Raw genomic sequence first — 144,179 nt, 5'->3', positions numbered from 1 at the left:
GCAGCAGCTCGGTAGAGTGTATGTTCTGCTAAGAATGATGGACGTCATTAACTGCAGCTTGTAACTTTTTTTCTTTTATGTTCTTTACTGGAATGCCATCTTCTTGACATTCCCTGTTTTGTGTTTCTAAAGTTATTTTTGAATTTGCTTTTGTCTTTGCTTGTCTTTTTCGTTCCTATGCCTCTTTGTTTTACATAGGTCCTTCTTAGTCATTTTATCATCCAATTAATTTCATTTTTTTAAAAATGCATTACTTCTGATTATTGTTTGTGCGGACATGTAGTGTTTTATGAAAACTCTTGTGATATGTTGTGTTTTGCCAATACAAACCATGACATTTTTTGAAAGTGAAATGTTCTGATTTAGATTTAACAAACTTGTAAAAAAATAGTATTGTCAATTATTTTCTGCGGAATTTGGTCACATCAAAAAGGTCGTTTTTTTAAAGGACCTGACATGGCTAAAATTGGTATTTACTATAACATTTTGCAATAAAATGTAAATTTGTGTGCATGTGAAGTCCATATGGATTTTCTTCTCATCACAAACATGTATGTCACAATTAACAGTAAATCGTTCAAATGTTAGTGAGTTTGTGAACATTAGAACAATAGAGATGAGAAGAGACCATTCAGCCCAACAAAGCTTGCCAGTCCACTTAATTCTTCTAAAATGACATCAAGTCGAGTTTTGAAAGTCCCTAACGTCTTACTGTCTACCACACTACTTGGTAGCTTATTCCAAGTGTCTATCATTCTTTGTGTATAGAAAAACTTCTTATGTTTGCGAAAATTTACCCTTAACAAGTTTCCAACTGTGTCCCCGTGTTCTTGATGAACTCATTTTAAAATAACAGTCTCAAGCAACTGGACTAATACTCTTCATAATTTTAAACACTTCAATCATATCATCTCTTCTCTGGACCTTTTCTAGTGCTGATATGTCCTTTTTGTAGCCTGGAGACCAAAACTGCACACAGTACTCAAGATGAGGCCTCACCAGTGTGTTATAAAGCTTGAGCAGAACCTCCTTGGACTTGTACTCCATATATCAAGGTGCTATATATCCTAACATTCTGTTAGCCTTCTTATTGGCTTCTCAACACTGTCTTGCAGTTGATAGTGATGATTCCACTACAACTCCTTCTCATAAGGTGAACATTTGATTTCCAGCTCTATAGTTGCTTGGATCAGGATTAATAGGATTAGTTTTGCTATTTTCCAGTCCTCAGGAATTTCCCCAGTGTGCAGTGATTTCCTACAAATATGCGTCAAGTGCTTATAGATGTATTTACTAACCTCCATAAGAACTCGAGGGTAAATATTATCTGGTCCTGGGGATTTGTTTGATTTCAGCCTATTAACAAACCCTTCAATGTGTGTGTCTGTGTGAGCACTGTTGATGGACTGGTATCTCATTCCATGTTTTTTCCTGTCCTGCCTCTAATACTATTAGAATAGGCTACAGCTACATTAATTGACTAATAACATTAGAATATGCAGTTCGGAAATTCATTACAGTATCCTCTCCACTACCATATCTCCAGATCTTTTTTATCTTTCATTACGTTGGTAGCCCTACAAGCCACTAAGCTGCAGTATCCTTATCTAGTGGAGCCCCTCCTTACAACTTTGAGCAGCTCAATCTTTCTACAGGTCCGTAAATGTGCCTCTCTACTGAAAAATAAGCACATTAAGTGTGTCCATTTTCAATATCCACATTTTCCCACCAGGGGCCACAGAAAAACTGGGCTTATTCTTGCCACAGCAGAGAGCACACTCTCTATTGTATAGTGAAAATAATGAATATGTCTGTAACTTAACAAGGCTGAGTTCTGTCCAATTACGAATTAGCTACACACTGCCTCTGAAGATTGGAGGGTATTTGGATTGTGGATGATGCTTTAAGAAATGTCCTCAAAGGCAAAGCAGATTGCAGCTGAAAGGTGACGCCAATTGATTGTATTTTCTTAAGAAACCACAGGACTTCTGCAAAGGTAATGACTGGGGTTGGAGGGGTTAGAATGGAAAAATGAACACACCATCCATTCAAAGCCAAGCCATTCATCAGTATATATTTTACATTTATTTCATTTATTATGATTTATTTTATTTATTATATTATGATACTAAATTAAGTCACCAATTTAGGAATTGTGAGTAATGACTTCCAGTCCGGGGGCTTTTGCTGTTTTAATGTGGTATCACAATACCAGTACAAATGTGATAAATGTTTACTCTGAAATTGCCGTACTTGGGAAGGCCTGTCTACAAATGTGCCTTGTCATTGTGATTATGTCAGTTAAGACATACTAGGGAGGGCAAAGAAAAATCCTCCTACCTGCTCCAATCGGCTTTAATGCTTCTGTAATCAAGAACTAATCCTCAATGCACAGTTTGAACATTTCGTCAGAAGATAAAGAAGCACACTTTCAACTCCTTTATCATAAAGTTCCACAATTAACAAACCCTTCAGCACTAAATTGGATTATATAGTTTAGTGGATTAAAATTACTTACTTACTTCTTATTTGTCCAACATTTTTTTCCACACTTTGTCGCTTACTTCTGTTTTGTTCCACATTACAAAGACCGACAGTGAAACTGACTTACATCTGTAAACTGGACCGGTTTGAGAGTGTACTCTGCAGTGCAATGGCATCCAACCCCAAGTTCCTGCCTTGTGGCCAAAGCTGCCAGAATATATTGGAATAAGCAGATTCAGAAAATTAATGAAAGGAATAATAATGACAACTCTTTTCTCTCTTGCACACATTAACAATAATTCCACAACCTATTACATTTAATCAAACTATTCTTCTTTCTGAACCCAATGTTTCCACTACAAGGTTGTATGGAAGCAAAGTCTATCTTGGAATTACCAGTCCTAGAATGTGCAGAATAACCCATACTGGGGCAATTTTAAGTCATGTATTATTCAAGCAAAATGTCTGTAGACTGTGGAAAGAAACTGTAGAGAGAAACTTTTTCATAGAGTGCTTAAGGAGGGTTAGTGAGTGCATGTGCTGTATAAACCACTATAGCACACGGGTGAGATTCTTATGAATTGGGATCTAGAAAATATTATATCATTACATGAAAAAGGGTGATTTTGCTGAGTTAAGTAACTGTGGGCTAGTAAGTGTAACACATATTACAAGTAAATCAATGGGAGCAATTATTAAGGAAAAGGGTGAGCATCACATAGTAAGAACGCTTGTATTGGTAAACAGTCAACATGGACTCAGAGGGGGAGATCATCCTAGAATTCTATGTGGAAAAAATTAATGTATATGGCCAGAGAGGTGAATGTGATGTTATTTACATTGGATTTTAAGAACATTGTTGATAAGGTATCATATGAGAGGATTAGTCACAAAACTCGGGCTACATCTACACTAATAGGTTTTCATGTAAATTTAAAAATGCAGACGTTAGTCTCCATTTTCATCTTTTGTCCACATTACTGTAGTATTATTAACAATTTTGTGCTTATTATGTGACAATTTCCTAATTGGGTCTGCTCAATACAACCCTGATTAGTCACAGAGGAAAACCAGATTTCAACATAGCAAACACAGAGGAGTTGCTATCCATGATGCCTGTTCTGTTTTTTATCATTAATTTTGCACAATTTGAATGGTGCATGAATGCACAAAAGGCAAAAAATGTAAAGGTCATGATAGTTTTGTGAAAAATTTCATGGCTGATGGTATAACCATCACTTCAAAGACCACACTTCCTTACCTTTTTACGCCAATGTGAGTGCATGAAAGGCCAAATCATATGCGTTTTCTGTCACTTTAGTGTGAGTCGAGATGCTTCTGTAGGTGATGTGAAAAAGTGAGTATGGACAGAGATCGGTTTTTTTTTTAAGGACTATTCAAAATGAAAGAATAGATTTCATAATCAATCAATCAATCAACATTTATTGATATAGCACATTTTCATACAAAAAAATGTAGCTCAAAGTGCTTTACAAAATGAAGAATAGAAAAATAGAAGACACAATAAAAAATAAACATAAGTCAACATTAATTAACATAGAATAAGTAAGGTCCGATGGCCAGGGTGGACAGAAAAAACAAAAAAAAACTCCAAAAGCTGGAGAAAAAAAAATAAAATCTAAAAAAAAAAATAAATCTGTGTTTGATCGGAGCCCTAGGAAATCCACATCATGGGCAAGCATTGAACTTGGAATTCCTCAAACAACGGTATGGCGTGTTCTTAGAGTCTGCATATGAAGCCTTACAAGTTGCAGTTAGTGCATGCATTGCATCCTGATGACCTTGAGAAAAGGTTTGAATTTTCCACTGCAATTCTGGAGGATATGGAAGAGGACAATTTTCCCAAACAACTAATTTTTTTGGATGAATCAACTTTCCATCTCTCTGGTAAGGTTAATCGCCACAATGTTAGAATTTGGGGGTATGAAAATCCTTGCATAGTCGTCGAACATGAAAGAGACTCACTGAAGGTAAATGCAATAAAAGTTTATGAACCTTTCTTTTTTGCGGAGCAAACTGTGACTGGATTTTCATACCTGGACATGCTACGAAACTGGTTGTTTCTCCAACTTCAAGAAGAATTCGAATGAGTTCATTTTCTTGCAAGATGGTGCCCCATCACATTTGCACTTGGAGGTCCAGCCTTATCTGAACGACACCATTCCAGGACGATGGATTGGATGAGGTGGACAACAAGATCTTACTCATTATCTAAGGCCTCCCAGGTTTCCAGACCTTACCCCCTGCAATTTTTATCTATGGGGGTACATTAAAGAAAGAGTGTTTGTTCCACCTATGCCTGCTAATCCTCTAAGATTTGCGACATCGAATTGAGGAAGCTGTGAATTCAGTAACTAGGGACCAGTTGACTCGTGTGTGGCAAGAAATGGTCTAACATTTTGATGTTTGTCGCGCTACACATGGTACCCTAACCCTAACCTTAAGGACCATAGGACCAAACTTTGACCTTTCCTCTATCCAATGATGTGCGGAATGTGTTTCTGTCTTATGCAGTTTGTTTGAATTAAATTTTTGAAATCTGCTCTTTCATTTTGAATAGCCCTGTTGCGCCTGACCCGACATAGATTGACACAGAGGCACGTATAAAATAAAAAGACTTTTATTTTCTTTAGCTGAAGGGCACATCTTCCCCATAATCCCTGCAGCCACAACACAGTCCCAAGCACAGTACAAAAGTCACACCAAGCACTCTTCTTCTCTCTTCCACCACCACCACTCCTCCTCAGCAAGCTTTGTCCTCCTTCCACCCGACTCTGGCCGCTGAGTGGTGGTCGCTGGCTCATTTTTATTGGGTACCCAGTGCTTGATTGGCGACATCTGGCTGCACTTCTGGGTGTGGCGAAACCAGTTCCCAAAATGGCCAGCAGCTCCTGCTGCAGCACCCCCTTGCAGCACCTGTGGAACCCCACAGAGTTGCACAGAACTTCAACACCCATGATGCCCTGGGGGAGTCCGAGGCACCGCTGCAACCCAGGGAGGCCGCCATCTAGCGTCCAGGGGGATCTACTGGGCTTCCCACCCTTGTCCCCCTGGCAGGTGTGGTGAAGGGGCGTCCCGGCCAGGCATGGGCCCCGGCCATCCGTCACACCTGTATATAAATAATATAAATGATCCTGATAAGAGGAAGGCACAAAACTAAATGGAATGGTAGATTATCTGATATCAGCTAAATCATTATATTAAATGTGGGATATTCCATGTAGGAAATAAAAATTTAAGATTTGAATACACAATGTGTGGTTTAAAACGTGAGAGTCCAATTTATGAGAAGGACCTCATCACTATTCACATCCAGTGTGCAGAAGCCATTATGAAGGTTTACAGGATGTCAAAGATATAAACTATAAAGAAAGATTAAAGGAGTGGAACTTTCCAGTTTAAGAAGTGACATTTTTAAGAATGGTGGATCCTAGTTATTACTTTAAAATAAGCTACCTAACAGGAACCTGGAGACATACAGTAGAAAGAGTACATTATACACAAATGCTAGACTTCGGCTGAAATTAAAATTGTTCAATTGTTAATGCACTAAAATGTCCCAGGAAATCATTGTCCATGAGAAAGAAGAGAAAATGCAAACACCACTCGATGGACAGCTTAGATGGGATATGACCTGGAGTCCAAGAGCTCTGGGGCAGGTACACAGTGAAAACCAGTCCAGAATTAAGAAAGAACGTTATCATTTCTTGCTTGTCTTCGAGCTTTGAGTTCACGGGTTATTTCTGCTTTATATTTATGCTGTTTTTTATTAATTGTAAATGTCTTCCAACATTCCAAAAAAAGCATGTTACATTCATTAACATGGCCAGAATGGGCTCAGGGTTTTTGAGTGTATCCTGGCACATCCAGGGTTCATTCTCACTTTGCACTCAATGCTTCAAGAATGGGCACTGACCTCCTGCAACCCAACATTATTCAGGTAAGTAAGAAAATAGATGGAGGGATGGCTGCAGGGTCAGTAATCTTAGTGTGATTTTTGTTTCTATGCCTGTAACATACGGTAGTTCCTGTTGTCAGCCGCCCTAAAGGGACGATTGGTGGGATTGGTAAAGTAAGTGGCTGCATACGGCCCATGTACTGTATTGAATATCACCCTGTAACATACTTTTTTATTTAAGTAAATTGCCATGTAAACGGGAGTGTCTCATGAATTGACTCTTACTGATCAATTATAGCTAATTATCCTCTATGAAATCGTATGGTGACATTGGTATTTTTCATCATGCTTGTTTTATTTTGGTACTTAAAGAATTGAGCACTGCAGATTCAACTTGCAATTTGCTGCTCAGATAATTAATTCAGCTGATTTTTAAAATGTTTTGTAGAGACCAAAGTATTTCCATGATCTGTGAGACTTCTCTGGAAACATGTAAAGTATACAGTATTTGAGGAGACCAGAAATCTCTTATGCAATAAATCAACTGCAAACTTGAAGTGACTCACAAATAATTATTAATATTTCTAAAACGTACAAGTATGATTGTTCAGTGCTGAGCTATACAAAGTGTGGTAAGCATTACAAACAGAATTCAATTTATTAATTACAAGACAAACAGGGCAACCAATTCTTAAATCATATTGTTCACATTATGAACGTGGAGAAAGGGTAGGATTTTAGTTCAGAAGATACGAAAAACGAAAGTTGGAACTCAATTGCAGACATTTATTATGGAGATGAAACTAAAGAAATTAACATACAATACAGTAGACAACATACGTAACAAATACTACAGGATCTCATATTGTGTATTCATCAGAGTGCAAAGAAAGCGAGGCTCGTGGCAAAGGCCTTTTTATTAATTTCGAATTGCCACAGGTCGATGCATTCTGCACATTTTTTCCTACATAGCTGCTAGAAGGCAAAATAATCCCTGTAGTCATTAAAGAAAAGAGATAGGAATGTCAAAAGAAGAGAAGAAAAAAGTCATTAACAAGAAACACTATACCTGATACCAAAACTTAAAACACTAAACAAGACTTAAAGTAGAACAAATGTTGCTTGAAGTTCAAAATTGTGACTGACTGATTTCTTTTTATCCCAATACTTTGATGGTAGGAATGCCGCCATGACCTTATGAATGGCATTAGCTAGTAATGACAGCACACAAAGTGTGATTTGGATAACAAGATGGCAACTTGCATTAACTATCAAAATATTGATGATCATTCAATTTAATATGTACCCCCGCAGCATCTTCTCTTCTGGACGTTTTGCTTTTTCTACTCTACTCACTATATCTCACTGTACTATGGAAAATCAGGAGCCATCCACATGGATCAAATCATTACATTCCTGACTAGAAGATTCTTCAGAAATACATACAGTAATATAAGCATTGAGTCTTTATGCTGTCTCTGCCTCACTAACACTGAGGACTTTCAGCCAAGAAATCCTTCAACAGAAGCGTGTAAAGAAACGCTATGGGGTAGAGACAGCCAAGTCAGAAGTTTCCTTTATTTTTAATTTTCTTCATTTTCAGTTACTCTAGTGTGAATGCATATACATTTATTTATCCATCTATATATATGTATTTATTTATTTAAAGAGCTTCAGTAAAATGCCAGAATTGCCCCTGGGACAAATAAAGTTCTATCTATCTATCTATCTATCTATCTATCTATCTATCTATCTATCTATCTATCTATTATATAGTGCTTTTCATATCTATCTATCTATCTATCTATCTATCTATCTATCTATCTATCTATCTATCTATCTATCTATCTATCTATTATATAGTGCTTTTCATATCTATCTATCTATCTATCTATCTATCTATCTATCTATCTATCTATCTATCTATCTATCTATCTATCTATCTATCTATCTATCTATCTATCTATCTTTAGAACATGGGACCAGACAGGTTACCCATTGTCACCATCGCTGTTAGGTACTGCTATTGAACTCGTAGCTATCTGCCTCCATAAACAAGGACTTGTAATGACAGGAGTTTCTATATTACTAATCCATATTCATTGCTGTCTGTTTTAAAGAATATATTTGAGAAACTGCATAGAATCCCTGAGATCAAGATTAACTTCAATAACAGCCAAATTTTCCCTGTTAATAGTCTTGCAGATCAACTTGAAATGCATCAGTTTATTAGTACAAAAATGTTAATATTTATTCATATTTAGTTTTTACAGCTTGGTGAAAATCATCCAAAAATGTTTTAATTAGAGGCCTTCTCTTCGTCTCACATCAGACTGTTATGTTTGTGCTAGAAAAAAGCAAACTTTAAGAAGTGGAAGTGACTGAGAGGAAAAACGTCAAAAGCCAAAGAAGTTGTTCATCAGTCTTAAATGCTAAAGCAAAAATCAAAATCAATTACCAGAGATACTAAACTGAGATGCTAAACAGTAAAAACACAGCCTATGCAGAAATTTCTTTGATTTTATTCACAAATGTGGATGACCAGGAAGTGCACTTGCATAGCAACATTGCAACCACTGCTTGAAATGGTAGCCCCCAAGAAAACCAAGATGGCATCAGAGATAGATGCAGTAAATAATTAAAAGTCAGAAGACTCACTTTCAATCCAAAAGATAAATGGATTCTGCAACCTAAAAAACCTAAAATAGGATGCAATTTGTTGGAAACAGAACTTAGGAAAATGTAAAACGTTTACAAGGAACACAGATCATAATGACATGGGGAGATGTCCTTCAAAAGTTTTATATTAACATATTTTTATGTCAGGTTTTGCCTACTTTGTGCTTTTTAAACAGACATTCCATTCATGAGGTTTATTTTTCATTTTGACTTCGTTTTAGATTTCTTTTCATTCACATCTTGTTTTCTTTGTTTATATATATACAATATACTTTCATATATATATTGTAACAGACAGCTGTGATTCTTAACTGGCTGGGATGCCTCCATAACTGAAGGACCAGGAAAAAGAGCTTGCAGATGGCAGCCCCCCTGGCTTGCCACAGGACCACAGGTGTACAGCATGGAAGCTCAGCCTTGCTGGGGCCCGTGCCCATCACCATGGGGCACCTGGATGTTTCCGGAAGTGCTGCCGGAAGAAGCTCATTGGACATCTGAAGTGCTTCTGGATGTCTTATAAAAGGAGCCAGAGTCAGGAGGTGGAGAACGAAGCTTAATGGAGAACTGGAGGCAGAAGAGACAAGGAGAGAAAGAGACTGTGTGTTTGGGGTTTACCAGTGCTTATTTGTACTGTGCTGCTGTGGGGAGTGAAGTTAAAAGGGCTTCCCCACTGAAATAAATCCTGTATTGTGCTGGGACTTGTGCCTCTGTCTGCTGTGTCGGTGTTTGGGGAGTTGTGCACCCCCTGGTAACCACAATATATAACGCCTTTGGCATTGAGCAATAATAATAATAATGTTTTATTTCTATAGCCCCTTTATCATGTTCAAAGTGGAAAATTAGTGCTCATACAAATAATCTTCTTTATAAATAACAATTATTTTATCATTACACTGCACAACAGAGTTGTTGGGTGTTTCTTGGACATTTTTGGGTGCTGATCATGAATATCACATCAAAATTTACCCATCAGTTTTGTCATGATTTTTTCTTATATTTGTATCCAAACATTTTCCCTCCCATAAGTGACTTATTAACAACAGTTTGTGCAGTCTGGGCATGTCCAGGTATGGAATCAGGCCAGGCTGAAAGCTGCTCAGTGGAAGTTGACATCCTGGACATGCCTGGGCATCTGAACGAGCTTGACACTGTCTCAGCATGCTATAAAGGTGGCTTACATACAACTATCCTGCTCATTTGGTTAATATAGATAGTCAGTGTGTATGTATAGTATCAGTATAGTATCTGAAGCAATATAACAGTAAGTAAGCTTGATGCTATAGACGTTTTGGTGTCAGGCGATATGTCTTGTCAATGTCGTAACAGCTGCGATACATTCTGCTATATCTTTGGCGAATATACACTTGAGCCTCAGAGACGTTGGATGACTGCTCTTGTGAATAAAGCTTATCATCTGTATTTCGGCTGCAAAACTGGTGATCAAGAAAAGCAGTGAGCACCTCACATTTGCTGTGTGACATGTGCTGTCAGTTTGAGAGCCTGGATCAGAGGCACTCGAAGGACGATGCTGTTTGCTGTTCCAATGATATGGCGAGAACAGAAAGATCATGTGACAGACTGTTACTTTTGTTTGACTAATGTGTCAAGTCAAATTGTCAATTGAATATCCTAATCTGCCCTTCAGCATTGAGACCCGTGCCACATGATGACAGTCTTCCAATTCTGAAACTACCAGAGGATTGGACCTTAGACGAACCAGATGAAGAAACTGCAATGCAGGGTACTGACAGTGACACTGACCCGAATTTTGAACCGTGCTCATCAGGTGATCCATATCTGATAACACAGTCTGAATTGAACGATTTGGAAAGAGATTTGGGTCTACCAAAAGCAAAAGCCGAGCTACTGGGTTTGAGATGGCAGGAATGGTGTTTGATGTCACCAGGTGCAAAAATTTCTATGTGTTTCTCTGAGGCCGACATCATGATATAACCAAATTTTTTTCCACAAGTCAACAGTCTCTGTTTCTGTTGTGACATTGAAGGATTGTTCTCAGCCTTAGGTTGTGATCAAAACCCAGAAGAGTGGCGTCTCTTCATTGATTCATCAATGTTAAGCCTAAAAGCTGTTCTGCTACACAATGACAACATTTATCCTTCTGTACCTGTTGGCTATGCAGCACACATGAAAGAAACGTATGAGAATATGGAACTGTTGCTGAAGCACGTCCAGTATAGCAGGTACAACTGGAATATCTGTGGAGATCTTAAAGTCGTTGCTCTGTTACTAGGACTGTAGCTCGGCAATACAAAGTACTGTTGTTTCATCTGTGAATGGGACAGCCATGCCAAAGAGACGCACTATTCTCGACAGAACTGGCCACTCCATAAAAAGTTAGTTCCAGGACAGAAAAATGTGGCACATGAAGAAAAAAAGATATTTTTGCCTCCTCTTCACATAAAACTGGGACTCATGAAGAATTTCGTGAAAGCACTGAACAAGGAAGGCGAAGGTTAGATAGATAGATAGATAGATAGATAGATAGATAGATAGATAGATACTTTATTAATCCCAAGGAAATTCACATACTCCAGCAGCAGCAAACTGATAAAAAACAATATTAGAGTGATGAAAATGCAGGTTTAACCGACGATATCATTGTATAATGTTAACGTTTACCCTGTCGGGTGGAATTGAAGAGTCACATAGTCTGTCAGTCTGTCGCTGAAGCTGCTCCTCTGTCTGGAGATGATCCTGTTCAGTGGAAGCAGTGGATTCTCCATGATTGACAGGAGCCTGCTCAGCGCCCGTCGCTCTGCCACGGATGTCAACCTGTCCAGCTCCATGCCTACAACAGAGTTTGCCTTCCTCACCAGTTTGTCCAGGCGTGAGGCGTCCCTCTTCTTTATGCTGCCTCCCAGCACACCACTGCATAGAAGAGGGCACTCGCCACAACCGTTTGACAGAACATCTGCAGCATCTTATTGCAGATGTTGAAGGATGCCAGCCTTCCAAGGACGTATAGTCGTCTCTGTCCTCTCTTGCACAGAGCATCAGTATTGGCAGTCCACTCCAATTTATCATCCAAGTGTGAGTGGAGGTTTTCGCTATTTAAAACAGATTTTCCCAAAAATAACTGACACCAAGTTCAAAGAGGGCATTTTTGTTGGCCCTCAGATCAGACATGTTATGAGTGGTTTGAAGATCTGTTAGTTGGGCCAGAAAAAATTGCCTGGAAAGATTTCAGAGATGTTGTTGACAATTTTCTGGGCAGTTACAGAGCCCCAAATTACACTCAGCTGGTAGACAAACTTCTCAAAGCATACAAGACAATGAAGTGCAACATGTCACTCAAGATTCATTTCCTCCACTCACACTTGGACTTCTTCCCCGCAAATATCGGTGCTGTCAGTGATGAACACGTTGAAAGGTTTCACCAGGAGATTGCTACGATGGAGAAATGATACCAGGGCAACTGGATTCCATCAATGCTTGCTAACTACTATTGGACACTGCAACGTGATGTACCAGACATTGAATACAAAAGAAAATCAGGAGCAAAACACTTAATTCTGTTAAATTTAATAGCTTACAGTATGTGAAACAAACAAGACTAAATAAGTTATTGTCAGTAAACATATAAATGTCTATGTCTCATAGTTCCTACATGATGCAGTAAAACCAAAACTATATTTGTGCATACCCAGTAGGTACCTGTTACAATCAGCAAAAACATTTTTGGAAGCAAGAATTTTCAAACAAATTGTTGTGCAGTGTTATTATTATGATCATTAATAATAATAATAATAATAATAATAATGCACTTTAATTGTACAGTAAAATTAGTACTAATTGTTGTGATTCTACAAAAGTCAGATGGATTTCTTCCAAGCAGGTCTAGGCTGGGCACTTGCCAAAACATGTGCCCCAGTGAAGCAGGTGCCCAGCAATGTCGGTCACAAATTGGATCTTGACTTGGCCACATTTTAGATAGTCTTATTTGAGTGACATGTGTTTAGTTTACAATTTTACATTGGATTAGCACAAAACAAAATAAACCAACAATTTCGAATGTTTGTCCCTGTGATTTGTTAATTGTCATAGCAAAAGTTATTCTAACGGGAAACTGTAAACGTTTTAATACGAATGGCATATCAAAATCTCCTTTGGTGTCTAATGTTATCCGTGAAAGATGTACTACATTACTTTTCTTGTCGCCTATTAAAACTTTACATATCAGAATTATTCGACCAATTTTGAATACAGTACAACTAATCTTGTCCTATTGCATAGCTCATCATTCCTACATAACTTACGCAATAACATTACAATACATCTTTCTTTCAACAGAAATTCAGCTGGTGAACGGCCAGACGGTGTTAATGGTTGTAAATATTCTACGGGATATTGTAAGTTGATGTTTTCATCTTCCACACCATCACCACCAACTGTTTCAGCATAGTCTATTGATAAGCATTTAACTAATTTGCCGTGTGACCAATCAACAATTTTCATGTTAATTCGTTTGACTTCATTGTTTCTCGGTGCTAAGATTGCCCATGAACTCATTTCTTCTGTTGATAATCCTTCAGGATGAAATTCTTCAATAAGATTTGGACACAATAAGTCTTCTTTTATTGGGAACTTAAAGTGAGAAAAATGTAAAAATGTATTGGAGCTGAGAACGCAGGAACTGTGTCTGACAAAAGCATTCACATGAATGAGAAGTGAGAGGCCGTGGGCTTGGGAGGAGGGAGGGACTTGAAAAAATCTCTTGGCAATAGTCTCATCTCTTGATTTTCTTTTATAATAGAGAGATTTTTTTATACTGTAACTAGTGCCATATAAAAACAAATAGAATGTAGTATTATATCATACAACCTGATCATGCTATATCTGTAGTTTCAGGTGGCACTTAAACTTGTAGTTCTTTCTAGTGAGATCATTTCTGGTCAACTGTCTTCGGTTCATCATCTGCATAGGGCCAATCAGCCAGTCTAAATATTGCCGCTAAGAGAGAGGTCTTCTCAAGATGGAAAACGGCAGACAGCATGCCTTTGCAAACCTCTTCTTATTGTGCCCCTTACTCACCAACGAAACAGCTTAGTCATAAGAAAAAGTCCAGTGTTCTTCTTGTCAACATCTTCTCCCATTTCAAGGAAATGCACAAATGCAGTTTCAGACAAATATGACAGTAGCAAAAAGGGCCCAAGTGCTCTTTTGATCCATAAATCTCTGATCATTTATCCCACTAACAAAAGGTCTCATCCGAACTTTTAAGCTGTAAATGTTCATGAGGGAGAACTGACTGGTGCAGCTTCCCTACATTTTAAAGTGAGACATCCATCCATTTTCTAACCCGCTGAATCCGAATACAGGGTCACGGGGGTCTGCTGGAACCAATCCCCGCCAACACAGGGCACAAGGCAGGAACCAATCCTGGGCAGGGTGCCAACCCACCGCAGGACACACACAAACACACCCACACACCAAGCACACACTAGGGCCAATTTAGAATCGCCAATCCACCTAACCTGCATGTCTTTGGATTGTGGGAGGAAACCGGAGCGCCCGGAGGAAACCCACTCAGACACGGGGAGAACATGCAAACTCCACGCAGGGAGGACCCAGGAAGCGAACCCGGGTCTCCTAACTGCGAGGCAGCAGCGCTACTACTGCGCCACCGTGCCGCCCCAAAGTGAGACATTGTTAGATATTAATAAAACAATATTAAACTATATGCTAGATATTATTGTCCGCCTCACTTCCATAATCTCATAATCTGTATATTCACAACAAAATAGGAGGGTTGCCATGCCACTGTCTGTTTTAGATAAGTGAAGATTTTATTTTTTATTTGTGGCCACTTAAACTTCCAAATTAACAAAATTTCAATGTTATACATTTTTTAAAGAAGTATTTTTTAATATATATTGGAATGCACTCAAATAACTCTAAATATTATTGGAGGGATAATTATTTTAACAACCTTAATTTCCTTCACTAATGTGAAACAGACACTTGACCAGTTGCTAAGGTTTTACTTAACCCTTTGGATCACTGTTAAAATATGATTCCTAAGTGTATATAAACAGTTATCGGCACAAAACAAAAAGCAAATACCAATCAATCCTACGTTTATGACATTAATTTTGCACCCTGGTCAAGCTGTTAAGAAGATTTGGGGTTTTCATATTGATAGAACCCTGTAATCTTTCAGATATTGTGCAAGATCAACAAAAAATGCAAATAAATGAAGTTACATCATAAACGCTGTTGAACTGCAATCAAGAGATCTTGTGCTCGAAGTCTGTATAACACTACTGAGTACCGTAGGAAGTTCTGGTGGCTGCACTCCGGAAATTTTGCAGAAGCACTGAAAGCCATGAAGAGATGAGCAAAGGATGCATCAGTGGACTCAAGGGAACGTTCTACTCTGAGAAGCTACAACATGTTACTTTTGTGTAGAATACATTACAGCACTGACTGCTCTGGAAATGGAGCAGCAAAATCAGCATTAGGAATCAGGAAATGAATCAAAGTCAAAACCAAGCCGTTAGCCATAAGTAGAGAATCAATAAACAAGTAACCAGAGCCAAAACATTCAGAAAATGGAGCAAAATGTAGTGAACCAGAACTGTCAAAAACAACAAAGAAGTGAGCTCTGTAAGGTTTGGGTGAATCCAAATCTCAGACAAACAGCTCAGTGCAATGCCCACTCAAACAGCTTTGCATTAGTCTCACCTGAGACATGGCTTAGCAACTAGGGACATGGCCAGAATAGTGGCTCCAACAGAAAAAAGAATATGCCGTTACAGGAGGAAGTGATTCATTTTTAACATCATTAACACAAAATTAAATTTGAATTCCTTGGTCTTTAAAACCTCAATCTACCTGTAATGGTGTCAGTCAGTGTATGAAGTGGGCCATGCTGGCCATATTAGTACCGTCAGTTGGCGTATGCATACTTTTTTTTGCCACACAACCAAACCTGTATTTAGAAAAACAATCTGTAATTTCACCAAGCTTTCGTGCTTTAAAGGGGACCACCAACCCCCACCACTAGTTGCACTATACTCATACTTTCTACACTAATGGAAGCGAAGGTCTGTGAAATGGTTTCCATATCTGTAGCTAGAAATGCACAAAGGGAGAAAATGAATCAGGTATCTTCAAGTAGTTTTTTATACCTAAGCTTTCTATACTATTATTTCTATACTTTTTGTGTTAACTGTGTTATCGGACCTCCAAGGGAGGTTCAGTTTGTGAAATTGTTTCAAACAACCATCAGCAAAATTAACAAGGGGTACTGCCGGTTCTTTTTTCCACTTTAGCCGCTGGTGCCAGTGAAGACCATGGTGCAGCCAGAAATGACTAAATAAAACACCATATCATGAAAATTACACTTGGCCCTAATCCATGTCATTTACAATGTTCTAATGTATTTTAATTATGTATCATGTAGCAGGGTCACAAAGTGGAAATTAATGGAAAACAGATTAAAGATGGAGGACAAGAAGAATTTCTGCACTAAAAGGATTGTGAGAATTTGGACAAACAGACAACGGCATTGTGGAGTTTAAATCAATACCATGATCTCAAGACTGTTGAAATTCTTCCATATCAATTCATGTTAAACCCTTTTAATAAATGAAGTGTCAGATTTTAAGGGGTTTCACAGTCAAACATAGCCATGGTTAAAACATGTCATGTGGCCAGTTTAGGAGGCACTGCAGCTCCCCAAACACCTGACACAAAGGGTTTTATTTGTGTGAAACTCTTTAAAGGAAGAGTTTCCCACACCATACCCGCCAACACAACTCTAATGCACAGCAGCACTTTTGTCTTCTTCTTTCTCTCTCCTTCTCCTCCACACCTCTCTCAAGCTTTGTCCAACTCCTCCCGACTCCTCACAGCTCAAACTGAAGCAGGACTGCCCCTTTTATATTACACCCGGTGCCCCGAAATTGTTGGTCTGAAGCATTTCCACTTGTAGTTGGAACCCAACACAACAGGGCTCACCAGCCCTCCCTTCTCCTCTTGGTAGCACCTACAGAACCCAACATGGTTGAGCTGACAAATTCCAACTGCCAGGATGTCCTGTGGAAATCATTGGTGATGCCACAACCCAGGGGGGCTGCTGTGTAGTATTCTGGGAGAGACAACATCCTGTGCAAACTGTCTCCCTCTGTCCTTCCATGCTGTGGATATCCAGGCTGGGTAAGGTTCTCAATACAATTCCGGCCGGGATGCCAGTCTTTGCGTGGTGTCCCTCACAAGCATGACAAGAGACTCAATGTCAAGTTATAGGACTCACACTAAATTCAAGATCAAAAACAAAACTCGAGACAAAACCACATTATTTCTTAACAAGAAGAATGCTTAACGCTTTGTTTGTGTTGTTTGTGTTGTGTGGCCATCTTTTCTAACATGGCTTCTATGATGTCATGGGTAACAACTATGTAGCATCATAGCAACCCAAAGCTCTAAAATGCCAGTGTCCATAAAGAAATACGCACAGAGAATGGCCATAAAAGGTAATAAGGTATGTGGCGGATGGCCGGGGCCCTTGCCTGGCCAGAACGCCCAAACTGTGGAAGGACCTGGGAAAAGAGGGTTGCTGGGACAGTTTCGACCCCCTGGCTGATAAAGAGCAGCCCCCTTCGTTTTTAGTGGGGCCATGGGTTATGAGCATGGAGGCTCAACCCTGTTGGAATCTGTGGCCACCGCCAGGAGATGCATTGACCTTTCCAGGGCCTTATTTGGTGACGCTTCCACCACACCCAGAGATAGGTCAGAAGAAGCTCGTTAGGCACCTGGGATCAATCCAGGGGCCTTAAAAAAAGGAGCTGCCTCACTCCATGAGCAGAGTTGGAGCCAGAGTTGGGAGGAGAGGACAAAGCCTGAAGAGGAGTGGAAGGAGAAGGGTGTTAGTGCTGCTGCATGGTGCTTATGTCTTTGGACAGTTGGAGAAACTGTAAATAAACTTGTATTGTGTGACAAACTTGTCTGCCGCCTGTCTGTATCTGGGTTAGGGGGCTTACAGGTAGTAGTGGGTCTTAGTCTTTTTGGTACCTCTTTTTAATACCAGCATAAATAAAGAGATTGTTTCCATGTAAAAACGCCATTCCTAGATGGAAATATAGTAGTGCGATCATAGCTATAGCTCTTAGTGAAGCATGGCAAACAATAATAAGCAGGGTGATCACACAAAGACAAGTGAATTCAGTTTAAATGTTTAAGTACGCACAGATAGATTCCTATTAACAGATTATTCATATTCTAAAGGATTATGGTGCGGCAAAATGTTAAGTATGTTGTGTTAACTGTAAAAAAAAAATTACATGTTGTAAATTTCAGCATGTAACATAACAAATTGTGGTAGCAGCTTGGGTTGGCATGAATACTTTCTATACTCACCATGAGAAGCACTGTAAAGTTTAACAGATGAGTAATCAAATGGAGAAACAAGAACGTATTACCCAGGCTTCAAAGTAGGTGGAATATAAAGAGTTTCAACCACATGTGGTTCTCCCGAGGGCCTTTTATGACCTGAAAAGTTACTAAAATGGCTTGAGTCAAGTTTGCATGTAGATTTAGTGCTTGAACTCATGGTTGACCATCTCTAGTGGAAACCCCTGGACCAGCTTTGAAATCTGCACCAGGTGCAGTAGGTTCTCCTCTTTTGTATTATAGTACATGTTAAATTCATTTTATAGATATAAATCTCATTGCAGATCAGTCTTAATACTCTTCTACTTCACTGACTGCATCATGTTTCTTTTCTTTTAAATAAAATAGTATAAATTATCAAGTGAACAACATCCAGACCACTTAATATCCTAACACAGGCCAGGCGCATTACATTGCAGAACCAATCTGGGAGTATCCCGAAATATATTTTCAAATACGTGTGATAACAAATGTGACAAAAGTACACCAAAGAATATACGTTCATGTGTAAATATTTTTTCTCCCACAGAAGACTTGATTTCCTATAAACTGTCTTCTTGCTATCACACTATAACGTACATCTGTACAACAATTATCAGATAAGCATTTCTGTTAAGGATGGCATCAAACTCTATGCGTAGTGCTTAGTTTAATGGATTTGGGCACAGGGTAATGGGCGTCAGAGTGAACAGTATATATTTATGTGATGTTATAGTTTAGTATACCTATGCAAATCAAACGTGTCATGTGATAAATTCAAACCTAGCTTTTGGAGGTCTATAATTAATCTGTCAACCACTCACTCAGTCAGTTAATCAATAAATCAGTCAGTCAATCAATTAATCAATCCATTAGCAAAATCATTATTCAATCAGCTTATCAAATGATCAGTTAAAGAAACACTCCATCAACTGTTCTTCCACCAGTTGATCATTATTTAACGTCCATTTGCTGTCTTTCAATGAATCTGTTATTCATTCTATAAGTCAGTCAGTCACACTTCTAGTCCATTAATCAATCACTAAAGCTATGTTATCAATCAAATGGTCAATAATCAGTTCCAGAAACAATCCATCTTCATTTTAGACCACAACTCAAACTTACGTAACTAGTGTTATATTTATTACACAATGCCTGTTATGGAAGCCTGCAGACCACCATGGTACATCTGGTAAGCACATGGAAATTGAATCAGATGGCTAGTGGAGCTTGGGATTGTGACAAAAATTACTCATCCATTCCTTTTCCTCCTGGGACTGCTTTATACCCACAAGGTCAGTCCTTGTCCTCCAGCCTCTAATCTTCAAACTAGATTATCCTCAATCACAGGCTGTAGCCCGTGCCCCAGAACGCAGTCTGCAGCAAAGGAAAGCTTATTGTCCTTTAGTGCCAACAAATGAACTCTCTGGCCTGCAAGCCTTGGGGGAGGCCAAACATTACCGATAAGCGCATTATTCAGCTGTGGCATGTTACTGTACTGTGGGCTCAGTTTAGATGTTACGCCTTGGCAGTTCAGCACCAGTTCTCCAGACAAGGCTTAGTGTTGGTTAGGATGAGGTGGTTAGAATTAGGAGAGCATATGGCACTTCTATAACTTTTGCTGTTGCAGTGACACTGAACTACAGCAGTCTGAAGATATTTGTGTGCAGGCCTTGAGCAGGTCTAGGCTTGGCAGTCGGGCACCACATGCCTGGCACCTTAAATTAACAGATGACGGCAAGGGGGATGAATGTGAGCAAAGCATGGCTAGCTGCATTTAATTATAGAATGAAATGACTGGCACCTTTTGTGCAATGTATCAACGGATCCATATTTAGCTAATCTCAGAAATTGGGATTCAGATTTAGATTCCATCACCACTACCATAAGGTAATACAAGGTGGGGCAGAAAAGTAATGAGACTGGCAACACTGTAAGCAATCTGGCAATGCTGCGCTGTTGTCCTTGATAGAACACGTGTATCAGAACCCTCCCATAGCTCAGTGCGAGTTTCAACTCCTTCCGTTAACTACGTGATTTTTGTGACTGCTATTAGCGAAGTTGTGTTTTTGGTTGTGCGTCACGCAAAATGGAACAGCGGAATTTGGAGCAACGTTGTGCCATTAAACGGCAAGTGTGACGTTTGAAAAGTTAAAACAGGCCTATGGGGAACATTCTTTATCCCGAGCTCAAGTTTTTCAGGGAGGCCTTCAACTTCGAAAACCAATGAAAACATCGAACGTGTGAACACTCTTGTGAGATCAGACCGTCGTTTAACATTAAGAATGTTGAGTGAACAATTAAATTTGAACAGATTTACCGTTCATCAAATTTTGACTGAACATTTGCACATGCGAAAGGTCTGTGCCAAAATGGTGCCGAAAAATCTCACAATTGAGCAGAAGGACAATCGAAAAAACGCATTCCTGTGGTTCCCCAGCCCCCTTATTCACCTGACCTCAGTCCGTGTGACTTTTTCCTTTTCCTAAACTGAAAAATGTCCTCAAAGGACGTCATTTCGGACTTTAGAAAACATCCAAAAGAGTGTAACGGACATGCTGAAGACCATACCGGTTGAAGACTTCCAGCGCTGCTACCAACATTGGGAACAACGTCTCCATCGGTGTGTAGCTGCCCAAGGGAACTACTTTGAAAGTGGTAACATTGATGTTTGAAAAAAATAAAAACTTTGGTAAATAAAAAATCAGTCTCATTACTTTTCTGCCACCTCGTATATGTTACTATTCTGTAATATCGTAACCTTTTCAATTTGCATGAATTTATTAATTCTGGGCATTCATCCAAAACCATTTTGAAATCAAAAGTATAGTCAAATGGAATAACTGGTTTTAAATTTCTACACCCGGAGCACTATCCATGGTACCTAGAATAAGTGAAAAATATTTGCTCTATCTTGCCCAATGTGTACCTTCAGCGCCTTTCCTCCACATTCACTAGTGTGTGAACGCCTCTTACCCAGCACTTCCTGTAAAGCCTGCTTCTTTCATTATTTGTAAGGCACATTTCTCGCCTCCCTTATACTTGCCATCTTTAAAGGCGACTCTCTCTACGTAGCTCCTTTAAGCCTTTACCCCTCTTTGTTCATCTCACACTCTCACTTCCTCTTTCATCACATCACCAAAGCCAAACTGGCCAATCAGATTGCTCTGACAAACTGGACACACAGACCTTATCGTTTTATTAAACAGTAGGTAATATATAATATATTAATATATTATAATACTAGCTGTCCCCGGTGGCTCTGCCCACATAGTAGTGAAACAGGACAAACTTTAAAAGTCAATAAAAAAATAAAAAAAAAATGAAATAATTGGTATTGAGAAGAGTTTATATTGATAGATTTCGTACCCGTTAGCCTTTTGATATACAATATTTTTGGTTTTTCTATCAGGGGTGAGAATGTAGCTGTGATCTCTTTACCAAAAATGTAAAAAGTTGTCAAGGTATTTCTGGCCAGGCAGAAGGTCAGGTACAGTCCAACATCAAACTTCCCCCGTGTTGGGAGAAGAGCATGTGGCCGTGATATCTCTCAAACATTACTCTTTAACAGTCTCTAGATGATCATGTCTGCTGAAAAAACAGGTATCACTAGCTAAGTGGAGGCAAGGTATGCTCCATCACATGGCACAAACTGAGGCTGGCACGTGAGTGAGGATGGCCCTACTTCTGAGGCCCCGCCTCCCCCTCCCCTCGGCCCACAGCCTGTCTCTCAGATTTGCGCAAATAAATCTCTGCTGCCACCGCACTACGATACTTAGCGTGATGAGAGAAGTCGAAAAATGTTCAAATTATAGAAAAAAAATTATCTAAATCCTTTAAGTAGTACTCTCGTGAAAAGCAGACAGACAGACAGACAGACAAATGTTGGATTTCTATGTATATACAGAGATGTTAGCCTTGTTCAGAAAAGGAAACTGAGCCATAAATACAAAAGGGTAAGTCTGGCAATATGTGAAGTTTTGCACCTTTTAAGATAAACATCTTAAAAAGACGCAAAAGCTGCAATGTACGTACAGCCCACATGGTCCTAAAGGCCTATACTTTGAGACACTGAAAGTTACAAATGGCATTTTTGCTTGTAAACCCTGTGGCTACCATTGAAGAAAACATTGCAAGAAACGGAACAGAGATTGACATCTACTGTATGTACTGAGCTAAGATGGTAATATGCAGACCCCAAGTCCCTCAACTGTTACTGTCACCCTTTGAAACACAATCCACTTGGAGTAATTCAAAGATGGCATATCATTCAATGAAGACACAGACACCTACAGCCAGCATAATTTTCTTCTATTTTTTCCATGAAGAGCTAAGAGTTTTGCAGTAAACGTTAGACCTTACTGTGCTGTTGGTGTCCATCACTATCAGGTAAAGCTGCTTCACTACTTCTCCCAAATCCAAGATGAGTTAGAGTAACTAAAGAAAAGGAATAACCTTCAGTGAGGCCCATAAGTTATATGGGTCTGGGGTCACTGAGGAAGTGCCAAGGACACTGCCTGCTTCTGCCATATAGTGGCACCAACTGTCAGTGCATCCTGACCTCCACAGCCATGGACATACAGTATGTGTCCAGTTGAGGCTAAAACTGAGCATTACACTATTGGGTGGGCCAATCCTAAAAAATCAGAGCTGAAGAAGCGTCAAGTATGGCAGAGTTCAAAGATATGTGACTTTTTTATTTTTCTGTTAGTTGCCTCTAAACATTACTTACTGTATTTGGCCAAATGGTACAAACATCTGCTTCTGGGAATTTCAGCTTTTTTTCATTTTCCCTGGGGGATTAATGGCACTATAAAAAAAAGAGTCTAAAAGTCTACATGATTTTTATACTTCTCACTCTGTCACATGGTAAATTGTTGCATTGCAAAAGTTTTGTCAGATTTGCTAGAGTCAAGATTTATTTTCTAATTGTTAAAGCTTGTGAAGCAGTTTGTTTAAGGATGCAATGGGCTTGCATAGATCTTCTGATAGGCAAAGAGGCACATCTAAGTGTGGAAGAGGAAAAAAAGACTATTGGCAATCCTGCTGGGGTCCACAAGAACAAGGATCCAATTAGAGACCACTTAAAGTGTCCTGAAGACTTACGCACTTATGCACTTTGTAGAACATAAAGCCAAGAAGGTCTAAATACTGAATGTGCAGGAGACTCCAAAATGGAACTGTTTAATAAACTCCATGAAATTTACAGGAATAAAGCAGCTGTTTTCATTTGCAGTACACATTGCATTTGTCATTTCAACAGATGGTGCATCACATTGCTATTACAAATCTCATGCCATATGGCGTACAAAACAGACATAAGCTTTTACATTTGACATTACTTACAAATGTTTGTGATGCGCTATCTGTTGGAATGCATTTTAGTGCCACCTGCATTAGAAAATACATTCCAAGAGATGGCGTAATGCCAATGCTAAAGCTGAGGTCGACGTTGACCACCCTAGATGGTTAGCACAGCTAATTGAATATAATTCTAATTGAATGTAATCTGATGACTATAATTTACTGTATAGTGAGATTTATAATCAATATTATGTATTTAACCTACAGTAATTAAAACTAAAATAAAATAGCAGAGAAGGGCTGCTTTTGTGTGAGTGTTTGGTAAATAAAAAAATAATATGTAACGGTTACTTCCAGATTGAACAACACAGACACAAAGTTTCGACTTAACAGGGATTATTGTTATTGTTAGAAATCCTTCTCCATTTTCAGAATATTTAAGAATGTGATAAATACAATTCAGAAGCCCTTATGCTCAGGTTCCACTGCACATGTATGATGGTGTCCAGTTCTTGTCACCGTGCTACATGTAAAACTGCACCAGAATGTCTTCAGAAAAGAACAAGCAAATGTATCCTTTGCTAACAGGCATTGACGGCATTTATTTAACTGCAAAGCAGCACATGCAGGCGACAACAGGGGTGGGGAACTGACAGAGCATCTGGAAGTCAAGGTGGAAAGACGCCTGTTGTTGTAAATGGGATTATTATCACTGCATTAAGGCTGAAAATGTCTTACTGGTTAGTTGTGTCGTCATATTAGCACCTTTTTGCTTTACGCCCATAACGTCTATGGGGGAGGAGCTAAAGCATTACATTCGACAAAAAGTTCGATCTCTAGTTTTCAAGGGATCTCAACGTTTTAGGGTCCCCTGATACCAAATACATTGATATCTTGATGATGGGTGTGTGTCTGTCCTGTGTGTGTGTGTCACAGTTTCTTGAGGACAGTCTAGAGATAAAATGACTGCATGGAAAACTACCAAACTCGAAACTTAAGCCTGTTATGAGATGACGATGTGCTGATTAGTTTTTGAGCGAATTGTGCAGGAGAAGGAGGCACTCTAGAGCAGGGGTTACCCCTGTGGCTGCAGGTTTTTGTTCAGCCAGCTTCTGTTTTTAATTGGACTCCTGGGCTAATTAAGTGATGTGTTATTTCCCAAGTTCTGTGTTTTGGGAACAATACAGACTAAGTTTGGTAAAAAAAAAAAAATAAATATATATTAAAATGTACCAAGCAGTTATATGGGAATAATGTACATTTTTCTTTTTAACAGTATTTTCATCTTGATTTTCATTCTACTTTTCTAGGTGTTCTAACTGTTTACATAATCCATTATTTACTAATTAGTGGGTCTGATGCTGAAGTAGTTGCAGCCTTTGATTATTCAGTGTTGTTTGCTAGCGTGTCTGCTCTACTTATTTTTAATTGTCATTGATAAGATACAACGAAGGGGGAAAACTGCACAGCGAAAGGGCAAAATAGAATGAAAACAAAAGAGAGTTAAGCATTTCAATCTATAGCAAAAGCAGAAATATTTGTAAATGTCTTATAAATGTAAAAATCATGTTGTTGTGCTTTTCTGAATGTAAAATAAAAGAAAAATAATACCAGCTAATTAAATGATATCAGTGCTATCAGGTGCTGTCACTGATTAGGAATCTGGTTGGAACAAAAACTTGCAGCCACAGTGAGCCCCCAGGACCGAGTTTGGGAAACACTGAGCTAGAGAAACCATCAAATACCATAATTCTGCAATTAATTATGAATTCTTCTCACCAATTGATATTGTAATGACCTATTTTATGATCAGAAAGATCAGCATCAGAGCGGTAAATAATTATTGAAATGTCATAGAATTGTTTGGGTAACCTGGTTTTTAGGGCACAAAGCTTACTGACACTCACATCCAAATTTTTTGTATTTGCTGTAGCTTATGATGTAACTGCGTGTATGTGGCACACATCATGATATATATTATAATGTTAACATGTTAACTAAAAGACAAACCGCAGTGTAGACATTTCTACTGTGATAAATGAATACCGGACGTCTCAAAAGTAACAGGTGACGATCTGGCAGACTTCACCTTTTATACAATACAATACAATACAATACAGTTTATTTTTGTAAAGCCCAAAATCACACAGGAAGTGCCGCAATGGGCTTTAACAGGCCCTGCCTCTTGACAGCCCCCCAGCCTTGACTGTCTAAAAAGACAAGGAAAAACTCTCAAAAAACCTTGTAGGGAAAATGGAAGAAACCTCGGGAAAGGCAGTTCAAGGAGAGACCCCTTTCCAGGGAGGTTGGGTGTGCAGTGGGTGTCAAAAGTAGGGGGTCAATTCAATACACAGAACAGAACAAATCCTTAATACAGCATAATAATAAAAAGTTTAGAAGTATGGAGCAGAATTTAACAGTAAATGATATCACATAATAAGATTTGGATATTTGTAGAGTCCTGGAGACCTCATCCATCAAGCTGCCGACCCCATTTGGCCATTCCATGGCTGAAACAGTGCTGGGCCAGCCAATCCGATAAAAGGACCCCTCTTTCCCATGATTCCTGCGATCCTCCATCAGGGATGACTTTACCTTAGGCAGGCAATAAAACTTGGCCGGTGGGCCGTGGCACCAGTTGCCACATTTGAGTACCGAGAACAGAAACAGAATAGGTGAGGGTTAGTAACAAATTATAACAATCATGTTACTTATGTTTTAGTGCTAATGACTAACAACAGAGATGCAGTCTGTACAGTTAATCAGCAGCTCTAGTCAGGGTATGCTAAACTGAAGTAGTGAGTCTTCATCCGGGATTTGAAAGCTGAGACCGAAGGAAGGGGCATCTCTTATAGAAGCAGGCAGACCATTCCACCGTTTAGCGGCCCTGTGACTAAAAGCTCGACGCTACGCTTTATCACGCTACACTAAGCTATGTAGACAGTAGACAGGCAGAGCAAAATTGATGGTTTAGCCATCAGCACAATAGAAGGGAAAAAGAAACATATTTTACAAATAATATCATCTGAAGGTGCTTTAAATACACACATTAATACAGTTGCAAAGTTTAAGATTTTTTTTTTTTAATTAGTAAGAAGCTACATCACTTTAAATGACTAGATTGGGCGGACTATAGATAGTTAGTGTTAATAAAAAAGTGCAGTTGACATTATAGACTAAAATAAATGCGCTAAAATGCCTCGGAGAGAAGGTGGATTTTTGCGTGTGATTCAAACACCACTTACTATCATTGGAAAAAGCCTCGTCCTAATAAGAGGAGAGGAGATCCAAAAAGCAGGCTCCTCAATGCTCAGTGAGTGCTGCCTGGCCGCCTGGTTATGATGCCATCTTCAAAAGGCAGTACAAGAACCACATCTGCCAACACCGAGAACAAGCCAGGCCACTGGTGGAAATGTCAATAATGAGTATAATCACCTTTTTGATTAGTAAGAGCCTATAAAGATTTAAATATACTCTGGCCTTCAGGTCCACATGATCTTTAGTTAATGCTGCAAATTTTTTGTGGCACACATAAAAAATGCAAAGCAAATTTAAAAACGTTCTTGTTGTTAAGTAAGTGGGCAGCATAGTGGTTAGCACTGCTACCTCACAGCTTGAGGAGCTGAGATTTGATTTCTGGCCTGGTCCCTATCAATCTATAGTTTGTCCATTCCCATCTCTGAGATCTCCAGTTTGCTTTCCACATCCCAAAAGACACAAGTGTTGGGTTAATTAGTGGCTCAAAGTAAACCCTTCATGTGTGATTGCAGATGTTTGCATCAATGTGCCCATCCTTGTCCCAAGTGCTGCAAAGACTGACCTCATAGAGGACTAAGCAAGTGAAAAAAAATGAATGGATATTTTAGCTATGTAGATAACTGAATAAGATCTTATGTCAAAACAGTCTTACAATGGCACCACCACTGCATTTGATAAACAGGAATGTCCTTTAAAAGACAAGCTGGAAGGCTCGGAACTGCAACAAGAAAATCCTAGGAAGTGTTGAGGAGTTTCTCCTGACTTAGTGTCCTTCTTCTCTAGGCAATGCACAGATAACATATGCGAAAAAGTTCATAATATCCTAAGCTCTATCAATGAAACCTCTCCTTTGATAATTGTATTATGTTTTTATATGTTGACTCTGATCTATCCTGACCTTACCCAGTTAACTAAAGGCCCATTCAGATTGTTAAAGCAGGTAGCTCAGGACCTCAGCAGTGACAGAATGTAACTGAATGGCCTCCTTTGGTTTAAAAACGGGTTTTATCCTCACTTCATAGTGCTAACCGTAGCATAGGCGATGCCCTGACTCTTTAAGCTTTATTTAAACATTGTATGATAATTGAATTGGCAGCATCTCAGTATTCACTTATCAAATTTCTCCTAGCAAGATCCATTTTCTGAATCAGATTTTCCAGCATGAGGTCCCCTATCCAGGAATCAACCACATGGGGAAACATGCCATGCATATGCCATGTACACTCTGACACTGCGCCATTATAAATATTACAGTCAGCTTGACAGCATCACTATGGACTGTGCAAAAGAAACCCACCGTAAACCCATTCTAGCTCTATCCTTGCTGGGAAACTGAGTCAAACTCCAAGTGATTTGAAGGAAGTTAAAAAAAGCAGATAAGATGTCAGTCCTTCAATGAGAAAACTGAACAGAGAATGAGAGATCCTTCATGCCTTGCTCCTGCTCTAACTTCCCACAACATTTGCAATAGGGGGGATATGAAACTTTATTGGAAGGGTTGAAAGAGATAAAGTTAGGACTACACCAGCTATAAGAATGTAAAAAAACAGTTAATGTGACTAATTTATATCATTGTGGGCCTCAAACCACACAAGAGGAGAAAGTAAAAACATAGCGACTTACTGTCGGGACGTGAGGGAATTAGCATGCAGCTTACGATTATCACTTTTCACTCCTCCCTTCTGGTGCAGGATAGCAACGTGAAACTATCCAATCACAAAGCACACTGCTTTATTCTAAAAGAAGATTAACTGTTAACACTAAATTTGCTGTGTAATAGCGATCACCTAAGAAGTCACTGTTTATCCTCTTTGTGGAAATGCGGATTTAAGGCTCCTGCCATACTACATACTACACAAACTGACTTCAAAATTAAAGAAGGTTTTTGAAGCAGATGACAGTACATGTCAAGTATCAGGAAAGTATTTATTGCAAAGTCAGCTTTTCAACTGGCTCTGATTGCAAGCTAGATACGTTAAGCAAATTAAGTACGTTTGAAGATGTTACATGTAATTGGAGCACAGGCAGGTTAAAAGACTTGGCCAGGTTGACATAGTAAGTTCCAGGTAGGAATAAATTGTGGAATTTACTTTAAAGCCTCTAAATGATAAAAGTTATGAAAACAGAAAAAATGATTTCAAGGTAGAATAGCATATTTGTGATTTTCTGCGCTGAACAGTTTTAATGTCTCATTAAAGTTCTAGAGTTCTGAATAGTTTTAATGTCTTATTATCACAATAGATAGATAGAACTTCATTTGTTCCCAGAGGGATATTTGGATTTTTACAGAAGCTCTTTAAATAAATGGGCTGGTAATATCACTTCAAGAGAGGCCCACTGAATCAACAAAATAATTTAAAGGGCATTCTCAGTTATAGGACACACTCTGGACCCCCAAGAGGTCATAGCGAAAGGAGAGAATAAAACAAAACTGAGTGCCATTATAAACAACACTGCACATCCTCTCTCTGACCCACTAACACTGAGGACATTCAGCTAATGAATCATTCAGCAGAAGTGTGTCTAAAAGCATAAGGGCAGCCCCTTTATACCAACAGCATACATCTGCATAACGCGTTACTGGGACTGGGACTGAGACTGGGACTGGCAAGTCAGAAGTTTTTCTTTCTTTTTAATTTTCTTACTTTTTAGTCATTCTGGTGTGTGTTTGTACCATAGTGTGTTATCTATCTATCTATCTATCTATCTATCTATCTATCTATCTATCTATCTATCTATCTATCTATCTATCTATCTATCATATAGTGCCTTAGCCATCTATCTATCTTTAGGAAAACTGAGAGAAGTTGAGGTACCCTTTTTTATTCATTTAAATATTTGTGCACAGATCTAGGATCAGATGTTGGTTGTATTTATACTGTTATCAAGTTCATATTGATAAATGCCAAAATTGAATGGTTGGGAGACAAAGTCAGAGAGGCGAGATTGCGTTATTTTGGACATGTGCAGAGGAGAGATGCTGAGTATATTAGGAGAAGGATGTTAAGGATAGAGCTACCAGGGAAGAGAAAAAGAGGAAGGCCTCAGAGAAGGTTTATGGATGTGGTGAGAGAGGACATTAAGGTGATGGTTGTAACAGAACAAGATGCAGAGGATAGGAAGATATGGAAGAAGATGATCCGCTGTGGCAGCACCTAACGGGAGCAGCCGAAAGTAAGAAGAAGAAGGTTGATAAATGCCAAAATAAATGTGGAAATGAATCCATCAGCGTTTAATGCACAAACATGGATATTTAATTGTATCACACAAACAGGCCCTGTTTTCTTTCGCTCTTGGAAGCTGACAGACCACTTGCTATTGCTCATTTGACTGTCACATCTCAAACACCATTTTATACTGTATGTTAGGATTGAGGGCGGCACGGTGGCGCAGGGGTAGCGCTGCTGCCTCGCAGTTAGGAGACCTGGGTTCGCTTCCCGGGTCCTCCCTGCGTGGCGTTTGCATGTTCTCCCCGTGTCTGTGTGGGTTTCCTCCCACAGTCCAAAGACATGCAGGTTAGGTGGATTGGCGATTCTAAATTGATTGTAGTGTGTGCTTGGTGTGTTTGTGTGTGTCCTGTGATGGGTTGGCACCGTGCCCAGTATTGGTTCCTGCCTTGTGCTCTGTGTTGGCTGGGATTGGCTCCAGCAGACCCCCGTGACCCTGTATTCGGATTCAGCGGGTTAGAAAATGGATGGATGGATATTAGGATTGAGAGCTCTGCAATCTTGTTTCAAGGAAACTAAACTTAGTTTTATTTTGTGTTTAATGTATTTAATGTATTTGCTGGGACAGTAGATTTAGTTTTGTTTTAAGATTCATGTGTTCAACTTGTTTGAATTTTTGTTTTGTCTTTGTGCAATCTGCATTGACTGCTGTCTGTCCAGTGTCTCTGTCACAGTTGGCGTGTTTGAACACTAGCTGTCTGGTACTTTTAAGCACTCCCTTTTTGTGTTTTTCTCTTGTTTGCTGTGTATATTGGTATTTGTTCATTCAGGGCATCACTCATTCTAAGACACGCAGTCTCAGGTTTGAAGAGAAACCCAAGCAGATTCCTCATGCTATGCTATTTCAGTTTCTTGCTGCTACTTTGTATTGCAGTGCCTTCAGAAAGTATTCAGACCTTTTTCACATTTTGTTATGTTCCATAAATCACTTAAATTAATTTTCCCCTCATCAAGCAACACTCAATACACCAGAATGACAAAGTGAAATCAAGAGTTTAGAAAATTCTACAAATATATTAATAATGAAGGAATTGAATCATCTAAACTGGCCTAAGTTTTCAGACCCCTATATCAGTACTTCATTGAAGCCCCTTTGGTAGTAATTCCAGCATGAATTTGGAGATTTTCTAACATTCTTCTCTGCAGATCCTCTGAAGCTCTGTCAGGTTAATTAGAGATGGTCGGTGGACGCATATTTTTGAGGTCTCTTTTGAGATGTTCTTTCGGATTCAAGTACGGGCTTCCTGGGCTATTTAGGAACATTCCCATAGTTGTCCTTAAGCTGGCTCCTGTATTGTCTTTGCTTTGTGCTCAGGGTCATTGTCCTGTTGGAAGAACATTAGAACACTCTAGATGAGAACAGGCCATTCAGCCCAACAAAGCTCACCAGTCCTATCCACGTAATTCTTTCAAGTCGAGTTTTAATAGTTTCCAAAGTCCTTCTTTCTGCCGTGCTATTTGGTCACTAATTCCAAGTGTCTATCGTTCTCTGTGTAAAGAAAAACTTCCTAATGTTTGTGCAAAATTTACTCCTAACAAGTTTCCAACTGTGTCCCCGTGTTCTTGATGAGCTCATTTTAAAATACAAGTCTCGATCCACTGGACTAATTCCCTTCATAATTTTAAACACTTCAATCATGTCACCTCTTAATCTTCTTTTCCTTAAACTGTAAAGGCTCAGCTCAGCCCCTGTAGTCCTGGAATCAGCCTAGTCGCTCTTCTCTGGACCTTTTCTAGCGCTGCTATATCTTTTTGTAGCCTGGACACCAAAACTGCACACAGTAGTCAAGATGAGGCCTCACCAGTGTGTTGTAAAGCTTGAGCAGAACCTCCTTGGACTTGAACTCCACACATCATGCTAAATAACCTAACATTCTGTTAGCCTTCTTAATGGCTTCCAAACACTGTATGGAAGTTGATAGCGTAGAGTCCACTATGACTCCTAAATCCTTCTCATAAGGTATACTTTTGATTTTCAGGCCTCCCATTGTGTATTCAGTCCAATTTGAGATCCAGAGTGCTCTGGAGCAGTGTTTTCATTAGTGATACTTCTGTAGTTTTGCTGTGTTCAACTTTCCCTCAACCCTGTCTAGTCTCCCAGTATATGTTGCTGAAAACCCACAGAATGATGCTACCACCAACATGTTTTACCATTGGGATTGTATTGCACAGGTGATGAGTAGTGCCTGGTTTTCTCCAGACATGACACTGAGAATTTGGACCAGACAGTTCAATTTTGGTTTCATTAGACTATAGTGTCTTGTTTCTCACAGTCTGAGAGTCCTTTAGTTGCCTTTTTAGAAACTTCAAATGGACTTTCATGTGTCATCTGGCCACTCTGTCATAAAGCTCCGATCAGTGGAATGTTGCAGTGGTGGCTGTCCTTCTGAAAGGCCATCAGGTTCTTTGTCAATCTCTGACTAAGGTCCTTCTCCCCTGATTGCTCACTTTGGTCGGGCAGCCAGCTCTATAAAGAGGTGTGGCTCTTCTAGAAGTATTCTGTTTAAGAATTATGGAGGCCATTGTGCTCTTGGGAACCTTCAGTTTTTTCTGCCTTCCCCAGATCTGTGCCTCGACTGAATTCTGTCTCTAAACCCTGTAGACAATTCCTTCAGTCTCATGGCTTGGATTTTGCTGTAATACACATTGTCAACTATGGGACCTTCTAGAGACAGGTGTGTGCTTTTGATAATCATGTGCAATCAACTGAATTGACATTAAATGTCAATATCTCAATGAGATCAAAAGAATAGGATGAGTCTGATTTCAGGTGTCATAGCAAAGGTTCTGCATATTTGTGTCAATGGGCTCTTTCAGTTTTTCATTTTAAGTAAATCTGCAAAAAATCCGAAAATCCTATTTTAGCCTTGTCATTCTGGGGTATGTAAATGACTTTAGTGAAGAGACCTGAATACTTTCTGAAGGCACTAAAAATCCTCCACATGAGATAAGATTCAAATATACAATAATATACTGTAGGACAATATGAATTTCAGAAGAAATCATGTAACATTTTCAAAAGCTAGTTCAAGCAAGTAATGGAAAGGTGTTACAAATCTTTCTTTTTTTCTTTTTGTGTTCTGTTCTGCAGGTCTCACCCAATGTGAAATCACCATGTTCAGTGAAACTGTTGGTTCCTGGTTCGCCTCTGTAAAGAAACATGCAGGATAGGCATTTTGTGGCAAACCGTCTACCCGGAAGTTGTACCTTACCATTTCCTGGTTCTTGGATGCTCTTCCTCAGTGCGTCTCACATAAGGACCATGTCCCTACCTCCAGATGACTTTTGGAGTTTTTTATTAACAATATCCAACCATCCAAGGTGGACACAGAAGTGGAACTGGACAGGGCATTGTAATGTATTTTTCTCCTGGTTCTTTCTAATCTTGACAACAATGCCAATTTTTGTAGGGGGAGCCACATTCAAAGTGGCAATAGTTGGGCCCTGGAATTGTGACCCATTATTTTATAATGCCCAACCTGAACTAGCTGCAAGACTAGCAGTAAGCCGAATCAATAAAGACCCATACTTGAATCAAGGATATTGGTATGACTATATTGTGCTAAGCGAGGACTGCCAGACATCCCGGGCATTATCGACATTTGTTAATCTCGAGAGCTATGCTGCTGGGTACGTGGGACCAATTAACCCAGGATATTGCACTGCAGCAGGTCTCATGGGAAAAAACTGGAACAAGCCAGTGGTCTCTTGGGCCTGTATCAACATGGACCTAGAAGAAGGGGGCTATCCAACTTTCCTACGACCCCTTCCTCTTGCCTCCAAGGTTCTCTTTTCTGTTCTCAAGTACTTCCGATGGGCACATGCAGCTATAGTAACATCTGACCAGGACGTGTGGGTGGAGACGGGCCATGAGCTTGCCAGCTCCTTACGGAGGCTTGGACTACCAGTCAGCGTTGTGGTCACCATGGAGACTGACCAGCGAGGTGCTGAGGATGCATTAAAACGCATTAAAAGGGCACACAAAGTAAGAGGTAGGGAAAATATATATGGTATATATAAAGGAGAGCATGTCATTAGTTGTTTAGCATTTGTAAGATAGAAAATAAAGTGTTGTATATTTATGAAAGTAGTAAATATTAGTTTACCAAAATGAAAAATAGCACAGCGTTTACACATTAAAAACAGCTCTCAATTTAGTCTGACTTACAGTTACAACCTCATTTTATGCTTCAGACTCATTTCAGGTATTAATCACTCATGTTGTTTCTAGAAGGTTCTTCCACTTTTTCATGCAGCATTTGTGTACTGTAGGTCTAGGCTTTTGATTAATATACTTTATTTTATAACAACTTAAATGCATTTTATATAAAGATGAACAAGTATGCTAACAGATCACATTACTGTTGGTGGCGTGAAATTTGTGATATTGTGATTCCTTGACCTTAGGCTTTTAGGTGTGCTTGGTGCCATCTTGTCACGTATCTTTGTTTCTTGTCTTTTTTGGTCCTGAGTTTTTGTTACTTTGGTTTGAATCTTGGCCATCAATAATGCCATTACCACACACCACACATGTGCCTTAGTATGCCTCAGGTGTTCTTGCCACACATGGACATGGTGCATACATGTCCGCCCAAGTGATGTCACAGGCGCTATGGTTTATAAACCATTCTGCAAGCAATGTGCAATGACTGATGCTTGCTTGATTTGGTTTGGAAACTCCAAAGTAATGGAAAAGAAAGACTATTATGGTGGAAGAGAAAAGAACATTTTTTTTATTTAAAGGCAAAGATTTAGAAAAAGAAAAATGACAGCCGGGAATCTAAGTCAAAAGCATGATTTCCAGAGTTGAAAATTTAAGGATTTAAAAAAAAATAAATCAAGTACAAAATTTGTTTGGGAAACTTTGATGTTCACATTCCTGTGCCTCCATCTTATACAGGGGTGACACAATAATCAGACACGTCATATGACTTAACGTGTTGTGACCAGCAATTGCTCCTAAATAAAAGAGTGTGCATAAATGTTGATGAAAATAGCATTTTGAAGATGGTGGCCAAAAATTAATAACATTGCAGAAAAGTGGAAATAGTGCAATAATTTGAACGAAATATTGTGAATAACAATTGAGCATCCCATCTAAGGCATAGGGCTTAAACATGCCTGTCAAGTTTATTAATTGCCAGTAAAAATCCAAAAGAAGGCAAGGAGCATGAACAGCAGGAACCCAAGATCTGTCTTCTTGGCCAAAATCACACCAAAGGACTAAAATATTTTGAATTGTGTGTGGATGACGAATGTTTGTAAGGTGACCATATTTTAACTGAGAAACAACTGGCAATACCAGTTTAAGTGATAGACATCCAAACTTTTTCAAAGCAGTGCAAGGTCCGATGAAACATGGCTCTGGTTTAAGAGACTGAACTTTCAGGCAAATGTCTCAGGTTGCAAATCAAGCTTTACGTAACATCTTGCAAGTCTACAGCATGCTTGCAGTCTGTTAAATGAATAGCAGAGGTCACCTCCATCAACAGGTTATCCCAAAACAGTTATCACGTATTCTGTAAAGGTTTCTGAATAATTTGTCAGACATGGTACAGACAAAGCAGTTGTCAAATGAAAATAGTTTGGATTTAACTTAGTCATGACATTCAAAAGGGCACATACCCCTTTAAGTCAATTTTAATTTACTCCTTGAAAGTTTAGCAAAGGGTTAAAGGTCAGACCAATATAACTAAGATGAATCAACCGTGTACCTGAGATAGTTCTCAAGATCCTGATTTATATGTTGTGTTTGCCCTTCGATTTCTAAATGATATCCTGAGGTTAAATTTAACTGAATGTCAATTTTAAAGCAAACGTACTTCCAAAAATTGGAACTTAAGGATACCTATCTGATATGTGGAAAGCCATGTAACCAAACATATTCTTTAATAAAATCCCTTAATGGTAGGCAGTTTCTTTAAGAAAACAAAATGGCGGGACACTATTTAAGAACCTCAAATGGTATTAAACCCAAGTGTATAACATCTAAAGGGGAAGATAATGATTGTTGTAATCCAATACAATAATCAGTGGGAGATTTATTTCCCCAACAGACCTCACAGATTTGCCACATAATCTTTTATGTATGTCTTGATTCATTAATATCACTCGATATAATGTTTAATTAGTTTAGTAGTTCTCATAAGTCCTGTATGGCCTGATTAACATAGAATTGTGTCCCCATTGAAGAACGTCTGTGCCGTGGGTTTTATGAACAAAGACCTATATTTCTAGAATGTTTGCATCTTGAAGATTGGTAGTAATGAATTTAACAATTAGATCAATCTGTTTACCTAAATCAATGTAAGGTATAAATTTATCAAAGGCCATGATAGCTTCTGGCTCAATATTCTGATTTTCCCATTTGAATCGCCTGAATTCTGTATATGCTTTTTGATTTTTATCTCCTGCTAAATACAAAATAATAAAATTAAAGAGCTAAAGAACAATGCACTTGATGTTAATTCATTTGTTATTAATTAAATGAATTTTATGGTCTATAAAAATTTATAAAAGGATATTCTGGAACTTCCAAGCCAGTGCTTCCTTTCCCCTAAGGCTATTTTTATGGCTAAAGAATTTTGTGTTACCCATCTTGTTCTGTGGAAATGCTAGAATGAAGTTTGCAAGACTGAGAAAATCAGTAGGGGAGAATAGTGCCAACTCCAGTGCTGTTATAACTTTAAAAGAAATAGCAGAAATATTTTAAAATAGGGACTGGGAGATGAAACGAAACTCTAAACTGAGCAAATGTTTGTAACCAAAAAATCTGCCCCCTCTTTTGCCAAAGTCTAAAATAAAAAGCAAAAAATGTTGTTGAGAGAGCTAAAGCAGAAGATTAAACAGGCACGAAGCAAAGCATACCCCACACATAAAGAAAATTTATTCTCAGATTATCTTTTATATCGTCACACAATAGACAACACTCACCACATACTCCCAGTTAGCAACCATAGCAAATGGAGTTCTCAAATTCCAAAAAAAATGCTTAGACGAGAATAAAGAAAAATAAATAAGCATTTTAAAATATATTTCATTTTCACAAAACATTTTCAAAAAGCAGAATTATTTTCAGCATAGGTCAAAACCCTTACAGCAAAGAAGAAATTCCATACAAAAAGCCAAGTAAAATTTCAAAGCACTGTAAAATTATAACAAATACTTAATGCATCTGTTATGATCCACCGGGTTCCATGAAACTTCAGATGAAGCTTCGGGTCTAAACCAGGTCTTCAAGCTCCATGAAGCCTAGCGTCAAGGTGTGCCCTACCCCAATATTGAGACACAGGCTTGTGGCCTGCACAGGCCCAAAAGAGAGGGAATCAAATTTTTAAACAACTCAGAAAGTGAATGGTAACTGTAAAACTCTTAGGGCCTACAATAACACAAACATACTTCCTTTAAATCTGAAGATGTATTATCAAAATGGTGTACCTAAAAGGCAAACCTTAAGCAAATTAGACCAGCCTGCAATCTGAAATCTTAACCTTTAACCAAAGACTAAAAACTGAAAAGAAAGATAAAGCTCTTACAAAGCATACATTTCAAAATTCAGGAAAAAGCTGAACAACAGAGGCAACGGATTCAAAATACAAAAAAGATCAATGATGAAATGACATAAAACAATAAGGCAAAATAACAAATAAGGCGATACTCAGTAAGGAGTAATAATCTTCAAACAGAAAGAAAACAAAAAATAAATTCAACAACATATATTACAGAAAAATATATCCATAGTTCAGCAATTGATTAATGGACAGATAATGCTGGTTTCCATTTATGTTAAACCTGTGGAAACGTTTTTGTGGATTTGTTTTGAAATTTGGGAAAATTTTAAGAAGCATGTGTGGACAAGTGAAGAACTGAAAGTCCCAGACATGGAAATGTTGGTGCACCAACCTGGTCATTCTCGTTTACTTTGAAGTGGTTTAATAAAAAATGCAAACGTTAACATATCAAATTAAACAAAATAGTCCCAGTCGGGCTCGTTCTAACTTCAGGTTATCTCACAGGAGCCCTGATTGTATCGCGCTCTGCTCACAGAATGATACCTCTTTCTGCTGACCCTGTGATATAAAGCCAGGAAACTGGAGGGGGCGGAGTCATGTTCCCTCAGGGGGCGTCTTCTCTGTGTAATGGGAGGAATCAGAGAGGACATGATTAGCAACCTGGGGAGGTACCACATACCTTAGAGGAGCCCTGAGTGTGTTCCACGTGACACATGGAAGCTCTGTGGAAAGATTTGGTGATTACTGGAAGTAGAAGAATCACTCAGGTATGGCAGAAACTGTGGATCACTATGTGAAGCATCTGATAGTGGATTCCATCCTGAAAAACAATTCTTAAATGCATTGATCATTTAAAGATTACTATACAAATAGAAACTTTTACATATAATTAAGCTTTACTTGTTTATAATGGGCAATGTAATCTTGATCTGTAGTAGACACTACCTGGTAGACACACAGCTCAGTTCCATCTATACAAGTTCACAACACTTAAAAAGCAAACTCCAGTCTGGGAAAAAGTCACAAAATATACGGTGAAATGACATAAAAAAATACACTAAACAAGTACAACAATTATATAACAGGACATGTTCAACATCAAAAGATAAAACTCGTCATTCATACTGTAGAGATATGACCAACCAAATGTCCAAACTGCAAAAAGATAAAAGAAGATCTTGATAGTGAGAAAAGCAAGCCAATAAACAGTGAACGTCAAGAGAAATAAGACAGGACATACTCAGGGTGGCCCGTCCACATAAGCAAAGTAGATAACACTTGAAATCATTATGTGGCCTATTAGAAACTTGATAGCAAAGGGTGACAACAGTGTGCACAGTTCTGGAAAGTAAGCATATTTACTGTTATAATATCCATTAATGTAATGATGCTTTTTAGTTGTTTAGTATGTGCAGAAAGGACTTCCTGAAGATTTCCAGTTTGAGCCTGTTGGCACTCACGTAAGAGAAATGCTGCATTACCGATCGATTTGCATTGTGTGTATCAAACCATTTCCAAATCCTTAAAAATCTTGTGGGGTTCAAGTTGCCCTCTATGAGAGTGGAAGCTCAGTGGGCAGACACTGTACTGCATTAATGTCATGTTACAAATTCAGAAGGTCAACAGAATTGTGTCTTGCTTAGAGCAGCAGAATGGCATGTGAGGCCTCAGTACTGCCAGCTTTATTCTTTGGATACTGATGCAAGAATCCTCTGAGTAAACTTTGAAAGGCCGTTACTCTCACAAGAACTGATATCCATTTTGTTATAGTCATCTGTGGTTAAAACTGTATTTGTAAGCTGATCCATAAAGGTCAGGCTTTAGATGGCAGAGTAAAAAGTTAAAGACACAGAACACCTTTATGCTAAGGAGAATCAAGATGGTGCTTCCGCCTGCTCATTTTAAAGTTAATCCCACGTTCATGTTTCACATCTCACACCCGTTTTACTGATGCTGTGTACTGATTTGCACTGGTCATTCTTTACTGAATTCCCTAGACAGTGTACAGTATGTGAGACCAGCTAAATACTCTGACTCAAGGTTATCGTTTCCACATGCTTCATAGGAGATTCAAAATATCTATATGATAAAGAGTTCCAATGTACTGTGACATAACTTAACACCAAAGGAGTGTCTCTCTGTCTGCAGTGATCATCATGTGCATGCATTCTGTCCTGTTGGGTGGTCAGGAACAGAAGATCTTGTTGGAGAAAGCAGAGGAACTACGTATGGCAGATGGCACATATGTTTTTATCCCTTTTGATACCATGTACTACAGTCTGCCCTACAAGAAAACACCCTTCCCTGTGCTGGCCAACAGCACAAAGCTTCAACAGGCCTATGATGCTGTGCTGACTATCTCCATTGAGTCCAAGAGCAAGAGTTTTTATGAGGCCTTCCAAGAAGCCAAAGACTCCTATGAGATTCGCTCAGCCCTGCAACCAACACAGGTGAGTTATTGGAAAGATAAATCCACACTTTACTTTTGACTGTAATGGTCTATCAGTTAGCCTACCCCTTTTTAACCTGTAAAGAAAAAACATATTAAGAAGCTGGTGAGGCCAGTTAGATATAATTAGAGAGTAATAATCCTGTAATGCATGGCTGGTTCCTTGGAAAAGAATTCGGTAGGAGCACCAGAGCAAAGGAAGTGCCATAGGGGGCTTGCAATACAAAAGCCCATTTACCTGCAATCACCAAGCAGTCTGGGTAGGCAGACACTGGGGCTTTGTTTTTAATGGTGAAATGCAAGTAGAGTTCACTGGCAGGATGGTAATGTAGACAAGAATGTAAGTTAGAATTAGATCTGATTTTGATGCCACTGTGGTGCAAAGGTTAGCACTACTGCCAAAGGGATTCAGCATCCTGGACTTGAATCATACACATAGTTGTTTTCTGTGTACAATTTGCATGTTTTCTCCATGTATGAATGGGGTCTCTCTGGGGTACTTTGGTTTCCTCCTATATCCCTATAGACATGCATGTAGGCTAAATAAGAATTCCATGCTGACCCTGTGTGAATGTGAGCTTGATGCTGCTGAGTGTGAGAAGGCCATGCACAAAGTTAGCACCCTATCTAGGGCTGTTTCCTGCTTTTCAGCTGAGATAGGCTTCAACCTCCTGAGACCCTGAATTGAATTAAGTGGGATTCAATATGTTTTATAATGTTTGATAATGGTTGGTGTGCACAGTCTATCTATCTATCTATCTATCTATCTATCTATCTATCTATCTATCTATCTATCTATCTATCTATCTATCTATCCATCTATCTAATAGCCAGCAGCCATGCCATCTGCACTTCCAAAAAAGTAATCCATTAGAAACAAATTTGGTCCCAGCCAGTACTTGGAATACCACCTAGGAAAAGCTTGGGTTGCTGCTTGAAGAGAAGCTGGTAAGGCCAGCAGGAGACTTACCCTGTGGCCTGTGCAGTGACAACGACACTGTGCTGTAAAAATTGGTTCTATCCTTCAGATTAGATGTAAAACTGAGGTCCTGACTCTCTGTGGTCACCCTTCGTAAAAGAGTAGGCTGTATCCCGATGTCCAGGCTAAATTTTCCACCTTTGCCTGGTCATTCCAGTACCCTAATCATCCCCAATCTCTTATTGGCTTTTTCTCTCTCAGCACTTGACCACCTAATAGTTAATGTGTGGTGAACATACTGGTACAAAAAGTGGCTGCCATCACATCCTTCAGGTAGATACTGCACATTCATTCTGATTGTAGTGGCTCCCCACTGACTATGTAAAGCACTCTGAATAGTGAGAAAATTGTTATATGCATTTAAAGAATTATTTTAACCAATATTTGCATCTATCTATCTATCTATCTATCTATCTATCTATCTATCTATCTATCTATCTATCTATCTATCTATCTACTTTATTTCAGAAAATGGTGACTGTAGACCTTAAAGAAATATGTTATCATTTTACTATCTCACTGCCTATTCCCAGGTGTCTCCGTTATTTGGCACAATCTACAATTCCATCTATTTCTTGGCCATGGCAGTAGAACGCAGCCGGAGGAATAACCGGTGGGTGACAGGCACATCCGTGTCACAAAATACCAGAAACATTGAGTTTGAAGGTTTTAATCAGCCGCTGTGGTCCAATCGTCATGGGGAGCTGCTTGCCAACTATGTGGTGCTAGATAGCGACGGGTCAAGCGGTTTTCTTAGGGCTACACATACAGTGGACATGGCTAACGGCATGCTGAAATATATGGGAAACTCCATCCATTTCCCTCAGGGTTCTAGCCCAGGAACAGATTCTGGCTGTTGGTTTGACTCAAGCACTATCTGCACTGGAGGTAAGGACGTCTTTTGCAGAGAAGAGGAATCTAGGCCATGCATTTCACATTTTATTTAGTAAAAAAGATTACCTTTGATCAGTACCCTGTATAGTTAGTCATTTAATTCATGTTTAATGTAGTTTCCTACATATACTCAAAATGTATCAGGGTGTGTTTGTATCAATGCTATATATGAAGTGCACTCAAATCATTTGACAAGTAGCTCTTTCTTGAGTGGCTGCAACAGCCAGTATGCTCATTCTCAGTAACTACATGTAAGATGATGAAGAACTGGAGCAAAAAAGAACTTTTGACTTTACTTTTATATGAATATACAGTAGCTCATATTCATATTCCTTTTGGGAATTATAATTAATTACTGTTTTTATCATAAAATTTGAAGATGAGGGAGAGCACCATGAGTGTTAATATTGGTGGGAAGACAGTTAGTTAGTTACAAGAGAAACAGGGCGGGATCATGTTGACTTGTGGGGGCAAAAGATAGAAAATAGCTTGCTGAAAAAATTACTTTGTAATTGAGATGGAGAGAATGAGGCCAAGCAGTAGGATGATGAAGAAGAAGACAAAGGCAGAATTCATGGTGCATGAAGTGAAAAAAATGAGTCCCTGGAGAACTCTGGGAGGACCTGCTCCAGCTGGGTGAACACAGATGATAGCTTTAAGGCTGGCTGTTGTGTTTTTGAATTGCCTGTCCTGTCTGTGACTCTGTTTCAGTAGGTGTGCAAGCAGCTTGATCTGTATACCATAATATGAAAAATGGAGTCTTTCTTTCTTTCTTTCTTTCTTTCTTTCTTTCTTTCTTTCTTTCTTTCTTTCTTTCTTTCTTTCTTTCTTTCTTTCTTTCTTTCAGGTGTGGATCCCTCCTTCATTCTACTCATATTCATCTTGATATGTGGACTAGCTCTTGGTGGAGGTGCCTTGGCTTACTTTTTAAGGTGGGTGCACAGAGAGATGTGGATATACCTGGCATACACTTGAAAAGAATGTGTGTTTCATTGGCATTTCTATAATACATATGTTTGCACTCATTCCAGATGTATTTCTCTACACTATACAACCTCCATAGGTATGACGATTTAGATGCTTCTATATTAAAGATACACTAAGCTTATCTCACCCTAGGTTTATCTGAGAAGACAACTTTTATATGCCATGCTTTCATCTGGCTCATGTGAGCTATAAGTAATGTTACATTCCCATAAGAACATTTTCTGATTGTATATTTGTTGAATGAAAGAAATCTTCTTCTGAAAAAGCTGGAGAACATTTTAGCACCATTCAGTTCAGTGGGTCAGTGAATACGTGCTGATATGGCTTGAGTCATGTGAAAAATAATTCTGTTTTGGCAAATACATTTAATTGGGTTACTGCCAAAGTGCCAATTCTATAGGAAACATCCATAGTAGCTACACCTGTGTGGTCCTTGTGTGATCAAATTCTGTGGCAGCATACATCCCAGGAAAAAATTGACTTCTTTCTCAAATTATTACCATTTGCTGTTCTCTGTTGTGTTCATATTACATTTTCCTGGGTGGTCTGGAGAAGGTTTAATCAAAGTCTCCTACAGTGCTTCAAATAGTCCAGGATAGCCCTGCTCAAAGTCTTTTTCTGTGCCCAGAAGAGATGCTTCTCTCTCCCACTATTTCTGACAGCGATCCTAGGCTGGTGTTGACTCTCCCACTGTCTCTTTCTATTATCAATGCAAGTTTTCTTGCTCAGTGTTTTACATTTGAGTTAGTGGACAGTTAAAGCCCTTACTATCCTTTCTAATTAGTCTTAGAGTGAAGATAGAGTATGTTTACCATCTTTGTGTGTTGGTTTGCACTCTGCCTCTTTTCATGGCCTAAGAAGTGACATGATCAGCATCTCTCTTCAGAACCCAAGGGAAAGCTGATAGCCTCACTGTATACTTTTATCATTTAACACAAAGTTGAGTTACTATTTGCTTCCTGGGCTAAACCAAAGGAGGGCTACAGAAAGTTGTAAGAAACATCCAAAGGCTTCGGTCATTGGATGAGCAAGTAGCATTTGCATCAATCATCTGTCAAGCCTAAATGTTACTTTAATTATGATGTCTAATATGTTTGATCTGATGTATCAGCATATGTATTATGCCCTCTGCTATATTTTATTTGTAAGTGTATGTTTAATGGTTGTGTTCTTTGTTGATGTATTTTTAATGTCATGTCATGGTCCTTCTGTAAAACCTGTTGATGAACCAGATTTCCCTTTTGAGACAATAAAATTGAATTGAAAATGGAAAGTACACCTTATGAGAAGGATTTAGAAGTCATAGTGGACTTGACACTATCAACTGCCAGACAGTGTTGAGAAGCCAATAAGAAGGCTAACAGATCGGTAGGTTATATAGCACAATGTGTAGAGTACAAGTCCAAGGAGGTACCGCTCAAGCTTTATAACACACTGGTGAGGCCTCCTCTGGAGTACTGGGTGCAGTTTTATTCATTGAACTATAAAAAGGACATAGCAGCACTAGAGAAGGCCCAGAGAAGATCACTGAGTCTGATTCCAATGCAACAGGGGATGAATTCTGAGGAGAGAGTAAAAGTGCTGAGCCAGTGGCGTAGCGTAGTGGGGGCGGCAAAGAATTACTGTATATTTTAGTCTTTTAAATTGAAATACTTAAATAAGGGGGTGGCGAAATTTTCCTCCGCCCCGGGCGGCTGACACCCACGCTACGCCACTGTGCTGAGCCATTACAGTTTAGGCAAAAAGATTAAGAGACAACATGAATGAGAAGTTTAAAGTAATAAAGGAATTGTTAGTGGATGGAGACTGTCACTTTAAAATGAGGTCAACAAGAACATAGTTGGAAACTTGTTAATGGTAAATTTTGCACAAACATCAGGAAGTTATTGTTCACACAGAGAAATAAGTGACCAAGTAGTGTGTGTAGACAGTAGGAGTTTTGGGACTTTAAAAACTTGACTTGATGTTATTTTAGAAGAATTAAGTGGATAGGGCTGGCGGGCTTTGTTGGGCTCAAGAGCCTGTTCTCATCTAGATTGTTCTAATGTCCTAAGTCGAGTAAAATGACACCTTTTGTAATGTAACGTTTACATCTGTAATGTAATGATTATATCTTGCCTGAAGAAGGAGCCTGAGTTGCCTTGAAAGCTTGTATATTGTAATCTTTTTAGTCAGCCAATAAAAGGGGTCATTTTACTTGACTTGTCACTACATCCATAATGGCTAACACGGTACAACATCCTAGTTCTAATGTCCTAATAAATTGAATTGAAAAGGAGGCTTGATTACTGCCTCTAGCTGTATTTCAGAATAGGGTGACTATTTCTCACTCTGCTGGTCCAGGGAAAGGTTATTTCTTTCTCTCTGGCTGTGTTGTGAAGAGGGTTTCCTTGCTTGTCTTCTTCTTCTGACGCCTGTATTATTAAACTTTGCTGTAGTCCAAAGCAGAGGAGTTTTGTTCACTATGTCTAGCTGTGTGTTTCAAAGAAAAGGAAATTATTTTTTATTTTTTCCTTGGATCCACAAGAGGGTTCATATTCAACAACAACATTTTATTCCCCAGCTGTATAAATATGTGCTAATGTAACAGATTTGCACTGTTAAATGCAAGTATAGAGACACCAAGAATTGTTCTATATGAACTAGAAATTTTCTTCTTTGATTCTTCACTTTATAGGATGAAGGTATGAGGATTTTTCTTGTATTATATTCATTGAATATCATTTTTCTGACACACATTTATTTGCTAGTTTTGGTCCTCTTTACAATCAAAAAGATTGTCAAGCACCAATACTTTCGTAGCCTGTGTTTGCTTTTCCAATAAAGCCCCACAACATACATTTATTTCCATTCCACTTTGTTGTTGATGTATAATTACAGGCGGAGAATCCAACAGGTGCAGATGATGAAGGGGCCAAATAAACTGCTTCTCACCATGGAAGACCTGGCTTTTATTAATGTACATCTTAGCAAGAAGGTGGGTTGTCTGCCAGTCTGTTTCTCACTGTCTTATATATCTACCTGTCCAGGAAAGACAAGTTTGTGTTATTAAGAAATTTGCATAAGTGAAGAGTAGCCAGCCTGCTCCTTACAGCAGATGCACACTAAGCAGCTGCTGAACAGAGAGGCTGATCCCTGCAAATGCATGTGACTCCGCACTTCAGTCCAAGATGGTTTTTTTTTTGTTTTTTTTTTTAAATTTTATTAATTTTATTGCAATCATTCCATACAAATCAATTTTTACAAAAAGTGGGATTGAGAACAAGTCGAACAGAACAGTCCAAGATGTTTTATCAGACCCTGAACATCAGCACAGTGTTTTACATCAACAGACTATTGGATGATAAGTGGAGATCGCCTTAGCTTGTTGTCTGTAGATGATCTTCAGATTGCTGGCAGGTATTCCTCAACAATTGTACTTTTCATTTGCGTTTTGAAAGTCAAACATAAGTTGAACAACAAGTGAAATGTGTGCGGTTGTTCCTTTCTTTTTAACATGAAGTGGTAGTCACAAAAAATTTGAACTGTTTTTGTCCAACATGTTTTGAGACATTCTGCTGCATGACAACTTAATGAAATAATTTTCATGCTGGGGAACTCAAAGGTTAGCTGTTTTTTATTTTTGATTTTGATGTGTGGATGAGAGCAGAGGACAAGGCATGTTCAGAAATAAAGGTAATCCAGATAATCATTATCCATCAAAGGAGTTACACATTACAGTAATAAAATAAGAATAAACTGTATGTAAGCCATTTTTATTTATAGCACTGATCACACAGACAAGAAAATAGTCTTGATATATGCCTGAGAATACTGTATGACAGAAAGGGGGCGCCACTAAACCCCAAACCCTGGACTGACACAAACAATCACAGGAGTACTTTTTATTTCGTTAAGCTACCATACACAGTACAGTATATACAGGGGCAGTGTAGCCTTCATCTTTCTTCTCTCCCTTTCCTCTCCTCTTCCTCCTCACAAGTGTTGTCCACTGCCTCCCGACTCCAAATCCCAGAAGAGAGGCAGAGGGTTCTTTTCTGGAAGTACTTCCTGTTATTGGACAAGTCTAAAGGAAGTACTTCTGGGTCACTTTACTGTCATAAAGTAAGGAAAGTCGATCCCTGTATCTCCCCTTGGCAGCAACCATGTCACCCAGGAGGGCTGCCCCATAGGACTACAATTCCCAATCTGCTAAATCTAGAAAATGGGAACAGTGACACATGGATGCTGCCCTCTAGTGTGTCGAGGCGTATTTACTCTGAACCTTCTGGTCTGCCTTCTAGGTTAAGGGATCACCTTTATTTCTGGATAGGACGTTTGACAATCCGATATGGCACTTACAACTGCTTTCTCTATAGAAAGGAAAAACAAACATCTAGACTCAATAGAAAATTATGAAACTTGTTTTGCTATTCTTTGTAAGGTTATTGTTCATTAAACTTACAGACTAATTCAGAATGTAAAGACTTTATTAGTTGCATCAAAGACCTGCCACTAAAATAAAGTTTTATTATGTCACAACCAAATTTCCTCAGTGCTATTAGAAAATATAACAGTGTGTTTGAAATGACATCATTTGGTGCAAAAAGAATAATCAAAGGCAATTTAATTTACCAAATTTTAAAGTGCAACAGACACTATATAGTATATACAGTGAAGAAATCACAAAGACAACAAAAAGGTTTGGGGTAACCACCCCATATACTTGGAAAGCAGTCAATGAAAGACGTGAAAATAATGCCTTTTCAGACCGAGCTCGATACAGAACTGAATTGTAATGCACAAAATGGCATTTATTTTTGGTCAGAACAGGAAGTGAGGTTAGGAGATCCAGAACAGGAAGTGAGGTCAGGAGTGTCAGGACTGGAAGTGAGGTCATCAGGCAAGACTTCCTTCTGATGGCAGAGCAGGAAGGATAGAAAGTGTTATCTGACAGTGCCAACACCTGGTCTGGCGGATAATCACACTTACTTTGGCCCGTAAACTGTCTCCTAATTGCACAGTATATATATACTGAATATATATATATATTTATATACTGTATACACATATATATATATAGGCAGTGATTCTCAGAATAACAGAATCAAGTCATTCTTATGAAATGGAAGTGTACAGTATATCTCCATTCTCACGTGTGCTGTATATCTTTGTATATATCAATACCTACACAGTAAATACGAGTGTTGTGTGCTTATGTATGTATGTGTGTGTGTGTGTGTGTGTGTGTGTATCCACACAGATACTCATCAGATGCTTTTGTGACATTTATTATTTTAGCCAGGGCTTTTTAATCTTGTAGTGCATGTTGGACATTTAGCTACTTGATGTCTTTCACTGCTGCTTTAGGTTCTTCTCCTGCCAAGAGCTTGAGATGCAGTTAGAGGTGCCTTGTTTTTCAGTATGTATTTCATTACTTAACTGATTTTGCTTTTCACTTTTGACTTGTTGCTATTTTTTATCCAGTGGGAGAGTGCCAATGAAGAACACAGTTTGCAAAAGTTCTCTAAATATCACAACTCTTTGCCTTGTTTGAGCAAAATGACATTGCCTGTGTCTCATTTCTTTCGATACCTGCAAGGGCAAATTTTCACTCAGAAACTACTTAAGTAATTTAGAAGTAATTCAAATGTTCTTAGACATACTGAATTTTTGTTTATGCCCTCTAATGCCCAAAAATAATAATTTATTATAATTATCCTATGACCAAATAAACAGCTCATCTTATTTATTAAAACAGGGATGGGAAACTGACTATGACACGGCGATATCTATAGGTATATGGGACAAATGCCTTCGAAATATACACACTCATGCCGATAATGCTAGACAGTTTAAGGTAAAGAACAGACTTCATTGCTTAAAAACCAGACTGCGCAAAATTTACTCCTCAGTTACTACAACATGCAACACATGTAGGAAGGAAGGGGCTGCTCTCACATATCGCTTTGGCTTTGTCCCAAAATTCACAGATTCTTTTCTGGCATAGTTTGTGGCTATGCAGTGAAGTGTATCGAGAGAATCTGGGACCTGGAGCAATGCTTGCTGTCATAGGTATCATTCCACCCTGGCAGAAGCTTATTCAAACAGCACAAGCAAAAACATTTGGGATTTATGAAACCAAAAATAAGTAAACAAAACCCACTGACGAGCTAGTGAAATCAGTTCTAGTAAGCTGGCCACAAAACTAATTTACGATTAGTTTACTCATTATGGAAAGAATGAGATTCAGCATGTTGGATGAGATTGATGATTTTGCTGCAGTCTGGCAACTTTATGTGAACTATTTGGCCTTGGCTGATATATGCTGATAGACATGGCACTGAGATTGAAAGTTATACTAACTTGAGCTGCCTTCAGTTACATATATCACCAGCATTGACCTCCTTTCTTTAGTCTAACTTGAAAATGCTTAGAAAGGATTTCCTGTGGCATTGTGCACTTATAAAGATAGTACATATTTTGATCTGTCCTCTTCTGTTGTTTGCATTGTTAATGTTTTTTGGAACTTACTGTATAGTCTTACCTCCAGTTCAGCTGTAAAAAGTAGTTTTGTAGCATCTCTCAGTAGAAGCAGTCCATGTTGCTTCAGTCTTGTTTCCAGGCAGTTTAAAAGTTTCATTGGAAAGAATGCCACAGTAAAATATGGCCAGCAAAATGGGATGTGGAAACTGATAGAATGTGTGTCTTATTTCCATCAGAAAACCAATGATGACAGTACTATTGGACGAAGTGTATCTGACGTCAAGAGCACCAGAACACCACGCCATTCGGTGTCAGGAAGGAGCCTTGCTGCCACTCCAGAGAACTCCAACGTTGCCATCTATGAGGTACTTTTCCTATGGCCTTGATCATTATTTTTTTTTAAATTCCCAAGAGATAATGAATCATATACCATAAACCTTTGAGATTGCATAGCTGTTTAATTTAGCCATGATGTGTTGCTTACATGCTTCACTAGGGCTGGGCACCCATTTACAATTTCCCAGTTTTAGTGTTTCTGCTTTTCAGTCCTCTCATCTTCACTCTATCTGACATTCCTTCTATGAGAACCTGCTGAGAATGTTACATAAAAATGCACACCTTGTTAAGTCCAACCCCTTTACCCAGACCGGCAACTACACTACCAAGACTATTGCCTTGGCTAACCTGAGGTTCTCAAGCTAATAACAAGCCATACTCCTTACAAAATAGTCCTTTTTCCACCAAATAATGAAATAACAGGCACTACAAGTCAGCATTGTAAAATCAAATGCAGATATATTGACTGTGGATAAATCTATATATACACACACATTATTATATATTTATATATACATATATACTGTATATATTGTCACAGGAGGCTGGGGGACAGACCCAGCCGAGACGCCTGGAAGGACCAGGAGGTGGCATATACGTCCTCCAGGCCACGGGGGGGCAACCGCCCTGGATCTGCAGAGGACCACGGGAGGGAAGCAATGAGGTTCAAGCCCATTGGGACCCGTGGCCACTGCCAGGGGGCTCACCAGGCCTCAGAGAGCCCGGGAAACATTCACTTCCGCCACACCTGGGAAGATGGAGGAAGAGCCTTCCGGGGATGCCCGGAGTGCTTCCAGGTGCAAGAGCAGCACTTCCGCCACACCTTCTGCCGGAAGAACATCATCGAGCACCTGGAGCACGTCCGGGTGAACATAAAAGGGGCCGCCTTCCTACAGTATGAGAGCTAGAGTACAAAGAGGACAAAGCTCCCGTGGAGAGAGGAAAAGGTGGCCCAGGGGAAGTGTGAGAAAGGCCTGTATTAGGGGTGATTGGTGCTGGGAGCACTGTGTGCTGTACAGAACTGTAAATAAACGTGTGCTTTTTATAAAGATGGTGGTGTTCAGGCGTATCTCACTATATATATATATAACACAAATAAACAACAATAATATTTACAAAAACCCTCCCTTGCCCCCCAAAAAAATGAATAAACACGGAACACAAACACAGATTAATGATAAATGGCAGTTGAAATGTATATGATAAAAGAGTCCAAAGCTAATAAAGTCCGGTGATAACTGAATATTGGCTAAAGTAATAGTTTTACTTCTTCCCAAAATACAAAACGACCTCACCGTGTAAGTACTCGGCAATGGCTGATAGATATCTAAACCCCGGGGTTTCTCTGCACTGCCAGTCGTGATGATGATCCAGATACTGAAAAAGCAAGTAGTGGAATTGTGCAAATAATGGAAGTGATAAGTTGGACAATGAATGCGTAAAATGGCTCCTTTCTTCTCTCGATCTCCTTTCTCTCTCCTTGCCTTCCTCTTTCTCTTTCTATCTCTCCTCACCTCTCTCTTCTTTTCCGTTCCTCTCATTTAAAACTGAATGTCCCGGATGTCATTGGATGATTAAACAGGAAATTCCCGTCTTGGGGTTACAGTCTCCCTTCATCGACCTTCACCCATTTAACGTACGGTGCCAACATTTACTTATACCACATCACATACATGATAGTAAACAGGACAACGATACAAAATGCATCTCAGCACAGACACAAAAAAATACCTATTATTATGTAACCCTGCTACAACCTAAGGTTCCCAAGCATCATGCCAGCCTGGGAAAATTCATAAGGATTTCTGAATAACCAAAATGGGCAAAGGTTTATTACTCAAAAGAAAAAAGGAAAGAATAAGAACACCATAACAAAGCAATGAGAGTACAAATCCATAAACCCAACTAGGCCTGACTGTCATAGGTTTTACTTGTCAACTAGGATTACTTTCCCATCTGCCTACTACCACTAGTTTTCTCTTTCATTTTTCTCTTTGTATCTAATGACTTTCCATCAGTCCACTTTAGACTTACTTAAACACTGGCAGGAAGGATTTTAAATTCATTCAAGGAATCTTTTCTGGAGCAGGAGATGTTCTGTAAACCCCCAGGGTTTTTAGTGGTTTTTCTTCTAAAACAAGAACATATGAAATTTGACAAACAAGTGGAGGCCATTCAGTCCATCAAGCCCATTTGTTTAGCTAATAGCTAAGCTGTCCCAAAACCTCATCCTTCTTAATGGTTGTCAAGGTTTCTGCGTCATCTACATGTCTTGGTAGTTTGTTCCAGAGTCCCACAAAGAGGTGCTTACTGGCATCAGTCTTACATGTTCTTCCCCTTAATTTCCACTGATGTCTTTGAGTATGTGATTCACCCTTAAGCTGAAAGAATGTTGCTAGATCTACTTTATAATGACACTGCCAGCCTGCTGCTGCATCCCTAAGCAGTCACATTAATTTGTACTCCATTATCAAGTGTGGGCTCTGCTCTCCTCATATAGCCCCTGTCTTGTCCTTTTCCTATTTTTTGTCCTCACTTTGTCCTTTCTGTGCTTTTACAAATACTTGTCATCTGGGAACTCATTTCATTCTTCCCTCACCCACCTACTGTATAAGGCCAGCATCTCCCAGTATAAACAGCCCAAAAACGTTTTGAAAAAAGATTTTAGAAATATGAGTTAAGTTTCTTCTAGTATGTCATATTTAGAAGCCTCTCAAGATGAGTCTGTGATAGGAAGCCATTGTTAGGGGCAAGGTTCATTCCAAGATGGAATAGATCCCTCAAAAGCACCAGTAGGCACATTCCAAAGACAGAAAGAGATCTACTACATGAAGCCCCAGAAGTATAGTTGGAGGGAGCTTACTACAGTCCCACTAGTATGCCAAAGAGGAGTCTGGTCAGAATAATTTAAGGTTGTCTGACAATCTAAAGAGAAATTTGGAGGCAGATGGTCTATTATGGGTCAATGTAACTTTTTCCGGATTGGCAGATGGAGGTACAGCAACCCCACTTGGATAGATGAAACACCTAAGAACAAAAGCAGGTTTCCTCAAAACTCCATTGAAGACCTAACATTTTTAATCCTGAGCATGGCTCAGCAGAAGAGCTACCTCAGGGACTACTGGAGTAAGTTCTAGTCTGGTGCGCCAGTAGCCCTAGTTGACTAGTTGTGACTGGGTTCAAGGTGTCCCCTGACCAGGAGCATTTTAAGGCTGGACTTGGGAGAAGTTTAGCTGGCAAGGAGATGAGAGACATTGTGGTATATAAAAGTGGGAAAGCCACACCTAGAAGAAGATTTCTTTCGTGCTAGGCCACAATTTTTCATGAGTTTTCTCAGTGTTTTGTTTCCAGATGTGTACTTCTCATCTCTCTCTTTTTATGCTTTGTCTACAAAATAACCTGGCCCTCTCAGCATTATTCTTCATGTTGAGAGGCCCCAATTGGCATGATATTGATTGAGTTTCCACAACAAGCAAAAAACTGTGAATATAAAATGGGAATACTGTGCATGAACTTTAGAATTGATTTGCAGTATGGCCATGTCAGAATGTGTTTGAAAAGTAAAAAAAAGTCTGCCACTTACTGAATGCCCTATTTTGTTTTTGGAGAATGAATGTCACCTTTTAAATAGCAAATAGAGAAGACACGGTTGTTCAGATATTTGTTTCAGCTTACAGGTTAAATCAGAGTGGAGTTTCCATGCCATTTCCATGTTTGTGTCAGGATTTCCCTGGATATTCTGGTTTGAAAGCCCACATTCAGAAGATATGCACAGTGGGAAAGAGAGTGTAAATGGCCACTTAGAGTTAACATGGCTGTGCGTGTATGATTGTGCCCCACTGCCTGGTCATGAAGTGCTTCTCCATCAGGTTTGGTTCTTGTCATAAGCCAGATACTCTCCCAGATAGGCACTGGCTCCCTATGATTCTAAATGTGGATTTAGCCTTTCAAGATGATAGATGGATTGATGAACGATTTCATACAGTGGCTCCAAATGTCAAAATGCAAAACAATTTGGAGAATGAATGTCACCTTTTAAATAGCAAATAGAGAAGACACGGTTGTTCAGATATTTGTTTCAGCTTACAGGTTAAATCAGAGTGGAGTTTCCATGCCATTTCCATGTTTGTGTCAGGATTTCCCTGGATATTCTGGTTTTCCTCCCACATTCAGAAGATATGCGTTAAGTGGAACAGAGAGTGTAAATGGCCACTTAGAGTTAACATGGCTGTGCGTGTATGATTGTGCCCCACTGCCTGGTCATGAAGTGCTTCTCCATCAGGTTTGGTTCTTGTCATAAGCCAGATACTCTCCCAGATAGGCACTGGCTCCCTATGATTCTAAATGTGGATTTAGCCTTTCAAGATGATAGATGGATTGATGAACGATTTCATACAGTGGCTCCAAATGTCAAAATGCAAAAACAACAAATAGTGAAGGATATAGACAAAAAAATGCTTAGAAATAATAAGAACATAAAACTCACACTAAAATGGTCCGTGAAACAAAAACACATGAAATAAAAAATAAGTGCCAAAAAATTAGCAAAATGTGAATGTGCGAAAAATGATTAAAAACATTGCATACATGAAATTAAAATCGAAAATTGGTTAATAAAACGATGATCAAATAATCTGTAAGTGAAATAAATGCCTAAAAGTGATTTCGTGAAATTAACATCAAAAACCAGAAAACAGCAGCAGTGAAGGTGACCGCGTGTGACTGCACACAGTGTTGATTTCTTAACATAGATAGGACAGTCTGATGTTCTTGGGGTCTGTGAGGCGCACGCGTTGACCTCGTAATCCACTCACTGCTCATTTCCAAGTAGAGTCTGCACAGGCCAAGCAGGCTACTGACTGTCCAGAGGGGGGGAATTTATTTTTGTTGTGGATTGCATTTACATTTTCAATTTTGGTTAAGTTAAAATAAATAAATAAAGTGTTTTTAATTGTTTGAGAAAAATATAATTAAAAAAAACACAACTTTAAAAATAAAAATGAATTAACAAACAATGGAGACTTACTAATGTCTTGCGGTCTTGTATGTATTTTATCATTCAGTTGATGCTCGGAACCGGCCAACTCTATTTAATTTCAAAAGCAACAGGGGTGCGGTTGTGCTCAAACGTAAAGAGTGCTGGCAGTCACCTCCAGTTCACCCTCTGGTGGTTGTTCTGAGTGTCAACTGGACGATAACGTGCATACAAGACCGTAAGATCAAAGAAGGGGTTGCTTAGGGTTAATTTCACCCTACAGTATTTTTAGTCGACCAATGAGAAGCATGTGTACTAAGTTTCATGAAAATCACTCCAGCCGTTCAGAAGTGATGCTGGAACATACATGCATACACACACATACATTGACTTTTATATATATATATATATATATATATATATATATATATATATATATATATATATATATATATAAATTTTGTCCTTTGAGGTCTGAAAAGTGTTTTAACTATGAGAAAGCTGCGATCAGACCATCTGGTTGACCATAGAATTACAGTAATCCATCCTGTCGGTGTTCTCAGACAGAAATGACAGAGCTGAAAAGAACTCCCGTGCTGTGACATTAGGGTAATATTCTTACAAGATTTCAGACTCCCTACTACACTAGACATTCAATGCCTCAAACTTTAACCATCCCACGTTAACTTTGTAAAAACTATGTTTGCCTTTAGAACCAGCAAAGGATTCAAAGGATTTACTTATGAGCTGTTTCATTTATGTTAGGTAGAATGCCCAGAGGGGACTGGGTGGTCTCATGGTCTGGAATCCCTGCAGATTTTATTTTTTTTCTCTCCAGCCATCTGGAGTTTTTTTTTTGTTTGTTTTTTTCTGTCCACCCTGGCCATCGGACCTTACTCTTATTCTATGTTAATTAACGTTGACTTATTTTATTTTCTAACTGTGTCTTTTATTCTTCTATTCTTCATTATGTAAAGCACTTTTTTTGTATGAAAATGTGCTATATAAATAAATGTTGCTGTTGTTGTTCTTGTTCCTAAGATTCACCAATGATGTGATTTTTGAGCATGTCACCATTGTTCTCCTCACACAGGGGGACTGGGTGTGGCTAAAGAAATTTCCAGATGGAGGGAAACACATGGAAATCAAACCTGCAACAAAGACCATCTTCTGCAAGGTGAAACTTCTAGCTTGAATTCCATTCTTATGTTTCTCACAACAGTCTGAAATTGAATGTTACATTGATTACTTCAGTTAATAGCAAGCCAGGATAACATCAACGGCACAACCTGCCACCTGCTGTGCTTATTGCAGGGCAGTTCACTAAACATCTTAGAAATACAAAAAGTTGTAGACAAGATGAGAGGTTGTGGCACCAAACGGTGAACCCCATTATATTGGCAAGATTGTTGAAAAAAGGTTTTGTAGAAATAAATATCAAGGCTGTCGAGTAATGTTTTTGCAGACATGAGTCCAAATCATGACTGCCAATTTATGCTATTGATGTCCTACTTCAGAAGTCCTGGCAGGGACAGGTGGATTCAAGGTCATTGGATCCAGAAGTGACATCAGCAGTCCTCAGGCCATCAATCTTCTGGTCTGCGGCTGGAAGGAAAGGAGAGGCAGTAAGTGACAGCACCAACCCTTGACTCGGGGTGAAATTACTGTATAATAAACCCTAAAGTTTTCTCCCATTTGTGCATGTGTCACAATCTCTACAAATTTTGGACCGTAGATTAACATAATATTATGGCTCTGATGAAGAATGATCCAGATATTGAAGTCTTTGTTTCCGCTGTGCAGGCTCTAAAAATGATCATCTGTATAAATGTTAGTTACTTAATTACTTATGAATTACAGTAGGTCATCCCATCAATCAGACTTTATTTTGTACCATGCATTTAGTCAAAGGTACAAGTAGTTTTTACAGTATTCTAGAAGAATCCTCCCAACCCTCAAACCACCTCGACCAACTTGGTGGCCAAAGTGCAGTGCTTGGCAGTAGGAGCCTGTGTTCTGTACAACAGATGCTTACAGGCAGCACTGAGAGAAATCAAGGATGTTTTCTGTGATGCTTGATATATAATATACTCTTGAAACTGTACAGGCACTCTCCAAGGATGCCAATGGATACAAAAGCTCGAGTGTTTATTACACCAGTAAAACACACGATGGAGAGATATCTGAAGGTAAGCACAAAATGCGAAATAGGCAGAAAGATTAGCAAGATTATCATATTACCTTTCAGGGCCCTCATACAGAGTCACACATCGTGTCTTCTTGGTGGAAACGCTTGTCCTCTTGTCCACCGTAAAGCACCTTGCATAGGGCTCACCTAGTCTCACCTGTGCTCAGTGGACTACTGAGAAGGAACAAACTTTAAATGTTACCTGAAGTTACTTTCTGATTGATAATGAGCATTTTTTTTATTATTCTGTTTATTTATTTTTCGCTTGTTCTCCTACTCTAAGGTTTCAGCACATGGAGAATCCATTACTGTATGTATGTTGTGCTTTTGGCTTTGTTTTCATGGGGTTGTTAGTTTCTCACATTTTTCTTTTCTTTGGACATGCCACCATTTTGTTTCCTTGTGAGTGCCACCATTTTGAGACTCAGAGTAGCCTTGTTAGTTCTTGTTAACAACGTCTTTGGTTGCTATCTTGTGAGAACTGGAATTTGTGGCTTGTGACGTTAACATGATGCTGATATAAAGATCAATGTTGTGGACTCTGGTTATCCAAGATTCTATGTAACAAACAGAAAAACTTGAGGGTGCTTTTCGGTTGGGTTTTTTGAATTCTTTTGTTACAAATTTTTGATTAGTGTTCAGGGTTTTTGGTGCGTGTCTTTTTGATAATGTAAAGTAACGCACTTTTTTGTCTTGTGTGTTGTAGTTGGAAACTTTGCCAGATGTTATGAAACTTTTAAAGATGTTTTACATGCTTAGTTTCTTCACAGCCAGAATCAAAAGGTGTGGGGTGTATATTCTGGAGAATTTCCAAACTGGCTTTATTAGGCCATCCAGCAGACCTGTGGAAGGTGATTTTTTTTTTAAAGTAATATGGTGATTCTCTTGTATTCACTACAGGCATTTAAATAAAATTACACATACAACTACTTACTTCCCCTGAGTTTCCTTACCAAGCAAGTTACTGGCTCCATCATATTCACAAAATGAGATCTTTAAAGCGAATATAATTTTACACATATAAAAAAGAATGAAAACACTTTTAATGATTCTAATGGGCACTATGAATACATAGCTAAGTCCCATGGGTTTTTCAAGTCTTTGTGTTGTTCTAGTAGCTGGTAATTATCACTAAAAAAAGAATGGACCAGAAGAAGTGATGTATTTGTAAAAAAAAAAAAAAAGATTGTAACCCAGAAACACAATATACTATTGTCAAAACCAAAAACACATGTCAGGAATCGTAGCTGAAGAAATGGAGCCAAAAGATCTTTAACTAGAAAAGTATATGGAAAAAGGATTTGCTAATAGTTGACGTGAATTATACACAATCTTGGATCAAGATGGGATGTCAGAGTTGACCATTTACTCTATCTTGTGTGCTTTGACCTTTGATTCCACATCCCTTGGCACTGACAAAGCTCACAGGATGGTGGGGTCCATATATTAAACAGAATGGCACCAAAAATGGGGAAAAATAGTTTTAACCACATTAAAATTTTATCAAATTCAAAAAACATCAGCAAATTTGGATTTGCACTCATAAAACGTTCAAAGTATCACAGCAAAACATGACAAAAATCCAGAAATAAAAAACTGAAAACAAAACCATATTATAACACTTTGTTCATTACTTTTTTGGCACATTTGGATTTATTCAAACAATTTAATCTTTTTCAATGATCAAGAAGCTCATTCTTAGGACAATCTAAGATGTCTTTAATTTTTAGGTTATGAAAGTTCTCTCTCTGGTCTTACTATAGACCAGGGTGCTAATCGTCGATCGCGATCGACCAGTAGATCGGAAAGGTAGTGCAGGTACATCGTGTTGCATTCAAATTTTTTTAAATGTTAATCTATCATATTTCCTCCCTATGGCATTTGCCACTTGATTGACATGCAGTGTGACCAGTCTGAGATTTCTTTTCTTCTAACACACTGGTCATACCGAACACACGATCAAACACATGAGCTACTGCAAAACTCCGGCTATCTAAGTGATCTAGTTAGCCTTACAATTTATATCAATATATTGGCAAGATTGTTGAAAAAAGGTTTTGTAGAAATAAATATCAAGGCTGTCGAGTAATGTTTTTGCAGACATGAGTCCAAATCATGACTGCCAATTTATGCTATTGATGTCCTACTTCAGAAGTCCTGGCAGGGACAGGTGGATTCAAGGTCATTGGATCCAGAAGTGACATCAGCAGTCCTCATGCCATCCATCTTCTAGTCTGGGGGTGAAAGGAAAGGAGAGGCAGTAAGTGACAGCACCAACCCTTGACTCGGGGTGAAATTACTGTATAATAAACCCTAAAGTTTTCTCCCATTTGTGCATGTGTCACAATCTCTACAAATTTTGGACCGTAGATTAACATAATATTATGGCTCTGATGAAGAATGATCCAGATATTGAAGTCTTTGTTTCCGCTGTGCAGGCTCTAAAAATGATCATCTGTATAAATGTTAGTTACTTAATTACTTATGAATTACAGTAGGTCATCCCATCAATCAGACTTTATTTTGTACCATGCATTTAGTCAAAGGTACAAGTAGTTTTTACAGTATTCTAGAAGAATCCTCCCAACCCTCAAACCACCTCGACCAACTTGGTGGCCAAAGTGCAGTGCTTGGCAGTAGGAGCCTGTGTTCTGTACAACAGATGCTTACAGGCAGCACTGAGAGAAATCAAGGATGTTTTCTGTGATGCTTGATATATAATATACTCTTGAAACTGTACAGGCACTCTCCAAGGATGCCAATGGATACAAAAGCTCGAGTGTTTATTACACCAGTAAAACACACGATGGAGAGATATCTGAAGGTAAGCACAAAATGCGAAATAGGCAGAAAGATTAGCAAGATTATCATATTACCTTTCAGGGCCCTCATACAGAGTCACACATCGTGTCTTCTTGGTGGAAACGCTTGTCCTCTTGTCCACCGTAAAGCACCTTGCATAGGGCTCACCTAGTCTCACCTGTGCTCAGTGGACTACTGAGAAGGAACAAACTTTAAATGTTACCTGAAGTTACTTTCTGATTGATAATGAGCATTTTTTTTATTATTCTGTTTATTTATTTTTCGCTTGTTCTCCTACTCTAAGGTTTCAGCACATGGAGAATCCATTACTGTATGTATGTTGTGCTTTTGGCTTTGTTTTCATGGGGTTGTTAGTTTCTCACATTTTTCTTTTCTTTGGACATGCCACCATTTTGTTTCCTTGTGAGTGCCACCATTTTGAGACTCAGAGTAGCCTTGTTAGTTCTTGTTAACAACGTCTTTGGTTGCTATCTTGTGAGAACTGGAATTTGTGGCTTGTGACGTTAACATGATGCTGATATAAAGATCAATGTTGTGGACTCTGGTTATCCAAGATTCTATGTAACAAACAGAAAAACTTGAGGGTGCTTTTCGGTTGGGTTTTTTGAATTCTTTTGTTACAAATTTTGATTAGTGTTCAGGGTTTTGGTGCGTGTCTTTTTGATAATGTAAAGTAACGCACTTTTTTGTCTTGTGTGTTGTAGTTGGAAACTTTGCCAGATGTTATGAAACTTTTAAAGATGTTTTACATGCTTAGTTTCTTCACAGCCAGAATCAAAAGGTGTGGGGTGTATATTCTGGAGAATTTCCAAACTGGCTTTATTAGGCCATCCAGCAGACCTGTGGAAGGTGATTTTTTTTTTAAAGTAATATGGTGATTCTCTTGTATTCACTACAGGCATTTAAATAAAATTACACATACAACTACTTACTTCCCCTGAGTTTCCTTACCAAGCAAGTTACTGGCTCCATCATATTCACAAAATGAGATCTTTAAAGCGAATATAATTTTACACATATAAAAAAGAATGAAAACACTTTTAATGATTCTAATGGGCACTATGAATACATAGCTAAGTCCCATGGGTTTTTCAAGTCTTTGTGTTGTTCTAGTAGCTGGTAATTATCACTAAAAAAAGAATGGACCAGAAGAAGTGATGTATTTGTAAAAAAAAAAAAAAAATTGTAACCCAGAAACACAATATACTATTGTCAAAACCAAAAACACATGTCAGGAATCGTAGCTGAAGAAATGGAGCCAAAAGATCTTTAACTAGAAAAGTATATGGAAAAAGGATTTGCTAATAGTTGACGTGAATTATACACAATCTTGGATCAAGATGGGATGTCAGAGTTGACCATTTACTCTATCTTGTGTGCTTTGACCTTTGATTCCACATCCCTTGGCACTGACAAAGCTCACAGGATGGTGGGGTCCATATATTAAACAGAATGGCACCAAAAATGGGGAAAAATAGTTTTAACCACATTAAAATTTTATCAAATTCAAAAAACATCAGCAAATTTGGATTTGCACTCATAAAACGTTCAAAGTATCACAGCAAAACATGACAAAAATCCAGAAATAAAAAACTGAAAACAAAACCATATTATAACACTTTGTTCATTACTTTTTTGGCACATTTGGATTTATTCAAACAATTTAATCTTTTTCAATGATCAAGAAGCTCATTCTTAGGACAATCTAAGATGTCTTTAATTTTTAGGTTATGAAAGTTCTCTCTCTGGTCTTACTATAGACCAGGGGTGCCCAATACGTCGATCGCGATCGACCAGTAGATCGGAAAGGTAGTGCAGGTACATCGTGTTGCATTCAAATTTTTTTTTTAAATGTTAATCTATCATATTTCCTCCCTATGGCATTTGCCACTTGATTGACATGCAGTGTGACCAGTCTGAGATTTCTTTTCTTCTAACACACTGGTCATACCGAACACACGATCAAACACATGAGCTACTGCAAAACTCCGGCTATCTAAGTGATCTAGTTAGCCTTACAATTTATATCAACTAAAGAAGGGATTAAAAAAATATTTGTTGGGATGCAGGGGTGGGTGGGAGGCAGAGGGGTTAGTAGGGTATGGGCTGGATGTGGAATTGGAAGAGATTTTTTTTTTTTCACAATGTCACAATCGAAGTGCGTTTGTCTGATCTATTAATCTATCATTGCTATTTCAAAGAAGGAAAATGTGGAAAGGCACTTTTGAACTGTTCATAAAAAACTACGAAACTGACTTCCTTCCGAAAAGCAATCTGAGAAAGAGAAAGGAGAGGGAACTAAAATCGCAGTTAATCGGACAGCCGTCATTTTTCACTGGGCTGAATTCAAAAGCAAAAGCAGACACACCGAAGCATCGTTCCAGGTGAGTCACTCGATCATTAAGCATAATAAGTCCTTCCAAGAATTGAAATTCCTGCTGAGATTTCGAGACCCCTGGCCAGAGAAAAAGGAGTTTCTCCTTGTCATTAGACATGCAGAATACAAGCAACTTAATAATGATCTGACCAACATGTTGAATGAGCTTAATTTACAGCTGCAAGGAAAAGAGAAAACCATGGTCAATATGATTAGCTCAGTTAATGCTTTCAAAGGAAAAATGCAACATCTGTCCTCAAAGCTTCAGCACCTTGATTTAGGGAACATCCAAAGCCTCACATCAGAGCTGGAGACGCAATGGAAGGCGTGTGCACAACTTGACAGCATACGCTACTCAGAGCAGACTGAAAATTGTCTGTTAGACTTTGACAGACGGTTTCAAGACTCAGCTTTACTTAAGCCAATCACTACATTTAAGTGCTATCCATTTAGGGAAGATGTTGAGGGTGATTCACACGCATCAAAAATTGCAACATTGTTTCACTTAAAACTCCTCTACAGTGGAGGATGAGATTTTGACACTACAGGATGACATTCAGCTGAAGTATGGGGCTCATGGGCAGTTTTGGAACTTACTCACAGAGGAAAAGTACCCAAACATGATGAAATGTGCTACCTCCTTGATTGCATTATTCGGCACTACTTATTTATGCGAGTCAGCCTTTTCCCACATGAAGATTATTAAATCCAAATACTGTATTGACCATAAATGTATTGAATTGTTATTGTGCCATAAGGGTTGTTCAGTTATGTAATGTATAAAGTATACCTAGTAAATATACAGTATATATATATATATATATATATATATATATATATATATATATATATATATATATATAATATATATATATAATTTTTAATGTAGGTTGATCATTTCAACCTGGTCATTTTAAAAGTAGCTCGCAAGCCGAAAAAGTGTGGGCACCCCTGCTATAGACTAATCAAAAGTAGCATAAATCTTAAAAGGGAACCTTCTCAAAAGCTTCAAAAATTATTAATATGTCATTATTTTCATCTATCACTTCTCTTCTCTGTGATTTGTTTGGACATCAGAAGCCCAAAATTCAATGGAATTGTTGAAAGAGCTCTTTTTCAGTACTTTCATTCTAAGACACTCCGAAACTTCCCTTTAATTTGAAGTAGAAGTGGATGTCTCTAGTTTTGGAATTGCTGAAATTCTGTCCACCACTCTACCTTTTATGTAAATTAATTAACTCCACCTAATCAAAATTATCAAGTAAGAAATAAGGAATTACTTAAAGTAAAACTGTACCCTAGAAGAATTGTGCCACTGGCTAGGCAGGGCTAAATTTCCATTTCTCATTTGCACAGATTGTAAGAATTAAATGTGTGGTATTTCAAAACCACTAAAATCACTAAAAGAGTTAATACAGGTGGAATCCCATTGTAACCAAATTCTTGGGACCAAAAAAAAATTTTGTTATAATGGAAGTTATGTTATAACAGATATGAGGAAAATATGTATACTATTGTGACCGGGGATGCCGGTGATTAGTCATCTCGAATGGCAACACCGCAGCTGCTCTGCTGCATCTGGTGAACAGCAAACCAAGGGTAAAGTAATTGGTTGTCCTCTGCAGGACCAGACTTAGCATGTAACATGTTTGTAACAAGATGTTTAGAACGTTAACACCAGGGTTTTACCTGAGCTGTCTCACACTCTCCTGGTCTGCCACAGTGGTGATTCTAAGCCGCTCATGTTCCTATCTTGTGTGCTTGAGCATTAAAGTAACAGCTCCTGTTTGGAATGAAGTCTTGAGACTGTACCTGCCTTCGCTGAACATTAATAAACTACCTGTATTTTTTTTTGGAAACCAAAACTTACCTTCGTGTCTCTCACGCTAATCTGTGACACAACCTTGACAATGCCTGTATAAAAAAAGCACTTCTTAACAAATATTTTATTTGAAAGTGAGACATTAAGTGTCACTTTTTTCAGTATAAACTGAGGCTGTTTCTTACTTTTTTTGTTCATTGCAAATTTCACCTTGGTCACCTGGAGAAGAAGCACGGGCTCATTTGAAGCCTCTGCCTTAAGAGGGGGCATTGTTATGATATAATAGGTTTTTATTTAATTTTACATCCGATTTTACGTTTATTTATCATTGCTTCTGCTATACAATGGTTTTGAAATAAGTAAATTAGTCTTTATGGTTTCTGAAATGTTTTGCTACGCATTTTTGAGTTATCATTTAAAGTTGTGGTGCATGTCTGTTTATAACCACCACAAACCCCCATCCCCCGGTTTTTAGTTTTTGCACAACTTTTCATTTTGAGTTTCATCTCTTCATCCTTTTTTCTATTGCTTTTCATCATTTAGTGGACCGTTTTGCCACCGTTTTTCCAGAACTTGTCCACATTTCCAAAACTCTAATACAGAGTTGAAGGGCATGGCTTCTTTAATGGTTCCACCACATGTTCAACATTATAGCCCTCTACTGCCACCTGATAGTGTGGGGAACATATTGGTGCCCATGGGAGAACTACACTACTTCTCTTTATCTAAGGACTAGCAAAATACCCGCGCTTCGCAGCGGAGAAGTAGTGTGTTAAAGAAGTAAAAGAAAACATTTTGAAAATAACTTAACATTATTGTCAAAGTAATTGTGTTGTGTATTTGGCGCCAGCGTCACAAAGTTGTTTTCGTCTAGCTGCATCAGAAAATGTACCACGACGTCTGACACGCCTCCTTTTTAGTGTTTTCTCACAGCTGGGATTGCTGCTGTTATAATCAGTTTGAGTGTACATATATATATATATATATACATACATATTTACACATACATATACACACATATATATACACATACCTATCTACATCATATATACACACACATACATACATACACACACACAAATTATATATATATGTGTGTGTGTGCATGTATGTATGTGTGTATGTAGATAGTGTGTGTATATATATATATATATATATATATATATATATATATATATATATATATATATATATATATATATATATATATATATATGTATACACACATACATACATACATACACACAGGTATATATATGTGTATATATATATATGTATGTGTCTATATGTGTGTGTATAGCTTTGGTCACTGAGTGCAAGGGAAAAATAATAAAATGTAGTCTACAAGTTATTAAACAGTAAAACATTAACGTTTTAAGAAGTACAGGTACATTGAGCACTACTGGAGTGGTTTCGGGTAAACTACATTTTAAAGACTGTGTAACACAACAGGTAAGTAACTAACAGCAGCTAAAATGTATATGGATCATCTCTCGGTAGTAAATCCCTTTTGAAAGGCGCTACACGACGGCTGTGGTATAGAAATTACATTTTCTATGTGAACGTTCAAATTTCTGCCTCTGGTAATGTGCCTTACCGGCATTACCAGCAATTAAAGAAAATTAGTTTTGTGTCCTCTGCAGTGTTAAGAGAGAAAGGCTTTGGTTTGGGATAAAAGGAAAAAAGGTGTAAAGAAAGGAAAGTTGCCTTTTTTATATAGTGTAGAGAGATGTCTTCGCTGACGATATGAGCGCCTTTTGGGGACAGTCGCGGTGGGTCTTGTGTAGACTGGTGAGACGTTCCTTCCATTAATCGGCTGTGATGGCACTGTCAGTCCTCCACTCCTGTGCGTGTCTTCATAATCTGAGCTGAAGATCTCATAATCGTATACGTGCAAAAGAAAGTGCGAAGCGCCTTAATAGGAGTTTGCCGCGGTCTAGAAAAGGGATCCCGTGTTTGCAGTTGTCTGGGCTATAGCGCAGGGGGAGGATGAAAAAAATTAAAAGTGCTCACTTTGACTTAAGGCAGAAGTGCAGTCAGACCAGCACAGCTATGCGCGCGCGCTGGCTGCTCGACTTTTCAGGGCAGGAGATGCCACTTTTTGCAGACACGTTCACTTGATCAAAAGTCTCCGCGCTCTTTGGAGGTCATTCATATATATATAACTGATCACCCATTGGCCTCGCTCACTGAGTGCAAGGGAAAAAATAAAATGTAGTCTATAAGCTATTAAACAGTAAAACATTAACGTTTTAAGAAGTAAAGATACATTGAGCACCACTGGAGTGGTTTCGGGTAAGGTACATTTTAAAGCCGGTATAACATAACAGGTAAGTAGTACTAACAGCAGCTAAAATGTATATGAATCATCTCTTGGTAGTTGATCCCTTTTGAAAGGCGCTACATAAAGGCTGTGGTATAGAAATTACATTTTCTATGGGAACATCCAAATTTCTGCCTGTGTTAATGAGCCTTACCGGCATTACCAGCAATTAAAAGAAAATCATTTTTGTGTCCTCTGCAGTGTTAAGAGAGAAAGGCTTTGGTTGGGGATAAAAGGAAAAAAGGTGTAAAGAAAGGAAAGTTGCCTTTTTCTTTAATATAGTGTAGAGAGAGGTCTTCGCTGACGATATGAGTGTCGCAGTGGGTCTTGTGTAGACTGAAGAGACGGCCCTGCCATTAAATGTCCGGGATGGCACTGTCGGTCCTCCACTCCTGTGCGTTTCTTCATAATCCGACCTGACGACCACATAAGCGGATACGTGTAAAAGAAAGTGCGAAGCGCCTTAATATTAGTTTGCCGCTGTCTAGAAATGGGATCCCGTGTTTACAGTTGTCTGGGCTATAGCTCATGGGGAGGGTGAAAAAATTTAAAGTGTTTACTTTCACTTAAGGCAGAAGCGCAGTCAGCGTCTGAAAGGCCGGCACAGCTACGCGCGCGCATGCACCGGCTGCCCGACTTTTGTAGTATTTTTGCAGTGCAGGAAACACCACTTTTTGCAGACACGTTCACGTGAGCAAAACTCTCCGCGCTCTTTAGAGGTCTTGCTTTCTCTGCGTACTGCGTTCATAGTCAGTTCACGTGAGCTGCTCGGGGTACATGCATCGAAGCTTCTGAGCTGTGCCTGTGCTATCTCGTGCGATCTCGCAATGTCCACTGCATTATTTAATGTTAGCTAAGACCCGGCACTTAAAAGTTTCTCACTACAGCAATTTTAACTCCGTTACAAAGTGATCCAAAGTCTCGTTTATACCTCGTTTCTTCTCATTAAACTTGTATCTCGCAAATAAAATATTTGGTGTTTTTCTTCAGCGCTCTTTAGGAGCTCTTCCTTCTTTTCTACGTACTGCGGTCACAGTCAGTTCACGTGATTACGTGGGAGGCGTGATGATGTCACACAAAACTCCGCCCCCCACAGCCATCAAGCTCAACTCCATTACAGTATATGGAGAAAAATAGGTTCCAGTTATGACCATTACGCGTAGAATTTCGAAATGAAACCTGCCCAACTTTTGTAAGGAAGCTGTAAGGAATGAGCCTGCCAAATTTCAGCCTTTCACCCACACGGGAAGTTGGAGAATTAGTGATGAGTCAGTGAGTGAGTGAGTGAGTGAATGAGTGAGTGAGTGAGTGAGTGAGTGAGTGAGGGCTTTGCCTTTTATTAGTATAGATACTATACTCCCTGGTGCTGTGCCTTCTTTTGCACTAAAATGACGGCATAACATGTCATTGTAAATGCATGCTGTCTTCTAAGACCTTGCTGGATTTCTTGCCTATCTCAAGCCTATTTTTAATTCAGTACATGTTTATAGATCTGTGCATATATGTTTGGGTAAGAATTTATTTATATATGCAGTGAATTCAGAAAGTATACAGACCCCTTCACCTTTTTCATGTTTTTCTAAGTTGGAGCCTTGTGCTAAAATCATTTAAATTCCTGTATTCCTCATTTAAAGCAACATTCAATATAGGGGATTTCTAAATTTTTGCACTTTTATTAAAAATAAAAAACTGGAATTTCCTATTGATACAAGAACTCACACCCTTTACTCAGTACTTAGCTGAGGAACTTTTGGCAGCAATTCTAGCCTGAGGAATTCTTGGGTATGACACAACAAGCTTCCTACACCTGGATTTGGGAATCTCCTGCTGTACTTTTCTGCAAACCCTCTCAAGCTCTGTAAGGTTTGATGAATACTGTCAGTGGACAGCTATTTTCAGGTCTCTCCAGAAATGTTTCATTGAGACCGAGTCTGGGCTCTGCTTAAGCAAATCAAGGACATTCCCAGAGTTGTCCTTAAGCCACTCCTGTGTTGTCTTTGCTTTGTGCTTAGGGTCATTGACATGTTGAAAAATGAACTTTCAACCTAAGGTCTAAGGCTCAAAACATACTGACATAGGGTTTTATTAAGGATATCTCTGTAGCACCATTCAACTTTCCCTCAATCCTGTCTATTTTCTCAGTCCCTGCTGCTGAAAAACAACTCCACAGCATGATGATGATACCATGCTTCACTAGTGGAATGGCACAGGTGATAAGCAGTGCCTGGTTTCCTCCAGACATTTATCTTGATTTCATTCCTCCAGATATGACACTGGTCTTGGTTTCATCAGACTAGAGACTCTTGTTTCAACTTTTGGCTCCATTTTGCAAATTCCAAGGCAGCTTTCATTTGTCTAGCAACTTTGTTATAATGCCCACACTGGTGGTGTATTGCAGTGATGGTCATCTTTCTGGAAGTTTCTCTCATCTCCACATGAGTTATTTGAAACTCAGCCAGAGTGACCATCAGGTTCTTGATCACCTCCAGGAAGACTCAGTGTTGTTCCAATCTTCTTCTATTTAAAAATTATGAAGGCAACTGTGCTCTTGGGAACCTTCAATGCTAGTTTAGAATTAAGACCAAACAGTTCAATCTTAGATTAATCAGATTAGAGTGTCTCCTTTCTTATAGTCTGAGTCCTGTAGGTGGCTTTCTGCAATCTCTGAGCAGGTGTCATCTGGCCACTCTGTCATTAAACTCTGATTAGTGGAGTGTTGCAGTGGTGGTTGCAAGGTTCTCCAGTCTCCACACAGGATCTCTGGAGCTCAGGGAGAGTGATCATTGCGTTCTTTGACACATCTCCAACCATGGTCTTTCTCCCCTGATTATTCTGTTTGATCAGGCAGTCAGCTCTATAAAGTGGTTGTTTCAAATTTATTCCATTTAAGGATTAGTGAAGCCACTGTTCTTATGGGAAATTTTAATGATACCGACATTTTTGTAGCCTTCCCCAGGTCTGTGCCTCAACACAATCCTCTCTAAGCTGTGTAGGCAATTTCTTCCACCTCATTGTGTGTTTTTTGTTCTGATGCACATCATCAACAGTGAAATCTTATACAGACAGGTGTGGACCTTTCCTAATCGTATACAATCAACTGAATTGACCACAAGTAGAATCCAAACAAGGTGTAGGAACATCTCATTGATGATCAGTAGAGTAGAATTAACCTGAAGTGTCACAACAAAAGCTCTGAATACTTGTGTCAATGGGATATTCCATGTTTTATGTTTAACAAATTTGCAAACAATTCTAAAATCCTTCTTCACTTCATCTTTTTAGGGTATTGAGTGTTGCTTAATGGAGAAAAATTAGTTGAAACAATTTTAATACATGGGTTTAATGTAACAAAATGTGAAAAAATTGGACAGGTCTGTATACTTTATGAATTGTCAATGCATACAAATTAACCTAATAGGTGTATCTTTGTGGATTTGGGAGGAAAAGCAGAGCACCTGGAGGAAAAATCTGTTAGAGGATACAAACTCTAAAAACAGACAACAAGCAAGCGTAGGACTTGAATTTAGGACATCTAAGGCAGCAGTGCCAACTATAGCACCATCCTGTTACTGTATATATAAATATGTACTGATTGATTGTATCTGTATTATGTAAAATATTACACATAAACTCCATAATTTATTAATATGGATTTTCCTTCCAGATGGTGCTGAGTACCACTTCTAGTAATTTGTATTTGACTTTATTACATTTTTTTTTGCAGCTCAGAGACATGCGCCATGAGAATGTCAACCTGTTCCTTGGTTTTTTCCACGACTGTGGCGTGTTTGCTATTGTCACAGAGCACTGCTCTAGAGGCAGTCTGGAAGATCTTATCAGAAACAGCGACATGAAGCTGGACTGGATGTTTAAATCGTCTCTCCTACTTGATCTCATCAAGGTGAAAGTGTATCATTGTTTTTTTTTAAAGATTAAAATTGTTATTCTGTAAGTCAATTTATTTTCCTGTTTTTCATATTTTTCTTCCCCATCACCAATTCATGCATGACATCTTAAAGTGTTGATTAAAACACTTTTTCTAAGCTGCATAGTTATTGCACATCCTACCCTTTTGTTAACTCAACAGTTTCTTACAAAGACCTGGACGTGAAAATTACCTTTGAATTTCTGTCTCACAGGCAATGAGTCGACTTAAGTTTGCTAGGTGATATTGGATACAGCTGAGCATGGATTGGAAACCAATAAATAATTATTTTAGTACTGTTTAGTCTTGTCAGGTGGGAGGCTGAGCTCCAAACTGATCAGACTAAGGCTCACATACACAAGGTAATGTACTGCAATCAATGAGGAACCACAGATCGTGAATTTGTCACCTGACTTATGGAGCAGGACACATTAAGTGCACATTAAAACAGAGTACTGTTACTGTGTAGGTTTTAAATCTGTTCTTTGCACTCCTCCTATATGCATTTCATGACTTGTAAGTTACGGGTATTGTGGCACAAACTGAATGATTCGGATGTGTGCTCTCTGGAGATTTAGCCTCCCTTTTAGGCTTTGTACCTGTCTTAGAGCTACTTCTGCCAGGTTAAGCTCCTGCCACCCATGACTGAGTAACATTAGAACATTAGAACAATTGAGATGAGAAGAGGCAATTCAGCCTATCAAAGCTCACCAGTCCTATTCACTTAATTCTCCCAAAATAACATCAGTTCGAGTTTTGAAGGGCCCTAAAGTCCCACTGTCTATCATACTACTTGGTAGCTTACTCCATGTGTCTGTGTAAGAAAACTTCTTAATGTTTGTGTCAAATTTACAGTCTCAAATCACTGTACTAATTCCCTTCATACTTTTGAACAAAGGCTCAGCTCTTTTAATCTTTCCTCATAATTCAACCCCTGTAGCCCTAGAATCAGCCTAGTCGCTCTTCTCTGGACCTTTTCTAGTGCTGCTATGTCCTTTTTGTAGCCTGGAGACCAAAACTGCACACAGAACTGCAGATGAGGCCTCAGCAGTGTGTTATAAAGGCTGAGCAGAACCTCCTTGGACTTGTACTCTAGGGGATATCAGGACATGGAAATTTCAAACACTTCTCTAACCTTGACTAGAATTATTGCTATCCTTATTCCATTTCACTTTCCAACCAGAATTATTGCATTCAGTTTTTCAAATAACTTTAAATTTGTATAGAAAGAAAGAGGACATACTACACTCCGTAATACTCTCTTTGTCCATTTGATTTATTTTCATACATTCATACATAAATTGGAAGTGAAATATTTTCTTTCTTTATAGCAGGTAATGATTATAAGGATTCAATTAATGAAAAATAATGTGGGATGGTGTTACTGTCTTTATGTTTTATCACTGAGTGCAGAGCTGTGGCATTTAGTCAGTACTGTCCTCTCCATGCTAAATGGCCACTTTTTAAATCATCTGGTTCTTTCTAGTCTGGCCACACATGTTTGTTAAAATGGGTAATAGAGAATCAAGGAATCATTAGTCAAAAGCTGAAAGTCTTATACAAATTGATAAAAATAACTAGTGAGAAGTCAAGCAAAATGACCCCTTTTATTGGCTGACTAAAAAGATTACAATATGCAAGCTTTTGAGGCAACTCAGGCCCCTTCTTCATTAAATCTTGCCTGAGTTGCCTCAAAAGCTTGCATATTGTAATCTTTTTAGTCAGCCAATAAAAGGGGTCATTTTGCTTGACTTCTCACTACATTCATAATGGCTAACATAACACAACATCCTAGTACTATAAAAATAACTATAAATTGCAGACATGCGCCAACTTACAGCTCCATTTGGCATCAGCCATTTGTCAAACTGACCATATGTCAGTCACAAAGTTTACAGGTCATTGCAATTGAGGGTCTTTGAGTGTGGTGTGGGTCACTGATATGAATACTTTAACTGCTGGTACGAAGCAACACAAACCGATATTCTCGATGCTACCTCTGCACCTCCACCACCACTTCTCTCAATGCATCTACAGTATGTAGAGAATACCATGCTATGGCTGGCAGCCCTGCTGAAATGCCATGATTAAAAAAAGGCATGTAACCTTTATGGCCTCTAGTGGCTGGTTTTGGTAGTTTCTAGAAGATTGTTACCCTATTGATTTCCTATGGCCGTCCTTAAGTATGAACGGCCTCAGCTCGGTCAGCCATAAATCGCCACATGTACTTATCTTGCCTACAACCTAGGAGACCAAAAGTAACAAGTGCATGTGATTTGTCTGAGTGTTAGGTTGTTTGAACTGTAGAGTCATATCACATTGTAGATTCAGGAAGACTGGGAAATAAACACTCAAGCTACAGTCCCTCCTGGTAATAAGGGCAGGGGCAAAGTACTATTTGTAGACCACTATTAATGGTGGGCTAGTATATTTTTTATTACTCAATGTAAAATAAAGAGAATGCACTAAAAGTAATTTTAATTATGGAATTCTAACATTTGTACGTATTACTCTGTACACTTCAAAACCAAATATTAAGTTTACCATTAACTATGTTCTTTACATCTGTTCAGGCAATGAAGTATCTGCACCATCGTGAGCTGATTCATGGCCGATTGAAGTCCCGCAACTGCGTGGTGGATGGCCGCTTTGTCCTGAAAGTTACTGATTATGGATATAATGAAATCCTTGAATGCCAGAAGTTGCCTCATTTAGAGCCAAGTCCTGAAGGTAGGAACCTCTTAAGTAACAGTAGTCAAGCATTTATCCGCTAGTCAGTTTGGTTTTTTAAGGAAGCATTGATGGGAAGGCAGAGAAGAGCTACTGCAGACACATCAACCAGAGGTTTTCATTTTTCACAACATTAAGGACATCTGCAACAAAGACCACAATGAGCATGAAGAATGACCCAATTCTCAAATCAGCACCTAGTTATTCAGTCTTCTTAGAGATCATTTGGCATTACTAAAGGGAAACCAGTCAGGCAAATTAGAATTCATATTTAGATGTTCAGTTACCAACTTAAGGCAATAAATAACATACAATGTAAATATTCATTAGAGCATCAGTAAGAAATGAAAGTTGACTGCATGGGATGCTGGCTAAAATTGAACACATGCGACAGACTGACAACTGACTAAGCTAGGTTCTTCATGTAAAATAAGAATTAGGGAATTCTACATAAGAGCAAAGGAAAATATTAGTCTGTAAACAGACAACATGCACAGGGACCACTTGACACACCAAGCACTTTAATGTAGAGAACATCAAGTCTGAGCACAGGGTAACTGAGACACGTGAGAGAACTGCTGTTAATGGTGACTACAAAGTCCATCTTTATTAATAAATCTTTAGGGTTTTCAGCTAAGTGTGTTTCAGGAAGGTGCAACTGTTAAGTTATATGAACAGAGAGAAAGTGTTTCTTGGGAGTAAATGCGAACATTAATTTTATTTTAATTTTTTTTCATTTTTATTACTATTTAATTTAATATTGTGTCTTTGTATCAGTATACTGCTGCTGGATTATGTGAATTTCCCCTTGGGATTAATAAAGTATCTATCTATCTATCTATCTATCTATCTATCTATCTATCTATCTATCTATTTACTTTAATTAATATAAGACTCAGTCCTGAATGGTGAGCAAATCATTTTCAGTCTTTGGAGTGTGTTTTGTTATTTGCAGATTGGACTATGATAATCTGTAAAAGAAAAAAATCAATGGCAAATGGTTTCTGACAAATACCAGCAACATTATGTTCAGAATATTACAATTAGTCACTAATACATTTTTTGAATTGAATAAATCTGACTTGTGACCTATACTATTCATGAAATAGTTATGAATATTATGAAAGAATAGAGTTTATAGGTAAACTGTTACCACTTTAATATCTGAATGTTCCACCACAACCGAGTAAAATGTTTGTTGTTAAACTGTGTACAAAGTTGAAATGAAAGAATTGTGTGTATTATTTATAGTAAAGTTGGGCTATGGGCAATGGGCTAAAACTGGGCGGTCTCATGGTCTGGAATCTCTACAGATTCTATTTTTTCTCCAGCCATCTGGAGTTTTTCCTGTCCCCCCTGGCCATTGAACCTTACTCTTATTCGATGTTAATTAATGTTGATTTATTTTGTTTTCTTATTGTGTCTTTTATTTTTCTATTCTTTATTATGTAAAGCACTTTGAGCTACTGTTTGTATGAAAATGTGCTATATAAATAAATGTTGTTTATGTTTATGTTGTTGTAAAGTTGGCAATGGCATGTAATTTACAGGGTGGCATACTGGTTAGTGCTGCTCCCTCACAGCTCCAGGACTGAATCCCAGTCACTGTCTATGATTAATTTGCACATTCTTCCTGTGTCATTGTGAGTTTTACTCAGACATTCAGACTTCCTCTAACATTACTGAAACGTGTGTTTAGTTAACTGACATGACTAATCTGGCTTGCTGATCGTGAGTATGATTATTGTGTGCATTATTGTGCCTTTGTTTGACTGATTCCTGCCTTGTGCTTGATACTGTGAGTGTAAACTTCAGTTTCAAATGACCTTGAGGTTGGAGTGAGAGGGTCAGAAGCCAGAAGTGATGGTTGGATATAATTTACAGGTCAGTCAAGCCTGAACTACCACTACATATATATCTCTCTATTATATAAAAACATCCTGCGACGAAACGAGACTTTTTGGAAGATTTTTTCAAGTCCCATGAGTTGAGACCTTGGCCATGAGATTTTTTCAAGTCACGCCGTCCTCTCAACCGTTTTCAAACACACACACAGTAATCTAACCTCTCATTCATGTTAATGCTTTTGACAGACACAGTTTTTGCTCTCTCAGCTCTTATAAATTTTAGCGTTTTCCTCACTTTAAGTTCCCAATTAAAGAAGACATATTATGTCCAGATCTTATTGAAGAATTTCATCACGAAGAGTTATCAACAGAAAAAATGACTACACAGACAATCCTAGCACTGAGAAACGATGAAGTCAAACAAATTAATGCCAAAAATGATCGGTTACACGGCAAATTGGTTAAATGCGTATCAATACACTATGCTGAAACAGTTGGTGGTGATTTTGTGGAATCTTGTGGAAGATGAATAAAAAACTTACAATATCCTGAAGAATATTTACAACCGTTAACACCGTCCGGTCTTCCACCGCACGAATTACTGTAGAAAGAAGGATGTATCCAAAAAAGGTAATGTAGTAAATCTTCAACAAAAGAGATCTTGATATGCCATTCATATTAAAACATTAACAGTTTCCCATTAGAATAGATTGTGCAAAGAAAATTAACAAATCTCAGAGCCAAACAATCAAAAAAGCCATTTTATGTAATAGAGAGAAAGAAACACAATTCAATCATGGGCAGTTATATGTTGCGTTGTCACAATGAAAGTCCAAACACAGAATCAAAATTCAATGCAGCATTGATGAAAATTTGATTCACAAAATTGTTTTTACTGAAGTTTTACAGTAAAAGTGTAAGTTTAAAAAGTATTTGCTTGTTAATTTCAAAGCCAAACAAAACAAAATCGTATTACGCAACAAATAACTTTAACACAACATGAAACAATTTACTTTCAAATTATTACATTTTACCCTTTTTTACTATGGTTTATTACTCACTGTAATGTAAAATAGTTATTTCTGTTATGCATATGTAACAATTCCCATGAAAATAAAAATCTGTTAAAATTGTACAACTGTATCCCCATACGCAACCGCAAAGAAGCCAGCGCAGAGTGCAGGCCCGGGGGTCAGCGAGTGAAGTGAGCAGGGGGCAAAGCCGCCTAGTGTATATATATATATACATACACATAAATATATGTACACTAGCTGTCCCCCACAGCTTTGCCCACGTAGCAGTGAAACTGGACAAGCTTCAAAAATCAATAAAAATGTAATAATTTGTATTGAAAAGAATTTATATTGATAGCTTTCGTACCCTAGGGCCTCTTGACATATAATATCTTTGGGTTTGCTGTCAGGGGTGAGAATATAGCTGTGATCTCTTTGCCAAAAATGTAAAATGTTGGCAAGGTATCTCTGGCCAAGCAGAAGGTAGGTACACTCCAACGTGAAATGTCACCACTGTATCTGTATTGTGTTCAGCTCTGACGGGAGAGCATCCCCTGCATGGGGAGAAGAGCATGTGGCCGTGATATCTCTGCCAATAAGTAGGTACCCACTAAAACACACGTAGCTGTGATCTCTCTCTCTCAAAAACTTCAAACTTTACTCTTTAACAATCCCTAGATCAGGGGTCTCCAACCTTTTTTCCCCTGATAGGTACTTTTACAAAATGAAAATGGCCGAGAGCTATTCATGTTTTCTAACATTTATTCTCATAGCTTATTTCATCCCCAACAAACTGAATAAGCTTGTTTTGCCTGAACATTTACAAAACGTTGGTGACCACAACTCACATTTTGCATTAAAACATCACAAAAAATATTAAGTTCACCTGCAAGTGCATTTTGTATGTCTGTATGCATTTTCTAGTGTATCTCACACTATTGAATTAAAACATGAATGCTGCCAAAACAAAACAATGCAATTCCAAATACACAGATATTCCTTACATGTCACTGTTTCACAGTATTCACAGGTCCAGTTGCATGTGTGGTGTGTTTTTTAGTTAGTCAGATGACTGGCACTGCATGGAGTCAACAAGAGAGGCAGATGTATGGTGGAGTGTAGCCACTCAGGTTCACTCTTCTGCAGTCATTTCAATGTTCATCCGTCAGTCTTGTTCTGAACTTTGATTTCATGACATTCATGTCAGACTCACAGAGGTATGGAGACCCAAACAATGCAGACATTTTCAGTACTGCTTGGTGAAGAATCTTAGAGTTACAGTATCTGGCTCTACTAAGCCCTAGAAATGCTGAGAATGCTGTTGAGACTTTAACTGCATGTTATTTTGAATGTTTACTAATATATAATATATAAAATCCAATGTCTGTCCATCTGTCTGCTTTTCACGAGAGAACTACTTGAAGGATTTAGATTGGGTTTTTTTTTATAATTTGCTTGAACATTCTGGTTGATTTTGCGGCTTCTGTCATTTCACTATGTATCATAATTTGCTTGTGGTACTAATGTATTTGCGTGAATCCTAGAAACACGCAATGGGCCTCCTCACTCATTTGCCAGCTTCGGGGCATGTACCTTAACTCCGCTTAGCTAGCAAACGAGAGAACAATTGAATTCAACATTGTTTGATATTTAAAATAAAGTGTTACTTAGGTCTTGTTGAGTTTGAGTCCGGGTATTCTCTTAAGTCTATGCCACATTGAAAAGATAGATTGCAATTCAGATTGTGGATCATGATTTTGTGAAGGATCGTGATATGATTTTTGTGGAAAGATCGCCCACCCCTAATTGGACTAATTAAGTTTTCAAATTTATGTAGGATTCATTAAGCTTTTGGTGAGCTACTTGGAATGGGGTTGCGCACTAATGACAGATCGCGAGCGACCCCTGCTCTAGATGATAATGTCTGCTGAACAAACAGGTATCGCTAGCTAAGCGAAGGTAAGGTACACTCCAACACGTTGTCGAGAGATACAGCAACTCGAATGGTGGCTGGCGTGTGATTGAGAACGGTCCCACCCGCAAAATCAACCGGCATGTTCAAGCAAATTATAGAAAAAATCCAAAATCTAAATCTAAAAAAAATCTAAATCAAAATCTAAATCTGTTAAGTAGTTCTGTCGTGAAAAATGGACAGACAGACAGACAGATATATATATATATATATATATATATATATATATATATATATATATATATATATATATATATATATATATATATATATATGTATTATAAAAACAAATCCTGGAAAGCAAAAGCAAGGTGAAGATACGTGATCTTCTCGGAAGTTCTCGTTAGACATTTAAAAGACCCACGAGACAAAAGAGGCTTGCCACGGAGCGTCTCACGGGGACAGTAAACATGAGACTTGGTGCCAAGTGTTTGTCCCAGGGCCCTCTCGCTGGGACATGGAAGATGAGATTCTTGAAAGACATGCCCTACTTACAAAAGATATATAAGAGCACACCCATCAAAGAACAGTCAGTCATAGTAAAAGCACGTAGTGCACACAGATCATATGCTCTCAACACATATAAAGCGTATAAGGACAATACGGAGAATAGAGACCCAAAGGCGTTGGAGAGAAAAAAAGGCAGATAAGACATTATGAAAGCAGTGGAATTCAAACGGCTCAAACAAACGATGGTGTAATACACATGCAGAGAAAGGTGAAGAATATGAAAGCAGTAAAATTCGAAAGTATTGTAGTGTCCCAGCCAGGTTGAAGCCTTTTTGGTTTTAAGTGGCTGTTCGGTCCGATTGAGGGAGGGCGAAGTACAGCACAGAAGACTGATAGCGGAGTACTGATTGATGCGGTAAATTGGGCGAGACCCGGGGGAGGAGGGGTTGGAGAAGGTGCTAGAAAGTTGTGTTTGGGGTTAAGAAGTCAGCGATTGTTCAAGTAAAACTTTTGTGACACTTTATCATATCAGTTAGTACAGTATCAAAGAAAAGATCGCATTACCGAAAAACAAAAGGTGATTAATCATCAGAACCAGGTGTAATTGAAAAAAGAGCAGGACAAATCGTGGTCAGAAATAAAAGGCAAAGAGTAGACAACAAAGTCTTTTCGCCTTTGCACCATTCAATGCACAAAACGTTGATTTACACAATAATGGACCATACACTATGAGAATCTGTGGTCCTGCAACAGTTAAAGTAATGACAAGTTGAATTTCAAAGAATACACAATTCAGTCAGGTGTATATTTATGATCACAGAGAAGCGATTCAAATTTTAACAGGCAAAAAGAAAGGTAATGTATATATTCCGAGAATATCATTACACACCAGAGGACATCGTGATATGCCATTCCTATTAAAATGTTTACAGTTTGCTGTGAGAATAGCTTTTGCTATCAAAATAAATAAATCACAGGGACAAACATTAGAAAAAGTTGGATTATTTATTAGAGAAACAGAAACAATATTCACTCATGGGCAGTTGTGCGTTGCGTTGTCACAATGTGTCTCCAAAAAATATTGTTTTTAATGAAGCTTTTAAGTAAAAGTGCAAATAATGAAATTGAAACAATTCCAAAGAAAAAAAAATAAAATTGTATATCTGATTAACCAAACACAGGGATTGGCAAGCGAAGCGAGCTGGGGGCGAAGCCCCCTAGTGTATATATATATATATATATATATATATATATATGTAAAGGACCGAGGAGACAGTAGCAAGGGTTGGGGTTTTCCGGCCCCGTATATTGTAAATCAGAACAAAAAAAGCTGGTCAAAATTATAAACAAACAGTTCATAATGCGCGACGCCGACTCCTGGCGTCGCGCCATTTTATTGGGGAGGAGCCGGAAGTGGAGGATGCGGGAAGGACCGCAAGGGAGGATGGGAAGGATGACGCCAGGGCAAGATGGCGGAGGAAGGGCGGAAGTATCGCACTGCGGTCAATCCAAGCCTATGGTGCAGGAAGGTCTTTCTTTCTACGAGGAAGCAGAGGGAGAAAGTTAATACCCCACCATTCCCTGGCGGCGAATGGTTTCCCAGGTGCTATCGAATCAATCCGCCCTCCTACTCGCGTGCGTGACACGATCCCCCTTAGCCCAGGACCGCCAGGTCGGGCGGACCTAACCGAGAGGTCGTGAATACGAGAGAGGGCATCGGCATTGGCCTGAAGGGTGCCCGCCGATAAGTGACAGTGAACTTATACGGCTGTAAGTCCAGGAACCACCTGGTGACCCGCGGATTCGACTCTTTGTGTAGGGACATCCACTGAAGTGCAGCGTGATCAGTCACCAGAGCGAATTCGCACCCAGCAGGTAGTAACGGAGGTGGGTCACTGCCCACTTAATGGCCAAGGCCTCCCTCTCCACTGCCGCGTACCGGGTCTCCCGGTCCATCAGTTTCCGGCTAAGGTACATCACAGGGTGCTCGACACCATCGACGCTTTGGCTCAGCACGGCACCCAGGCCTGTGTCCGAAGCGTCGGTCTGGAGAATAAACGGAGCCCAAAATCGGGCGTCCGTAACACAGGTGCCGGCGTTAGGGCCTTCTTTAGGTCACTGAACGCGTGTTCTGCTTTGTCGGTCCACACCACGTATAGGGGCGCCCTTTTTGTCAGGTCAGTCAAGGGTGCTGCTCTTCGAGAAACGGGAACAAACCGGCGGTAGTAACCGCAAGCCCCAAGAAAGCCTGCACCTGTTTCTTGGTACTCGGACGGGCCATTCTAAGATGTCTTTAACTTTGGAGCTCTGTGGCGCACCTGTCCTTGTCCCACGAGGTAGCCTAAATATTTGGCCTCCTTTAATCCAAAAAAACACTTCCGGGGGTTTATGCGGAGGCCGGCTTTAGCCAGTGTTCGGAGGACAGCTGCGACCTGCAGTAGATGCTCCTCCCAGGTGCCGGAATAGATGACAACGCCACTCCCGGTAGGCGGCGCTATAGGACTGGTGGGGCTTCAGCACTCTATCTACCAGACGTTGGAAGGTCGCCGGGCCCGTGCAGCCCAAATGGGAGGACCTTGTACTGCCAGTGCCCGCTAGGGGTGCTAAAGGCCGTTTTCTCCTTTGCGGATGCCGTTAAAGGAATTTGCCAATACCCTTTGTCATGTCAAGGGTAGTCAGATACGAGCCGTACCCAGCCGCTCAAGGAGGTCGCCAATGCGGGGCATGGGGTAGGCATCGAACTTGGAGATCTGATTCAGGCGTCTAAAGTCATTACAGAACCTCCAGGAGCCGTCTGGCTTGGAGACGAGGACAATAGGGCTGGACCAGGGACTATGGCTCTCTTCAATTATGTCCATGTCCAACATACGTTTCACCTCCAGTTCGACCTCTGCGCGTTTTGCCTCCGGAGTCGGTAGGGCCTCCCGGACGATTACCCCGGCTCCGTGACTATATCGGTGCTCAATCAGCGTCCGGCCGGGTGACTCGCTCACTACCTCGGGATGGCTCGGAGTGTTTGGGCTAACTCCTGCCGCTGCTTGGGGTCAGCTCTTCGCCGAGGTTAAGGGCAGTTGTGCTTGCGAAAGGGAGAGTGACCTACGGGAGCTGGGAGCTCCTCTCTATCTCTCAGGGCTTTAACAGGTTGACATGATAGATCCTCTCACTTTCGGTCGACGATTGGGCTGTTTCACCAAATAGTCGACGAGTCCTTTTCTCTCCTTAACCTCGTAAGGCCCTTGCCAGTGAGCGAGCAGCTTCGAGTGGGAGGCGGGGCGAGCACCATAACTCGGTCCCCCGGGCGGAACTCCCTGAGGACGGAGTTGCGGTTGTAACACCGGCCTGCGCTGCTTGCGCACGAGTCACGTGCTCTTTTAGGAGGGGCCTGATCTTTGTGAGTCGGTCGCGCAGTTGCGCACGTACTCAAAATGTTAGAGGAGGGAAGAGCCTCCCTCCCAGCCTTCTTTTAGGATGTCGAGGATTCCCGGGGTTGTCGCCCGTATAGTAATTCAAAGGGGAGAAGCCTGTAGAGGCCTGGGGTACCTCCCGGTAGGCAAAAGCACGGCGGGAGGAGCTGGTCCCAGTTCCTGCCGTCGCGCTGACTACCTTGCGGAGCATCTGCTTAAGCGTCTGATTAAACCGTTCGACCAACCCGTCAGTTTGCGGGTGATAGACTGACGCTTTCAGGTGCTTTATCTGCAGTAATTTGGCTACCTCCTTGAACGTATCCGAAGTGAAGGGCGTACCCTGGTCCGTGAGGACCTCCTTGGGTATGCCCACGCGTGAAAACAAATTAACCAGTTCCGTGCGATGCTTTTAGTATTAGCGGGCGCAGGGGAACCGCCTCTGGGTACCGGGTGGCATAGTCCACCATGACTAGGATATACTTGTGGCCACGGGTTGAGGGCTCCAGGGTCCCACCAAATCGACCCCTATCCTTTCAAAGGGGATGTCCACGAGGGGAATAGGGACTAGAGGAGCACGGTCCCTCCTAGGAATCTGGCGGGTCTGGCACTCGGACAGGATTGACAGAACCGCCGGACCTCCTCATTGATCCCAGGCCAGTAAAAGCGGGCTTAATCCTCTCCAGTGTTTTTCGCCCCGAGGTGGGCCTAGGAGGTGAGCATGTGCCAACTCGCATATCTCCCGCCGGAAGGTACGCTGAATTAGCAACAACTTCCGCACCTCGCCTCATGGGTAGCCACTCGGTACAACAGATCATTCTCAAGGACAAAGAAGGGTTCCGCGGTGTGGATCCGTCCGCTGTTGAGCTGTTAGGCAGAACGACGCATTCGGGCAAAGCGCAGGGAGTCATCATTCCACTGCTCCCTCTTAAAGGAGGCCGGCGTGGACCGAAATTGATGGTCCAGGCCGAGAGGGTCTTGGGGCCTGGGCCGGGAAGAGTTCCTGGCTAGTCCCTTCTCCGGCGGAATCTTCGGGTCAAGGTCCGTAGCCATGGAAAGGTCCCCCGAGACACCAGCGCCCATAGGGCCTGCCCTTGTGCACGGCGTGGAGGCCGCGGAGGGGTGCCTTTTCCCCTCATAACAAGATCCAACGAGGCCCGGGAGCGCGAATGGCTTACCGCTGATTCTTTTAGACCAGTCTTGTCCCAAATCACTGGGAAGGGGGTCAGGTAACACAGCGACCGTCATTTGGATTGGTTCCCCTTCCAGGTGACATAGCAGTGGCGAACGATATGACCTAGTCCCCCATGCACACAGGTGACCAACAAATGCTGTTTTAACCACTGTTGCGGTAAGACAAACGGCGAGCAACAATGGTAATGTTGCTGCGGAATCAAACAAAGCCACCCCGGCGTGCCCATTTAGTAACACCACTTCCGTGATTCGGACTCGCCAAGGGATGCGGCGGGTACAATACCTCTCCGATGACGTCCAGCTGCAGTCCATAGGCTTGAAACAGCGCGGCGGACCCGGTCTCTCTCTGGCTCTGGCTGGCGCTTCTGCAGCGCGTCGAGGGGGCTCGGGGTGGCCGCCCGTCCCTGTCGGTTCCAGCGAGCAGGCTTTTCTGACCCCCAAGTCGGAGGACCGCCAACTGACGCTCCAGGACGTCGAGGAGGCCCGACATGTTCTGGTAGGCGTGTCCCCGGACCTGCTGGGCGAGGGAACTGGGCATCGCATTGACCAGGCCTTCACAGGCCACCCGCTCGACCACTTTCCGCCCGTCGGGTCCCTCTGGCCGTAGCCAGCGGCCCATCTTGCCCCAGAACTCGAACGCCTGGGCGCGAAGCGGCTTTTCAGGGTCAAAGACCCAGTTCCGCCATTCGGCCGCCTGCTGGCCCGGCTAATGCCGTAGCGGGCCAGTATTTCGGGCTTGAGGAGGTCGTAATTAGCGGCCTCCTCCTCAGGGAGGTCATAATAGGCCAGCAGCGAATCCCTTCAGGTATGGCGCCAGGATGGGCGCCCACTCGGACCGCTGCCACTCGTTCCGGGTGGCCGTCCTCTCAAACATGCCCAGGTATGCATCGGCGTCCTCCGAAGGGCCCATCGAAACCAAAGGAGGAGGCTGCTGTCTGGGCGGGTCTGGTCTCGCCGTTGGGCTTCCACTAACCTGGCCTTTGTGGCCTCCAGCTCCCGGTGGTGGCGGCTTGCGCAGCTGCAGCCTGGAGCTGGTCATTCATAACCTGCAGCACCGTGTTGAGGTCCTGTCCCTCCGTCATTCGGGATCTCTATCCTGCCGGCTACGCCACTTGTAAAGGACCGAGGAGACAGTAGCAAGGGTTGGGGTTTTCCGGCCCCGTATATTGTAAATCAGAACAAAAAAAGCTGGTCAAAATTATAAACAAACAGTTCATAATGCGCGCCGACTCCTGGCGCGCGGCCATTATTGGGGAGGAGCGGAAGTGGAGGGATGCGGGAAGGACGCAAGGGAGGATGGGAAGGATGACGTCAGGGCAAGATGGCGGAGGAAGGCGGAAGTATCGCACTGCGGTCAATCCAGGCCTATGGTGCAGGAAGGTCTTTCTTTCTATGAGGAAGCAGAGGGAGAAAGTTAATACCCGCCATTCCCTGGCGAATGGTTTCCCAGGTGCTATCGGATCAATCCGCCTCCTCCTACTGCGTGCGTGACAATATATATATATATATATATATATATATATATATATATATATATATAGTACATAGATATACATATATATATATAGAATTTACATTTCCCTCATATTTCCAGTCCCTGTATGGTTATCACACCTTTCATAACATAATATTTCAGAATTTCAGAAGTTTGAATATCTGTGAATGTCAGTGCATCATGGTCTGACAGTTGTATCATAACCAGTTGGAACCAGATGTTTTTATTTTGTGGTATTTATGTCCATTATAACACTTATTGAAATCCTAATTTTCTTTGCATTCAAACTTTCATTCAGAAATTAGTTTGCAATTTAGTTAGCATGACATGAGCATGACACCAAAAGAGCTGCTCCCTAGCAGCATTCAGAGCCATTTGTACTCGTGTCTGTACTTCCTATCACTTAATTGTCAGTATTTGAATAAGGCACCACAAAAGGAGCGAACACCACAAAAAAGGTGAATTGTTAAGAAAATAGAAGGATGGATGTATAGGTATATAGACCTATTGCAATCCAAAATAATTTCTGGATCAAATTCTTACTCCTGCTATTAATGATGAGTTAAATAGTAGCCCCTTGAACTTTCCTACTGCCTCACAGCTTCAATGACCTTGAGTTAGTTTTTTTTGGCCCATTCACTGTCTAGGCCAGAAATACTGTAGAGTTTGCAGGATCTTCTCAATTCCATGAGCGTTCTTTGGTTTGCTGTATGCCAAAGATCAATTTGTTAACGGGTGGCTATAAAAGAAACTTGTGATGACTGTGGATGTTTGTTGGATCATTGTGCTCTATGATACTTGGGTGTTCTGACTGGCTCCAGTCTTAGGTTGATGTTGACTCAAATGACTTTGATTAACTAGATATAATATGACTTTGATTAATAGAATTAGCACATTAAAAAAAAAAGTTAGGTTGCGTGATCAGTAATATGTGGAAGCTAATTCAGTGTTTTACACTCATTATACAACTTCTGAAGGGTAAATGGTATAACTTGTTCATTAGACCAGAACATTCCGTGCCAAATTTCCACCAAGCAGTTAATGTTTTAACCAGGGATAGAGAGTACAGTGGTACCTTGGTATACGTCCGCTTTGGAATAAGTCCAACTTGATATACGTCCTGTTTGGAACACGAAAAATTTTGCTTGGTATACGACCTTTGTTTGGAATACGACTCGTGTGCTAGAACACCGCACGCTACCCTTGTTTACCTCTCTCGAGCCAATCTACGATTGCCCACGAGCGTCAGTACGCCAGTTGCTAGCATTCAGTGAACAACCCGTGCTATAACTCTCTGTGAATTTTTATGTGATTTTGTGTTTTTTTGCGTAAATTTGAAATGATGGTTGAAAAAAGAATGAAGGTGGCATGCGTATCCGGGACATGGCTGCTGCATACCATATGCCAAGATCTACGATTGTGAAAAACAAAGACGTTATTAAAATGTTAAGTGTGGTTAAATTTTCATTTATTTCATCTAATTGCTTTTTTATTTATGTATTTTAGTATTAAGTAGTGTTTAAATTATTTTATACAACCCCATCAATGGATAATATGCCAATAACAATAGGATTTTTTTTTCATGGGAATGGATTAATCATTTTCCCTTTATTTCTTATGGGAAAAATTCATTTGGTATACGTCATGTTTGGTATAAGTCAAAGGATCTGGAACGGATTAAGGATTTATACCGAGGTACCACTTGTATATTAAAAATTTTAAATACCACAGTTGTCAATAGTGGGAATTGTTCTTCTCCTTGTAGCTTTATTTTAAAGGATCCACAACCTTAAATCAACAATGAACAGGCCATCTGTTTAAAGTATCTGTTGCTAAAATCATATCATCTTCTTTCAGACCAGTTCTGGACTGCACCAGAGCTGCTGAGAGACTCAAACCTGGAACGGAAAGGTACTTTTAGAGGCGACGTTTACAGCTTTTCCATCATAATGCAAGAAGTGATCTGCAGAAACTCCCCATACTGCATGACTGATATGCCCAGTGATGGTAAGTAGCATTGCTTGTGTAGTCTGCTTAACATTAAATAACTTCTTCTTCTTCTTTTGGTGACCTGTTAGGGGTCACCACAGCGGATCATCTTGTTCCATATCTTCCTGTCCTCTTAATATTAAATAACAACTTATTCACAATTTTTTCTCAGTACCTATAATTTCTCATGACCTTTTTTAAAAATGTTTAATTTCCAAAACCTGAGAATCAATGCATTTACTGAAATTCTCTTAGGTTGACCTTCTGCCAAAGCCTATGTGCATTTTTCTGAGGAAATACTTGTTCAGATTTGCAGCCCCCATGTCTGATGTGCAAATATCCATTCTCAACAGTCTTCATGAGACGGAAGAAGCAGCTCATGATGATGTCAGATTTCACCAATGGGTTTGGCTCAGCTTTATCTTGTAACAAATCGATCTCTACTCTTCATCACATCTAGATGTTTACCTGTTTTACAGCTTTCACAGTACTCACATAATTTGAATTATCATATAATTTTTTCAATTACTTTTTCAAAAATTCTTTGATCCACATGAAAAGCAATGCATCTAGTAATAAATGTAAAATCACATAAAACACCTGACAGACTGTAAGTGCGTGATCATGAGCTCTGCACCAATGATGACATGTTTGAAGAATTAATGACATGTTGACAACACAAACATTCCTGATCAATTTTTCCACAGAAACATTGTCGTTATGGGGTCTTGTTCAAAAGGCAGATGCCACAAACCCTTATCTTAAGGTTTGTGGGGTGTGGGCCAATTTATTGCATGGTCCCTAATGCTAAAAATTAGATCGGGTGCCTGACCTTAAACTTTAAAAGGTGCCTAATCTTAAAATTGTCCTTCCTGTTGTTTGTTTTAGACTGGCCTACCCCTACTACAAACCCTGAACTTAAGGTTTGTGGGGGTAAGTTGAACAAGATGGCGTCTGCTTTTTGAACAAGACCCTCGTTGTGTAGGTTGGTGTCAGCGGTTCAGTCTGTTATCCAGTAAGTCAGTGCTTCTCAAACTCTGTCCTGGGGACCCAGCTGTGACTGCAGGTTTTTGTTCCAACCAACTTCCATTTTTCATTGGACTCTTAGCCTAATTAAGTGAGTTGTTATTTCCCAGTTTCTGTGTTTTGGAGTCAATGTTGAAATTACAAACTAAGTTGGTAACTGGTAGATTTTTATTAAAATGTAATAAGCAGTTATATGAGGAATATGTAGTTTTTTTAAGTAACAGTATTTTCAAGCTAATTTTAATTCTGCTTTTCCAAGTGCTCTGGTTATTTAATTGATTATTTACTAATCAGTGAGTCTGACACTGAAGTCGTTGCTGCTTTAAATCATCCTGGGTGTCTGCTGTGCTGGTGGTTCATGGTCACTATTAGGTTTAAATGAATGGAGCAAACTACACAGGAAAAGGGGAAAATAATAGGAAAACAACAAAAAAGACTTTAGCATTTATAGCTTTAGAAAAAAACAGATAGTAATATTTGTAAATGTCTTGTAAATGTAAAAACCATACTGTTGTGTTTTTCTGAATGCAGAATAAGAGAAGAGTAAAAAATGACTAGCTGATTAAATGAGATCAGTTGTTATCAATTATTATCACTGATTGTGAATCTGGTTAGAACAAAAACCTGCAGCCACAAGGGGTCCCCAGGACCGAGTTTGGGAACCACTGCAGTCAGTCCCTCCATAAACTTTCCATTTATCATCTCACCTTTTAGGTGGTCCAAATATGTCTGAAGCTAACAGCAAGATTGCAGCTTTGCTGTGTTGTGCCTCTTTGTGCTTGCATTGACATGTTCGGTTCCCTTTTGAACTTCCACCCTTTTAGATGTAGTTCATTTTTATTTGGCTTCTCTTGTAATGCATGTCAGGACTGTCATTCCATTCAATGAAGCCATATGTGCTACTGTTTGTTATGTGTTGTGGATACACAATCGACATTTTACAACAAGAGCCAGCATGTATGAACTTGAACAAGACCAGCAAGCAAAGCGCTGAGGCCAAATGTTGGGGGGGCGCCACAGACAACAATGAAATTGCTTTGAGAGACTTTTTCATACTTTTGGTCAAGATCACATTTGTTCATTTTTCATCCATTCATTTTATCACTCCAATTTCTAATAACCCTGAAGTGTAAGTGCTGATTAAAAATGGATGGATGGTAAGTATAGATAAAATGAAAAACCCAAGGAGAAACAACAGCGACACACAAAGAATGTGTTGATTCCACTGAAACAATAAATGGGTAAGGAATTGAAGCCTGCTCCATTGAACATTTAGGAAGCACCGTTAACTACTGTGTCATAATATCATATAAATTAGTGTTGTGAATTGAAAATAATTTGCATTCTGGAATAAAATGAATAACAAAAGCCTACCACATTTTGGCGGGGTTACATATCTACTTTACTCATAGTGTATAAATCTAGGGCTACATGTACAAAGTGGTCATATACACATATTTTTTGGCTACCATAATCATGTAATCATTTCTACGTGAACTTAAGTATTATCAGTATTCGTAGTCGTCTACCCAATGAACAGCCCACAGGCTAGTACTGCAGGTCTCCACTGGCGCTATTGTATTTTCCATTCTTCAAGTCTAACCAGCCAATGAGCAAGAAATGTAACCTGCATGTTACTGAAATCTCAGAGGTTCTTCTCAATACACTAATCAATCTGAACAGTGCAGGAGTTTCACAAGACCAGGAAACATTTAAAATCACCATATTTATTGTAATTTGTATACATTACCAATTTGTAGTGAACTTTTGTCAGATGCCAAGATTATTTGTTAAGAAACAAACAGTAATCACCAAATGTGAGAAATAACCATAAGATGCAAAACATGAAAGTATGGGCCACATGATTAAGTTTCAATGTGGCCTTTAGTGAGATCTATTGTGATTTTTGTCCACAGAGATTATTAAAAGAGTCCGGAAGCCTCCTCCGCTTTGTCGACCATCCGTTTCAGTTGACCAAGCTCCAATGGAGTGCATCCAGATCATGAAACAATGCTGGAGTGAACAACCAGAACGGCGGCCAACATTTGACCAAATTTTTGACCAGGTGATCTTTTTTAATTCCTTTTGATTGTCTTCGTTGATCCCCTTTACTTTTTGCATATCTTTTCAATGGCCTCTGGCCTTTCTACTTTACCCTGCTTTTTACAGCCATGTTTAATTTGCAGAGCAGATAATTAAAACTGTGAATTTTATTGAAATAAATCAGAAGTTATGTATTATAATCCGGAAGACTGAAAGTATAGGGAAAGTATTGTAATTGTCTAAAAATTGATTTTGAGATTTTAATGAAATCTCCACGTTTTAGACCTCCCTGAGTCCATTTCTGGAATTATGTATACTGTATGTGTCTGTGTGTGTATGTAAACACGATAACTTGAGTATGCTTTCACTTACGTCAAACAAATGCTGTATACAAGTATTAGGTACAAAAGCTATTTCTACTAATCGGAAATGGTACTTTACCTTTTATTCATTTAGCTGTAGAGTCCGATTTATTCAACTTTACTTTTATAATAATTGTTCAGTATATTATTAACTTGTTCTTGATAGTTCTTTAATGTACATAGTATAAAAATATAATCATTGTCTTCCGGTTTACTCCTCAAATATCCGTCCCCATTTCTGAGTATACAAGAAAGTCTAGGGGAGACCACTCACGATTTTTTGTTTAGAGAATAGATTTCATATTTACAGCATATCATTAGTTACCTGATAGGAAAGCAGTTAGCTTTGTCACTTCACACAACTTGAGCCCAGTTTGATTCCAAGATGAGCTACAGTATATTATGTGGGCAGTCTGTCTGTTCTCCACTTGTTTGTATGAATCTCCTACACAGACTTTTGTTCCCAAGATTCTGTATGTTGTCCAGTTGATTGTCCATTGTGGATTGTGTGTGTGTGTGTGTTGCTGCATGCTTTGTGGTCATCTGAGGAAATATTGGGGTGCCAGCTCGTGCTCTCCATTTATCAATAACTAACAAAAATAGCACACAATGGCACTATTACAAACATCTCGAGAGTTGGTCCAGAATGAGACGCCACTTTCTTTGATTGTCTTTCCTTTATACTCCTCTGACCAGAAGGAATGGAGTCAATTGTCCTCACTGGGTGTCTTCCTCTGGCTGTGGGAAGAGAAATAGACAAGTGACAGTGCCCCCTCTCATCTCAGGGTGGGACTGCTTTCCCAAGATGTGTCAGGATGGCAATCCACAGACACATGCGTGACAGTGTCAACATGACATGATTGCTTTTTGTTTTTTTCATGTTTGGGTTTGAGTTTGATTCCTGGCTCAGTCACTTGCATGTCTTTCATTAGTTATCTTAACTGCAAAATACAAATAAACATAAGGCTAAATGTAACGAACCTCATGAATATTTTTTTCTGTTGGCAAATGCTTAAAAATTAAGAAATTTTCATCCTGTTTGAACCTGCATCGTTTTACTTTTTTGCTTGTATTAAAAGGTATTTAGTTATATTCATACTGTCATTTAAAGTTTGTATTTGATATTCTAATGATGCTATCTGCCACAGCAGTTATTAAAGGGAGACTTGTTACACTATTTTCATGTTGCCTGTCACTCTTTTAGGTTTGCATTTGACTTTAATAGCAGAAGTTGCTAAGTCTCTTCACAGCTTGGCCTATTCGAACATTAGAGCAATCTAGACGAGAAGAGGCCATTCAATGCTACAAAGCTCACCAATGCTACCCTGTTAATTTATCTACAATGACATCAAGTCCTACTGTCTACCAAACTACTTGGCAACTTATTGGATATGTCTGTGGTTCTCTGTGTGATGAAAAACTTTCTGACGTTTGTGCAAAATTTACCCTTAATATGGACCCCAGATGTACAGAGCATATAGAATTCAAGACTTTGGCTGGAATTCTTCATAGGTAGAGTCTCATATCCCAGTATTGCACAGCTTTTGACATTAGTGTTATCCTAACATCGACTTATCACAGCTCCAGGGTATTGTGGTACTCAAAGTATGAGAGAAACAAAATCAACAGTGATCCTTGAGAGCTCAGTATCTTTTGAAGAAGCACAAGTATCACAAATCATGAGGCCATATAAAGGAGTGTGAATTCTGAAGCAAAAAAGCAGGAACCATCACTGGAACAAAAGCTCAAAGCCATCAGGTTTAAAAATAAGTATAGAAGAAGTACAGACATGCAAAATTCCAAAATGAAAGATCAGCAAAGCATTTTGTAATGATGTGCAACGTCCAATGTGCAATTTTAGAGCTCTGACACATTATTATTGTAACCAGCACATATTGGGAAGAGCCAAGGGAAACATCTGATAGTATGGTGCTGTTGCTGGGGTTCTTTATAGCTTATCTTACATTCTTCTAAATTCAAAGTCACCCAGAGCATTTGCTGTGCAGGACTGTTGCTAGAGTACTTCATAGTTAGCCTTATACGTATAATCTCATGTTCAGAATTTAAGCGTAGTAGATTTTGCTCAGATTTTGCATAATTACAAAGATGCATTATAAATATCTAGGATTAAAAAAGGATAATAATATTCCATTTAAGTCAATTTGTTTAAAAGACCAGACACACAACTTCATCTTCCTCTTCTTTTCCACTTCTGCGTGGGGTTGATGCACTTGATCAACCTTCTCCTGGCACCTCAGTCCTGTACCTCCTCACCAGTAAAGCCTCTTTCTTTCAGACCTTCTTTTACTTTATCCATCCACTTCTGCTTTGGCCTCTCTCACCTTCTCTACCTCCTTGCACTTCCATTCACATCACTCTTTTGCCCATATATTTATTGTCTCTCCTCATCACATGACCACATCACTTCAATCTACTTTCCTGCACTTTCTTAGATATCTCTTCTTTTGCTGTCTCTCTCTGATTGTCTTATTTCTTATTCTGTCCTTTTTTGTAACTCCACATATCCATCTCAACATTCTCATTTCAGCCACGTGTAACTTCTTCTCCTGTGCTTCCTCTACTCCCCATTGTCTTAGCTCCATAGCTCATTGCTGGACTTACCACTGTCTTAATTCTTCGATCACACAATACTCCTGATACCTTCATCCACTCTATGGGTTATATTGGGCTACCACTGATCCTAGTTATTTAAATTGTTCCCCTCTTTTCAATAGCTATCCCTGCAGCCTAACGTCTGAATCCTAATCATCATTAAACCTCATATATTCTGTCTTCTTCCTATTAATCCATTCCTCTGTTTTCCAAGGACCTTCTCCATTCTTCCAACTTTTTCTTCATTTCTTTCTTTCTGGTGTTACACAACACAATGTCATCAGCAAAACCAGTAGGATTTGTCTTTTTTCCCATGAACCAACACCTCCAGAACCAGATCAAAGATGTAAGGACTTAAAGTAGATCCCTGGTGCAGACCTACTCTGTGTGGGATCTTATCTGTTAACCCAACAATTCTTTTAACTCGAGTCCTCGCTCCTTCATACATATACTTGACAAACCTCACATAGACATAACAAACTGAATTGCAGACATTGCATTTAAAATATTATAAAAAGGGTTGGGACAGGAATAAAAAGTTTTGTAAACTGCATGTGTTAAAATTTTAAAGCAATTAGTAAGAACTTCTTTTTTTTTCTTTTTTTAGTTTAAGAATATTAACAAAGGGAAGAAGACAAACATCATAGACTCCATGTTGAGAATGCTGGAGCAGTACTCAAGTAACCTGGAGGATTTGATAAGAGAGCGAACTGAAGAGCTGGAAATTGAGAAACAGAAGACTGACAAGCTTCTCACGCAGATGTTGCCACCGTAAGTTTACCAGTCTGTTTTACCAGTTACATGGCCAGAGATACTTTATTGAGCTTTTGTTTGCTAATGTATTTTGGTCTATTCCACAATAGCATCCAGAATGAAGGCATTGTATATTTCCAGTGTAACCTGCGAGTCTCAAATGTGCTTGTCATGTTTTTTGTTGTGTAAGGTCCTATGATGACCCTGTTTTCTCCTTTATACTCTTTATTCTTAATAAAATGTCTTAAGAGCCATATACTTAACACTCTGTGGTCAGGTACTTTAGCACTTCCTCCACACCTCACTTCTACATCTAAAAACCTCTGGCAGTTAGACAGAGTAATGGAAGGCAGGGGTTAAGATACACATTGTGAGACATGGCCAGGCACCACCAGTCGGAGACCACATCTTTATAAAAGCACACTTTATTAATCCACAAATTACACAGTCCCGTACACAGCACACAGTGCTCCCAGCACCAATCACCTCTATTTCGGGCTTCTCTCTCACAGTCCGTGGCCGCCTTTCCTCTCCTCACGGGTGCTTTGTCCTGTTCCCACTCCCGACTCAAGCTCCTCGATTGTAGGAAGGCGGCCCCTTTTATTTCTACCTGGATGTGCTCCAGGTGTCTGGTGACGTTCTTCTGGCAGCACTTCCTGGTGTGGCGGAAGTGCTACCCTTTGCACCGGAAGCACTCTGGGCATCCCTGGACGGCTCTTCCTCCATCTTCCCGGGTGTGACAGGAGTAAACCTTTCCCGGGTTCCATGAGGCTTGAGGCGCCCCCTGGTGGTGGCCACGGGTCCCAACGGGTTGGAACCTCCTTGCTCCTCTGCCGTGGTCCTCTCCTAACCGAGGGCGGTTGCCCCCTCGTGACCCAGAAGATATAATGCCACCTTCCAGTCCTTCCAGGTGTCCCGGCTGGGTACGAACCCCAGGCATCTATGACAACATCTAATTATGCATGACTAATAATATACTCAAAAATAATAAGGAAGCAGAATACAATGTGAATGTTGGCAAACCATGACATCACTGCCTAAGTAGCAGTACATCTTGTATCCATAGGCAGCTCTTGGCTTATCTTCAGTTTAGCTTACTTTGTTCCCACATGGCCATTGAATGAGGTATTGAAACAGGTCTTCTCTTCATGACTAGATGGTGAGAGAAAGGTTAAACCACGGTGACCAACTTCATATTTTTATTTTTTTTATCACAAGCCACAAACCAATGGGACACTGTAATACAGAATGGCCTCCAATTCACATCTAATCATAAATAGCCATACCTCGGACCACTTGAATTAGATTACCTATCCCTTCCTGGGCTATTTACCAATGAAAGCGCTTACGTACAAGCTATCCCCAAGTTGATTTGTTTATGTTGTTTAGGGTGACTTATAGGCCCATGTAAGTCGAGACACAGCCATCCTTGCCAAACCAGTTTGATACATGCTCTATCCCTCCCTGCCATACATTTTACATTCTGGGTCAGTCCTACTGACTTGTATGTGGGAGAGTTGGTTAGATGAACATCAATAAAGTAAAACACGCCTTCTGAAGCATTAACTACTATTACATTATACATTTCTATCCTGCAGCAAGCATTTCAGTTTATTTTAAATTTCACAATGTTGCAATGGAATATAGAGATGGAATTTCAAATTTTCTTAAGTCAAATACAAAGAGAATAATATATCGCAACATGTTGTATAATAAGATCGCAAACGTATTGTATTGTGACCCAAATATTATTATAATAAAGTATGATAGGGTCCCTGGAAATCTTCACAACTAATGACTAACAGCTGCTTCTACACCTAAAACACCCTTTCGCATGTTGGGACCATCGCCAGAGTGGATACACCTGGACAATGCTAAAGAGAGTTAGGGTGATTTCTGAAATAGTAAGAGAGACAGACTGTGCCTTATAAACAGATGAGAGAGAGACTGAGGTAGAGTAATTGATGGATTTGAAGTCATGTGAGTGTTAGTGACGAGTGTTGATCGGCAAGATGGATTTGAAGTCATGTGAGTGTTAGTGACGAGTGTTGATCGGCAAGATGGATTTGAAGTCATGTGAGTGTTAGTGACGAGTGTTGATCGGCAAGATTTACCGAAGCATTTTTCACAGCAAATATACTGTGTTTGCTGATGACCATGTTCATATACCTTGAATGATGTAGAATTATACAATGACTGCCTGAACAATTATCTCCTTATTTTTTTATTTCTATATATGAAAACACTCCTTTAAAAAAGAATGGATGAATATAATTTTGGGTTAAAGTCACTTCTTGATATAATTGCATTTTCTTTTTTGATCAGTTCTGTGGCTGAGGCTTTAAAAACAGGAGCCCCAGTTGAGCCTGAGTACTTTGATGAGGTCACGATATACTTCAGTGATATTGTGGGTTTCACCACAATCTCAGCTATCAGTGAACCCATTGAGGTGGTTGATCTTCTCAATGACCTCTACACTCTGTTTGATGCCATCATTGGGTCGCACGATGTATACAAGGTGAGTAAGAAGTGAGTTGTAGGTACATAACTTTTTACTCTTGCTGTTTTAGTTTTCAATACATTTCATAAAGTATTGAACTGAAATCTTTAATTATTTCACTTTTCATGTCTGCATGGGGTTTTTCCAGATTTGAGATTCCACAAAATGCAGATTAGGTTAACTAAATAGGCCTGGTATTTGTAAGTGGGGATATGTGAGTATCCACTGGAGTTTCATCCAGTGTTTGTTTCTAACTTTCCACCGATGCTGATGCTGGGATGATATCTGGCTCCTCAAGCCTCTGTACTGCAATGTAGAAAAAAAATTTGTGCCTACATTGTTGAACTTTAAATCCAAAACTTTCTGATTCAATCCCTATCTTTGACTCACTTTATGACCCTGCTTTCTGTTTTTCATGTCGCTCTTTAACAGGTAGAAACAATAGGAGATGCTTACATGGTGGCATCAGGTCTGCCCAAAAAGAATGGTAATCGGCATGCAGCTGAGATTTCAAACATGTCCTTAGATATTCTCAGTTGTATCGGCGCCTTCAAGATGAGACACATGCCAGAAATCAAAGTCAAGATCCGAATAGGTCTGCATTCAGGTAACTCTTTGGCCCTTTCTTACTACCTTCTATTACTGAAGCAAATTAAATTATATAACTTTCAGAACCTGAATTAAACGAATCAAAGTTGTTTGTTTTCACTGGTAACAAACCTAACCACTGTAGGCCCAAAAATAAACTGGTCAGGGCAACACAGAGTCATCTGATCAACTGGGCAGACAGTTTTTGGAGAGTAGGAAGAGTTCAAGAAATATCAGGCATGGACAGAGAGAGATGGAACCACACCAATGGGGGTCTGAGCACAAGCAACATGAAGGACAAGGATGTAATACATTGAAAAATTTGCTTAAAATTTATTCTTGCATGCAGTGACTTCCATATACAATCAATCCTCAAAATTTGTACATTTAACTTTAGTGAATTCAAGCGTTTGTATGATTTTAATTGTAACTTCTTATTTACTTTCTTGTTAGCAACCTCACATATTCACGAGGTTAATGGCTATGCGCATTAGAGAAAAAAACATCAACTTGCCTCTGCTCTGCTCCCATACATCAAGATCTTTAAGGATCTCAAGTGGAGCACAAGACAGACATAGTTGATGCATTATTTCACATGTCCATCATGATTTATTTATGGATTATGTGAATTTCCCCTTGGGGTTAATAAAGTATCTATCTATCTATCTATCTATCTATCTATCTATCTATCTATCTATCTATCTATCTATCTATCTATCTATCTATCTATCTATCTATCTGGTTTCTAACCCTATCCGCAAAAGAGAGAGAGTATTGGAGATGAGATGGAGTATTTAATGTTACTGGATTCCAGATGAATTACAAAGTGGATTGTGGTGGGTTGCCATGGGTTGGTTAATCAAATGACTTTTCTATGGTACAACCCATCTTGACAATCGACAGTAATTGACTATTGAAGACACTAAAAAGGACAAGATTGGGTCATGAAAAAAACGTTTAAGAAACCATGATATAGTGAGGTTCCAAGTCCCAAAAAATCTCAAAACAGCCCACTGAGGACAGGGGGAACAGGGAGGGTGTCAGACCCTGACTAGTCAAATTAAATGCAAACTTTGAATCCGTATAAATAAAAATATTTATTTTAACAAAAGGCTCAGTTAAACAAAAATAAGCTATGAGGTACACAAAAGCACAGAAGGAAGTGTCTTCCAAAATAGGAAATCCCAAAAGCAAGCAAAGGCCCAATATGAAAATCAAACAATGGTTAAAAGACAGAGCAAAAGGTCACAAAACCTAATAAATCCAAATAATCAAAAAAAGACCAATAGACACAGGAGAATTCACCAACAACTCCACCAGTGTTTTCACAATGAACCGCAAGGGACTGCATTTTCCTTAACCTTTAAAGGGATGAAGGCAGTCCCTTGCAGTGATGGTCAGGTGGCCTCGCCTCTTGGAGAGCCACCTGCAAAACATGTAGCAGAAGTAATTTTGACATATAGAAAATAAATAATCAACAAATTTAGCATAAAACTCAAATAAAAAAGCATAAATGAGAATTTTTAACGCCTTGGGAGGAACCCTGGCTAAAACATACCAGTCAGCAGCATGTCCTATGCCCAATCATTAAAAGGGAAGTTTGTGTGTGTGGAAACTAACTTAAGTGATGCCCTTTTTAATGCTATTTGAGCTGGTACAATACTCTTTTCTGCTTCTACCTATTTCTACTCAGATTCTCTATTTACAAAAATAAACTGCAGCCTTCCCAGTTTCTAGGATCCATTGGGATTGCATTATGTTTCAGAATTAATTTCAAAAGCTAAAATGAGCTAAAGTGACCAAATGTAAAGATTCATTGTGAAAGAGAGTGGGTGTCAATAAGCTGAAATAAGCATTTTAGGATTAGTTAGAGCTCACAGGATCATCATTATTTGTTATGTCAGATGGGCCCAAATGCACTCCACAGCCATCTTTGAATGATACTTGATAAAAAAAAAAACCTTTTCTAAGCTCTCTACTAAAATGAGTAACTTTCAGACGGACTTCTTAAAAATCAATGGGCATTGTGGAACCCTATCAACCAAGCACTTGAGGTACCTGAGAGGTATATGCCCTCTTGTCAGTCAGCGTTGATATTAATGAGTGACTATTAATGACACCTGTTTTAGTTTGTTCCTTATAAGTTTACTTCAACAGTGATTACAACCACAGGTAATATTGCTGCATTCCATTTGAACTTAGAAATCAGAACTTCTGAGTTCCTAGTTGGAATTTTCAACTGCAACTTTCTTGTTGGTATCCATGTTGTTTTTCCAATTGTTTTACTGAAATGTGATAAGCTCAGGTGTGACAGCATTTCCAGCCATGGGATCCAAAATAAATGGAACGCAGCATTAGATTTATGCCAGACTAACATCAATGATCTTCGCATTTTAGAAGGCCTATGTAAAGTTATATTTTGAAATTGTATTATTTCTTTAGCAAGACTTGCCAGATGAATACTTTTTAATTCTCCCTTCTTGAATTCCAAATGTCTCCTTTGAAAGCAAATAGTATTCATATGAAAGACAAGGGAATGATTCTATATTACTGAATGCTGTCTCCTTTTTCTCAGGACCCTGCGTGGCAGGAGTGGTTGGACTCACGATGCCCCGCTATTGTCTCTTTGGGGACACTGTCAATACAGCCTCTAGGATGGAATCCACAGGGTTGCGTAAGTGAAACTTTCTTTTACTTCTGTAGGGAGTTGTTAGAGTTACAGCAACTAGTGAAGCATGTAGTCAAGAACACACATGGAAAGGAAGAAATTCTTCATGAAAATGGTCATGAGAATCTGGAAGAAACTATAGAGTCATGAACTGAGGTAGAAAGTTGACAGCTTGTAAAAAATTGTATGAGTGGTGACTAGAAGTCAAACAATATTATATCTGAAATATATTTAACCATGTATTACACAGCATAGGCTAGACTGTGGATGATGGGTTTAATGTCTCTGATAATGCTGTTTTCAAAAAGGATGAAAGCAAAGGCTAGCAATATACTGTATATCATAGGGCACAGATTGACAAATATATCTCTCTATTATATAAAAAAATCTTGGGACGAGGCAAGACTTTTTCAGAGAGACGAGACAAAACATTTTCAGAGAGATAATTTCAAGTCCTGCGAGATGAGACTTTATGCCAAGAGATGAATTGAAAACCTAACAGGTCCAAGCAGGGGCGGAAATAAAAGAAAAACAGTAGAAGAAGAAAAGACAAAGATTAGAAGACAAAGTAGAACGTCGTAAAAAGAGGTTCAAAAACATTGGTGCGATGCACATGCAGAGCAGGTTAGACATTATGAAAGTAAAAAAATTCGAAAGTTTCAAAAAACTGATAGTAAAGATAGCATTAGCGCTAACAAACGGAAATTATTACTCGGTGAAATGACGGAACAGCGAAAAGAGATCGAATATATGGACAAATATTGTTCGGCTTTAAAGTTTAAGTTTAAGACTTGTAGATCGTCTAATTCATGTTGCCATCAGAGAAAAGTAGTGGTTCTTCCTAATGAAGAGGCGTATCTGTGAGAAATTAAAGATTTGTTATTTGGTGAAAGTGAAATTCACAAACACTACAGCCAATATATCCGAATCTACAATAATCGCATCATTCAATTCTCAAAACATAGATTTACACGATTTAGGCCCATACTCTATGAGAATCTGTGGTCCCGCAACAATTAAAGCTACTACAAGTTTAATTTAAAAAAAAACACAATTCGGTCAGATTTATATTTATGATCACGGAGAAACGATGCAACATAGAATCGAAAGAGTTAAACGATCGGACGCATTAGAAATTCTACAGCCAATAATGGATACAAATCCATACGTCTAAAAGTATCGCACTTTATATGAAATGTATCAGAAAAACACGGTTTTACTGGATTTCTATATGAATCCGAAACATCACACTTGCATATATAATAAACCATTATGTGATGAATTATTCAAAAGACAGAGATATCAAAGACAGAGTTGATATTCGTGTTTATCCAAAAGCACAGTACAATTCAATGCAAGCACGTAGGGCCCGCATGGGGGTTGGCGAGCCAAGTGAGTAGGGGGCGGAGCCCCCTAGTCTACTATATAATAAAACACTAAGGTTTGTATGTATACGGTCCCATAGAGCAATCTGATTGGTCAGTTTGGCTTTGGTGACACAATAGAAGCAGGAAGTGCGAGTGTAAGGTACAGGAAGAGGAGGGATGGCATAGGAGGTGCTCAGAGAGTTACATCCAAAGATGGGAAGTATGAAAGCAGACTGGAAGCAAGCAAGGCATCTCGAAATGATGCAGGCTTTACAGAAACATAGCAGATCAAGCTCCAGTCAAAAAAGGTTCAGACACTAGAGGATATAGAGGAAATGCCGTGAAGATACACATATGAAGAGAAGTGAAGGTGAAGGAACCGCTCAGAAGGCTTTACAGGAACATTCTTTACAGAGGGAGCACCAGGAAAGAGAGGTTTAGACACAAAAAGCTGAAGGTACATGTAGAGATAAAGATATCAAATATGTTTACATTTATTCTATCTTTAACGATTAATTTGGCTAATCCAAAATAAAACAGACGCAGTTTAAGTTCTTCATAAAAAAATTTCAAGGTATGAGCTAGGTCCACAGAGGTTCTTGTTGTTAGCAATACTTACAAATGGAAAATTACTTTTTATACCAGATGCCAGCCTGGTGTACTGCCAGCATTAAGTGGTTTGTCATGATGCAGTAGGCACCACCATTCATCTGTGTGCTATCTTTAACTTTAATGTGCAATACACTAATATCCAAAGTAGAGCTAACCCTTTATTCCGAGGCAGATTTAGGCCATTCAAACCTGACAGCTTCCTGAAGAAATTAAAATAGGTTTCAGAAATGAGATTAAGAACATCTCTGACGCAGGATGGTCTGAAAAAGAAGAACACTTTCGTCATTAACACTTCTTGTAGCAGATCAGTGATGCCATTTCTACTTTCCGGGAGTGTAAAAAAAAAAAAGTCAAGGCCTTTGAAGAGGCACCAATCGATTTAGAAGTCATCCACTCCAAATATAGGGCAGCTTTGATTACAGCAGGAGCGTTTATTTATTTAGACAAGTAGAGAAGGAGGGAGATTAGAGGCTCTGAAGAAGCCGTTACGTAATGTAGCTGTCTGCGGGAAATGCAGCTAAGAGCCATTTATTAAAAAAAGGAATAACAACACCAACCGTGAAGTAAAATCCACAATGCATCAGTAATAATTTATGAAGTGCTCAACTTGAAAGATCAATTCAGAGGACTTAGAAGATCAACAGATTATCAGCCAGCATAGGACTTCCATTAAACATTTATTCATTCATTCATTCATTTTGTAAATCTGATTATTGTAATCGAGCATTATAGGAGGCCAGTGTTGAGTTCAAGGCAGGAGCAAACCCTGAATGGAGTGACAGACTATCACAGTCCATCAAATATAAAATTAGCAAACATATAGCATCTGCTAAAGGCCACAAATTTAGTTGCAACAGAGAAATGTGTGCATGTCTGAACAAGATGGCATTTGTGATGGACCCCCTTTTCATCATGCTCCATTAAGTGATTAATTACATTGTTTATTAAAATTTAGACATTTTGAGTTGCTCTCATTCATTTTCATTGACAAAATCAAATCATAAATGAAAGCTTTGGTAGTTACTGCAGGCCTTAAAATGAGGAAAAAACAAGGATAACTGTAACTTAAATGAATCAATGTTTATTTTATGAAGTCAGGTCCATTTACTATACAGGGTTCTGTAGCCAGGTGGTGTTTACCAGTTTGTTTCATGGATAGTTCCACTTGTGACATAGCTTGTCGAATAACACTCAAGGAGTAACGTACCATAGTCCTGATGCGTTAATGCTTGTCTTAAAGTATGTAGTCATGACCTGACATCACTTTGGATAAAAGCTTTTTTTATACAGACTCATCATTGGTTACATGGAACAAAAATGGTATCCATTCATGTTTTGTGTTACCTTAGATAGCAAAACAATCCAGTCCTTAAGCCACAAATCTTACAACAGTATTGTTCCATTTCGAAGCGGGTTTCTCAAATTTGGATTCTATTCCCATGACATTCTTGGTGTGTCTTATCAGAGTCCTGAAGTAAACTGTTGCTTCTGTACAGTAGGCCTGTCGGGGATGTTTGAATAGCTTTCTCTGGCCACTCCAGGTCCTCTGGCCTTGGCTCAGAAGATTTGCTAGGAATCAGAGAGGGAGTCAGGGATTGTCCCCTCCTATTGTTGTCTTCCTGGAGGATTATGACTTAAATGCTGGCCACCTTTGCTTCAATAAGAAGGTTGGACTTGTTGAATCCTCACAGTTGAAACAAAGTAATCATTCAGGGGTTCAGGGGTATTGTTCTAAACGCAATTGTGTTTATATGTGTTTTAATTTGTTTTACTGACACAATTTATGAAAAATAAATAATAAACATTTAATAAATTAGAGCATACTATGGAGTCATTAACATGAATTCTAACCTTGTGTCCTCCTCCCGCTGATCATCAGGCCAGTGTCAAAACCCCACTCAGGACACTAAAGGGCTTTATCACTTGAACAGCACAAACAAATCTCTTAATTCCATCAACGACATAAGCTGTTAATCTTCCAATCTTCGTGAAAATAATTCCTTTCTCTCTCATCCACCTTGTACCTCATGTCCCACTGATCTAAAGGACACTGCAGTGAAGCACATGTCTCAGAAACGTGGGCGGTCTGTGTCTGCAACAATAGCGGGAGTACTTTTCTGGCACATTCCAGAGCATTGCCCATAAGCAAATCCTGCGTGCTTGAAATGGATCGACCCTGATGTGACGAAACTGATGATCTCCAGGAGTAGTAAAAATGGAAATATGTACAATAACTTTGAAAGATCTAGTCCACTGGTAAAAGCCATAATAACATAAATAATACATTGAAAATTGCTTGCCTTAATCCTAGCAGTGTCAAGAATAAAATAAGGGAGTTGGATTTATACTTAGCTGCACATAATTGCTACAGCAATAACAGAAACCTGGTTACATAATAAAGATGGGAATGAGTATAATATAAATTGGCACACATTATTTAGGAAAGAATGGATAAAAACAGAAAAGTCAGGCGAGTAAACATTTATGTAAAACAAAAAGCTGGAGAGCCACGTCTTAGTGAGGATGTTTGGATTTGACCAGAAAGCATTTGGAATAGAAGCCTTGCGGTACACTAGGAGTGATACAGAAATGCAGACAATAATTTTCAATATACAGTACATCTTTTTTGTTAACAATAAAAAGGCAAGTTTATAGAGGGCAGTTACAGTCACGTTGGACATTAATTACCCAAATATTAACTGGCTAGCTAAAACAGCCTGGGAGAGGTGTGTCAGCCAAGACAGGCCAGCAGCATCCAGAGCCTTTAAGAACCCAGGATAAATATCATCCAAGCCCCCCAGAGTCCTACCACCAAGGAGGTTTTAAACCACCCCATTGACTTCAGCTCCAGTAATGGATGAGTACTCCTTCAAGTCCCCTGATTCTGCTTCTTCAAAAGAGGACAGGTTGGTGGGATTTTGGAAGAATATAAAGTGCTCTTTCCACCATCCTATTATATTCCAAGGTGAGGTCAACAACATTTCATCCCTGCTACAAATCACATGGACAAAGCACTGCTTCTCCCTCCTGAGTCACCTGAAGGTTTGCTAGAATCACTTCAAGTCCAAATGTAAGTAATTTTTTCATGGCCTCACTGAATTCCCACACCTGAGATTTTGCTTCCAAAACTGCTATCGTCATGTTCCACTTGGCCTGTTGTTCCCTGTAAACTGCCTCTGGAGTCTCACAAGCTACCCAAGCTCGTAAAGACTCCTTTAGTGTGATGGTGCCACCTGGTTCAGAGATTACCACCACAACAAGCACCAATGACCTTACCGCAGCTACTCTGCACAGTCACCTCACCAATGAAGGCACCGAACAAGGCTCATTTGGTTACAATGTCCCCAGCCTCCCTCAAAATACAAGAGAAATTTGTCTTGAGATGCAAGTTGAAGATCTCCTTGTTGGGGTCCTCTGCCAAACATTTCCAGGATGTGGCTTGTGGTCTGTGAGGCAGTTGAAGGCAGGAGCCTTGGTGGACTGATCCACAGCTACTGAAACTGATTATCTCATTACATCAAAAGGATGATCAGGCTGATCCAAGTAATATGCATCACAGGTAAGTTAATGAAAGTAATTATTAATGAAAAGATTGAGCACCATACTGCGTTAGGCTGGCATCTCACCCGGGGTTTGTTTCCTGCCTTGCGCCCTGTGTTGGTTGGAAATTGGCTCCAGCAGACTCCCGTGACCCTGTGGTTAGGATATAGCGAGTTGGATAATGGAAGGATGGATGGATTAAGCACCATATCAAGAATAATGTATTAGCAACTAATCATTCTGAGTTCAGATTGGGAGATCGTGTTTCACTAATGTGCTGCAATTCTGTCAGGAAGCAACAGAAGCATATGATAAGAGAAGTGCATATCATATTATTTACCTTAATTTTCAGAAGGCTTTTACAGTTTTTCTCTGTTGCTTTGGTGCATTTCTCACAACAGACTTAACATTTGCGTAACAGCGAGTACATTTCTCAAAACACTTAGTGTGAATGGCAAAACATCATGGATGACCAGCAAAAGCAGGAAACCTCTTCAAAATCCTTAATCCATACCTCAAAAGCAAGTATTTACTGAATATGTCAGTGCCATCAAAATGCCAAGTCCATGAATCATTGTCGACGGACATGACAGCCAAAATGTCAAGTCATGTTATCAATATAAAATTGGCACAATCTAAACATTTTCTGATGCACAAAACATCTGAATGACAAGGGCAGGAAACATAAAAATACAAAACACCGATTGCGGGAGATTGATTCAAGAAGAATATTTTATTGATTGCACAGGTATATGGGGACATACCATGCACTGCACTTGGAGTCTAGCAAAAAAATGCATTTCAATACTTTATGCATAACATATGAAATGAAGGAAAAAAGGATGGCGCAGTGGTAGTGCTGCTGCCTCGCAGTTAGGAGACCCGGGTTCGCTTCCCGGGTCCTCCCTGCGTGGAGTTTGCATGTTCTCCCCGTGTCTGCGTGGGTTTCCTCCCACAATCCAAAGACATGCAGGTTAGGTGGACTGGCGATTCTAAATTGGGCTTGGTATGTGTTTGTGCGTGGGTTGGCACCCTGCCTGGGATTGGTTCTTGCCTTGTGCCCTGTGTTGGCTGGGATTGGCTCCCGTGACCCTGTGTTTGGATTTAGCGGGTTGAAAAATGGATGGATGAAGGAAAAAAAATTACAACATCGAAAACAATATATACATACTGAAATGTGTTTTGTATTTTGATGTTGTTTGCCATTGAAGTGTTTAGAGAAATGCACTCGCTGTTTTGCAAATGTTAAGTCTGTTGTGAGAAATGCACCAAAGCAACTGATACTGATTGATCTAAGATCTCACACAATAATGTGTCACCTGAGAGCAATTTAAAGTAGTGCAGGAATCATTAGTATTGTGAATACAAACGAAAAAAAGTTTTGTAGAAACCTATAAAATACACTGGACAGCCAATGATATCTTGTTGACCACTTTTGACAGCAATGACTTACACAATGAAAAAATGACAAGTTTGTCTGGAGTGTAAGGCTATGTAAAAGAGAACTACACAATGCATTTTGATCATCATGACATAAGCAACCACTGATGCATGATATTGCTGAGAATTGCACATAAGCATCTGCCTGAGTGAACTAAAGCAATTGCAAAATAACGAAAACACCCAGAAATTGCTGTTATGATGTGCACAACTGACTAAAGGTTGCGGGAATTGAACGAGCAGTTTTGAGAACTGCAATTCTGTTGTGAGAAATGCACCAAAACAACTGAGAAAAACTGTAATAAGTGACCACAAAAGTGGTACGTAAAAAAGCTAAAAGAAGTGAGCATTTATGACTCTGTGTGTAGATTTGTACAGAATTGGCCTAGACACCAGGAATTAGGTGATGTTAAAAGTGATGCCACCCCCTTTAATGAGTGCTAGAAATGCTGCTCATTTTAATATGACCAGGATAAAAATATAAATAGCAAGGTGAAGCTAAGCTAGGAGTAAGAGAAGATACTGTAGACATGCTCAGATAATTAAACTTGCCTCAAGTGGAAAAGACTGCTTTTGGACCTCATACTGTTCTTCAAAATTCTTAAAGGAATTGATAAGGTAGATTAATTGGTTTTCACTAAATGATGAATCACACTACTACATTTTTGCTTAAAAATTGCATTTTTACACTAAAAAACAATCTAACGATGTTTTAAATGGAAACAATCTTTGTTCACGCTAGCATTTTCACATCATTTGCAGAAGTATCTCTGCCCACACAAAAACAAAGAAAAATGCATATAATGTACTGTGATGGTCGAGGTAACTCCACACTCCCTTCTTGCCCCTTTCCAAACCTAAAACTGTGGATAGTCATAGACTGGGCAAACGAGGACACACACTTACAGCATGGAGTAGGTGTGAAAGTGTCAGTGCTTTTACTCACAATGAAATGTCTCAAAACAAACACATTGCAATGCAATCTTCTTTGCATAAATAACGAAATCTATACTAATAAAAGGCAAAGCCCTCACTGACTCACTGACTCACTCATCACTAATTCTCAAACTTCCCGTGTAGGTAAAAGGCTGAAATTTGGCAGGCTCATTCCTTACAGGTTACTTACAAAAGATAAGCAGGTTTCATTTTGAAATTCTACACTTAACGGTCATAACTGAATCCTACTTACGTACATATATACGTCCATAGCCTGCAGCTCGGTCGCCGTGAGAGGCAGAGTTGCGTCCCACATCCCCACGCCTCCTACGTAGTTGGCTGCCCATATAAGGCTGTTTGTCGCTCCAGTCTCTACATTCCCTTCCTTGCTTCACCGCAGTATTCATGTCTCCTTGCTGATAACTGCAGCCTTTTTATTTAATCCACGGCTTCTCCGCTCTTTTATTGTTCGTTTATTACGCTTATAGTTATTGTGTAGGTATTTTAGACTTAGTTTACATTGTTCAGATACCCATTTCATTTACCGTTCCAACCGTACCCCCATTAACATGTCGAGGTGATCGTCATTGATCAAAGAACTGTCTCTTACTGAGTGATTTCCATGCCCGGAGATGCCGCCTGCCTATTCCATTCTCTGTGTCACATATTGCACGGCCATATCAGGCTCAATGCTTAAGCCCTTCACCTATAGTTCTGCATGTGAGTTGATGGCTGCCGCTGAATTGTTCGGTTGTCGCTTTCAAGTGTACCGAAATGGCCAAATATTTTACACCTTTGGAGAACCGCCAATGCCTCTTAAACATCTTAGACTCACAGGTGACGATTTCAGTAGTGGACACTTTGATGTTTATGAATGTTTAAACTCTCAAAAGCTGGATGCGAAGTTATCGATGAAACCGGTTGTATGCTTACAACGCTTGACAGATGCCAAATGTCACTTCAACAAGTCCTACAAATACTGTCGTAATTGAAACAAACCATGAAACTCAAACCGATTATGACAGCAGCAATCCAAGCTGTGAGAAAACAGTAAAAAGCAGGCGTGTCAGACGTCGTGGTACATTTTCTGATGCAGCTAGACGGAAACAACTTCGTGACGCTGCAGCCAAATACTCGCAGAAAAATCCACAAGTTAATAGACACACTGCCACTAAATACTCGCAGGCAAATTCACAAGTTCATAGACACACTGCCGCTAAATATTCGCAGGCAAATCCACAACTTAATACCGGGACTGCCTGTTAAACATCTTTGATTCACGAGTACCGATTTGGGTAGTGAACACTTCGATGAATGAAACCTGTTATCTTTACAACGGCTGACAAACACGGAATGTAACTTGAACACAACATGTCCTCCAAATACGAACCTGATTGAAAGAAATAATGATAATCAAATCCTTGATGACAGCAACACTCATAACAGTAACAAAACAATTACATCGATTACATTGACAATCATGTTACGTTATTTTTAAAATGTTTCCTTTTCTTTTTCATAACTTCTTTAACACACTACTTCTCCACTGCAAAGCGCGGGTATTTTGCTAGTAATCTAATAACTCTATCCATAAAAATACATGAGATGGTAGAGGTTAAAACAATCCATAAATAAATACCCTTTTCAAAACAAGGTTAAAAACCTAAGGCAGGAAACGTTTCTAAAACTCAATCCAAAGTGCATCCTTTCTATAACCAGTGTCTCATCTACTTAACACCGAACGGGATCCTTTAGCAAAAGGAGACGTCCTTCTGACATGCACAGTCAACCTTCTTTCACAGGCTCGGGTCACTGCTATTACCCAGGGCTCCCAGTAGTCCCTTTTAGCTGCACCGAGCTTCACCTTTTTTCTTCAACTACCACTGCCATTTCAAAGCTTCATGAAGAAACGAGCATCGGGTCTCTCCAGCTATCCCAAGAAAGGTTCAATTGAAGTGCCCCTCTTCAGCCCCATCGAGTGCTGGCCCTACTGTCCTTCTAGGGTCTTTCCTACAGGCTGCCTGTCTCCTTTCGTCCACCCCTCAGTGGCTCCCAATCCTGCCATCTCCATAATCTTTTTCCCCTTTTAACCTGCGACTCTCTTGTTTTCGTTCTTTTCTTTCTCCATTATATCTCATCTGTTTCTGCCCCTCTCAGCCATGCAGGGTCCTCTTATGTTGGTTTGATTGGGCGCAGATGTGACCCTCCTCCCGCATTTTGGGGTATGAATGCGGCACCCGACTGATCCATTCACATTTGCACGTTGAGTATATGATCAGCCAAGCAGCGCAATTAACCCCAGTTTTGTTCTGTATGTATTTTATATTTTTAATTTGATATTTAATTATTTTTCAATTTTGTATTATGTGCAGTTTCTTTGCCTTAGCGTTCTTTGACCTTTCTCCTGTATGTGTAGCCCAGGGAGGCAGGACCTCCCAATAAAACAGCTGGGGGCTCCAGCTATATAAAAGAAGAAACTTTTGCTGTAGCTTTTTCATTGTGTTTATAGTTTACATTCCTGTTTTGTGATTTTTGTGCTTGCATTTGTATTCGTGTTTATTGGATTCTGTTTGTTTAAGGCAAAACCTAATTCCTTTCTTGCTTTGCCTTTTTTTATAACCTTTTCTTAAAATTAATTCTTTAAATTGAATTAAGACACTTTGTTTTGTGTTTGCCATTTGGAATGGATTTTTATATTTTAAACAAGTTTTCTCTTAAAGGGTATTTTTTGATATTTTAACCTCTTTTCCCTATTTTTGGGCCCGTACAGGCCGTAAGCCGGCCTTTTGAGTTTTGGCCTAAGATAAATGGGATGAGGCCCAGAACTGTATACAGGAGAGGCCTGGCTTTTTGCTTTTTGCATTTGAGACCTGCATCCAATTTCACTATTTGTGTAGGGCAGGATTGCAACAGAGTGGAGCCTCTAAAGTCAATAACCTATTTTCTGGGTCTTAGAGATATTTAGCTGTAAAATGGAGCAATCACACCATTTAACAAACTTATCAATAACAAGTCCATGGCTACATTCCAAATCTTGTAACAAACTCACAATGACAGTCATCAGCAGATTCTAAGATAATGCCTGTTCTTATGTGAACTCCTTCAGTCATTTCTATACAAAAGTAAGGGAAGAGGAGACATACCGCAGCCTGGGAGTAATCCACTGGATAAAGTAAGGTTATCAGAAAAACAACAATTAACACTCAAACTTTGTGTTTTTTTTAATTAAAAAGTCCAGAATCCAGCTTAGGTGTTATGATCCTTTCAATTCCAAATCTTGAACATTTCTACAAACCTCAAGCAGCAAGAGACAGAGCTGCAGTGCCACACTAGTTTGGCGTAAATGAACAGTCCTCCCCTCCCTAAGTAGCCTTGCTCCAAACTATAGACAACACAGGACCAAACATGGGTCAAAGGATTTAAAATCAAAAATGATTTAAAAAAGGGAAAGTGGGAAATTCATAAAACCTCAGACCCACAAAACAAAGCAAAGTTTATTTAAAATGTAAACATTTATTGAGGATTCAAAAATGTCAACAAAGAAACCTTTTGCTAGAAAGGTAAACCTGAAAGTAAACAAAAACAATCCAAAAGCCAAAAACAGTACCTTATAATGAAGCCAAAAGTCAAAGAATCAGGAAATCCAAACACAAGCACAAATGTAATGGCTGCATCGTCTTTTATAGTTCTGAGATGGTTCCAATGCTGTCGTATCAGGTAGAGACTAGGGTTGCACAGTATACAGGTACTGAAAAAGTATATGGTATGACACTAGTATTTTTTAATTTCAGTACCATAGGTAAGCAGTAGTTTTCAAGCATCTTGCACTCATTCATTTATTAGTGTGATTGCAACTCTTCCCTGAACCCAACTGTTATTCAATGAAATCTTGCTTGATTCACCCTAAAGGACACCAAACCTATATTTATATAGAGATGCAGTGTATACTGGGAGAAGCATGCTAAGGATAGAGCTGCCAGGGAAGAGGGAAAGAGGAAGGCCTAAGCGAAGGTTTATGGATGTGGTGAGAGAGGACATGCAGGTGGTGGGTATAACAGAGCAAGATGCAGAGGACAGAAAGATATGGAAGAAGATGATCTGCTGTGGCAACCCCTAACGGGAGCAAAGAAGAAGAAGAAGAAAAAAAAGATATTAATATAAACACACTGGAGACCCCGAAGGGCACTCTTTTTATTGATTAGCGTAGAATAGCAAGGCAGGGAGGTGGGTGATAGAGAGGTTTCATCCATAATACTTTTGGTACCTTTTTGGTGCAGAAAGTTTGTATTCATACCAAAGTCAAAATCTTATTACTGATTCAATACTAGTAGAAACAAAATAATTAACAAACAAAAGTCATAATATTAGATAACAGAAAAACAAAACAAAAGCAAATAATAAAAAATTATATTTAAATAATTTAAAATGATGGTCGGCACAGTGGCGCAGTGGTAGGAGACCTGGGTTCGCTTCCTGGGTCCTCCCTGCGTGGAGTTTGCATGTTCTCCCCGTGTCTGCGTGGGTTTCCTCCCACAGTCCGAAGACATGGCGATTAGGTGGATTGGCGATTCTAAATTGTGCTTGGTGTGTTTGTGTCCTGCGGTGGGTTGGCACCCTGCCCAGGATTGGTTCCTGCCTTGTGCTCTGTGTTGGCTGGGATTGGCTCTGGCAGACCCCTGTGTTCAGTTTCAACGGGTTGGAAAATGGATGGATGGTGTGACAGATAGGGGCGCTCTCGTTCTCTTGAACCCTTGTCCATGACTCCAGACACCAGGTAAAAGTCCACAAATTGACTTTATTCAAATGCAACAGAGCACAAAACACCCTCTCCTCCACTATACTCATTCAAATCACAAATAATCACAATAAATCAATCCTCCACTCCCAGACGCGTTGCCACCCTTCCTCCCAGCTCATCTCGCCGTCTGGGAGCTCCCACAGTCCTTTTAAATACCCTGACCCAGAAGAGTTCTAATCCCCAGTCCATGTGACTCTCAATCACTTCCGGGTCAGGTACAAAGTCCTTTTCTTCACCCCAGGAGCACGTCATTCCCCTTGTCCATGTGTGCTTCCGGGGCGTAGGGAAAATATCCGTTGTTCCTCCCTGCAGCGTCCCCTAGTCGTCCCCATGGCATCCAGCAGGGCTGCGTATAAAAACTACAATGTCCATGATGCCCTGCTGGTCTTCTGGGGACCTCTATACTGCAAGGAGGGCTCCACCTGGCGGCTTGGGGGTATTGGCCAGGATAAACGGCCGGCCATCCATCACAATGGATAATTTAAAATGACTAAATAAAAGAAAATAAACTTGAGCCAGGGCAACAACCCTGGCTGTACCATAACAAGGTAAGGTTTCAAACAGAATTTATCTATCACTTTCTCAAAAAAAAAAACCATGAAACTGGATTGTAATAAAAGCAGAACAGAATTCAATAAAAAGCCAGCTTTGGGTGGGCTTCTGATCCATCCAAGCGGTCTTACCGCTGATTTAGAAGTGAAAGTGTGGTATCCCCTTTCCCCTCTCTGTTTTATATACCAATTATTAAGGATCGCCTTGATAGTTAAAGAACATGGTAGGTTCATTAGTCCATTAATCATAAAATCATCTTCACATTCATTTTTTGTTAGCCAAGTTTCTGTAAATGACAAAACACATACGTCTCCATAATTAGGCTGACAGCGCACACATGTCTGAAGCGCGTCCACTTTATTCCGTAGGGACTGAACATTTCCCAGTATCAAAGTCAGCAAGGGAGGTCATGCTCATCACAATCTCTCTTTTTTCCTTTTATATTCTTTTCTGCTCATATAATTATAATAATAATTTACTAAATTGAAACTAATAGTCATTTTCAAAGAGAAATTAAGTGGTAGATACATATAATCAGGTCTCCAGAACAAGTAATCTCTGCAATATGTAATTCATGCAGGTTGAAGAAAATCAAATCAATCCAATAAAAAAAATAATAATTCTATATGTGTTGAATTCTCTACATCACCATAAGAAGCAGAGTTAACACCAATATAAAATTAGGTTACTATATACGCAATTTAAGAAAAGAAAAGTTTAATAAAACACAAAATGAGACAGTCCTGCTGCAGGGCACTGCCAATGTCTCACTCGGATACTACCGTATGTCGCTTAGCTTAGCATGCTTCTCAGGAAAGGAGAAGCAGACATCCAGTGTGGGGGTGCCAGTGGGGTGATTCAGATGGATTTACAGTAAAAAGACTGTCTTTCATTATTGTGCAGGAGTTTTATAAGATAGCAACAAAAGCTTTAGATTGTAGTGAAGTGTATAATAATATAAACCCCAAATTCCAAATTGCTTGTTACAGTGCATAATATGAGGCTTAATATGGCAACACAGACAACAAGATTATATGGCATGAGAAACTTTCAGTATTTACTGAACAGGTGTCAGTGCTGGGGATGCCTCTTTTTATTTACTATATATAAGTGATATAGATAAAGGGTAAGTAAAATGCTAGTCATATTTGACAAAGTCACTAAAAGGGGCAAAATGGCAAACAATCTACAGTTATCAGAAAACACCTGGAGGATAATTTACCATTAAGCTGGTTGTGTGATGTAAATAAAAGTAAAGCCTTACAAATAGGTGGGGACACCAAGGGGCACACCAGCTCCCCAAACCCAACAAAGACAGACGTAGACACAAGTTCACAAGCACAGTGCAGGCTTTTAATCTGCTGTGGGAAACTCTTTACTTTGTTCCCCATGTGCACAGCCAACCCAGTACTGAAGCATAATAATAAAACAAGTCTTTTTCTTCTTATTGTCTCTCTGTCCCTTCTTCTGCCTCCACTCTTCCTCCAGCAAGCTTCATCTCTCTTCCTCCTGACTCTGGCTCCTTGAGTGAAGTCAGGTGGTCCCTTTTATGCTGCACAGGGGAGCACTTCAGGTGGACCATCAGCATAATCCGGAAGTACTCCCAGTGGTGGTGGAAGCCCAATGTAGTTGGCCTCCACAGTCTCTGCAGCACACCCTGGGGGCACCCATGGAACCCAACAGGGCTGTGCAGACCTCCAGCTCCCATGGAGCCCTGTGGGAATGTGAGGCACCATTGCAACCTGGGGGGCTGCCATCTAGAGCTCAGGGGGAGGTAGTGCCCTGTGCATGTGCTCTGCTCCCCCAAAGAGCTGTCCGTCACATAAGACATAAACGTATTTACATCACAAAGCAACTTATTCTTGGTTTAGTGCTCTTCACTGGGTGCAGGCGCAGAGGGCTGTGAACAATTCTAAGTCAAAATACAAGTACCGAATTTACTAATTACTAAATACGGGACTGAAAATACAGATTTGTTAAAACACTCAGAGAACAAGGTAGAGCTGATTAAACATACTGTAAACCAAAAATATCTGTCCATTAAGTAATTGAGGAACTATGGCCAGTTGACAACAGAGGAGATTAAAACTGTAAAAGATTCATCCATCCATCCATTATCCAACCCACTATATCCTAACAACAGGGTCACGGGAATCTGCTGGAGCCAATCCCAGCCAACACAGGGCGCAAGGCAGGAAACAATCCCCGGGCAGGGCGCCAGCCCACCGCAGACTGTAAAAGATGAAAGTCCAAAACAAAGTCACAATCACAGAGACCCTCCTGAGTTTTCTGTACTGAAGTCGGTGATGTTTGTGGAGCCTGAGTCGTTCTATTTGTAATGGCTGTTTTGAAGCTGCAAAGTAAGACCCATTGTTGTCTTCAACCAGACAACATAAAGAAGTGAATAAAAGTTTGTGCTGTGAGGAGCGTAAGTCTATACATAATTTTTAAGTAACGCTTTACTTTAGGTATTGCAAAAATGTATCTATTATTCATGCTCTCTTATGTAACAAAACCTTAACAAACACTTCTTTGGGTCTTCATAAGACTTACAAAGCATCAATAAAGTGTTTATGCATCTCTTGAATGTGGCCTACTAACAGCACTTCACTTTGGAGTGGTCTGAGGTGCCTTAACTTAGACACGTTTCTCTTGATATTACATATGTAGTATAAGACCTGTGAATCCTTCATATTAACAAGTTATTTTACCGTCATGTCAATATGCCATGCCACACTGAATAACCGAACTACTGTTGCTTTATAAGTTTTAGAAAGACCGAAAGAAACCTTTGTTAAGCTCTTGTTACATTAGGTGAAATGAGTAATGGATGCATTTTTGGAGTACCTGAACTAAAGTGTTACCTAAGTAACACAGTATAAGATCACAATTGGAATACTGTGTGTGGTTTTGGTCTCCATGGTACAAGAGAGATGTAATAGCAATAGGAAAATCCAGATCATAAGCGTTATTTAAATACAGTAAAGTTTGTGAATTGAGTATTATCTCTGTGCCAATATTTTCCAAACCTTCACATTAAACAAAGTCATCATAAGCTATTGCACTGCATTCTCTTTCTCTGGGCACTCAGATTGTACGCTTTACTTAAGCTGGCCTGGGTTGATAGGCCGCAAACACTCACACAATGTCTGGTCATCAGACTGAAGCAAAGTTAAAAGAAACACAGCTGCTAGCTGACTACAGGAAAGACTTGTTCTCATTCATGTCTGCTTTCTTTCTTTTCTAGCTTACAGAATCCACGTGAATCAAACAACAGTCAATATTTTACATAGCCTGAAAATGGGGTATAAATTAGATGTGAGAGGAAAGACTGAACTAAAGGTAGGAGTCAACGTTTCATTCTCCATTCTCTCTTTGTCCCTCACTGCAGAAGAACAACTGGTCCTCTTTTATTTTATAGTGTTAAGTGTATTTTTCTGTTTTTATTCATCCCCTTCCACTGTTTTAAATTGTAACTCCGTCAAAGTGAAGGAGCACTAAAATGAAAAATTGAACATGTTTACTAAATGTATGATTTGCTTTGTAATATATAGCACATGTATATGAGTCCATACATTCATAAGCCTAGTTCACCCGGTTCAGAAGAGTAACAATAGCTCTGTGTAACAATACATTTATGTGTATTTGTAATATTTCCCTCTAACAGTCATTTGGTGGCTCGATGTTACTTGACTAGAAACTTCTCTACTAATGCCAGTAGTGTTGACTTCAGGATAGAAGAGGTTTTGAGGGTTTGCACATGATTCACATAATTGTTTGTGTAAAGTGTCAGAGTAGCAAAGGCCTCTCATTTATTTCCTTCCATGTGGCCTTAAAGAACGCTGAGATCCCACTCCGTAGTGGGCACATCTTGTAGCTCCGTCACTTTCTCTATCACTGTTAAAATATGGCAGCCATTGAAAACATGACACAATAAAATGTGAAAATGTATGTGCGAAAAGGATAAAGCAGGGGCCCCAGTGCACTATTTTGCCCAGGGGGCATATGATGCTGGTACGACGGCCCTGGGGTACATTCTAGAAAGTGATCGTTTCAGATCCCTGCCTGTTGATATCTGTCTTTTTATCTAAGAGAGTTCATTCCAACTGTAAATTATATTATTTATTAACTGGTGGATCTGTGAAGACTTTTTGTTTTTTTGCTAAAACCTTAATATGATTGAATATTCGTGTCAGTTGCTACAAAACCTGAATTACAGTGAAGAATGACTTAAAGGATACTTTAAAGGTACAAAATAATGACACAAAGAAGGAGAAACAAAAACTAAGCAATATAGCAAATCTATCTAAAATACTACTATAATCCGATGTTAAATGTGAAGTAACCATTTTTCTCAAGAGCAATGTCAAATAACCAAGCACTTACCAGTCCATGTTCTTCTGCCTACAACTTATCACCTCCTTTTTTACTTTGTCATTATCGACATGCATCTTTTTTGTGATAATTTTGACACACAAAACCAAATAGTGAGTTATTGCTTTCTACTTTTTTCCACAGCTACCACTAATACAGCAATAACCTGCTGTTCAGGGGGCACGATTTTCTTTGATTAGTTGTGTGCTACATATCTGAATATATCCTCACATGTTCATTTCTGTATTAAAACATTAGAATAATTTTGATGAGAACAGACCATTGAGTCCAACAAGCGTGCCAATCCAATTCACCAAACTATCTCAAGTTGCGATATGAAGGTCTCTAACGTCCTGCTGTCTGCTCCACTACTTGCTAATTTATTATATGGCACCTATGATTTTTGTGTTAAGAAAAACTTTAGAACATTTTTCCAAAACTTTACCTTATCACGTTTGCAACTGCACCCCCGTGTTCTTGTAGAAGACTTTATTTTAAATTAACAGCAGGGATCCACTGTACTAGTTGGCTTTAAAATTTTAAATATGTACTCATGTCTCCTCTTAACTTCTGTTTGCTTAAACCAAAATGTTTTCTTAAATTTGTATGTAGCATAATATAGCACCATTCAAATGAATATTAGTTTCTACAATTATGACTTACTCAATACTCATCAGTACTTGTTGTCTTTTATTTCTCTTTCTGTGTGTTCAAACGCATATTACCAAATCTAATACCTCATAATATATTGGGACCCTCGCCTTCATTGCTTTAATTATTCACAGTCCTTAAAGGCAAAGTTTCCTTTAGTGGTTTTATTGCAGGTTCTCACTTTTTAGCATTCGTATCACAAGGTGTGACCAACAAATATCTTTTTTTTTAAATAAAGATTATTTGCTGAAAAAGGAAGACAAGTGGCAAAGGTTTAGAATCACTAAATCAGGAATCAGTAAAGAATTGGAGCATTGTTGGACCATTACCTAAAATAGAAAGCCTGATGAAATACTTGAAACATACTTGATATTTCCATTCCTCATCTTATAGTATGCTACTGATTATTATAATTAGTATGTAAAATCTGTTTTCATAAAAAATAGTGGAATCACGCACTCAGTCATCATAGGAAAAGGATGATTTCACAAAGATTTTACAGATTCAACTACTGGTAATTAGAACACAGATGGAGTTGTCTTTTATTTCAGCCAAGAAAAATATGGATCTAATCGAACCATACTTTTCTATAGCCATAAATTCTGGTTTTGTTAAAGAATGTTAGGCCACACTATGCTCATAACATCCCAAACATATTTATTTTTAACAAAATATTTTTAAATAAACCACCTCTGGAAAACGGTCTTGTGAACGAAAATGGAACATGCTCAGATACAAACACACATTGGACTTGTAGACCCTCCTCACAGCATCAAATTTACACTAATAGCAGTGAGCCACAATATTTAGCGGCAGGCTGTGCAACTGCACGGGTGAATTGAGCATCTCCACTATGCACAAGTATAAGACGAATTCCTGATAATGTTTTCACATGCTTTTCTTTAACTTTTAATCTTTAGTTTTACATGTCTCTCAGTGCATTCTTTCTGCTGACATCACATGAAATGCAAAGTTAGTCTGTAAATAAGCTGTTACTGAGCTGGACCTCTGACCAATGAATGAGCCTGGGAGGCGGGTCTTCATTTCAAATCCCGATGAGAATCTGAGCATGCATCATCTTTGCTCATAAGAATGGCTTTCTGATCTTTAGTTTATGTAATAGTATTCTAGTAAAAATAAACATGTTTGCAACATTATGAGCATTCAACTAGATGACCTGACATGTAGATTATGTAAATGAGTAAAGTGAGATTTCTGGATATTGTTTGCTGGTCACCATAGACCCCTGTTATATCAGATACTTTATCTCTATTCTAAATGGAAAAATGAGATTACATTTTTTTGTCCATCAAGATAGATACTTTATTAATCCCAAGGGGAAATTCACAATGCAATACAAACTACATAGTGTAAGTAATATATATTTTTTTTTAATTTTGAGTTAAAGGAGTTTTCCCGTAACAAATCAAAATCAATGTAGTTATATGGTGGAATGTACCTTTACATTTGCTGCATTGACACTGAATAACATTACTTTAGAATATTAGAACATTAGATCAGTATGGGCAAGAACAGTCCAATCAGTCCTATCCAAAATTACATCAAGACTAATTCTGAAAGTCCCTAAAGGGTTTTAAAGATGACAATGTAATGGCTTGTTTCCCATTCTCAGATCTACCAAATGATTGGGGCCACTTCTGTACTTTTAGATCCTTCAAAGCTAAGTTCTCACAAGAAACGTTGCACACCATTACAACAGGGATGTTATAATTGTAACAAGGACAGTTTCTGATTCCAAGTACACTTTTGAAATGAAACTAAACTAAGTTTCTGAATCTACATAAATAAATAGCAACTTAGACTTGCCTCATAATTAAAATCAAAATCAGATGGCTCTGATTTAAAAGTTCCCTGCAACTTTAAGGGCCTCCTGTGTAAAACTCTGGGGCTCTTTATGTATTTAGCCATTATGACTTATGTGTATCAAATTATGTTAGGAATGTGTTAGAGTTCAATATGCTTCTTTTTATGTTTGCCTTTTGAACATTGCTAATCTTTAATTTCATCCTTAGAATTTATTTGTTATTCTGGTGACATCACTGAGTCACCATTTTCTGCCTTTGTTTTCATGGGTGCCACCATTTTTGGTTTCCTTTCACTATAATGCTGTGTGGTTGCTACCCATGTGATGCATGTGCTCTGTGTCCTATGATATCATGAAGGCCATGATGTAAAAGATAGTTGTGTGTAGTACCATGGGTCTATACTGTAAGACTATTTATTGTATATACTTTAAGACTATTTATTATAATAACTTATTAGGGAAAAAAACAAAGTGTTAAGGGACATTTTCTGGTTAAAACTTTAACTTCCTTTAAAAATGTAAGTCTGGCTAGCACTTTGATTTTGACTTTCGATTTCATGGCTTATGTATAACAGGCCCCTGCTTGTTTTCAGACTACTCATGGCCTCCTATCCTGAAGTTTTCATCACTCTATTGCAAATAAACAAATTTTAAAAGTGATTTTATTTATATAACCTACACTCTTATCCGAAGTGATTCAAACACTACAAGTACATTGTATCATTTTTTTCGATCCTTCCTCTCATTTTGAAATACAGGGCCAAGAGGACTAACTTGCTTGTGGTGACATAATGAGTGTGTTTACATTCATTTTATTCATAGGAACCTGGCTGCTAAAATGCCATATAAAACTTGATTTCGGTTAGAGACACCAGGATGTTGGTCTCTGAGAAAGCAGAAGAGATACCCAGCATGTTCTCCATTCTGACAGTAGAATGTCATGTCTGACAGTGTCAAATGCTGCACTGAGGTCTAACAGAATTAATATGCTGGTTTGTCCAGAGTCTGCTGCCATAAGCAAATCATTGGTTACCCGTAGCAGAGCAGTTTCACAGCTGTGCTGCACCCTGAAACCAGACTGAAAGGGTTCCATCAAATTATTAGAGTTAAGTAATTGGTGAGCTGGGAAGCTACAACACGCTCAAGAGCTTTTGACAGGAAAGGTAAGTGGGAAATAGGCGGAAATTGTTAAGATTGTCAGCATCAAGACCAGACTTTTTAACATTGGGGTTACAGAAGCGATTTTAAAAGTGAGCGCACAGAGCCAGTGTCAAGGGATGAGTTTATTATTGTTGTAACAGTCGGGATTATGGCATGAAGGCAGGATTTAAGTAGTGTGCTGGGGATGGGGTCCAGTACACAAGTAGTTGGCCTCATCTTACAAAGCAGGTCATTAACAAAGCAGATGTGACTGGTGAGAACTTAGAGAAGGAGCTGGATGGAGTGGGAAAACAGGGAGAGATATAAACAGATGATGTATTTATGTTAGTTGAATTATTTAGATCTTTAATTTTGTTACGGAACATGCATATATTTCTCAATGAGTAGCCTGGTTATTTGACCATGTAAACCTTTAACTGGTAACACTTAAGAATCCTGTAGTCTGCTCATGTCTGTTTCACTCTCTTTGCCTGTTCATGTGTTAGCTTCGCACACACTTTCAGCAGCCACAGGTAGAAGATGGTGGAAGCTTCCACAAAGATAAATTACTTGAGGCAAATGCTGAAGCGATCACATTATGTCTAGTCCTGATTGAAATTAGTATTTCAAAAATTGATACATTTATGTTGATGAGCTAAACGTATAGTGCTAAGCACAATCTTGGGAACGGCACAGGAGGAAACGCATTAAATGGTATGTGTGTTATAGAGACAAATTACTTTTTAAAATAACAAGTAACCTAACACAATGCGTATTTTACTGATGTAAAAATATCTGTGTTAAAATTATCCAGGAATCACTGGATGTAAAGCAAGAAGCACACATACCGACCGATATGCCACTCCTGTGCATGGCCCACTCATACAGCCAAGAGGAAAAGAGTACGGTGCATGCAGTCCAGTGATAGAAAAATATGAATAAAGGGTCAGTTTAGCTTAGTTATTGATATGCTGAAGAGTTTTACTGGACGACGTAGCAGCACATCGTGTCCGTAAGTCAAAGCTTTGAGGGCTCAGGTTGAAGATGGATGTTATTTACATCACAGCTCATGAAGAACTAAAGAAATTGATAAAACACAAGAAAATGATCACATGCTTCATGCTCACTTCTGGATGATATTTTGCTCAGTTTAGTGATGTTTAAGCATTTTGCCAAAGAAGAACTCCAGAAGCGTACTTGGTATCTTGGTTTTGTGTTTGCATGTAAACACACTCATTGAGTACCGGACCAACACCCAGTCCTCTGCCTTAACCACAGCGTCACAATGTGTATGTCAGCTGACTCATTGACTCCATATTATGATGTACTTAATGCGATGTATTTATTCAATTGTTTCATCCATAAGTAAACTAATTTTACAAGCAATTTGTAAGTATACTTAATGGAATAAGATGCAAGATGAATGATTGGTTAAAGACTGTTTTTTTTTCTTTTAAATGAATGATTGATTACCTGATTAACAATTTGGTTTATTTGAGCAGGTTTAGGCTTGGGTTAGAGGAGAAATGCTCAGATGAGCGGGCACTGGCACACATGATCCAAAAAATACATTTTTACTTAAGGCATTTCTACCCAATCAGAATTCTGTCACAAACTATACCAAAATTAATATAATAATCTTGATCTCTAAAGATCACTTGTAAAATGCTGAAACATATTTTAGGGTTAGGGTCTGCTACTGTACATGAAGTGCCATATTAAGGTGCCCTCTCTGTTCTTGTTATTTTTCAGTATATTATAGTAAATTACTCTGCTTCTCTAAATCATATGTATTTTTTTTTACCTGACTAGGGCAAAGGAATTGAGGATACATATTGGCTTGTCGGGAGAGAAGGATTTACAAAACCTCTTCCTACTCCACCAGATATAGTGCCAGGGTAAGAAATATTTTGGTGCCTTTATTAAAATGCTGACAACACGCTGAGAAGAAAACTGGTGCTGTGGAGACTGCTTAACACCTGCTCATTCACTGTCATACATACTTGTGGTTGTTCATAAAAATGAAAAATATATATATTTCATGCTGATAAGAAACATAATAAGCTGAAAGTACTCACATAAAATGTTCTGCTGATATGTCAGCTTTTAAACATAAAATACTGTCAGGTATACACTGTCACTTATCTATGTAGCCATTTTCTTATGCTGTTCAAATTCACACACTCTTTCTTTTTATTATTACACATTTCTTTGACACCCTTAAATATCTATTGTCTATCGTTCTTTGTGTAAAAAAAAACTTCCAAATGTTTGTGTGAAATTTCCCCTTAACAAGTTTCCAACTGTGTCCCTGTGTTCTTGATAAACTCATTTTAAAATACAAGTCTCGATCCACTGTACTAATTCCCTTCATAATTTTAAACACTTCAATCATGTCACCTCTTAATCTTCTTTTGCTTAAACTGTAAAGGCTCATCTCTTTTAATCTTTCCTCATAATTCATCCCCTGTAGCCCTGGAATCAGCCTAGTTGCTCTTCTCTGGACCTTTTCTAGCGCTGCTATATCTTTTTTGTAGCCTGGAGACCAAAACTGCACCCAGTACTCCAGATGAGGCCTCACCAGTGTGTTATAAAGGTTGTACTCCACACATTGTGCTATATATTCTAACATTCTGTTAGCCTTCTTAATGGCTTCTGAACACTGTCTGGAAGTCAATAGCTTAGAGTCCACTATGACTCCTAAATCCTTCTCATAAGGTGTACTCTCGATTTTCCGACCACCTATTGTGTATTCAAACCTAATATTAACTTCCTACAGTATGTGTAATACTTTACATTTCCTGACATTAAATTTCATCTGCCATAAATCTGCCCAAGCCTGTATGCTATCCAAGTTCCTCTGTGATTCAATGTATTCGAAATTATCTGCTAACATAACCAGCTTTTTACTTATATTCATATCTAAATCATTTATATATACAGTGGTACCTCGGTATACGTCTTTAATCCATTCCAGATCCTTTGACTTATACCAAACAGGACGTATACCAAACAAATTTTTCCCATAAGAAATAAAGGGGAAATTATTAATCTGTTCCCATGAAAAAAATCCTATTGTTATTGGCATATTATACATTGATGGGGTTGTATAAAATAATTTAAACACTGCTTAATATTAAAATACATAAATACAAAAACAATTAGAAGAAATAAATGAAAATTTACCCTCACTTAACTTTTTAATAACGTCTTTGTTTTTCACAATCGTAGATACCGTTGTTCTCGGCATACGGTATGCAGCAGCCAAGTCCCAGATACACATGCCACCTTCATACTTTTCAACAATCAATTCAAATTTACGTGAAAAAACACAAAATCACGTGAAAATTCACATAGAGTTATAGCACAGGTTGTTCATTGAATGCTAGCAACTGGAGTACTGACGCTCGTGGGCAGTCGTGGCTTTGTCTCGAGAGAGGTAAACAAGGGTAGAGCGTGGTGTTCTAGCACACGAGTCGTATTCCAAACAAAGGTCGTATACCAAGTTGGACTTATTCCAAAGCAGACATATACCGAGGTGCCACTGTATATTAAAAATAGCAGCAGCCCTAGCACTGACCCCTGTGAACACCACTCTTAACATCGGCCAGTTCTGATGAGGTTCCTCGCACCATCACCCTCTGCTTCCTGTGTCTGAGCCAATTCCGCACCCGTCTAAAAACATCATCCTGAACTCCCACTTCTTTTAACTTGATGCCCAACCTCTCATGTGGCACCTTATCAAATGCTTTTTGAAAGTCCAGATAAATAATATTATAAGCTGCACTCTTATCGTATCCTTTTGTTGCCTCTCGTAGAATTCCAGCAGGTTAATAAAACATGACCTCCCTCTTCTGAACCCATGCCGACTGTTCAGAACAACTCCTGTCCTTGCCATGTGTTGATCAATCTTATCCTTAATAATTCCTTCCATTAATTTTCCTGTGATGCTTGTTAAACTTACTGGCCTATAGTTGCTTGGATCTGCCCTGTCACCATTTTTATATAATGGGATGATATTTGCCATTTTCCAGTCCTTTGGAATCTCTCCAGTGCACAGTGACTTCCTAAGAATACGTGTCAAGGGTTTATATATGTACTCCTTAAGAACACGAGGATAAATATTATCTGGTCCTGGTGATTTGTTTGATTTCATCTTATTTATTCTGAGCAGAACTCCTGCCTCCCTTCTCCTTTGCAGGACAGGCACACAATTCCATATTCATTCACACAATTCAAAATTAGTCTCCTATAAACCTAAGCTTCCTATCTGTACTACCAGAAGCAAAAGCAACACAGAAATAAGAAAAATGTGCAAACAGTGACCTGCCTAAAATCTGAATCTCAGACACAGGGGTTGTCATGTTTTAATGACAACCATTACATTCACAACCGTTGAAAGACAGATCCCTGAAGGTCTGCCCCCTGCGCTTCATCAATTATAATATTCAAATCATGCCTGAATAAATCATCTTTTTTCTTGTATTTGCATTGTTTTTTTTAAGATGTATGGTGACACAGTTATCAGTGCTGTTGCCAAAGTTGATCCAGAGTTCAAGTCTCTCATCTCAGGAGTTTAGATATGTTACCCATACTTCAGTGGGGTTTCGTCCAGGTGCTCATTTTTCCTCCCATGTCCCCAGATTCAGATTTTTGCAGGTTAGGTTAATAGGAAATTCTAAATTAGCCCCATGTGAGTGGGTGTGTGTGAGTGGGCCTTGTGATGGACTGGTGCCCCATCCAAAGATGCTGTCTGCCTTGTGCCCATTGCTGCCAGAATAGTGTTTGGCCTCTCCTGGCCATGAATCAAATTATGTATGGTTATGTTATGTTGCTTTTTGTTGAATTTAAATTTTTTTTTTTGTATATGTTATACTGATGCTGACTCCACTCTGTTGTCTGTTAGTTTTAACAGTCTATTTACTTCTATTGTATGGGTATTCAGTTATCAATGTATTCTTTGTTTTTATGCCAGGTAAGGCTATCCCCCTGTGCCTGTAGTGTAGATGTGAATGTTTCAAAATAAAAATATGTGCAGTATGTATAAATGTATTTATGTGTGGTTTAACAATTCTGGAGACTACATGTATATTTCTTTTCTCAACAGGACCATTAATGTGTTGTTTCTGAAATTAGCTATTTGTTAAACTTTCTTATATTCTTGTAGTCATGTCATTGATATTAAAAGATGCAAAAAGTACACATTTTGTTTCTCAGTATTGATAAAAGTTCCATGTTAATTAACCATCTAAAGAAAAAACAAATCCTATGATGCTCAACATCCTCTTCTTGTTTCTAAGCTCTTTATTTATTTGGTTTTTTTTCTTTTGATCAGAAGGTATTATTGCAGCTTAGATCAGATTTGCAATTTCTGCAAGGGCAAACTTTGGGCAGTTGGGGCCTTGGCAAATACAGAATGTGTATGCAGTATAATTCATGGTGCACACTTGCTTTAAGGACACTGGTGAAGCTGTGCTTTAAAAACGTGTTCATCTCTGTCTCTCAGTCTCGACTTACATTTACTCTGCCATGGGCTTTACCTTCTATGGATCAGCTCAAGTTTTGCTACTCTTCTAGTTTTCATCTAAGCTTGGGGCTAATTGTTGTGATCTTACTCAATGTCCTACTTATTTATTTATTCGTAAAGTGGCGCAGATAAAAAAAGTATAAATAAAGTTGAACCACTATCTGATCATTGTAATACAACATATAATACTTCCATTTATTTCATTTGTGAAACATTGAAAGACTAATACTGTACTCTCCAAGTGTAAATAACAGACAATTGCGGCAACAACACTCATTCATAATTAATGTTAATTCAACTTAAAATATTTTTTTGTTTACTATTATGTAACTTTTTCTAGTTATGTTGACATAATTGTCTTGAATGTCACATTAGCAGAATTAAATCATGTCAACACAAAACCATTAAATTATTTTCTTTTAAAAGAAGTACAATCAGCCTCTGGAATTGTTGCCTTTACTCACCTCTTTTAAGAAAATCTTATACAAAATACTCAAAGCATTGTATGCCCATATTTACTACAGTATTTACAGTTGAATTAAGCTGACTGAACTTAAAATAAACATATTTTGTGTATGAGGCTATCCTATATTTGCATAAAGCCCCACCCCTTTTGTTGCATTGTGGTCCAAATGGACCCCCACAGCTTTGTACAGTTGGGAAAAAAGTTAAAGCCTTTCAGCACATCGATTGTTTTGTGGATGTCTTGGGTTTTTGTGGTTGTGGAAGCCAACCTGTGGTATTCTTTTAATACACTGGCAAATTTCCTACCTCTTTGCTTCCTACAAATCAGAATTATTAATGTTAATATTACTTGAGAAGTGCAACTGCCCAACAGAATTATTAATGAATGATTATTAATCATACAAGAGAATTATTAATGTTAATATTACATGAAAGGCACAATTTCCCAAAATTAATGAAAAAAGACTTTTTTATTGATAAGATATTTAATATTAAATATACCCAATGTATCTTTATGTATATCAATTACTGTATATTCAATGTATCTGAATAGTCTAAATATCATCTAATTTAATAAACACAACAGGGTGCATTTAAGTAGAATTTAATTAATTTATTTAGGTGGAAAAGAATGACATGAAAAAATGAATTACATTTTTTTGAGTGTTTCTGTTCTTTGCTTTGGCTACACCCAGAGAGTAGTGGTGAGCACCTAAAACTGTTACATAATGGCAGCATGTAACACATTGCAGCAATTTAACTAAGAAGCTAAACATTTTTCAATTTACATCATTAAAATATTTGAATTGTAAAACATTTTTGAGCTTTCTCAGCAATGAAATATTAATATAACAGTGCTAAAGCCAGTGCATTTACAGATTTCATTTATTTTCTTGTCTTACAGTTAACTATTATTTTATTTTTTGTTACTGATTTGTATTTCTTTCATATTTGACACCTTTTGGGTAAATAATTCACTGATTAACATTCAAACAACACTCTGTAGACAAACACACTTGTCCTTTTACATTTTCTTATGAACAAACATCTCTGCATGTGCTTTTAAGGAGCCGCTTTCATTCGGTGAATCAGGTGAGAATTTGATAAACTGAAATTTAAAATACCCCATTTACAGTCACAATTTGTAACTTAATATATTTGCAATCTCAATTTTTAATCCATCTGAAAAGCATCCCTGTGTACCAAAAGAACAAAGAACTGCTTTCTTCATTATCTTCATATATGCTTTTTATCACAGTAGTCTATCTACTGTAATGCTGACAGCTCTGACATCATTATGTGTACATGTGACTTTTATTAATATCACATTTCTCTTTTTCTCCCTTTTGTAGGGCAAGTAATCATGGAATCAGTTTAGAGGAGATTCCAGATGACAGGAGAAAAAAACTAATTGAGCGGGAGCAGAGGATGAAAAAGTAAAATAAAAAGGTATGACTGTCACTAAATGTGGAGGATCTGCTGCCATGTTGAAGGTTGTATGTAATGATATGTTTGTGTGTATTTTATTGACTTTTAAAGATCTTTACCTTTTTCTACTATAAAGTGATGCTTTATTTGAAGAGTTTCATCACAAAATGTTATCCATGTTAATCTATCTATCTATCTATCTATCTATCTATCTATCTATCTATCTATCTATCTATCTATCTATCTATCTATCTATCTATCTATCTATCTATCTATCTATCTAAATTCCAGGTGTGCAAAGCTTGTACAGATTTACCCAAAAAGACCTGAAGCTGTAATTCCTGCCAAAGGGGCTTCTTCAAATTACTGAATTAAGAGTTTGAACACTGTAGTGACCAAAAATGTTCAAGGTCTTAGTTCAGCTCTGCTTATGTTCTGGTTGGCTTTCACCCATGTTCGAGTTATGTTGGTTGTCATGTATAGTAGACGAGTGGGTTAGCTGATTGCTCACACGTTTGCTGTATGGACAAGTGGTAAAAGCGCTCGGTACTTTGAGTTGGAGCAATGACCTGTTAAGCAGCACCTGTCCAACTACAATGATTAGGCAATGCTGAAAGATTGCGGATTCTACTCAGTAATTTATTATGGGCTTCCTGAAATTGTTTTCACTTTGGTATTAAAGGCTATTGAGTGTAGAGATGAGAGAAATTAATCAACTTAAAGTTAAATCTACAACACAATAAATTGTGCAGAAAGTGAAGGGATCGAGTACTTTCTGAATCCACTGTACATCTTCTTTTTTCTTGTATTTTTTACCACCTTTTTCCTCTTCACACGTGTCCCATTCCCAGCATTAAACTACAAAATTTTACTCAAAAAGGGGCTTGGAGTTATCTATTTTCTTTTTTTCTGTTCCATTCAAGTAAGTAAAATGCAAGATAAAACTTGAACTGTGTTAAGTAATTCTGCATTCCTTTTAATGAATAGCTAAATAGTATTTGATTTCAGTTGGCATTCTGCTAAGAGGGCATACTGGACATGAGGGGGCAGTAAAAGTAATTGAAATTAATTTTATTGCCAGGCAGTTGCTAGGAATTTCTCTCTGTGTTACATTCATCCACATAACAAAAGTAAATACAATTAACAGCACAACATGCAATACATGACAGCATCCTAATATTACTGTATATACAGTCATAGGGCATAATAATATATTGCACACAAACACATATATATATTATAAAACAAGCACAAAGCCAACACAGGGCGCAAGGCAGGAAACAAACCCTGGGCAGGGTGCCAGCCCACCACAGTCAAAAGATTTTCTTAATGTATGTATTAAAAGTTTTTTGGTAACACTAGTTTAGGTACTGTAAAAATGTCTCTAACTCACTTACTACTATGTAACAAGACAATCACAAAGACGTTTTTGGTTTTAACACTTACAAAGCATCCTTTAAGCATTTAGTCATCTCTGCAACATGGCTTACTGAAATAACTTCACTTTGGAGTGGTCTGAGGGGGTTTAACTGAGACATGTTTCTCTTGATATTGCATATTTCACTATAAGACCTGTAAATCCTTCATATTCACATTTCATTTTACCAGGATGTCAATATACCACACTCCACAAAGGTGAATGACTACTTACCCAATGCTTTGTAAATGTTGTCAAGATCAAAATGAGTTTTAGTTAAGGTCTTGTTGTATAGCAAAATATAAGTAATAGGAGCAATTTAGCAGTACCTAAACTACAGTGTTAGCAGTTTATTTTTAATTAATTTTTTTTCACACATCACTACATATACTCAAAACCAAAGATCACCGGCAATACATTTAAAAAATAAAATCTCTGTATTATAAAAATAATCTTGGAAGGAAACGAGACGTGATTTTCTCAGAGAGACACTTATATGTCCCGCGAGACGAGTCCCTGCCCATGGCTTGAAATAAAGGACAGAGTAGATGACAAAGTAGAACGTCGTAATAAATTCAAAAATGTTGGCGTGATACACATGCAGAGCATGTTATAGATAATCGAAATACGATAATTCGAAAGTCTCAAAAAAAGGATAGGAAAGATCACATCCCTACAGATTTTATTTTTTATTTTTTCTCCAGCCGTCTGGAGTTTTTTTGTTTTTTCTGTCCCCCCAGCCATTGAACCTTACTCTTATTCGATGTTAATTAATGCTGATTTATTTTGTTTTCTTATTGTGTCTTTTATTTTTCTATTCTTTATTATGTAAAACACTTTGAGCTACTGTTTGTATGAAAATGTGCTATATAAATAAATGTTGTTGTTGTTGTTGTTGTTGTATTAGCGCAAACAAATGGAAATTATTACTCAGTGAAATAACGGAACAGCGAAAAGAGATCTAATATATTGTTCAGATTTAAACTTTAAGTCAGAGACTTGTAGATCATCTAATTTGTGTTGCCAGCAAGAATTAAAAGATTCCAGAAATATTGGCATGGTATGAAGACCCGCGAGATGGAGACTTTTAACATGAGATTCTTTCAAGTCATGCTCTACTTACAACTATTTTCAAATAAGACCACAGTCATCCAACCTCAGTCATGTGAATGCTTTTGTCAGACACACTTCCTGCGCTCTCAGCTCTTATAAATTTTATCAGGACAATTATTTTATACATTTAGATGACACATCAACGACTAAGCAAAGATGAAAGAGCATGGGCAAACATTCGAAAAAGTAATTTTATTTAATAGAGAGAAAGAAATGATATTCACTCGCATGCAGTTATAAGTTGCGTTGTTACAATGTAAGTCCAAACACGGAATCAAAATTTAATGCGATCTTGAAAAAAAGTTCATTCCAAATATTGTTTTTACTAAAATTTCAAAGTAAAGTCAAAATAATGCATATGTAACAATTCCCATGAAAATAACAATCTCGTAAAATTGTAAATCCGGTTAACCAAACCCAGGGGTGGACGAGCAAAGAGAGCAGGGGGCGGAGCCCCTTAGTAGTTTAAAATAAAATCATTTTAAGTATAGAAAAACTAAGGATGTACTTTAAAAAACTATGGGGTAACCAGAAAGCAAAACCTAAGCAAGTAGAACAAGCAAAAGCAAAAATGCCTTCATGAACACATAGTCAATAATATCATGAAGACAGTGCCCAGCAACTTGAAAACTGACAAGGAAACAGCTTAAGAGATGCCATTTAGGACATAAATCATATTTAACACTATATACAGTTACACAGTGGTGTCCTTAAAATCGAAGAGTCCAATGCACACAAATTCACAACCTCTGCTGTTTTTCGAATGTTTCTTAAGTCATAGTACTTGGAAAATGAAGTAATATGAAGCATATTATAAGTTAGTTACACTCAATTCAGTAAAAGTTCACTCTTAAATGTGTGCCTATGCAGTGTATGAGACAACATCTGGCATATGCACTTCATTATGTTGAATGTTCATGTATACATTCAGTTTACATGTAGGCACTTCAGTATTGAGTGTATGACAGTTAAGGAGTTATTCTGAAGGAACAGTATGTCAAGAGTGTTTTGGAGGTTAAACGAGTGTCAGACAGAGTAATGATTATGAAGCTGGAAACTGGAGGTGTGATGAGGAATGTTGTTAGTGCATATGCACCGCAAGTTGGGTGTGCAATGGGTGAGAAAGAAGATTTTTGGAGTGAGTTGGATGAAGTGATGAACAGGTTACCCAAGGAACAGAAAGTGGTGATTGGAGTGGATTTCAATGGGCATGTTGGTGAAGGAAACAGTGGGGACGAGGAAGTAATGGGTAGGTATGGTGTCAAGGAGAGGAATGAAGAAGGTCAGAGGATAGTGGATTTTGCCAAAAGGATGGACATGGCTGTGGTTGATACGTATTTTATAGGGTTACGTACAAGAGTGGAGAAGGATGCACACAGGTGTATTACATCCTATGCAGAAGAGTTGACCTGAAAGAGATTGAAGACTGCAAAGTGGTGGCAGAGGAAAGTGTAGTTAAGCAGCATAGGATGGTGGTATGAAGGATGATGTTGGAGATCAAGAAGAGGAAGAGAGTGAGGGCAGAGCCAAGGATCAAATTATGGAAGTTGAAAAAGGAAGACTGCAAGTTTGAGTTTAGGGAGGAGGTGAGACAGGCACTGGGTGGCAGTGAAGAGTTACCAGACAGCAACTACAGCAGATGTAGTAAGGGTGACAGCAAGAAGGGTGCTTGGCGTGACATCTGGAAAGAGGAAGGAGGAAAAGGAAACCTGGCGGTGGAATGAGGAAATACAGGAGAGTATACAGAGGAAGAGGATGGCAAAGAAGAAGTGGGATAGTCAGTGAGATACAGAAAGTAGAAAAGAGTACAAGGCAATAAGGTGCAAGGTGAAGAGAGAGGTGAAGGCTAAAGAAAAGGCATATGATGAGTTGTATGAGAGGTTGGACACTAAGGAGGACGAAAAGGACCTGTACCGATTGGCTAGACAGAGGGACCGAGCTGGGAAAGATGTGCAGCAGGTTAGGGTGATAAAAGATAAAGATGGAAACGTACTCACAAGCGAGGAGAGTGTGTTGAGCAGATGGAAAGAGTACTTTGAGAGGCTTATGAATGAAGAGAACAAGAGGGAGAAGAGGTTGGATGATGTGGAGATAGTGAATCAGGAAGTGCCATGGATTAGCAAGGAGGAAGTAAGGACAGCTATGAAGAGGATGAAAAATGGAAAGGCCGTTGGTCCAGATGACATACCTATGGAAGCATGGAGGTGTTTAGGAGAGATGGCAGTGGAGTTTTTAACCAGATTGTTTAATTGAATCTTGGAAAGTGAGAGGATGCCTGAGGAGTGGAGAAGAAGTGTACTGGTGCTGATATTTAAGAATAAGGGGGATGTGCAGGACTGTAGTAACTACAGGGGAGTAAAATTGATGAGCCACAGCATGAAGTTATGGGCAAGAGAAGTGGAAGCTAGGTTAAGAAGTGAGGTGATGATTAGTGAGCAGCAGTATGGTTTCATGCCAAGAAAGAGCACCACAGCTGCAATGTTTGCTCTGAGGATGTTGATGGAGAAGTTTAGAGAAGGCCAGAAGGTGTTGCACTGCGTCTTTGTGGACCTGGAGAAAGCATATGACAGGGTGCCTTGAGAGGAGCTGTGGTATGTTCTCGTCTTATTCCCAAAAACCAAACACAGACTGTCTGTTTTGGACACACATGGTGTGGGTGTGTAAGGGTATAAGAATTTGTCATTGGAATTACAGTGTAAAGTATGTTTATAATTTGTAAGAAAATGGGTAAATAGTTTGTGTTTTGTATTTTTATTTTCTATTTGCATTTTCTAAATCTACTGTGATGTCTGATATGACATTGCCTAGCACAACGTCAATATCACAATGAGAAAGTCATGTCTTAAATTGCCTAAAATTCCAAAAACAAAATCAGATTTGCACTACAAATATTCCAAAACATTTTCAGAATTTGGCAAGATTTCTTAATTCTAATACAGCCTGTCAAGTCTTTGCTTCTACTTTTCTCTTCTGTATAAAGATGAGTAGGTTAAGTTAGGGTTAAGGTGTTTGATTATTATTTATTGACATTTTAAATGTTAATGCTTGGGAATATTGTACTGTCTTTTGTTGTTTCTAGAATATATTATTTGTGTACTTATTGTGATTTAACCTCTCAACGTAATACTAAAAAAATTTGCCAGCTGTTGGACTTTATTTTTACACCTATTGTATGTGATGGTATTGGGACAGCATCTTAGTTGTTTTACTTCTGCAGACTCATAAATATGAAGTTTGGGGTAATGTGCTTCAATGAAGATATACCATACATTGTAATGGTTAGAGATTATTCATTTTTCACTTCCATTTCTGTTTATCATGTTTCCAGAGAGTGGATGTGTGTTGCATTTGAGTGTGACTTGCAAGTAAAAATGTCGATGTACTCTGTACACTTGACAAAGACACTGTTACTGCTGCTACACCTGTGTCTCCTTGCAGACTGACTATTTCAATTTTTCATTTACATCCATGTGTTGCTGTTGAAAGTTTGTTTTCCTTTTGTAGATGTTCAAAGATGGCAAGATGTAGCAGCATCTCCTGCAGGACTATCATTTGTAAAAACTATGAAGTGGACAAAGATCTCACCTAGGAACACTGAGCACTTTGAAATGGCTTGCTGTGGTTTCCTTAGAAGACCAGAGTGTTTGTTCCCATGCATGGGTTCCAGCAGACTGTGTAAACTGAGACTGAGGAGGTGGAAAGTAAGCAGACTGAACACCTCACTGTCAGCACGCTTGGGCTGGAGTATGACTCTTAAGAGCCCTCCATCAGGCCAGACAGTGATCAGGGATGGGGCTGCAACTTCATCATGCCTTGTTCTTTCACCAGAAGATTCGCTGACATCCCATGCTCTATGCTGCCCTGAAAAATCTGTCTATAGTTGTAGCCTTGGCACATTCATTACATGACACAGCTGGTAATTCTGTAGCCACTGTAAACATTTTAAATACAGAACCAAGGGATTTCCAAGTTGCATACGCTTGACTGAACCCACAAGTATCATGAGACTAGCACACTGTGGATGAAAGGGTATTTGTTATTCATTACTGATATGACCCTGCACAGAATTAAGTAAACTAGGCACAGAAAAAGGAAAGAAAAGAGAAATGCATCGTGGGTAGAAGTCCAAACTTCGCAAAGTGTTTAAAGACACCAGACGGTTACAGAAGCTCCAGACCAAATCCAAGCTGTGCACCATATGAAAGCTGTGAAGCCACCTTCCAATACTCTATCCCTGTAAACCTATCTCTAGAAGGCTGAGCAGAAGACTTTTGTATCATCACCAGCATGAATACTGAAAATGGTTCAGGTGATTGACCTGCGGTGATGGCCAAAAGCCATTGTCCCTTTTGAAGCTTCGAGATTGAGACTTTTGAAAACTATAAGTGTTTTCTGTAATATATCAACCTATATATTATATAGTGCCTTTCATAGGAATTATTGTCACAAATTGCAAAATAAGTAAGGTTAATATAAGAAATGCATAAACCAAAAATCATATGAGGGGCTGTGTGTAACAGGTGGTTGAGAGTAATGCTCAGAGTTTTAAGTTACTTTGCCACGGCTGGGTGTCATAAAGTCACACTTTGCAGAGCTATAAAGGCCTGGTTTCTTTTCAAAAGAAAATGTGACCAGGAAGGATTTCAGAAATATATTGAATTTACATTTCTTTATGCTATAAATTATGGGTGTCTCCATCTTACAGATGAGCCAAAGAATAGAGTAGTAAAGCATTTGTGAAACATCATGAAATCTCTCTTGACACAGATGACCAAAATCATGTTTTACATCATGATTGATTAATTTGACTGATCTGTGAGACCGTGAGGAAATGAGTAGAGAATTCTCTTGAGCCATAACTTATAATCAAGAATATGATTGATTATCATTACAAAGAGTCTCAGAAGCTACATTGATTCCACTCATCCATGAACATCCATCCATCCATCCATTCTCCAACCCATAGAATCTGAACACAGGGCCACAGGGGTCTGCTGGAGCCAATCCCAGCCAACACAGGGGACAAGGCAGGAACCAATCCCGGGTAGGGTGCCAACCCACCGCAGTCCATGAACATTCATAATAAAATAATAATCATTATCATCATCATAATAATAATAATAATCATTCATAACAGAACTTAATTTTTCATTTAAAGGATCGTGCAGAATCAAAATATAAGACAGGAACCCACCCTGTGTGGGATGGCAGATCATCACAGAGAGCTTACGCACTCCCACGTTTTCTTACATGTCAGTCCATTTGTTTTTGAACACACTTAAAACAATCCGGGACTGCTAGGATGGAACATATTGTAGCAGTACAAGGAGCAGGACTGAAACCATCACACACATTCATTCACTTATCCATGCTCTGAGCCTTCTAATTCCAATACAGTTTCATGAGGCTGCACCAAGTGCAGGGTAGGGACTAGTCCATCCCAGTCCATCACAGTCACACTTATGCCTAATAAGCAGATGCCAATTAAACTAACCTGTACATCTTTGAGTTCCCTGGAACTGTGATTCATTATACTATCATGATGCAGTCAACACTTAATGTCATATATATAGTCAAGTGTCTTGTTCTGCATCAGAAATTCCATCCATCCACCCAACCATCTTCCAAACCCACTTTATCCTGAGCAAGCTATTGGAGCCTATCCAGGATAGCATAGGGCACAAGGAAAGAAGAACCCCTGGACAGGGTGCCAGTCTATCTCAGGGTGAACAGACTCACACACGCTCACACAAACACGGGCTAATTTAACATCACCAATCCACCTAACTTGCATATCTATGGCCAATGCAAGGAAACCAGAGCACCTGGAGGAACCCCATGTGGTCACGGAGAGAACATGCGAACTGCAGAATGTGAACCCCAGCCTTCTTGTTGAGAGCCCGCAATGCTACTACTGCCCCCCATGCCACCCTCAGACATTCTTTTGCATGTAAATTTCACATTGCTGCAGAAGAGGTATGAGCAGCACCCAGTTTGCTTCTCTACAGTAACCTAACTGGTGTGATGTCCCTCATTGTTAATTTGTGTGAATGGGTAAGGAAAAAAATAGTCAGAATTATAAAAAAACAAATAAAAAAAAAATGAAGGAATCCAGAGAGTATAAAGACTGGATCAGGCCCTTAATTGTTCAGAAACTCACAGACAATGAACTTTGTACTACTGAGAATTTTGAAAGATGTAGATTGAGAGTCTGGGAAAAAATTTGTGCTCTATTAACAGCAGAGATTAAAAAATGGTTTTCAGCAAAAATCTGAAGGCACTGAGGTTATTCAGCACTACATTTGTCCACCCCTTTAAGAAGAGTGTCTTTCCATATAAGTTCCTTCTGCAACGTAATAAACCCAATACACGATTTAAAAGGTGCACAATCTCTGTACAGTGTTTAATTAGAGCATAATTAGCTCAGTAGCCAAGCCTGATTGACAACATTATAGTTTTTCTCGATTGCTTAGATGCATTACTTGAAAATGAGCTCCATTTCCAAAAACACTCAATACAATTTCATAACTGCATACTCAACTTCTCAAACTTCAAACTTCCAGGTCAAAGTGAAACTCTCTACTCAACACCATGTAAACTTACTGTATATCAAATCCAAACTCTGTCAACAGACGTCACACAAAAACCCTCAAAAAATGCATCTACTACAACACAGCCTTCCTTGTACCATGCTGAGATCAATTCAGAACACCACTGTAAAAACCTGTTACTGCAATCAGCAAAGTTATTTATGCCCTCCCACTGCCACTTTACATACTGAATACCAAATAAACAATACATGAAGAATTGTTTTTTTTTTAACAACACAATACATAAAGAATAGGAAAGAGAAAGAAAATTCCCATCAGACGTAGCATCCCTTCTCTGGTCAGGGTCAAGCCAGAGAATCTCATCAACATCACATGTAATATGAACCCTGGCCAGACAGCCTTGCATACCATATCTATCCTTGGCAAGGCTCAGCTATGATGTACAGTACAAGCAAGCTTCCTCCATGGCCATGCTGAAAAAAATCCTCAATATAGTTTAGAAAAGGAGAAAATTCAGGCTGAAAGATGTTGCTGAATGTGTTTGGTTTTTGGTGAACTAGTCACGAACCAGAGCAGCCTGGTGGAAACTGATATTGTCTCAAATTACAACTTAGCATGGCTTTTCAGGTCCTGCTGGCTCCCTCTGGTCGAGTTGGCATATATGATCTTAGAAACCATTGAGGAAAGTCTGTGGAAGCATGGTATCGTAGGGACTAGGGAGGGCATGCCGGTGTAGGATCCCATGGTGGCTGGTGGCGGCATACATTATCATATTTCCCTCTCCCTAGACAGGTCAGTCAGTCATTTTCCAACCCGCTATATCCTAACACAGGGGGGTCTATTGGAGCCAATCCCAGCCAGCACAGGGCGCAAGGCAGGAACAAATCCCAGGTAGAGCACCAGCCCACCGCACCCACACACCAAGAACACACACGGGACAATTTAGGATTGCCAATGCACCTAACCTGCATGTCTTTGGACTGTGGGAGGAAACCGAAGCACCCAGAGGAAACCCACTCAGACATGGGAAGAACATGCAAACTCCACGCAGGGAGGACCTGGGAAGCGAACCCGGGTCTCCTTACAGTGAGGCAGCAGCACTAACACTGCGCCACCCTCCCTGGACAAGAGCATACACAAATAAAGGAGGCCATAAATACTGTTTATTCTGCATTTTAGTGCTGTACAGTACAGTAATACATGCTGCAACTACACTCAAATACTTCACAAGGTATGAAAAAATCATGTCTGCACATATTCCAGGCACTGGTTTGTCCAAAGGGACTTGATAGGCTTGTTTCGTCTATTCTTTCATAGAATGAGGTCAACTGTGGAAATGCTGACAGTATCAATCCCTAGGAAGATTTCTTGGCCCCCAATAACCCTCTGTCGTATCATCACGAGCGAATCATGTTGCTGGCTGTAACCATATTGATCATTGCCCTCTCTTGCTCTTCAGAAAATAAGGTTCTTCTGTTTCCTCCTGATGGTTGACTCTCAGTTCTAGAAAACACAATACCGCAAGTACTAACTGTAAAACCATCCATTTTACAGTAGGAACATACAGTAACTGTGTGAAACGGGGCAGTAATTCAATGCATTTCAGACCAGCAGAGCAAACAGCTACTGTACATGCAGGTGTTGTACATAACAGTGTACAGGAGTCCAAAGTTTCAGCAAAAAGCAGTTACAGTAATAAATGACCTACCTATTTTACTCTCTGAAGGTTCATATTATAGAAGCTAGTGTGAAACGGCGCAGGTTTGGTTGCACTCTCTGCCATCAACGTCCCATGCACAAGGACATGGTCAACAAGCATGGCACAAATCTCATTTGAAGCCATTTGTCTCTTTGTTCTTGCTCTTATTCTTCTACCTTGTCCTCTTCAACCTCCTGTCCTGTGTCCTCTTATACTCTCATTCTGTGGTGGTTGATCCATTGTCCCAAAACAAGTGAACTGACCCATGGCCCTTTCATCTAGCTATCCTGACTTGTGGTGTTTGCACTGTGTGTTAAATGTGTTCCTTTGATTTAATGATATTGAAGTCAATGCTTTCTAAAATAGCCAGTGACGCATGAAGGGATTTGTGTGTAGAGTTTTGTACAAAAAGTGAAATGAATCTGAATCATGTGTCAAAATAGGGGAATAGTGTTTATAGTTTCAGAAAATGAGTTTGTATTTTGGTAGATGCCAGTATGGTTTGGGATTTGTAGTTAATAAGTTTGGTAATAGTGTGTAAGTGATCGAGAAAAACTAACAAAGAAAGTCAAAAGCAATCAAAGCAAAGACCACAATCCTCTGCTATTAGAGGATTTCTTTGTTTACTTTCGCCATCTACTGGCTCATTGTTGCATGTTTTCCCATCTGTTGTAATGCACTCTTGACGGTGATACCCACTCTGAGTAGACTAGCTTTACAAAGACACTAATACAACTGTTCTGTGCATTTAACTGTTGGCCAGTTTTCCATTTTTAAAATTTTACAACCAACATGTAAAACCTTTTGATTTTATTACCTAAAGTGTTGTTTTTATATTGTAAGTGGCTGCATGTGGCTTTGATTTTAGCAATGGCTCCTGAGATAAGCTCACAATTTTAAAGAATAGCTATTACAAGGAAATTAGTGCCCAAAACTCCTTGTTTTGTTCAAAGTACATTCTGAGTGAGGCCTACTGACTTCTGGAGTTATATATGATATGTTGGATCTGCTAAAGGTTGACATATAAGGTAATAAGTGCCCAGTTTCGTCTAATAGTCAGATGTGGAAAGAATATACTATGTGATGAGCGGACTAAGCTAACACAGAAAATGAATGGATCGACAAAGTGAAATGATTTTTATGAATGTCACAGAAAAACACAGAAAGGTAAGTGTTTTAGGAAATCTGAATGAAGCACAGATGTTGTGTTTTGTTTGGTTTCACCATTTCAATCTCATTAACTGTCTTAAGAAGCCTTAAGAATTAAAAAAAATTCTGGAAAATATCTTGCAATATGCACTGAACTTTTCAACAATGGAACAAACTACGTAGGAATGAATGGTTAAAAAGCCTTTTCCGCTTGAGACAACAACCTCATGTTCACTGTCAAACAATGACAATCAGAGCCTCCTTTGCCCATGACTTCTGTGACACAGAGTAGCCAGAGCAGATTCCAGCACCAGAGTCCGAGAGGCATCTAGGAAGGTGACCTTCAAGCTTTGGGATATCTCATAACTGGTGGTGCACCAAATTAGAAGAAGCACTTACCGTTGGCCTGATCCGTCTGCTGGTGTTTGCTCTCCTTGCTTATCTGAACCCTTTGCTGTCTCCCCTTACTTGGACAAACAGAAGAGGACGAATTTGTTGGTACCCTCCAAAAAAAAAGAACCCACAATTGTCTCTGAAATAACTTGAAATTGACAAATGTAATTGGCACCCGTTGTTATTTATTCAGTATTTAACAAAAATCAGACTTTGTTTTTGAGTTTTGATTGATAAGAATATTTCAGATAATAACACAAATTAAAATGGCATGGACAAAAATGATATTTTGTTGCACATCCCTTAGAGGCAATCACTGCAAACAAGTGATTCCTGGAGCTCTTCATTGGACTTCTGCACCTTTCAACAGGTAGTGTGGCCGTCTCTTCCTAACCAAACTGCTCCAGCTATGTCAGGTTTGAAGGCACCTTCTCCTACTGCAGGTTTCAGTTCTTTTCCTACTGAAGATGTTTGATAGGATTCAAATCAGTTCTCATAGAAGGCCACTTCAGAATAGTCCAATGTTTTGTTCTTAGCCATTCTTGGGTGCATTTTGATGTTGGAGGATCCATGACTTGTGAATGAAACTGAGCTTTCTGACACTGGGCAGTACGTTTCACTCCAAAATGTCTTGATTGATGTCTTCATTGTTCCCTGCACAAACTCAAGGCACTCCATGTCAGGTGCAGTAGAGCATCCCCAAAATATAACTGAGCTTCCACCATGTTTCACAGTAGGCACGGTGACCTTTTCTTTGAAAGATCCTTTTGTGGACATAAAGTTGATGTGACTTGCCAAAAAATTCCAGTTTTGTCTCATCTGTACGAAAAGACATTCTCCCATATGCATAGTGGCTTGTCACAATTTTTGGAAATTCCAGTCTGGCTTTTTTTGTGTTTTTTAATAACAGTGGAGTCTTCCTGGATCTTCTTCAACTGAGCCCACTGTCACTCAAAAAGTGTCAGATGGTGTGACCAGACCGTGACCTTGGATTTCAGTTTGTATCTCTTTGGCAGTTGTCCTTGGCTTTTTGTCTGCCATTCTCACTATCCTTCTGTCCATTTCGGAGTCGATTCCCCTCTTGTGACCGTGTCTAAGAAGGCTGGCTGCAGTTCCATGGACCTTAAACTTCTTAATGTTTGAACGTGTTGTTATCCCAGGAAATCACATTGCTTGGAGGTAGTCTTCTAACCTTTGCCTTTAACATGCTTGTCTATAATTTTCTTTCTGTTCTCCTCAGACAACTCTCCCCTTTGCTTTCTCTGGTCCATGTTCAATGTGGGACAGACTGATAACTTTTTCCATTTAAATCGTCTGAAAGGCTGATCGCACAATTGGAGACATGTGTGATACTAATGAACGAAAACAGTTAGTTTGAAAAATCACTCAAGTCCAATTATTTGTGATATTTTCTAGGGGTACCAACAAGTGTGTCCATACCATTTATGAATATCTTTGCAGAACAAGCAGTACTTGATCTCTTTTCACACTAGGCTTTGCTTTACTTGATGGCATATCAAAGGCCTGTAGGTATACATGGGACAATTGCTTTTCATTTAATCACCTCTCAGGTGGCAGACAGCACTTTTTCAATGAGCTGTAAGGGTAGCAGCAAATTTATCTACATCTGTATAGTGATTTTTGAACTGAAGGTTGCTGAAAATTCTTGAAGGTGGCTGATGTGACATGTGAACTGATGTCACTGAATGACTTTTTGTGAACCTACATTATTTTAAATAATGCACACAAACTGAAGCATGGCACTAATAGCACCTGAGGAATAAGACCCCTGTACTCTGGCTCATTTGTTCAATAGCTGCCCCCGAGATTTCTGGGAGTACACACACCCACATGACTATTGCAGTAGTGTGGTCCAGTAGCACAGGTAGTGGACTATAACCCACAAGTTACTGGTTTACTGTATATCCCCCACTGCGTCAAACTCTGTCACAATTGAAAGTTATTTAGTACATGTAAAACGTCACTTTTATATGAAAGGCACTATGTAAAATAAAGGTTGTCTGGTCAGTGTTTGTGAATGACTGGCTGAGTATGTGGGCCACAAACCCACCCATTATGTACTGTACCTTGGGCTAGTCTTTGCTGTAGAAAAGTCCTATATAAAATAAAAATTGTTTGCACTTCTCTGAATTACAGGAGTGCACTGGGTTGTTGTTCCTTTCTGCAAAGCATCATGGGTACTCTGTAGGATTGTTAAGTCTCCCTCACACTTTGAAATAGAATTCTGCTCCATCCATCAGTTGTAAGCAATAAAGGAATTGATATCTAAAAAGAGTTATTTTCTTCTTATATAAATGTGAACAAATGATGAATTGATTCATTATTCTTGTGTATTTAACTGTACATAAAAACAGCTGTACCAACTGCAATTATGCTAATGGTGAATTCTGTATATTAAAAAAAATGAGAACACAATAAAGTATATAAACTGTAGTTGCAATGTTGAGAATGTTCCCCAAATTATGGAAATGTACATCTGTTAGACAAGTTTTATATTCAGCCACATGTAAACAGAATTTGTTTTGCAAATATGTAAAATGTATAATGGACACGTGTGTTGGTGTAAATAAACTTGGACGTAGACACTTGCTGGAAGTTTCAAGCTGATTCATATTTTTTGCGGAAGTTTAGCAGCATCCAACAGCCTATCTTATTACAATTTGGCTGAAATGCAGGCCCTTCTGTGTCTCTTCTTTTTCGCTTAATGACCTCTCCATAGAATGTTAATCCATTGTTTTCATTTTGTACTATTGCTGGTCACTCACACTGAACTAACTGAACCAAAACAGTCGACCTACAGCATTCAGTGTAAAAATGTGGGCGTACCAGAACAAATATCAGCAAACCTCTGTGATGTATGGCTGGCTGTTCATCCCGGCCAATACCCCAACACCGCCAGGTGGAGCCCTCCCTGCAGTATGGAGGTGCCCCGAAGACCAGCAGGGCATTATGGACATTGGAGTCTTTATTCACAGTCCTGCTGGATACCATGGGGGCCTCCAGGAGTCGCTGCAGGGAGGCCCAGAGACTATTTGCCTTATGCCCAGGAAGTACGTCATAGTCACATGGACAAAGAGAACGATGTGCTTCCTGGGTGAAGAAAAAATGATTTTTTATCTGACCCGGAAGTGTTCCAGTTCATATGGACAGAGAGGGTGAAACGCTTCTGGGTCGAGGAGTATAAAGGACTGTGGGAGATCCCAGACAGATGAGCTGAGTTGGGAGGTAGGGTGGCTAAGCGTCTGGGAGTTTGGAGGTTTGGATTATTGTGTTGTTTATTGAGTATTGTGGAGAGGAGCGTGCTTTGTGCACATTATTATTATAATAAATAATAATTGGACTTTTTATCTGGTGTCTGACGAGTGGTCTGAGGGTACAAGTGTGCGAGAAAACCCTAAACTGTCACACCTCTCACAGACAAGCAAGACCAGGCAGAGAATTAAACTTTAATAATTAAGAAAGTAGTCTTTCAACTAATTAATCGTTAATTATTTTTGTTTGTATGACAATTAATAACTGTTTACCATGGGGGATCAGTTTCTAGGGGTTTTGGATCATTTTAATTTTTTTCGTTTTGCACATCTTTTGTTTGTGCGACTCACTGAGACACATCACTGACACTTCATTGCCACCATGGCAAGTCCACTATTAATTCAACATCAGCATCGTGGTTCCTTATCGTTTGGTTGGATAATATGTAAACACCAAGACATAGCAAAGTTAGCTTCTTGACAAGTTTGGTCTCATTTTTGGTTTTGTTCCCTTTTCTGCTCCTGACTTTTGACTTATGCTTTATCCTCATGTTTTATTTTGTGGTTGCCTTGGTCTTTCTAGTACTGACCTCAGCCTTTCCCTCTCTGCATTTCTGTCTGCCATTTTGTCTCCCTGATTATCACAATAATGTCTGGAAATGCTTTCTCCACACTCTTTGTTTGGAGTGACATTCTGGAGCTGTGGGTACAATTGGCACATCACACTGCTTGGACCAATGTCTGTACATTTTACATGGGTTCATTTGGATTCCTTCAAGTTTCCTTATTTGATCTAACAACTTACCAAACAGACAAACAGACACCCAATCCATACATAATTGCACCCTTGTTCTTACTGTTAGTAGGATGGACTTCAGCTCCTTACAATCTTCTGTTTGAAAATATAAGTTTAGATAATGGATGGATAGAAGCTTTGCACTCAAGAGCTAGAATGCATTGGAGAATAT

General features: G+C 39.0%; 1 protein-coding gene across 1 annotated transcript; it reads left to right on the top strand.

Annotated features, from left to right (window-relative positions):
- Positions 1-33,658: 33,658 nt before the first annotated feature.
- LOC120526471 (retinal guanylyl cyclase 2-like) lies at positions 33,659-133,720 on the top strand. The gene is made up of 19 exons (XM_039749637.1): positions 33,659-34,256; positions 39,924-40,225; positions 41,737-42,091; positions 42,945-43,029; positions 45,965-46,061; positions 49,786-49,914; positions 55,954-56,037; positions 70,118-70,294; positions 72,892-73,048; positions 86,278-86,427; positions 89,352-89,500; positions 93,061-93,224; positions 95,532-95,724; positions 96,139-96,313; positions 98,870-98,968; positions 115,455-115,549; positions 122,010-122,095; positions 127,542-127,638; positions 133,652-133,720. Exons 1-18 carry the CDS (start codon positions 33,659-33,661, stop codon positions 127,627-127,629), a joined length of 3,183 nt encoding a protein of 1,060 aa, XP_039605571.1. The 3' UTR covers positions 127,630-127,638; positions 133,652-133,720.
- The last annotated feature ends 10,459 nt before the right edge of the window (positions 133,721-144,179 follow it).

Source organism: Polypterus senegalus, chromosome 3 (assembly GCF_016835505.1).
Source record: "Polypterus senegalus isolate Bchr_013 chromosome 3, ASM1683550v1, whole genome shotgun sequence".
In the NCBI taxonomy this organism is placed as follows: Eukaryota; Metazoa; Chordata; class Cladistia; order Polypteriformes; family Polypteridae; genus Polypterus; species Polypterus senegalus.
Note: the sequence above shows the minus strand (reverse complement) of the source record. Positions and strands in the feature narration are given on the sequence as shown.

What these genes read in the sequence shown, in the direction of transcription:
- LOC120526471 (XM_039749637.1), top strand. Translation starts at nt 33,659, where the DNA reads ATGCCAATTTTTGTAGGGGGAGCCACATTCAAAGTGGCAATAGTTGGG. An exon ending in GACTGATATGCCCAGTGATG is followed by an intron (nt 86,428 to 89,351) that starts GTAAGTAGCATT and finishes TTTTGTCCACAG; the next exon opens with AGATTATTAAAAGAGTCCGG. An exon ending in CTCACGCAGATGTTGCCACC is followed by an intron (nt 93,225 to 95,531) that starts GTAAGTTTACCA and finishes TTTTTTGATCAG; the next exon opens with TTCTGTGGCTGAGGCTTTAA.